This window comes from Prinia subflava, chromosome 7 (genome assembly GCF_021018805.1).
Source record: "Prinia subflava isolate CZ2003 ecotype Zambia chromosome 7, Cam_Psub_1.2, whole genome shotgun sequence".
NCBI lineage: Eukaryota > Metazoa > Chordata > Aves > Passeriformes > Cisticolidae > Prinia > Prinia subflava.
This window is the reverse complement of record NC_086253.1, coordinates 26,424,647-26,568,825: the sequence shown is the minus strand read 5'-3', so window position 1 is coordinate 26,568,825 and position 144,179 is coordinate 26,424,647. Positions and strand designations below refer to the sequence as shown.

General features: G+C 40.5%; 4 protein-coding genes across 10 annotated transcripts; 2 read left to right on the top strand and 2 right to left on the bottom strand.

Annotated features, from left to right (window-relative positions):
* Window positions 1-50,970: 50,970 nt before the first annotated feature.
* Window positions 50,971-77,431, bottom strand: SPATA18 (spermatogenesis associated 18). Of its 2 annotated transcripts, XM_063401921.1 has the most exons (12): window positions 77,270-77,431; window positions 75,119-75,224; window positions 74,928-75,007; window positions 64,414-64,530; window positions 62,437-62,571; window positions 60,892-61,790; window positions 59,994-60,155; window positions 59,467-59,642; window positions 57,812-57,935; window positions 57,400-57,465; window positions 56,542-56,587; window positions 50,971-56,066 (listed from the first exon to the last, which is right to left on the bottom strand). In XM_063401921.1, exons 5-12 carry the CDS (start codon window positions 62,513-62,515, stop codon window positions 56,059-56,061), a joined length of 1,560 nt encoding a protein of 519 aa, XP_063257991.1. In that variant the 5' UTR covers window positions 62,516-62,571; window positions 64,414-64,530; window positions 74,928-75,007; window positions 75,119-75,224; window positions 77,270-77,431; the 3' UTR covers window positions 50,971-56,058. The 2 variants fall into 2 exon arrangements, with proteins under 2 accessions (XP_063257991.1, XP_063257992.1); XM_063401922.1 differs by lacking the exons at window positions 74,928-75,007; window positions 75,119-75,224; window positions 77,270-77,431 and having other exon boundaries at window positions 64,414-71,116.
* A 152-nt stretch (window positions 77,432-77,583) lies between these two features.
* Window positions 77,584-84,175, top strand: SGCB (sarcoglycan beta). Its single transcript, XM_063401923.1, has 6 exons — window positions 77,584-77,722; window positions 79,134-79,343; window positions 80,124-80,309; window positions 80,411-80,602; window positions 81,118-81,249; window positions 82,065-84,175. The coding sequence occupies exons 1-6, from the start codon at window positions 77,699-77,701 to the stop codon at window positions 82,266-82,268; spliced, it is 948 nt and encodes a 315-aa protein (XP_063257993.1). The 5' UTR covers window positions 77,584-77,698; the 3' UTR covers window positions 82,269-84,175.
* A 429-nt stretch (window positions 84,176-84,604) lies between these two features.
* On the top strand, window positions 84,605-96,168 carry LRRC66 (leucine rich repeat containing 66). Its single transcript, XM_063401924.1, has 4 exons — window positions 84,605-85,791; window positions 88,149-88,318; window positions 88,838-89,168; window positions 90,540-96,168. The coding sequence occupies exons 1-4, from the start codon at window positions 85,296-85,298 to the stop codon at window positions 92,996-92,998; spliced, it is 3,456 nt and encodes a 1,151-aa protein (XP_063257994.1). The 5' UTR covers window positions 84,605-85,295; the 3' UTR covers window positions 92,999-96,168.
* An 8,837-nt stretch (window positions 96,169-105,005) lies between these two features.
* Window positions 105,006-143,719, bottom strand: DCUN1D4 (defective in cullin neddylation 1 domain containing 4). Of its 6 annotated transcripts, XM_063401918.1 has the most exons (13): window positions 143,573-143,703; window positions 135,447-135,559; window positions 133,860-133,930; window positions 132,877-132,916; window positions 126,993-127,022; window positions 125,598-125,712; window positions 116,226-116,317; window positions 113,848-113,918; window positions 112,258-112,349; window positions 111,279-111,387; window positions 106,466-106,570; window positions 105,915-106,017; window positions 105,006-105,804 (listed from the first exon to the last, which is right to left on the bottom strand). In XM_063401918.1, exons 6-13 carry the CDS (start codon window positions 125,666-125,668, stop codon window positions 105,749-105,751), a joined length of 699 nt encoding a protein of 232 aa, XP_063257988.1. In that variant the 5' UTR covers window positions 125,669-125,712; window positions 126,993-127,022; window positions 132,877-132,916; window positions 133,860-133,930; window positions 135,447-135,559; window positions 143,573-143,703; the 3' UTR covers window positions 105,006-105,748. The 6 variants fall into 6 exon arrangements, with proteins under 6 accessions (XP_063257988.1, XP_063257985.1, XP_063257987.1 ...); XM_063401915.1 differs by lacking the exon at window positions 135,447-135,559 and having other exon boundaries at window positions 143,573-143,719; XM_063401917.1 differs by lacking the exon at window positions 126,993-127,022 and having other exon boundaries at window positions 143,573-143,702.
* Between the last annotated feature and the right edge of the window lie 460 nt (window positions 143,720-144,179).

The window sequence follows — 144,179 nt, the reverse complement described above, 5'->3', positions numbered from 1 at the left end:
ATCTCTTACATATTGTAGTAGACAAAAGCCAGCGTTTTACTGTGGGAAATAACACGCAGCTTGGGTAACAGGGCTGCCATCCCACCTCAAATCACAATTAGACAGCCGGTGTTACAGTGGCAGGGTAGCTGTACCTGTCCCTGCTGTGGGCTCCTGCTGCTCTTGCAGCCAAACCCACAGGCTTCCCTGCCCGTGCCAGCTGGGACCCACACATGCAGGGTTGCTCTTGCAGGCCCCCATCGGCGACTGGGACACGATGTGCATTCAGCAGGCATTGGCTGGGGAGGAGACTGTCACCCACTGCAGAGCAGCAGGTACTGGTGACACCAAGACTTGTCTGACAGCTTTCATTTCCACAATCTAGTATTTCAAGCCAGCAGCATGAGGCCAGGAAGGAGCTCATGTGTCACTGGGGTCCCTGCACTTCCCCTCAGAAGACACTGTACACCAAGAGCAGAGGGTCCCGACACAACTCATAGAATAAATAGCTACACTTCTTCCTTTCCCCAGACCTCTACAGACTCTCAGGGCCACAATATACCTCATAATGTATTCCCATAAAGCCTGCAATAATTCACTTGTCATAATACACCCAGGATACAGGCCAACAAAAGCAGATTTGTGTTTCATCTTACATTCTGATCTCTTAAGTTATGATAAAAGAAAACAAATTGAAATGCAAGGCACTTTTTCTTGGATCCCGTTTGTGGTTTATTATTACAATGAGCTAAACAGGCCTAGCAGAAACATTTGATCTACATAGATCAATCTTTTATGTGAGCCAAAAGACCACTTCCACCACTTAAAAGGATGAACAAAGATCAGGACAGTTCCAAGGGGTGCCAGAAGGAAGGTGCAGACCTCAAAGGGAGGAGGAGCAATTGAAGAACCCAAGAACAGTGTCCTCTCTGTTTCCACAAAGGACACAGTTCAGTAAATTAATTTTCCTTTTCCAAGAAGTAATCAGATCTTAGGTTAAAGTCACACGAATTAGTATAAAAATCAGATCACACCATGGAAAAGGTTCTCTTCCATACCAAACAGAAATGCACTTGTGAAAACATATGGCAGGAACAAGTTGGCATATTGGTTGATGTTTACTTATCCTGGCAAAGAAGGGAAGAAGAAAATTATTTATAGTAATTTGCTCTTTATTATAATGTTTTGCTTTGCATCCCAGATAATTATCATGTATTTTACTTGTTAGCAATTTGCTGAATTCCAACAAGCAATCACCCTCCTTTGTACCAGCCTTTCCACTGGTGTTACTTTCCTGGATTCAGGTACATTCTTTACACATACCTTTCATTTTTCCTTTTTTTTTTTTTCTTCCTTTTTAAAGTAGGTCTCCTGTGCCTATTTTTTCATGCTGGTAGTAGCAAATGGAAATTATTGAACACACCAGCAAGTGCTGACAGGGTGTTCCAGCCTGTTAGCAAGGGGTGTTTTCTGACCCTGCTGGAGGAGTTGCATTTGCATTTCTGTTCACACAGGTAGCTCCATTCCTATGCTCAATGCATGGAACAGCCAAATGAACTAAGCCTGAATGCACTGGCAAGCAGTGGAGGCAGCTGCAAGGAGAAACATAGGCCAAGGCTGACAAAAAGCCATGCACAGCATCTACAAAAGTATGACAGGAAGGCAGCAAACCTTATCCACCTCTGTTGGATGGAAACCTCCTTCATTCTCCTGGCAGGCTAAAAGAGTTGACTAAGAGAGCTGCTTCCAGCCACGGTATCTGAGAGCACCCATGAAGTCACAATCCCAGAGAGGTAGACAAGAAAATGTGCAGGGCAGCAACTTCAGGGAATCTGGTAGACATGGTTACTTCTTTGATTTGTTCCTGTTCCCCAGGAACAACTTTGTCTCCTCTCTTTCATCTTCAGCCACAGTGTTTTTTTCTTTTTTCCTCGTCAAAGGAGTGAATGATTTGCTGTCTAGATAGGGATTCAGGTTACAACTGCGATAGTTACACCAAGTCCTCTTAGCATGTTCAGGATGCACGAGTGCATTAGATGTCTTCACTTCTCTTAGGTTTCCTTCATTCCTGCAGCTATAGGATTGTAAGGTCTGACGAAATAGTATTTTGAACATTGTCAGGAATTATTGGCTCCATTACATGCCAACATAATGCAAAGACATTGCAGGGGTAAAATTTGTGACTTTGTCACCACTGGTCTCCTTGAAACATGCAGGAAATCCTTATGTGTTCCTTTCTCATTCCACAATTTAATAATAGCTGACATAATTAAATCCTAAATCCTACACGGTTCAGTGAGTATTCTGCATAATGGAATTTATAACAAGTACAAATATTACAAGATCTAATTAAATTTTATACGTTGAACAAAGCTTGTGAATAAATTTTATGTATCTGCCAAAATAGATTTATGTGAGATACTCTTCTATACACAGAGACATAAAGGTGAAATTTAGAATTCTGACTTGAGTACAAAATAAGCTATAGAAAGAAAGTGGCAAACACTTGGTTTTATTCAGTTACTCTTCTTTTTGCAATCATAGCAGATTTTTTTTTCTCAATGATCCCTGGGGACTGTCTAGAATTCTAGCACAGGAACAGCTACTGGCAGTGTTATTTTCCTGGACTGATTTTGTATGCTTTTATAATCCTGCCATCCCTTTAATTAGCATCTTCAGAGGAAGCTGGGGCATGGATCTCACCATTATGCACAGTTTTCCATTTTTCATAATTAATTTGCAAGACTAATAGTACTAAGGAATCTGTATTCAATCACTGGCTATTGTGCATCTGCGACATCAGAAGATACAGAAGAGAGTAAGTTTAGTGCTAAACAAGACATGTGCATGGTCTCTGGGCAGCACATCCTGTTGTATGCCATTTATTATGAGTCTAGTTAAGAATTTATTTATTCCCTCAGAAGAAAATTTTAGGGGAGAATCCACTAGAAGCAACCTTCCATAAAAGAATTCAGGGGTAGTCTTGGAACTACCAAACCTTAGACTCTTACTATATATGATGGAGATCAACAACTGTGTCTGGCTTTAGGTTTAGGCATGCTTGTTATTCCCAAAACCTCTTCCTGAAAATTGTTACAGATTATTGTGATTATCTTCCATCTATGTGAGTCTGGCTTCTTTGAGTTAGTTTGGGAAAAGATGCACAATATGTTAAGTATACCTCTTGTCTTGAAAGAGATCACTTTTTTTTGCTGACATCTTTTATCAAGAAGTGCTTACTCAATGCATTCAAATTCTATTCAGGTGACTTAAGGATTCAAACTACACTTTTCTTCATCCATTCCACCCTCAGACAAAAATTTGTGACAAGAATCCAATTTGTAACTCAAGAGCTGGAGTTATGTTCCTCCTAGATATCCTCAACAGATCTTCTTAATGAGTAAAGGTATCACACAAAGGTTTCCTCTAAATTTCCTCTTTTTTCCTATGGATATTAATATAGGGGAACAGTTCATTTCTACTTTAGTCAGGTCACTTTTGCACAATTAAGAGCTAAGTAGGAGAAACAGCAGGTTTTATGTACAAATAAAATGTACGCACGTGCATGCATGTGTCTATATACAAGTCTGTGTGCACTCATGCTCCAGAAATGTGACACTCAACCTCTACAACACAGTTTTCAAACTGAGACCTCACATAACCATCTCCCAACTGGATCTAGATACTAATAATAGGTTCAGAAACTGTCCTTACAAATTAAAAACTCCCAAGAAGAAACATCTGTTTTAGTGCAAAAGAGCTCCAAATGCAGAACACTCCTATCCAGAACACTGCTGCTGGTTAGGATTTAATGGGTATAGTGGCACAAAAGAAGAAAATCTTTGTTTCCCACAGTATCATGGAATATTAAAAATATTCAGATGAAAATCAGAGCTCTTAGGAATAGAAGCAATTCCACTCTGTCACAGAAGATACAGCTAGACAGGTTTTGAAGCTTTCTCATTTAAACCATATAGAACCTCTCCCTGTGTACTCACCATATAATACATTTGTGGTTCTCAAAGGAAGGTTTTCGTGTTGCAGGTTTTTGGGCAAAACTCCAAATACAGAAGGTCTGATTGTGCAAATGGTGAGATGTATTTCTGAGCACTCTAATTAGATGCTTAGATGCTAAAATTTGATTGTATATTCCATGCCCACATGCCTCTAAATATATTGTTGTAAAGCTAGTGCAGGTTTCTCCTTAAAAAAATCTGCACAAGAGTGGGAAAAAGCCTTCTAGCAAATGTTACACCAGAGGAGCCACAATGACAGTTTTATTAAAATTATATTAAGAAAATAATAAAGTAGGCAAGACATAACAAAAAGAAAGTAATGAATCAAGCAGTCACTGTAAATCATCAGTGAGGGGTGTTTTTTTTTCATACAGCAACATCAGGCAGAAAAGACTGAGCCTGTCTGGAGATCACAAGAGTCAGAAGACTGCAGTTTTTGTAGTAAAATATTATCACATACAATTACTAATCACTCTATATATATTCTGCACTAAAAATTTGCTTACAACCTGAGAGCTTTCTGTAACAGCCCTAGGCTTAGCAATGTACCCATCTACACCTCAGCCAATTCCTTTTCTTCAACAAACAGTGGCATGCACAAGAGGTCTCACTTGGGTGTGGTGCCCAAGTTGATAATGTCTTTCCCTGCTATGCAGTACACGAGGTAATTACCTGGCTGCTGTTTCCAGTGATGCAAAGCTGTGCACTGCAAATACATGTGGAATAGGAAAATATGTTTCCCTGCCCTTTCTGTGCAAGAGACAGAGGGTAGCAGAGCACATGAGAAAAAATAAAAACAACAAACTCAAAATGAAGGGCAGAAGCTCAAATACAATTCTTCTGCCCTAAAATGCACTACAAATGTCAGTGTATGAGACAATAGCTGAGTGTAAATAGCACACAGTGCCTCATACACAGAGTTTTCAAGGAGGAATAAATGTCAGACTGTCCTAAGGTCAGCTGAGCCTTGACCTCAGCTCTGCACTGATGAAAAGAAAGCCCAAGGGGAAGCCTCCTTGGGAACTAACTCCAAGTATATTTCGACGCAGTTCCTATTTTGTGTGTGGCTACTTGAATTTCAGACCCAGTGAGAATCCTTAGGTTATATTTTTGAGGCGCTATTTGTTCTCCTATGCTAAACTACAGCCAGTCAGTTGCTGTTTTTAGGCCCCTGGGGAAGAGAAGGGTCCCTGAGGAGGTGTCTGAGATGCACATCTCTCCTGCTGGTTGGCAGCTGCAGCGGGGAAGGTGCAAGGCAGCATCCTCTGCCTTCACACTTCTCGTCAGCACTGGTTACTCTATTTTTTCATTTAGACAGAAGATCAACACTGAGTAAATTGGGTGTCTCAGACTCTTTCTTTTTGTCCTAATATCCTTCTAGTTTTCCTGGCAATGTTCCTTTAAATGTTACAGTCTGATCCTTAAATACTGAACATTGTGTACGTCTAGTAAACACCAAGAGCTTAGAAATACGGAACTGCTTCACAAATCTTCATGTTTGACAAACCATATTGTTTTTTTCATTTGGAACTTGCTTTTTCTCCCAGAGAGAAATGCACACATTAGAACATAAAATCAATAAACTGAGCGTGAACTTCTGTGCTGTTTCCAAAGTAGATTTTAGCCTTTAAAGCACTTATGTGCAAAAGAAATGGTCTGTCTATTCACCTTATAGATAACTCACAAATTTAATTTTGACCACTCGTTTATGTATTGAATTGCAGCCAGATGTACAAACCAAACTTTGCAGCTGCATCAGTAAAGCAGCAGAACAGTAGCCATAAAGGGCAAACTGTCCTCCTAAGGCTGAACTATGTCGTGGAGTTAAGGACACAGTATCTGCATATACTTCATCACAGTTCTGTAGGAGGCTTCAGGCATTATTCATCAAAATAAATACTTTCAATTTGCATCAATTTTATCCCAGGGAACTAAGGATTAAGTATATTCCTATACAGAGAAACATCACATTTGATCTTTACTCCACATGCACAAGCATCCCAACCACAACAGCTTTTACTTCTGCTGACCAACCCACTCACCTTCCACCACATTTTTGCTAGAGTTGCCTAAAACTCAGAGACCAGCTTTATACAAAGAATAGAAAACCACAGCACTCTAGATGAGAAGGTTTTGCTGATGAGAATATAAAAGCAGTTCTATTTTCCAGGGTGGTATAACTCTTGACAAAACGTTTATTTCCAGTTTTCTCTGGGGAAAATGAGAGGAGAGTCTGACCCAACAGTATATTTACTATTTCATGCAAACAAAAATAAATTCAAATGTCTAATTGTTTTCCTTGGGACCCTTCCAAAGTGTTATGCAAGTGCCTAAACACCCAACAAAACCACTCTACTCCAGCTGAACCATGTAGTTTTTCTGACATCTAGTGGCAAGTAACTGTGGAATTTTTTCTTCTTAATGGAAAGTTTAGAATTAATTTACTTCCTCTTGGGAATTTTTGGCAGGACAAAGCCTTAAAAAAAGCAAATTGTATAGGAAAACCCTAGTCATCCCCCATGTCCTCCCCTGAAGAACACATTTGCTACAATGTGTACTGAAGACCCAGGAGGCAAAACATCAAATCCAGAAGATATTGGAGCTCATTCTGCAGGCCTTATGAATGCTTTCATTCCAGATGCAAGCTCTAACGTGGCTTGTGGGTTTCTCCCCCCATCTTAAAGAGATGCTGCAGCTAGTCTCTGCAAGCACCTCACTTAAAAACCTGTGCTATTGGTCTGGAGAACTTCTCCTCAGCTGTTGTTGGATGCTTAGAGAAAGACATAAATCTTTCACAGAATTGGCTGCATGTGAGTTCTAAGTCTTTCAAATAATGTGCAATTGTTGCAAAGAAGCTGAGTGGATTTTCCTTTCTCCTGGAAGCACATCTTAAGGCAGTAACCAAACACCTTAAAATAGTATAGTAATTATTCCTTGGGTTCCTAAAGCTCAGTAATTGCCCAGACATTTTAAAAAATGAACTATTGAAATGCAGCCCACTGGAAGTTCTTGGATTAATTCACTAGATCAACAGAAGTTGCATGGGGAATGTGAAAATGATCACAAAGAAGTTCTTTATCTTTAAGATTTAGCATCCTGTATTCCACATATTTCTCATGGTTTGAACCAGTGACTTCACTGGGACTTTGTATACCTAAGTAAAGCTGCACCACAGAAACAGATACATAAAGCAAAATTACTGGTCCCAAGGATATGACATCCACACAATCCCCACCTCATCAGGGACCACCTCAGAGAAGGTCTAGCAGTCCAGCTGCACGGACAGGATAGCCATCGGTGGCTGCAGCACAAGAAGTGCTCCTCTCATGCACACTTTTCCACTCCTTCTTCCCAAAGGGCAGCAGTTTTCATACCCTGAGGCTAAAATGGTAATGTAGATGTATTTTACCCTAGCTTCTTCATGCATGAGCACTTTTCTTCCCTGAACATCACTCATCTGCTTGTAACACGCCAGGAGGGTGAGCCACCTGTGTTCCTCCTGTGCATTTCCTGTCCCTGGTCACACACAGCACTAGCAGCTGCCTGATCTTCTGCCTCTGTATTGATCTGCTCTGTGAAATGACTTAAATTCTACGGATTAAAAAAATCAGACTGAAGCCATAGCTCTTCAACAGAAACAACAGGAAAAATTATTTCTTCCATCAGAAAATAAAAACCACTGTGGGTAAACAAAGACTGAAAGACAAAAGTGACTGTGAGACTGAACATTCCCAGAAAGATGGCCCTCATTATGCACATGACTGCCAAGTAGTAAGACAAATGGTGACTTTGAATTCCCTGAACAAAACTATAACCCAGCTTTACATATACTTGAGTCTCACTGTGCCTCTGTCCCATACTCCTCAATGACCTTGGCAGGCACACACCTCTGCCTTTCTAGTTGCCATTCCTCTCCCCCTGCCCTTTTCTACCAGGTTCACTTTGAGCTTCCTTTACAAAACAAAACAGAGAAGCCATCTGCTTCTCTATTACTCAGCAGTAATCAGTCAAAACTAAGTGTTTTTAGGCAGAATTAAAATAGATTCTGGGTTTCTTAAACAGTACCCCTATGGTCAACAGAATTGTTAATGCCAAATATTTACAAGGTGTAGATGTAGAAATAAAGTCTTATCTTTTAAATAATCTCCCTAATTTCACCCATTTCTGATGCTGGCTGCTAGTTTTGCACATACTCAACACTGTTTATTTTTTTCTTTGTCTCAACACACCAATACATGACAAATGAATATTAGGGTTCTTTTTCCCCTAAAAAATATTCAATTTGCATCATAACTCTTTTATCATCTGGAATAACCTTCCACCCATATGCAACTGTGGAATGCCTGACAGACCAACTACAGTATTAGAAAGATTTTTCAGAGGAGGAAGGGTGATGTGAGGCTTGCAGCAGGACAAAGCACCAAGAATCACCTTCTTTCTAAAGAGGTGATGATTTAAAGGTACCATTTTGGCAGATGCAAAGCACAAGAGAGTTTTTACCAGCATCCCATCCTCCAACGTCAAAACGTACAGATGGTGCATAGGGAATTAAAAGCCTAAGAATTCAGACAGTGTTGTGCACATTAAATACAGAACATACAGTACTTCATAGCTGGAAGGAGAAGAAATATCCCTTCCAAAAGAGACCTGTCACCTTGGCAAAGATGTACTGCCTGTATTGCATGAACGTCTGCAATACCACTTAAATACAGAACATGTAATGAGTCCTGCAGTTATACTGAAGAGAACATCCCAGGGATTTTTTCATAGAAGGCCCAATTCTGCTTGTAACAGCATGAGGCAGCAGTGCCTCAATTGAAGTCCTTGGTGTTAAAGCGACATTTCCAAAATCGGAGCTGCAATACTTTTCTTCAAAATAAAAGTGTTCATTGCCAAACCTGCAGCTCCTCCAGTTCAACTTCCTTTCAATGAGAAACACAGTTATCACTTGGGCTTGAACATCTTCATGGACCCTTCTCCAGTCAGTATGGCTGTCCCTATTCTTAGCTACGAGAAATTAATTTATGCCCCAAGCTGTGACTGAAGTACCTTACCTACAAACAGGAAAATGGGAGCTACCTTCTCCTCATTTTCAAAACTGTATTGGCTATTGCTGTGCTCTTCTATGTCTGTACTAGTATTATATCCAACCAAGTCACTTGTAAATGGATTAACAAATGAACAGCACAGCCTGGAAGTGGTAACAGGAGAGAAACATTACACATTTTTATCCGTACAAGGAGAATATGGATGAGAAACGACACTGTTTTGTACTGAACTATGTATCCAAGGGTATAGGGCAATATTCCTTCAAGTGTTGGGTACCCTTAGCTCATTTGGCTCAGTGGGATCTAAATGTGTTCAGGTTTCATGCATGGCCCTTCCATAAACGATCAGCTCACTCTCTGCAAGAGAAAGGAATTTTAAAGCCCATCTTACTGCTAAAAGCACAGTGCCAAGAAATATGCCTTCCATTAACTTTGGGTCTGTGAAATGACACCTATTTGAAATGAACAGGAAATTTAAACACTTTTTCCAAGAACTCTTTTTTCCTTTAGTGTCCTTCTGAGAACAATTTAACTTCAGATGCTGGAAAATCCATGCTTTATTACAAACTGGGAATTTTCTTTGCATGATAAGTTGGTTTTGCACACACTAACTGAGATTTCATGATTCCCAGCATAGCAATTGGGTTAAGAAAGCACCTGCACTGCAAGATCTCCAGACCTGACCAGAGCAAGGTTTGCTTTATTTTTGGATATTGACAATTATTTGAAGCACAAACTGTGCAATAGTCAATTCCACTTAGTTCTGATCCTACTTTTAAGGAGCCAGATATTATTTAAAAGTTCATATTTACACCATCTCTGAATGGTGTAAATACCACCTGGGAGTTAGGAGTCAAAAACCTTATGTGAACAGGTATAAACTCAACCACTTATGACCTTTAAGAAATTCCTGTAAACACTGGCCAAAAAAACAACAAACTGACCTCAGTGCCAAGGTAAGCTAATTTAAATAGTATTATAAATTTATTTATAAATTTATAACTTTTGACAATATCTTGCAACATGACACCATATGCAGTGGGTCTGGCATAGTATACCTAATTTTAGTGTAAATAAGGTAAGCTCCCTTAACCTCACCTGGGTTGCTATGTGCTTACACTGGGGCTAGATTTCCCCTGTGGGTTCCTGTTTATTTCTAGGAAATGTGTGTACATGCCATGTCCATTCAAAATTAGTGGTTTGCTGGAGCATCATACATCTATCTACCTGAGCAGCTTGTTCCCCTTCTTCATTTCACTAGGGAAGCAGATTCACACACAAGGACATACAATTTGCATTTGCTCCTTTTTGCTCATCTGTAGCAAGAACAAAACCTGCTACCACCAAAGTTTAAGAAATAGTTATGCTGAAAAGATTTCTATGGCCCATTCCCAGGAAAATGGTGCCTGTTACAGTGACCATACACCCAGTGTGACTCACAATAAAGGACAAGGCACATTTTCCAGCAGAAAAGTGCTACTAAGATCCACATTGTTGCACAAAACTTTTAACCTCAAAGGCATCTTGGACAATAGCACAAAGATTGTTTTCTATTCTCAGTCTTGTTTTCAGTCAGTCATATCCCCTGGTAAATAATCACTGGTTTTACCTTCCAAAAAACCAGAGATGAATGTTAGAATGGGCCCTGGATAACATATTACCTAATGTTGTTCAAGACTAGGAGAATTACCTGTTGGAAATTATCTGGAAGGGTCTTAATGAATACCACAAGGTTTGTGCTAAACAGACGTTCTGAGCCAGTCTAGAGAGATTCTACCTTGGATCACGATTAATTGCTTGGATCTCATAAGGTGCACCAGATGTCGGGGTCAGCAAGTCCTCTTGCTGTTTCAGGAACGCTGCCAAAAATGTTGGCTGGCTCTGTTCCAGGGGACTGACTTCACGCAGCAGCAGGATAGCAGTCACTGGTCGTCCCATGAAGGTTTAATTTCAATCCTGATTTCTAAATGGTGAGACTTTTAGATAAACAGGAAACTCCAAAAATTTTTATGCCTAGAGGAACACACATCTACCCAAATTATTTCAAGCATGGCAAGTGATATTTAAGATCCATCATCTAAGGGATGGCATAAACACTGACCATGAAGAAAAGCAGATAGGAAAGCAAGGAAGATGTTTTATTTATTCACACTCAGATATGCATTAGTGATGCTGACTGTCTTTTGTTTGCCTGGAGAATTCATTTTGGTAATTCCAACATAAAATATGGCAGTCCTTTAAGTGTGAGCTCTCCTGCTGCCAGAGGTCAACTCTCATCAAGCTGGTAAGTCTCTGGGAGTCAGAAAAAGCTGCCCACCCTTTCCATCTCAGTAAATGCTGGGGGTGGCTCAAAGCAGAGAAAGGCAGGAGGTCAGGTGATTTGTTATGACATCAGAAATCCATGTTTCCTCTACCTTTCTCACACAAGAATAAGGATTTTTTTTTCACTTTTATCATTCAAAATTTAATGGTTTAGCTCCAAAACTGTTCCTCAGGTTTGTTAGTGAAGTTTCTGGAGACGGATACAGATGCTGTGGATTTTTCTTTCATTGTACCAAATTAAACCTGTTTGTAACAATGAGAACCAACTTGATGCCAGATTTTTGAAGGCAAAAAGGGGTTAAAGAGGATAAGAGAGACTGCATGATTAGGTTAGAGAAAAATGTAGTACCCACAAGCAGCAGCCAGGACAGGTGTAGAGAGCTAAAACAGTCAAACAATTGCAACAATTGCATTGTGACAGCTTCTTACAGCATATGAAAGCCTATGAGGGAGAAATTCTGGAACGGGAAGGTTGCAGATGGCTGCTGATATGCCTGCAAATCTTTTTCTGGCAGTGGTCTAAAGCCAAGGAGATGGGTAACAGGAGACCATGTCCATTGTTACCATGAGCACAGAAAGCTGAGCTGTAGCTAGACACCTCTGGTCAGCTGAGGCAAAGTGTTCCTCGTAGACCTTCTGATATTTTTTATCCATCTATTCTCAGAGAGCTTGTCTTTAGTGCTTCAGGTTGGTTTACCCCTGGAGAGTTTCAACCATCTGTAAGCATGTTTGTCATTGAGAATTTGCTGTAGGTAAAATAAAGGAGGAAAATGCTTGGAGAAAAGTAGAAATGCCCTTACTGGACAGCTTACTTTAACTGGAAAAGTCATCCACTGCTTTTAATGCTCATGAGTCATTTACTGGACTATATTATTTTTAGTTTGGGTGGTTGTTAAAGATAGGATTATAAATAAATGTATGCCTAAATGCTATTCCAACCACTTTTCCTTGACACTGTGAATTGATATTGCAGGCATCATTACATGGTTTGTACTCTAAGGGGTGGAGGGCTCTGTTAATAAAAGGATGCTTTATACATAGTCTTTGTGTTAGTCTTTTCAGACTCAGTTATGATTGACCCTAAGCTAGGCAAATCTCTGGAAAACATTCAGAAGTGTCTACTGGCTTTTCAGCTGAAACAGGAACCTTCTGTAAATTGGGTCTCTAAGAAGGAAGGAAGATAGCAGGGGAATTGAGTTCGTCATTCTACAGTTACCCAGGCATATCAAGCCTGTCTCAGTAAATTACAGTAGACATCAGCTGATAGTCTAGTATGAAGGGGGCATAGAAAAATTAAAGCCATTAATCTATCCATTTAGAAAGGAAAGGTAAGCAGCACTTAACAGTGTTAAAGATTGTACTGCAATTTATAATTCAGGATCTTTATCCATTTCATAATGGGGTTACTGAAGGTTTTCAGTGTGTTATTTTAGACTGGTACTCAGAAAAATAAGAGCACGCATGCTCTACTGAGAGCAAAAATAATAGGAATGATGTTTCATCATCAGGTTAGTACAAATATTTGTAAATTTATGTTTAACTTTAATTTCTAACATCTTGACTTTCCACTAATTCTTGTCATTAGTTTTTTAGTTCATATTTGTTTGGTAATAAGTAGTGTCATAGTGGCAAATAAAATAAAGATGAAAGAAGATTCTAGATGTCATCTAAGGTGTTGATATGTTTTTAAGGGAATTAACTGACATTTTGGATTGGAGAGAGCATGATCAATCAAATAGTTTACAGATTTAATCATACTGATTGATATTAGTCTTGATTAACATTTGTCAGGTGTCGTGGTTGCAGGGGGAGGTGAATTTTTCTAAGGGAAAGTAAGCAGACTAATAAGTGATCAGCTTTTCTGCTGGCACCTAGATTGGTCACTCAGAGGTTTAGACACGCCTCTGAGGACACAAAGAGTTAAAAGCAGGACTCTAAGGGGGTTCGGCCTCTTTTTGGATCTCGGTTTCAGCAGAGAGACGTCTCAGGCTTCTTTCTCCTGCCCAGCCACGAGGCTGAGTAGGGGAGGGGAAACACGTGGTCAGGCTCAGGTAAGCCAGAGCCCCGGGGGGGGGGTGGGGGGGGGGGGGGGAGAAGAGAGTAGACAAGACTGGAACTGAGCTGCCCCGTCCAGGATGGAGGGGTAGAAAACTGTGGAAGTGCTTTCTGTGTGTGCTCACCCCCCTCCCCCCCAAACTCCGGAAGAAGGTGCCCAGCCACGTGGGAGTTGCTGAGCCTGGGAGTGCCTGAGCTTGCACCTTGCTGAGAGATAGAAACTGTTAACCCTTGCTTGGCAGAAAGAAACTTTTCTTAGACATTGATTCTCATGACTGGTGGTTTCGGAGGAGAGAGAGGGAAGCGGCCTGGGACCGAGATGATAAAGCACGATTGGAAGGAACTCGATGGGCAAAGAATGAGAGGAGTAGCTTTCTGAGCTAGACTTTTCTTGCGTAATGTCAGCCATAGACTGAACTTAAGTCTCTTTTGAACATAAACTGCATTTTAAGTAGATACAGCTGCCCTTGCTTTTGCTACAGTGACTGGCACTTGAAGAGTAGAGCGAGCAGAGAAGAGAGGGGGAGGGTGAGGTGGCGCCCTCTGCCCTCAGGGGAGACTTGCTCCTGGAACCCCAGCCCCTGGGTAAAAAGAGAGAGAGCTCGGCATGCAAGTATCTTTAAAAGAGCCCTGTATGCAGCTTTCAGCCTATGGACAGCAGTGAGAGCGCTAGACATAGGAAAAAGAGAGTGTCACTCTGGCAGACTTCTCTAGGCGGTGCCAGGGGTGACATAGAAACACATAAGGGGTGGACCCGTGTTTTCTGAAGAACAGTCTGTAGTGTGAGACTCCTCTCTCCCTTGCTGAATTAAAGATTAGTTTGTTTTTGAGTGGTGGTTGTTTGATCTAAAACCCAAAGGTTTAGTCTGTGAAGAGTAATGTGTGTGGGGGGAGGTAGAAACTGAGAGAAGAAATGTTCTAAGAAGTTTTTATTTCTGTCTCTGTGTGTGTTTAAGAGGTTTTTTGTCTCTGTTCTTATGTAATGTAATAAAGTTTTAGTGGGTTTTTTTGTCTTCAAGATTTAAGCCTGCTCTGCTCTGTTCCTAATCACATCCCACAGTAGTTGTTAGAGAAAAAACATATATTCATAGGTGCATTAACATCTAGCCAGTGCCAACCCATGACATCAGGAAAGATCATTGCATAGTTTAGACTAATGAGCTATTTTACAGTCATGTTTTCATTCCTATAAATAAGATTACAAATGCAATTAATGCAAATATTTTTTGAGTGCTCTCAAATCTGCGTCTTTGCAATGACTGATTATGACCGAAGCATTAAATCCACAGCAATGCTTTCCTGTACCATCTTTGATACTTCATTGACCACAAGCCCATGAATGATAGACCATAATTCTAGTCTAATGCATGCTCCTGCATGAAGACAAAACCAACAGCATCTACACTCTTTCCCAACTTGGTGCAAATACCCTGTTTGTAAATTGATGATTTCAAGTAACACTAGTGCGTGTTATAAATATTCTTGCTAAACCATTCAGGAGGCTGAGATCTCTCTTTCTGCAGGGCAAGATCAGCACTTGCATCTACAGCTTATCTAGGGATCTCCTGCTAGAATTCTCAGTAACTTCAAACAGCATCCAGAGGCACCATTCTTTCTTCCTGTGACAATCATCTTCAAGACAGCCTGCTGTCAAGACTGACACCAGTAGCATTGGTAGAGCTGTAAGTATTTGAACAGTTATTATTTATACTGATTACACTGAATCTCTGGATAAAAGAGCAATACAAAAAATGCATATTTAATGAAACTATATAGATTATACATCTCAGGTTTAGAACTGCAGCATTAAGATTCTAAACTTGAGAAACATTTTACACAGGACACATTCAGATTACCATGGAGTCTGAGTCTTTAGAACCTGAGTTTTTATAGGGCAGAAAAAGGGGGTTTTCTAGATCTGCAAAGCTTAAAGACAATCAGTTTTATTCAAGTTTACTCTTAAAATATTCTTAGGTTGACAATTCTTTCAAAATAAGCCCAGGTGTGGTCAAAGGGGACTGGAAATTTTAATGGAATCTTAGCTCAGATATCTGTTACAAAATGATTGACAACATAGGGAGGAATACAGTGCAGTAAAACAATCTCTCAGTGGCAACTAAGACTGAAGTCATAGATTTAAAATCTGATGGAACACTGTCATCTGGTGGCAGCTTGAAATGAGTACAGACTCTGAGCTTTTTTTTGTTGCACAGCCTTCAGTTGAAGAGGTTCATTTTAATAATCAATGCATTTGCTTCAAACTTAGAACTAAGCCCAAGGTCTGGATTGCTCACATCAATAAAAAGGAAGATGGCCACCACATATCCTACTAGTTAATCCAGAAATGTTACCACAATTTACAACTTCTCTTGGAAACAATGCCTTAATACTTTGGTTCAGCAGATTGTCACAGGCCCCTGCAACAATCCAGAAAAAACCCTACTGAGCATAGATAAGAAGTTATTATAAATTCAACAAAACTAAAAAATCCCATCTTACTTAGCAAACTGCTGAGCAGACATTTCTCTTATCAATTCAACCAGTAATTGTGACTAATAGAATTCATATAAATTATTTAATCATGAAAAACCAGCTCAGACATTCGGATTTTCTAACAATAGGGAGGCACTATTGTTGGAAGTATTTCTGGGTTTTAATTTCAGATAATTCTTTAAATTTCAGAGAATTCTTTGTCAGAAAAAAATCAGTAAGTCTCAGCTAAGATCTCAGCAGGAAAGTTTGTGACCAAATATATACCTGAATACCTTTTGCTGAGAGAAACCATAGGGCTGTACAATGATCCACACCACGGTCTGAAATAACTATGTGTGAGCCTGAAAAAAATCAGTTTTAGGTCCATAATGGGGATAGAAATGTATATGGATTGTCACATGTATGGTCTCATCAGCAACAACTTGCTACTAGGAGCAAGTTCAGACTCAGAAAAGACTCAGCTTCTCTTAAATCCTTCTCTCAGGATGTCTCTGTCGCTGGTGCACGCCAGTCCAGGACCAACCAGGAGGCCATTTTGCAAACAAATCATTTGTTAGCCCCCTGGGCCCCTCTAAAGCAACCCCAGCAAGCTGAGGGACTGACTGATACCTTTTATTACATTTACTAAAGGAACTCAGCACCTGATAACAACTAATAAGACAGGGCAAGAGTCAGCACCCGCCACTGAAATATCCAGGGTGATGTGAGTGCTTTGAATGCATCACAAGAGCAAAGCACGCTGGCAGCTTTGACAAAATATAAATGCAGGTAAATTAACTGCAAATAGAAAAGAAAAAAAAATACTGAAGAGCTCCTTTGCATAATCAGAATAGCATGGAAACAGGAAGAAGCAGAATAAACAGGGCCAGACTCAGTTGTGCTGAGCAGGGAGATGGAAGACCATGAAGATGGATAACTTCAAGGCAACTAATTCTGTAATGTAAAATCACTTGAAAACATAAAGGATTAGTACATTATTACTGATATACTATTACCTGCAGATTTATGGTAACAGGCTTCAGTTCTAAACATTTGTAGTTCTCTCTTGCCACAAAAGAAAGGATAGGGAAAACAATTGTGATAGACTAGAAGAAGCATCAAACTGTTAGATATTTACTGTGGTAGGAAGAAAGCCTGTGTTCTTTGTTACTTTCTATTCAGGCAAACTTTTTCTGCCTGGAGTTAGCGGTTTGTTGGACAGACAGAAAGTAAATGAGATAAATAAGATTTATGCTTGTTTTTTAGGTTTTTGGCCTTGACCAGGATTGTTTGCTGACAACTAAATCCCCTTTGGTAGAATAAGGTGGTTATCATTAATGGTGTAGTCATGGCAAGGAGATGGGAGGAGGGAGAGTTATGTAGTTTCTCATTTGATGTAGCTGTCTGGCAGGATGACCTCATTTTTCACTGCCAAGAATAGCTTTAAGAACTCATATTTAACTTTCTCTGCTAATGATGAAGCTGGTAAAGTTTCAAATTTAGGTTAATTATACAGGCTGTCGTGTATGTCTTACACATGACATTTGATAAGGACTTCAAGACTGAAAGCAGTGGGTTAATATTTACTATTCTCGTTTTGTTTAAGCACAGGACTAATTCCTTATCTTTGCAGTGAAGCTCTTGAAGCTGCCTGTAAATTAAATTCATCAATCTAAAAGAAGTAGTAGCAACTGAATAACTACATCAAACTCATATATAGCAGGCAAAATTAAATGCTAGGTGAATTGCTGTTGAACATAACAGTAGTACCCACCAATTCAAGCTTATGGGGAAGGATTCAGGACATCTAAATAACAATTATGACAGGATAGATTTTAGTTACTTTTGTCAACATCCTAAATGATAGTCTGGTCTCTCCAAAAGTCCCTGCATGATTGTGGAGGTGACTAAATCTGTTAGCTGTCTTACTGGGAGACATTTGCCTCTAGCCTGAAATTACTTGCAAACCAGTCCAAGGCAGACAGACCCATGAGCAACACTTCACTGTGTCCTAGTGATCAGGGCAGCTAGGATGGGAGACAGATTTAATTCACTTTGGGGTTAGCTGAAGGGAGAAACCTGTGCTGTGACCGGTGGAACAACACACTAGAGACTACAACAGCCTCACCACCACATGGATGGCTCCCGTCAGGACAGACATGTGCCATATTGCACAGCTCCCTACACTGTGAACTGAGAGCTAGATCTCTTCCTCAGAAGAGCCAGGGCATTCTCAGGAGTCCCAAATCCAAGTGTTGCCAGGGGAGCAGAAGGCAGGCATCTCTGCAGGTCCCCACAGGGATATGTGACATGTCTGTGTGATGGCTTCCCCACAGCTATGAGGAGGGGGCTGTCTGCTGTCTGTCCCCTCTGCAGTTCTAACAGCTAAAGCTAATGAAGTAGTGCACATGTCAAGGACTGAAGCCAGGCAGATCAGATTCCCTCCATTTCCTCCTTTACATTTCTAAGCAATTTATTAAAGAAACAGTATCCTTTTTATTGTTATTTCAGCCCCACTGGCACTGGGTTGTCCACAGGCAGTGAAGAGGAAGAGCAGAGAGAGGAGTGAAAGAAAGTCCATAGGTAGAACAAACTGGTCCTTTCCTTCAGTGTTCCCCTATCACTCACCTCTGTTTATTGCCTGACACTTTTGTACATGTCTGACCAGCTAAAGAGCCACAACTACATGAGAACATTTGAATGAAGGCCTTGAGAAAGTAGATAGGGAGGAAGGAGCAGGATCTGAATGTCTCATATTGCCTTACTTTTAACCCTTGAATCTTGAGCAGGATGCCAGAAGAGAACTGCAGGTAAGTGAAGTTAGAAAGTCAGAATAGTGGAAAAGAAATAAATCAAAGATGCAGAAAGCAGAGCAGAAAAATCAGATTCCTGTCCCCAGACAGATAAGAGGGAAAAAAGTATTCTACAGCTATATGTCTTTCCCATGGTGACGAGGACATTACCAAGTCACAACAGCATCAACTGCCATGGACCACGGTAACCACAGAAGCTGTCTGAAAGCATGGCACTGGAAACACTCAGGAGTGTTCCAACAGTGACCCCAGCCCACTGACAGCATCAGGAGCTGTCAACAAGGACATGTTGTCAGATCCCGTTACTTGTCCAAAATGTCTAGGTCACTACACACGCAATTACTATTTCTGAAGACAAACCAGTTAACGGTAGAGCAGCATCTGATAGAAAATATGCAGGAGACTGAATAATAATTAGGAGAACCCACCCTGCCTAGAACAAGAGCAATGGGCTGTTAAAACTCAAGAATTTGTTCATAGACATATCCTAAACAGAGGTAAGGCATCAGGCAACTTAAGAAAAGCATTTAAAATAGGTAGCTAAACGGGCTGGAGCTTGGGAACATGTGTGTGTGCATGCACTCTGTTTTCTTTTTGAACAGACTCTTCAAATGAAAGAAAAACAAGTTACAAACTTAGGATATACAGAAGAAAACCACATGAAAACCTCATATGTGAAACACAGGGGATTGTTCTGCAAGCAATTTTTTCTTGCTTATGGCAAGGAACTGTAGTGAATGAGATTTTGTATGTCCATAGTATTGATATTGGTACAATCAAGAGAAAAAATAGTTTATAAAACTTGGAAAAGCATCTGATGACAGCCTAGGAGACAGTGTGAATGGCAAGGAAGTGTCAGAGCCCTGGCAGATGTGCTAGACTACCAAGACTCTTTTTGTTTAAATTACAAGCAAGAAGAAGAAAAATGTAGAGACTAAAAGCCAAGTCAGCATGGACAGAGCAGAAGTTCATACTTTAGGTTAATGACATTGAACTGAGGTCAAAACAAACCTCACAAGACACGTGAAAAAAATAGTCACACTCTCAAAAGCTGCTGAAGGTTTTATATCCTATGTTACTTCCTAAGTTAATGAAGGCAGGTTAATTCAGAAGCTAAGTGAATTGCCCCCAGGACACCAGGTGCTTTTCTATGTCTTGTTTCCCAACATTTTGCTACATGACCCTTTGGGCAGAGAGATTTTATGCAGTCTCCAAGTACCTTCATCAGACTGGTAATACACCTAGAGTCAGAATCATCAACACTTTATGATGGTTTTGGTTTTGTTTTTTAAACTGGGGTTACTACGTGTATGATGTACTTATGGAGACCACAACATCTAATTAAATATTCTTAACTACTATTAATTAAATATTAATACTATATTAAATATTAATACTAGTTAAATATTAAATACTATTTACTAGTACAATACTAGTTGGACTCATCCATGAAGGCGTCAGTATCTGTTGGGACTGTAAACACTGCAACCTAAACAAGCCATGTCAATTCTTGCCCCTCTCCCCTTTTTCAAGAAACCTTGCCATGAGGTAGCTGAGTAAGAGCATTATGTCAGATATGAAAGCTAAGGTAAGCTGTATTTATAAATCTGACGCTACACTGAGGTTATCTTCCTTCTTGACTGTATTATAACTCAGAACAAACAACATGATTACTGTAATTGCAGATACTTTACCAGCAGCTTCTGCCTTTCAGAAAACTGAAGCTTTTTCTTCTCTAAGTCAAGGTGTTTGTTGGAGTCTAGAACATCCCTCTAGCCACCCTGGAGGGTTTGGAGACCAGACAGGGGGGTCTGGGATCTGTACAAGGGGGTCAGCCAGCCTCACACAGAGCCCAGGAGGACATTGCCTCTGATCCCTGGCCATGGGAGTGAATGTCCACATTGTATGAAGAATCACAAGCTGAGAAAATTCAAAATAAGTAGTATTTAGTTTATCATAGAATGTAAATGTAGAATCTAGGATTCTCAGTATATGGGGTTGAAGAGGCAAGATGGAGGAATTGGGGAGTGGCCCCTGTGCTCCTTGTTCTTGCTCTCGTCCCCCATTTTCTGCTGAGCTGGATCTCAAGGATTGGTTTAGAGTAGAAATGACATGTTAACATAGGTAGTAAGTATTGGTATGATTCTGTAAATCAAAAGTACGTTTTAGCCGGTGGTTGGATCAGGGGAATGGTACAAAAGGCCCGGAACGCTCTGATCTGCCCAGTCCGCCGCGTGTCCTGCTCTGCTGGGGATGCCTTGCAGAGCAGAGAAAGAACTAAGATAAGGTACCCTGCCAGGGAGGCCTGGCAGAGCTGAGAAAGAACTGAGATAATGAAGAATAAACAACCTTGGAAACATGCACTGGCGGACTCAGCTTGTCTTCTCTGGCTCTGGCGTGAGACCCTTTGGGCAAGAGAAGCTCAAAAGCCTTATTACCTTGGGGAACAGACCTCGAGGAGAATCTCAGGGAACAGCAACCCTGAGAGGTGTTATTTGATTTTTCTTGCACGTTTAAACCATTTAAGACATATGAATTTATTTGATCAAATAGAGCTTTTCACATCAAAGGGAAAAAAACACAATCCCTTCTGTCAAGACTATGCTCCAGTTGCTCCCACTCACTGTAGTTACTTGTCTCCGATTGAAGGGGATTTTATAGAGAGATAGACTGTAAGAATATTCTCATGGCTCTTTAACTGTAGGAGCACTGATTTCCTCTTAGAGACTGGCTAACCAGGCTTCAGACTTGTCACCTCAGACAGCACTGCCATCATTCCAAGAAATATACTACACCTAAAGGACTTAAATCCATCATGCAAAGATATGGCAAAATATCCAGATGCCATTTACTTGGAGGTCATAAACATAAAGCACAAGCTGACCATACGACCATGGGGTAACTCAGGTTGGAAGGACCCACAGGAGGTCTCTAGCCCAGCCACAGTTATAAGTACCTCTCAGCATCTTGTCTTAGAGAACTACCAGCTGTCTGTAGCATCTCAGCTGTGGGGATGGTTCGTCCATAACCCTAAGCCAAGAGCGAGCCCTGGTCATCCATCCCTCACATGCTGAGATACCATGCAAAACTCCTTGTTTTTTTTGTATAGCCACAAATATGTCACTCCAGAGAAAAATCTTACATAAAAATCCTTCTCTATACTTTGTATTAAGAAGGGGTACTAAGGTCACCCTTCTAGGGGGAAGAAGCCTATGGCCTGGTTCAAACATGACCCCTCAGTGCTGTTATTGCAAGGCTGTATAATTCACAACTGAATAGCTTCTCCCCACCCTACCCTTAAGGGTGACAGGTATACCATAGAAGACCCTAGATAGCTGAAATAATTTTGGAGTGTCTCATAAAGTGCTGGGGCCTGTCATGAAAGTACACCTGAACCAGTGGAGTTTCCAGCAGGACCTCAGCTTCTGCATCTCAATGGCAGTGGGGACTGTGTTGGAAAACACTCGGCTCACTCCAGGGAACTCTTCCTCCTACAGAACAGAAGTGCATGATCCTTGACTGATGGTGCCATTTCACAGACAAGAGTGTTAGTGATTCCTCATGCAGGGCAACCACATGTTAGACCTAACAGGCTACATCTGAAACCCAGATGTGTTTGCAGGTTGGCTAGATATCATCAATATAAGCAGGCGTTCAAATAACCTTAATCAATGATTAAATATCATTAAACAAGTAATTCACTAGGCACCGGATAGAAGAAGCAGGCAGAAAGGAGTATCCCAATTCTCAGCAGGTCCTTTGTCATTTTTGATCTCTAGATACTGATCCAGCAGCATGAGATTCTGGCTCACTGTATTTAGATAGGGTTGGATTGGTTACACAGGGTCACGACTAGGGCTGGAAGCTTCCAGAAATAATTTTCAAGTACAAAGGATATGTGCATTTAATCAGTTCTTCCACATCTGTTCCATAACATTGCATAATTTTTCTGTGTGGCTCCACAGTTTCGTTTCTCCCCTGTGTAACAATTGATCAACCAAGACACTGTCAGTTTAATAACTTTGTTTTCTTCTTACCATACCCCATTTTTAGTGTTTTGTTTTGACTCCTGTGACTAAGCAAATTAATATTATGATTCTGCTTTGCCCTGGGAAAGTAACCGAGACCTGTAATTCCAGCTTTTGATGAGATTTGTACAAGATGTTTCCAGGAGTCTCCTAGAGAACTGTATCAGAATTAACTTTTCTATTAAGTTGGTCATGTTTCAGTTTATCATTCCAAAGACTCAAAATGAAAGTGCCCCTCATTTGTTTGCAAAGGCTGTGTCCTTTGATGAGAACCAGCACCTCTTCACAGATACCAGAGCCATGCTCTAGCCAGAAGCCACAGGGCAGGCAGGGATGGAATGGGACTAAGCAGAAACCTTCCTTTTCCAAAGGAGGGAAAGCCAGGCAGACAGCTTGAAGAGAACCAGTCCCCAGGGAAGCAGAGTTCACTCACAGATGCTTGCTGCTTAAGAAATATTACCTTGTCTTTTGCAAAGCCAAGAATAATCCCAGAATCTAACAAACGGAGATGTAACAAAAGCCACACTGTCAGAAGATCAACTATTTCATAGAATATAATCACTTCAGTATTATCAAACAGTAACAAGTAGCTGAGAAGGCTGTTTCAGATTAAATTTGCATGTCATGCTTATTAACTTCATTAGTCACAAAATCTCCCTTGGATCAGCATGCAGCTTGACAGCCCATCTGAATGTCATCGGCTGAAGAGTCAGAGCCAGCCTTTCAAGACCCTGTCAGATAAAGACCACCCTTTCTTTCTGCCAGTGCCTGCTAACATTAAAGAGACAATACACAAGATAAATTTTGGCTTGCCAGTAAAGCCCCACGAGACATTTCCCGTCTTCTCAAAGTATGACCCTTAGGAAGCAGAAGCAGCACAGTAGTTACAGAAAGCATTAAACAGGTCCAGTATACAGTCCAGCTGGATATCTCCTAAACAATCTTTCATGCTAGGTATGCCTCAAACCCTCCTCTCCTCATTCTTCCATCTTTATCACATCCTCTCTCCCCCATATCCCCTAAATGAACAACTCTAAGCATAATGCCTCTGCAGGTTTTTAATCTAAAGTGCAACATACTGCTTGGGGTATAACATCAAAAGTGTTCTTGTACACTTTTAGGTTACTTATCTGAGGGCTGCTAAAGAACGTGTGAATAAAAGAATCCAATGGCATTTCAGTAAAGTTAAATGATGGAAATTTAAAAAGAAACAAACAAGCCTGGTTCATATATTGCATAGTTCAGCTTCAGAATCTTGCTTGTGGCCAAGCAAGCAAGATTCAAAAAGCTGGATATTTATACAAAGAGCCAGAACTTCCTTTAGTTACTTATTTAGTTAGAGCCATTAAACATTTTACACTTTTACAATCTTCATTTCAAGATTCAAGCTAAATCTGAAAATCAAAAAGGGATTAACTAACGCACATCAGCTCTTCAAACAGCTTTCAGTAAATCATTTGTATTGGCTTGATCCAGGGATGAAATATTGAATATTATGGACTTTTGATATCATTAGTTCAGACTTCAGGAATTGCCATGATTTTCTGTACATCAAAACATATGCACCATGTGGAAGGTAGAGATATTCATTTTTATTACAATTTTACATATATGAAAATAATCTACCAAAGTGAAAGAACTTTCAGCTTCATGCAAATAAGGAGCATGACAGAGCATGGAATGTTTTGTTATCAAACCTCTAACCATTTCTAAAAAGCAATTCAAAATCATGGTGCTGTGATGCACTTCTATATAGAAAATGGCTGACACAACCAATGGTCTATGCCCAGTGTGATTTATGCTCAGTGTGTGCTGAAGTCAGACTGCTGCAGCTGTCCCTAAACAGGACTACATTTCAATGTGCTTTGTTACCCACAGAATAAACTATACATCTTATTTCTTAAGCTCTCTTGTAACTTTTATTCCCTGTTACCTTCTAATATCAAATTAAAATACAGCTTCATTATTAACTGTTCTATCTTGTCCTTTCAAAGGGGACAATATTCAGAAAATGCTCTGTGAATGTGTTTCAAGTATCACTCCTTTTAAGGTTCTCCAAAGTTACCTGCAAGACATCTTATGAATCTTTCCTACCTACACATTCGAAGAGCAGCAGCAAAACTTTGTGGCCGCCCGAGAGTAGTGTTCAAGCTTTTTCAGCTCAACAAAACATGGTTGGCTTGGTCAACCCTGCCCTAAGCAACTCATCCAAATATTTGATTCTTGTCTCTCTGATGAGATGAATCTGGATCTTAGTTCAGCAGGTCACTCTACACCAGTACTGCATTAAAACTGGCACAATGCAATGGGCACATTTGCTATTCAGGATCAAATGGTGTCCAGGTGTGGTTAGAGGTGACTGTGGAACAGTTCCTAGCCAAAATAAATCTGCAGAGGTTTATTTCTCCAAAGAGTTATGCAGACTTTATTCACTACAGTTCAAAGTTCAAAACCACGGGTTTGTGAGAAATTATGAACCCTACTTAAAGAAGAATGATGAGTGCTACTAGATAAACCATAACTTTTTGCCTAGCAGCACCTAGAAATATTCCTGCTGCCAGTCCTCTGCAACACTGAGAATGAGAACTTACAGGACCAATACATCCTAAAGAACATGATGATCACAACATACTAATGTTATTGACAATAGTAAGGATAAACACACAGCTCTTAAAAAGGAGCAAGGAGAGTGGTAAATGTACCAGTGCTTTGCAAACAGCTTCAAAAAGGGATGACAGCTGGAAAGCTCCACGTACGTTTGTGGTTTGTCCAGCAATCATAAATCATTTTTTTTCTTCACCTTTTATGACTTCTAAAGAGCCACAGCTGGCTTCTGAAGTCTTCAAATTGATCCACTCCCCAAGAATCAAAGCCATTCAAAGTTAAGGTGTATGGACTCAAAGCTTTGATTTCATCTGGCTCAGATCAGGTGTCTTAGTACCAGTTTAATTTGTATGTGAGTTCCTAAGGGAAATAAGGCTCTTTGTATTTCTTTTCTTCACTGAAAACTGCATGCCAGATGCAATGGAAATTCAAATGATCTGTGCCAAAAAATAGGAAAGGAAAATTGAATTATTATTATTATTATTATTATTATTATTATTATTATTATTATTATTACAGGAGTTTCAATAGTATCCTGGAAATTTCTTCTTTTTGGTGATTTTAAAAAACTAGGTATGCACACTCAGTTTCATAATAATAACTAGTTACTTTTCACTGATGTAAAATTTTCTTCAAGGGCTAAAGTTTGGCAAGGGCCCAAGCCAGACTGCTACACACCATACATAAGCTTCCAGGGCACCACCACAAGGATCAAAGGATCTATGTCGGATTTTGTCAGCTGGCTCCATATTTCCATTTTGACTTGTAACTCACACTGTGTCAGTTCCACAGACAGAGGAACTGCCAGATCCCCTGAGCCAGTCACACTATCCACCATTCACAGTCTAAGGGCTCAGAAATCCTGAGCAAACAAGGCACTGTGAGTCCCCCTTGCCTTGTCTGAGAACACCAAGAGCAGGGAAGTCTCCCCTTCTCATGTTGGAGGTGTGGGCAGTGGGACTGAGTGCACCCCCAGCAAGTTTGCTGATGACACCAGACTCTGTGGTGTGGTCATCGTGCTGGAGGGAAATGAGTGCCATGCAGAGGAACCTTGAAAGGCTTAAGAGGTGAGCTGGAGCAAACCTCATGAACATGACCAAGTACAAAATCCTACGACTGGGTCAAACAAAAATACAGACTGTATGTAGAATGGAATGAGATCACTCCAGAGGAGAAAGACTTGTGGATGTTTGTGGACAAGAAGCTTGACATGACCCAGCAATGTGCACTTGAGGCCCACAAAGCCTGGGTTGCATCCAAAGCAGCATGGCCAGCAGGTCAAGAGAGGTTCTCCCTCTCTGCTAGGGTGAAATCCCATCTGGAATAGTGCACCCATCTTTGGGGCCTCCAACATAAGAAGGACATAAACCTGCTGGAGTATGTCCAGAGCAGGATCACAAAGTTATCAGAGGACTGGAGTGCTGCTCCTATGAAGACAGGATGAGAGAGCTGGGGCTGTTCAGCCTGAAAAGGAAACTACAAAAGACCCTATGCACCTTCCAGTGCCTAAAGGGGACCAATAAGGAAGCCAAAGAGGGACACTTTATAAGTTGTGCTGATAGGACAACAGGGGATGGCTTTAAACCAAAAGCAAATATGCCTTGGTGGGATATTAGGAAGAATTTCTTTACTGTGAGGGCAGTGAGGCATGGGCACAGGTCTCCCAGAGAAGCTGTGGATGCCCCATTGCTGGAAATGCTTATGGCCAGGTTGAGCAGGGGTCTGACTAACCTGGTCTAGTGGAAAGTGCCCCTGTCCTTAGAAGCGGGGTTGGAACTAGGACCTTTAAGGTCCCTTCCAACTTTCCTATTCAACAGTTGTGGTGACCGTTCACTATTTTTTTCCTCTAAAGTGCTATTTCACTTGTAGCATAAGAGAGAAAGCCAGTATCAGTTCTTTCTTATCACGGATCTGAGCAGGGCAGGATGACCACACCTCTTTGCCTTTTGATTCTACCACATCTATAAGCACTGGAGAGATGAACAGGTCAGAGCTCCACAGCATGTCATCCCTAACACTTCTTAATACTCTACTCACCCTTAGTAATTAATCTCTTTAGCTTTTCTTCAAGCACTTCCTACAGCACAGGACAATAATAGCTGAACTGCCATAACTCCTCAGATACTTAAATCCATGACCAAAACTGGGAGTGTCCTTCTGTCCCACAACAGGAAGCCACCAAGTCCTCACCATTTAGGTCATTCAGCTGCTCTCCACCTCAGGCTCATCACTCCTTTTCTCTCTTAAAAATTGGTTTAAGCACCATACTTACTGATAATAAAGCAACTCTCTTCTCACGTTTATCCATGCTCACTTGCATACCTCATCCCACAGTTTCTCAATCCAGAACACTCTTTTCCTCTAGGAGGTGGAAGCCCTAGACAAACACACATAACAGCCTTATCCTGCATAGTGTCCTTTCCCTTGTACCCTTCCTAGCAGCTGCCTTCTATAGCCCCATTATTACATCAACTAAATCATTCTGGTGCATGACTTTAGTGGGTTAAGGGAGTACCCAAGATGCCCAGCTGCTTGCTGAATCAAAATCCCCATCCTTACAATGCTACTAACAGCTAGAAAAAAGTCAAGTGAGGGAGGCTAGTTGACAACAGACATTTGGATGTGGGATGTCTCCTTCATTCATCAGTTCTCTCAACCTGAAACCCAGGTATAGGGACTTTGTTCCAGAACTACCACAGCTGTCTCTCATCATTATATTTCTTTTTCACAATTTCAGAAAATAAAAAGCTTTCAAAAATTATCAGTGCAAGGGTGACAATGCCTGTGTAGGAACAGTAGTTCACTACCTCAGCAGTGACAGGTGAATGATAGACAACTGTGATGCTCGTGCTGAAGTTAAAGGATTGCCATAGTAACTGTGGCACACCAAGTAAAACCATCCATGTCTGGAACACCAAATAGGAAAAATCCCAGTTCTGTGGTGCCATTACCTTTAAAAGACAAAACAAGAGTTTGTTTTGTACCTTATTGTCCTGGGGTGACAGGACATTTTCATGCTTTGTATCCCAAATCGTGGGGTTTTTTTTTCCTGTTCCCATGTTCCCAGTTTGTTTTGTCTATAGCTGAGCCCCTCCCCCGGCTGCTTGCTTTTGGCTTGCTTGCTGCTAGCTTTAGGCTGCTTTGCTGGCTTTGCTCTCTTGCTTTCTGCTTGCTTTTTGCCATTTTTCTGCTTTTGTGTTTCCCCTTCTTTCCTTCCTCCCTTCCCTGAAGACATCGGACCTGCTTCGGGCCCTGATTTGGGAACATCAAGGGAAAACCCCCCGGAGTCTGCACCTGAAAGAAGCTTTGGCACCCTCCCCAGCAGAGACTGCTCACCCTCTCTTGGACTGGTGAAAACATTTCTTGTCATCTTGGACTGTTTTTCTTGTGTTGGGGAGTGTTTTTTCGTTGTTTCTCAATAAACAAGTTTTTTCCACTTTTTCCTCTGAGGAAATTCCTCCCGAACCCGGTGGTGGGGGAGGGAGTTGTGGGAATTTTCCCCTAAATTTGTCCTAAACTAGGACACTTATGTGCAGTCTTGTAGCATAAGGAATGAGATTTTTGGTTTGTTGGAAATTAAAAACATCCTTTAAGTTTTCCCCCCTAACTGGAATGAAGACCCTTAATTTGTTAATTTCTTGCAGGAGCGGTGAGCTCAAAAACCCATTTTTGCTCTGGAAATTTCTGCCTTTCTTTGGAGAGCTGAGGTCACCTCTGCAGAGCCATGCTCTCTTGCAGGCTCCTTCTACGAGTCACATTAATTGCTCAAAAAATCAACATCCTCCTACACATTTATTTGAGTTCTAGCACTGTAGTTAAGAAAACCTGTTAAGGAGTTATGAGCTGTAACTGTATGAATTCTCTCTGCAGCATGTAAGGTTATAAATAGAATAGGAAATGTATAAAAGATTCATGTCTTACCCAAGTCCTTTAGCTGGCTAAATTCCATGTCCACAGAACATGTTTCTTCTTTAGTCTTTGACTCTCTCAGTGTGTAGCTTTGGCTCTTGTGCTCTTTGTTCACATTGGCTGACAAGCTCCAAATTGGCCACAGCCAACTTGATCACATTTTGCCAAAAAAGTTTCCTGTCCATGGCAGCCAGGATGCTGATCACTTCATCAGTTCATCTTGGTAAGCCAGAGGTGTCACAACTGCACTTCTCATCTAGCCAACTGTTCCTTCACAAATAAATGGTTTTACTGTGCCTGGAAGTATTTTATCTGGTCTTTCTGGGGAACCTCCAAAACCCAAAGCTCCTTCAGTCCTGTGAAGGCCTATTTTTCAGTACTAGTCTTAACTGCTTTTGCAAAGTTTCAAGTAATTCACATGCTATTTCCATCCTTTAGATCTTCATTGGTTGCTGCAAGCACTCCCATTTTTTGTCCCACCTCATCTGAACAGGAATATTCCAGAAACATCCTAGTTCAGTTTCCTTGTCAAATGTTTCCTCTCCCTCCATCAGTTTATTCAGTTGCCCCTTTCTCCTTGTTCCCTTGATCTTTGTCCCAATGGGCAGGTATTCTGGGCTGCTGGTTTAGTTTAGTTGGTCAGAGCATGGTGCCAATATCAAACAGGTTATGGGTTTGATCCCCAAATGGGCCATTCACTTAAGAACTGGACCACTCCCTGTGGGTCCCCTTCCAACTCAGAATATTCTGTGATTCTGTGAAAACCATCTTCAGACATAGCAATCTCCTGTCAATCATAGCAAGCTTGCAGTACTTCCCACCTCTTGGCCAAAAAGTTGAGATGCTGCTTGGCACCAGGGACTGTCCATTCCTTTGCTACCACCCACAGGATGCCTGTGTTCATGCACCCTTTCAGGGAGACAATGACACCTCTTGGAGTGAGACTTCCCATCAACAGGGCTGTGCCAGGAAGGACATGCACACATCTGAACCTTCTGCCTAACACATTTGCAGGTGCAACCAAGTGAGGGAAGAACAAAGGGGCTCTGTGGCCAAAGGGTTAGGGGCCAGCTCTCAGCTGTTCTGAATCTCAAACCTCTCAGTTCATTCCCCAGTCTCTCAGAGGCTGCCTGCTTCCCACACAAACAACCCATCTGCCCTTGGAGATGTGAATATACTGCCCACGCAGAGGCTGAACACAGGTGAGTTGAACACCTGCAGTCGATGGGCAATAAGGGCATAACACACCTAAACACACCTAGAGAACTCACCCAGAGAACAGATACACGTTTTAAACCACAAAAACATCTAATGCTGGCTGCTGCAAACGCCTTTTTACATTGCTAAATGAAAGCAGCCATAGGGACCTTGCATAGAGGCTGCTGGCAAGGCACGAGTCCAGGCAGTCATTCCACACTTCCCAACACTATGGGGACCACCTGCCTCAGAGACCAGGAAGCAAATAAGTCTTGCACCAGGGCTACTGGCAAACTGTCCTGTATACTGGAGCCAGGGTTCAAGGCATGGAGTCCTTGCTGGAGTCACACTTATTCACCAAAGCCAGATTAGACCAAAGCAAGTTTACACACTGAGGTGATGTCTATACAGCTGGGCACATATACTCACAGCAAACTCACTTATCTCTGCTGGCCAAAAGAAATAAGGTACAGCCTGTCCCAGGGGCAGACCCTTTTATATAGACCTCTCCCATACTGGTGGGGCCTCAGGAACCCCTCTGAGTTCTGTCAGCCTTCAAGGACCTCCATATGAGATGAATCTGAGACAGACAGCCCTGAGAAGGACAGCCTATGTGGTGATCTGGCCTTTAAAGGCAGTGAGGACCAAAAGGTGATGGCACAGTGTCCCAGGCCTGAGGTGCTCTGCAGAATTCACAGCATAACAAAATTAGCACCAGTCCCCTGGGGCTCACCACACAATTTGTGAAGTCTCTGTCATCACAACATTTGTAGCTGCGACAGCCCACCCCACAAAGGCAAAAGCAAAGAAAAAAAAATCACTGCCAGGACCCCTCCTAGCCTCCACATCCAGCAGCTACCTCATTACCCAGATCCACCATTGCCAAGGGATTTCCTTGGGAGATAACTCTCCAGGGAGGGAGACAACATCATAGATGTTTCCTCATCCATCTGCTAAAGGTAAATCCATCTGTTGGAACAGCTTAGGAGCCAGTGAACTCAGGCAGCAAGATGCCCAGCTTGCCCAGATGGCTGCTTGGCAAAGCCATGGGAATCATCAGCTCAGTAGCTGGCAATCCCACTGCACCCACAAGCTGCTGAGCGTGACTCCATGACAGGCACACTGCTCTGCTGACACCCCTGAGGGTGCCCATTCCCATTTCCTTCTGGGCTGCAGCCATCTTGACTCCCTTCTGCAGCAGGAGGGCCATCCTGCGTATTGAGATATTCCATCTGCTCCTCTGCCCGCTCCCCAGGAGGGAACGGCCAGCTCATTGCTCTCCTCCATGGGGAAGCATTGAGGAGTGCCAGCTTTGCTGCCCGACAGAGACCATCCTTTCTGACCTGGTGGCATCTAGGTGGGCTTACAGGTAGACACAGGCAGTTTCTGTGTGCAGCCTGGGGCCTATGAACACACTACATGTGCTGTGTGTTCAAGCAAAAGGGTTCATTCTGGGAAAGGATGTTAGTACAAGCTTGAGAACAAAAGCTGGTGCTAGCACTGTGACCTCATTTGCCTCTATCCTGCTTGCATGGCCAAAGGGCAGGACTCCAGTGGTCCCTCTAAAAGTTTGCACCTCTTTCCTTCAGGTTTAGGAGATCCCAGTATTGACTCAGATAAACCACTCATTGTGCCAGGTTTCCCTCTGACAACATCATTCTCCAGAAGCACATCGCCCACAGAATTCTTGCCATGTGTCATGCTGACATGCTGACAAGGGGGCATGAGAGGGCTGACAAGCTGGCCACAGCATCATCTCCACACACAGCACTGGCAGCCTGAGACATGCTCAGGAAGGTGACCTAAACAGCAAACACCAGACATGGCCTCTAAGATTCCTGCCCTGGTGCTCTCACCAACACTGGGACACCAGTGAAACTGCACGTTATGGAAATACAGGCACAACTAAGGGCTGAGCTAAAATAATACTTGATTTCAGTCCAAATTCATATAAATGAAGTCTCCACAAGCATTTTTAAATCATAAAATATACTTTTTTCCACAAGCTAAAAGCAGGTTTAAAATTTTTTTTAGAAAGTGAAAGTGTTGAAATAGTTTTTGTTGTATTCATTTTGACCAGCCCATTTTGGGCTGCCATAAGTTACTCCAAAGGAACCTGTTTTAGGAAAGGGAACATACGTGCCTAGAAAATAAAAAGGCATAGATAAAAACTTCATGATCTCATTTGGACTATCTTATGTGAGTTACTGCCCTGGAAAGCAGAAAGCCTTTGCTACTGAATATAGGTGGAAAACACCTATATTTGCCAAAAAATCCTGTTGAAAGATGAAATAAAATTCCTTAAGCTAAAATAACTCAGATGTTAGAGAATTTGTATCCATTACTTATTCTGGCAAAAATCATATAGCTGACTAAAGCTTTTAAACAAACACTGAAGAAAACAGAGTATATATTTATAATACTCCCTTTCATGAAAATAAAGGGGATTTGTTCCTATCTGGATGCCCAAATAAAGCATTTGCCATTGTTTAGCAAACACTTTTTCAGCTGCTTTTGAACAGCCAGGCATACCCAAGGCATTTAACCCAGAATCACACAATCACAGCACAAGCTGAGTTGGAAGGCACCCTCAAGGTTCATCAAGTCCAACTGCTGGCCCTGCACAGCACATCCTCCAGAGTCAGACCATGTGTCTGAGAGCACTGTCCAAATCCTCCCTGAATCTGTCAGGCTTGGTGCTGTGACCACTCACCTGGGGATCCTGTCGAGCTATACTTATCCAAGTTTGCCTCTGAAATATCTCCCCCCTCTGTAAGTCTCATCATGAGAACTGCAATTTGCTCTACATGTCCTCCACATTTTCTCAGGGAACTAGCAGAGGTTGGTTTGGTTGTAAGCTCCCAGAATCTATTCCCTGCAATGAGTCACTGGAGTTTGCCCCAGCACACACAGAGAAAAGCATTGTAGGCTCTAGTCCTTGGGAACAGGATACTAAGTCCATTGCCAGAGCAGCCAAATCAGAGAGCAGCACAAACCAGAGCAGACAGGTCCTTGACAGACATCATAGTCAAGTGGGGCCTGTTTAGATGGTTAAGACCACTCATGAGATGGGACCAATATCCTATTTTTTCCAAAGTAATTTAACCAAACCAAATATAAACAGGAGTATCTTCTTCTCTCAATCTCAGACATACTACAAGAGAAAAAATTTGTCATACTTCAGTTGTTTTATTTCAGTCACATATGACTTGATTTATCTCACAGCCTGAATCATTTCCAATGACTATAACGGGTCTTATGATAAAGAAAGACAAAAAATGGAGAATTCCTGAGGGATGCCCACAAGCTGATGTGTGTGGTCACAGAGGAGGCTCTCCTGAAGTGAGCTGGGCATTTCTGGCCATGCTCATCTTCTGCACAGAATACTTCCATAATGATGTCCTGTCTCCCTTCAGCCAGAGTCTCACACTTCATTTTCAGGTGTTCACCCTTCCAACCCAAGACCAAACCCTCTCTGGAGAGACCACACAGACAGAAAGAGCAGAATTTCCTCCACTTACTATGCCAGACATAGCTGGTAGACCCAAACTTGTCTACTAACCTCCAGCTGGGGACATGATTAAAGCCAGATGCCTTGCCAAGCACGTTGTTTACCTTGAACTGCACTAACTTGCTTCCTGTGCACTTTCCTCTGTCCTCTTTCTGGACAGTATCAGAAACCTCCCGGGGGCTTTCTCAGGAGGGATTTGCTGGTAAGGCACAGCTCACACAGATCCCTCAGCTACACAAGGCTGAAAACCTTATTGTTTCCTCCAGCTCTTCACGATGGGGAACAGAGTACAGCCTGGGAGCTGACAAAGTATTTCTGGGTTTCAGCTTTCCAGCAATTCACTTTCATTCAGGGGTTGTGGTAGTGAAGAACACTGTATTTAGCTTTCTCTTCTTGATATTTATATTGGGTTTTGTGCTATCCAAAGATTCAATGATCTGATTCTTGAAAGGCAGTGAACTCCCATGGCACTTGTGTTGCCTATACCACAGAAAATGTAGCTAATGAAATCTGTTGTGAATTTTACTTTCTAACATTTTTCAGTATAAAACTGTAAGTAATAACTACTTCTGGAGTCCTCTGGCATCCATGTGGCCATCCATGAACTTCTTCTTGCACCTGGAACATGTGAAAATCTGATTTCAAAAGAAGTTACTGCTCATGCATGGAGTAGGTTGCTGGTAACAGACTGGCCAATGGATTGCTTCCAGTTCACACTTCAGCTAAAAATAAAAAACATCTGGAAGAAAATTTTCCTCCACTTGCCATACATTGCTAAGTAGATGTGCTGAAGAATTATGCCTTTTTCTACAAGACTCACCTGTGACTGGGTGGAGCACATTTTAAGCCTTGAGAATGACACCAAAGCTTTAAATATCTTATTACTCTTTAATTTGTTGTTGGATCTCTGAAGGCCACCTAACTACATCACTCCCTTCTATTCTGCGACACCTCTCCCCAAGTGAGACAGGCTCACTGCCTTTGGGTGTTAAGTAGAGAGAGAATCAATGTAGAATTAGAAGGAGAGACATGAAACTTCTGAGTGTGAAGTTTACTTATCTTTATAAAAAATGCCTTACATAAACCAGATCTATGCTCAGAACTGCGTCTCAATTCGTAGTAAGCCCTTAGGAAAGCATATGTGCAGCTAATGGAAAACAAATGTCTATTTTGGCAGAGCCTGCAGCTAATGTCAGTTTTTTACCCCTTTGCTAAAGAAATAAAAAAATTGCCACAATGATACAGACTGACTGAAATATTTTGGTTTTCTCTTACCATTTGAGTGCTTCTCTGATACACAACATATGTGACAGACCTTATCTCTGTGGTTCATGAAGAGGAAAAAAATGCTGAAGAAATCATGTTCATTTTCATTAAAACACATAATGTCCTCAGGAAGGAAGTTCAGAGTTGAAAACATAGATATGCTTCATGGCTTGATAGCTCTCAGTAAGGACTGTTTTAATTACAGTGTAACATCTAGACTTTGTTTTGCTGGAGTCTGGCCAAAAACAGAACAAGACAATCTTTAAACTGTTTTCTAAAGAAAACAAAAGCCGAGAGAGAGCAGAATTATTAGCTGTGGCTAATACCTCAAAGCAAATTAACATAAAGTATAGTTATTGTTCGTTTCTGGGGCAAGAGCAGTACTGTCAACACAAGCATAGAAACCACCAGAAAACAATTCATCATCAGGATTATGGTCGCTAACTCATAGAAACTATACCAAACCACAAACCTGAATGCAAGTAAGAGTCTGAGTTTAACTCAGTAACAACATGAATTGAGGGTCACCAAACAGCCTGTGGGATGTTGGCTCATACCATGGTTGAGAAATCAGTAACATGGGAATACCAGGGCTGGTAAGAAATTCTGCAAATTTTACCTTTCTTGGGCCTGAAGGATCTGATCTCCCAAAGCTTTGTCTCTTCTGGGACAGCAGATCCCAAAGTCTGCAAGGGTGTATGGGAGAAGAATCACTCCTCTGCCATGCTCCCTTAGGCAGCTGCTGGAAGCATGATTACAGGGAGACCAGACTGGTCTTGGTTTCATCGAGCCATTGCTTCCACTCTTCCCCAAGCATGCAGCTAAGGAGGCTCACATCCTGAACCCAGGTGCAGCACCTTGCCCTTGGGCTTCCTAAATCTCTTAAGATTTCCACACACCCACTTCTTGAGCCTGTCAAAAACAACACAGGCAGAGTCACAGAGTGACACTGGGAGAAAGCCACCAGAGTGTTTTCTGGGATAGGTGTTAGAAAATGTGCCTTGTGATTGTTTGAAAATAAACAGTCATCTGTTTTTTGACTAATTTCACGTTAAAGTAAATAAGCTTCTTTTGCCCTTTAAAAAAAGGGGGGATTTCACCAGGGAAAGCAGTAAAGCAAGCAGACATTTTTCTCACATTTGAGAAGAAATTCAAACCACTGGCATGACCTAACTTTTGAGGAACAGACTTTTCAAGAAACAAAAGAGGCCAGAAGCTTTTAAATTGATCTAGAAGTTGCTAGCATGAGTCTTGCTGGAGTGATTGATTCCTCAGGCAGCCATTTCTCTACCTACAAGGCATAATCTTTTACAAAATAACATCTCACAGCCAGCAATGGCCAAATGAATCTTTTTGTAATCTCTCTGTCCACCCAGACATTGTCTCTGTTCTGATCTTTCATCCTTGTGCTTCAGCCCAAATGCCTTTGTGCATCAGAGTTTCCTGACTCCACTGACTGAGGCTTTTGTTTAGCCTTTACTGCAAGGTCCAACACTCTGGTCTTCAGGCTCACTGGGTACCACGTCCCTGCATTGCCTCTGAGTCCCTGGTGGTCTCCCTGCTTCTCTCTTCACAAATTTAACCTCAGATTGCTGGTCTGCTGGGCTTCTCTGTATACATATGCCAGCAAAAACCTGCCAATAAAATGATGGATGTAAGAGGCATTAGATCCACAAAAAACCTAATGTTAAGACTTCAGTCAAAAGTCACCACCTGGGTAGCTAATTGGACCCACCAGAGAACTTTGCTATAACAGGAATTTCACAACCTTTTTGTAGCCTATACAGGTTCAGGAAGTGGAGTTCAGATTGCTTCAGTTCAAACAATTGCTGTTTAGGAGAAGCTGTTTTGCTAAGAAGCCTACTTCTCCCAGTCAGTTATCAAGCCACGTAAATAGTTGGGAAGATGAACAAAAAGGGGTCTGTATCTTGAAGATGCCAACTCTGAAAAACATAAAACAATTAAGAATATTCCAGGCTAGAAGCTTCTTGCATTTATTTGGATTCAGTTTGGTTCAGTATAGTGTGGGGTGGATCTTAATGCCTTCAACACAGCTTGAAGTTATGTTTTGTTTAGGAACTGTCCTTATCTCAGAAATTATCAATCATAGAGCATCAGTCCAAAACAGACTGATGCAGAGGGAAGAGGCTCTAGAAACAACCACCTCATCATGTGGTAATTGCAAACAACAAAGTCATCTTACAAGCCATTAAAGATGGTTCAGAGACTTTGGCCACCATTTAGCAAAAGAAAAAGACATCAGAGACCATCTAGATCTGGCCACAGAGGAGTTACCACAGTCACTGTGAAGGAATATCGTATTCCGCACACACATAGATGTTACCCTTGGGTGCAAGAGTGGACCCACTTGTTTTTCTGTGCTGGATTTTAAAAACAAGCAATGACAAATTAACCCAGAAGATGGGGGAATGCCTACAGCACTGAGTCTGAGTCAACAGAAAAGGCTGTGGTTGCAACAGCTTGTAGAACACAGATGATCTTGGAATAGCTGGCAGACCTCTCTAACCATCTTGGCTAGATGCAAATCCCAACATGTTGCATGCTAAAAAAAACCCCAAACCAACAGAAAAGCATAATCAGCAAGGGTGGAATTTCCATCAACAAAAGCAAAATAAGACTGTGCAAAACCAGCCAAATTTTCAGCTTTACAGATGTGCAAAGTTTTGTAGGGTTCTGCCATGACAGAAAGTAGATTTGAAGCTTCTACAGGATCCTGGAAAAAAATCCACATACCTAGTGGAAACAGGAGAATATTTCTCTGATCACCTAAATGCAATGAAAATTTTATGGAATTTTAAGAATCCCATGTGACCCCTTTTGTCTTGGTTTTCTTGTATCTCGAAATTCCTCAGACTGGACAGAGATGCTACTGCACATGGTTTGGGGACAGCATTATGAGACAAGTACACAAAAAATACCCCATGAAATAATGCTGATCTGGTACAATTCAACTTAAGACCTCACAGATAAACAATTACATCACCCATGAGAAGTATCTGAATATAAATTATCCTTGGCACAGCTCTGGTATTTTCTAGCAATCACAGCTACTTCAGAAACAAAGCTTCGAACACACAAATTGGGAAATAGAGACCCTGTCAGCAGCCAAAATTCTCATTAATAGATGCTGTGCTATCCCAGAGTCTTCCATGCATTCTCTCTTGGACCATGCATATGTTTTTCATTAAATACGACCATAGAGATTCAGAAAATTTCACTATTTCTTTCTCCTCTAATCATTTTACCTCAGAAACCTACTAATGTGTCCATAATCCAATGGGAAGTCATTGGAATTCAAATTGGAGTTTTAACTTCCTGTAATAGTGTTTCTCAGGGATTTAGCTGTCCAACCAACATCCCTGTACAGCTGGCTTGCAATGGATTTGCAAAGTGGTAAAACCAGGACCTCTTCTGGCTCAGCAAGGACCAAGATTGGATCACCCAAATGATTTTATTTCCTGGAACCTGATAAAGTATGTTAGGAAACAACAGTCTTCTTAGGAGCTCATGCTCTCCAGTCACCATCTTCCTGGGCTTCTATGAATCTTCCTAAAGTACCTGGCAAGTGAGTGCTTCCAGATGTTCTGCAGACTGTGAGGCTGTGAGCAGTGTAACCCCAGTATGAAGCAGGTACCAGTGGGAGCACAAGGCAAAACTGCACCTTGCCATGAATGACAGGACTGCTAAGACACCCCCTGAGCAGCAATTCTGGCTACACCAGACCACCTGTGCTGCTGACATTAGCCAAGATTTTCTGTGTCAACCCAGATTTCTTGCAAATACTGCCCTTGGGCTGGTACCTCTCCTTCTATACCCAAGTGCAGGCAGGTAGAGGAGGGTCAGAACTTTTGCTCAGAGAAGAATTATACTGGGAAGGAATAGGTGGTTAAATTTTTTGACTAAGCAAGCAACTCTACTCTTTTCAAAGATAAGACATGGGATCTTTTTTTACAGGGAAAAAAACCTGCATGCCTCTTCATTCTTTTCATCTGTAAGGTTTTATGACAAAATCACTTTTTTCATGTTGCTAAAACCAGAAGGTCTTTGTTCTTTTACTCCTCTATCAAAGATAGGATAGAACATATAGAAGTATCTTTCATCTTGTCTTCTGTCTCCCACCTCTTTCCCTGCCTCTGTGTCTGTGGCCATGTGGAATCCTGCTAATCCAGCCTTTTGCATGGAGGTGAAGAGATCATTCATAACTGTGCACTTAGAGCAGCTCTCTCTGAAATTTTCCAGCAAGCCCTTCACTATAGTCCTCTGAAAGAGATGTATGAAACAATCTCTCCATGTTAGTATTACATTATTTATGCTTCATTCCAGCCATCTCCTTATTTCCTGTGGACAGCACGTTGATTTATTCATGCTGTCAGCCAGCCTCTTCTGACTGTGTTTTCAGTAAAAAACTAAAAGGGAGATTTAGCCACTGTGGCAGTGTGTTAATTTAATCAGTTATGCTTTGTATAATTTTGTACTGGTTGGGTTCTCTGTACCCCACCCCTCGATTGTTCCTTTGTTTAACTCACATGACTCCTGCACCTGTTATGCAGCACACGGTTAGCTGCCTGTCATTTTTCCTGCCTTTGTAAATCCCTCCTATTTTCTCCTGATTGGTCCAAGTTATGTTCCCGTACCCCCATATCCCCTGGCAACCTGCCCCGGTTGGCTGGCAGTGGCTGGCCACCCCCTTTGCCCCCCCTCCGAATCCTTCGGACAAAAACCCCCCACACCCCTCTCCCCCCGAACAGTCCCGGGCTGAGGAGGTGTTTGCAATAAACCCTCTGTTCGTCTGGAATTTGTTTCCTCCTTTCTTTCCACTGCCTGTCGAATCTCCATCGCTCACACAAGCCTCTGCTAGGCAAAGAACCCACAGGGTCAGTACTGCCTGCGTTGCTCGCAGACTGACCCCCCTACGATGCCTGTCGCTGTGTCTGGGCTAGCTGTGACAGAGCCCGTTGGCTCTCTGTGAGCACATCGACAAGCCACCTATTCCCTAGACGTGCAGTTGCTCCAGCTCTATGGCATCTGTGTAAGCATCAGCAATAAACTTCTAATTTAGAGATTAAATATGGAGAGTTTTCCTTTTACCTCACATTCAGGCCCCTTGTATTGAAATCTTTTAAAGGCATCTCTGTCATTTTTTGTTATGAAAGCATTTTTCATGCTATTTATCGAAGAAGTACATCCCCAGAAAACCATCCACCACTGGGAGACATCGAGTCATAAGACAACCCCAAGTGTCAAGGCTGTGATGTTCTCACCAGGGAATATGCAAAGGAAGAGCAGAGCTGTGAGCTGTGCAGGTATTAGACAGGAATGCCAAGGTTTGGTTGAGCTGTGGAGGTGTCACTGCTGTCACATACATGAGGATGTTATAAGAGGAGTTGTCCTAGGGTATTTCAATATTATCAAGTTAAGCACATTATTTAACTAATGGTACTTACTTGTGTGTAGGAAGAAAAACAAATAGAAAAAGAATATCAGCAACTTGCTACTTATCAACATAGTGATTAATTCCATGAAATCAGTGATCTGTTTGAGTATCTTAATCAAAGCAATACTCATATTTAGCAAAATACTACAGAAATGGCCTAGAGGAAGGGCACCAGTGGAGCATAGCTGCCTTGAGAAGTGAATCATCTGGAAAGCTCCTTTTCACATGAGACAGGTTCAGTTCATTACACTAATGACATTTTTTGTTCTACTCAGCCTGCACAAAACATGCCACTGTACTTGGGTCCACAACTAGCTCAGGGATAAGAAGGGCTGTCAGAACAAAAGGGATCAGCATTTGTACAGGGCAGCCACGAGGGCTGGATGAGGAGAGAGCAGCCTGGTTCACACTGACACCAGCATTTTCTTAATTGTAGCTTACTGCAGTGGTGGATTTTGACCTGCAGGACTCTGAAAGGGAAGGGCCCTCTGTTATCTTCCACATTACTCACTTTTGACTAGGTTTACAACTGCTGGCAAAAGAGGCTTTGACTAGGGGCTGCTCTGGTTTTCCTGATGCTCCAGTGCTTGTCTTCTCAAACATGGAAATACTTTAAGTATATTCTAATATAAGAACTGGAGCAGTTTCTCATTAAAACCCACTCAAATTGCCATCTTTAATGATGAGTTTAATCCTTGAATTATTAATAGCCACCAATGAAAGAGAGGAGATTGATGTTGTTTCCCTGAGTTAGTAATGTTGCTGGAAGAAGAAAGCGCTACAATAACAGACAACAGAAAGACAAAGGGCTGTAGACTTAGCTTGTGTGGCTGGTTCTTCAGTTCAGCAACAGCTGATTTCAATCACTTCTAAACAAACTTCTGAAGTATTTTGTTCAACCAGCTAATGCTTCTATAAATATCTTCTGTTTAACTATGCACAAATTAACTCCTAGCTTGAAAAGCTAACCAGGATTTGTTGAGGGTTTCCTTCACTCTGTCTATGACAAATACTTATCAATAAGAGACATACTGTTGCTTTGGAGTTCACGCAGCTGAATCCTGCCATGTGTTCTGTGTAGCTACAGAATACATAACCACTGTGTCCTGTTTATCTTGTAACTCTGGAAAACTCCTGCAGCCTTGCAATTAAACCTCCTGCCTTGTTAGAGGTTACTTTCTGAGTCTTGGTCAAAACCCAAGAGTGCTCCAAACATCATCTTAATGAGGGGATTCTTTTGGCCTTACTTCACTTTAGAGTGGAATCTCAGATCCCAGGCAACCCATGGTCTCCTTGGGCCAGAGCGTGTCTCTGGCCAGCAGACTGTCCCGCTGAAGGAGCTGCTGACCATCTGTATCCTATCAAGATCCATTGGAAATTGCACAAGACAGTGTCCTTCTGAGTTAACCTCAGTTTTGTGGAGCTGTTCAGAGAGCTTCTGGGCTAAAGCACAGGCTTCTGGGACCACTGGACATTATTTGTCCCTTAGATGTTTTCTGCCTGTCTGTGTGTCCATCCCACGTGTCACCCCAGCACCAGGTGAGCTGCGGATAGGAGTTTCCCCTAAAAGCACAAAACAGGCAAGCCAAAGAAGACAGGGAGCCAGGACTCAGCTACCTGATGCAGGGCAGGGCTCAGTGGTAAAGAGCACTGGTCGAGGATACCTCACTTTTCACAGCCTCAAACCTGCTGCCTCTACCATCCTCGAAGGAAGAGTCCCACTGGGAAAGGGAAGATGGTATAACACCGGCAATATCCTCCTGGAACCCCTTACATTTCACCTTGGCCCCCTCTCTCCCCCTCCTGGGCCAACAGGCATAAGAACATAGGCTGGGTTTTCTGACTCAAACACGCATTTCTTGACATGTTTTGTTGTAAGCAGGGCCTTTAAAATTGTTTTCATAAAATGATCTGGCTATGAGAGTCATATGTTATATTTGCATGAAGGCCACGTCTTCCTTTGGTAAACAAAAATCTTCTTAAATATCCTGAAGGGAACTACTCAAAGGAAGCTGGTGCATTCCAAATACCAGCCAAGGCAGAGAGAGCCTGAACAAGCCCAGCTACAAACAAATGACTTCTTTCAAATTTTCCACTAGGAACTGTGGGTGTGCCATAGAACATGTGTCCTGACAAAGGAATTTGTCATTTGAAAAAAAAACCCAAAGCACTACTGGGGCTTAGGTATGAGACAAAATGAAAGCATTTATGTTTCTGTCTTTCATAAATTCAAAATACATGGTGTTTTGAAAGTGCTTTATCAAAATTTAAAGGAATTGTTGAAATCTCGATTTATGCTACTCTTAAACCCAGCTTTGGAACATCTGCTTGTCAATGACTGTATCATTATGAGCAGATGCCATCTTCAAAGACTCAGACAACATATGGGGAGGAGACTTTTTTTTCTCCCTCTCCTGTGTATATGTATGTACATCCATATACAACAATCCAGAGAAATTGCACTTGAAGAAAAATATGGAGCTATGCCACAGCACCCTGGCATAAAAAACATATATATGTCTACAGCCATCCATTACACATGAGTACTATGGCATAGATCCATAATTTTATCACCATGCAATTCCCCTTGATTATACTGACAGCCTTAATAAGTTCCAAGGAATTTGGCTTCCATTATATCCTGCAGCTGAAAAAGCTTGGCAAGAAATAACTTAGCAGTAAACTCCAATTTTCCCCTACCTTTAAAAAAACTTAAAAAAAAAGAAAAGAAAGAAGGAAAAGGAAAATTTTGGCATAATATCCAGGTGTAAAAATAATGGCCTAGCAGTAGTGAAACCATTTTGCTCTTACCTGCTGGCAGAGAGTTAGCAAGCATACAGTCAGTATGTACCACTGTTTTCCTCCTTTTAAAGACATGTAAGACAATCCTCCTAGTAAGATAATAAAGAAAAAATATACCTGAACCTCTTTCTTCTCAAACAGGAAATTCTCATGTACTTGAAAGCTCCTGTGCACATCTATTACTAGAGTTTTGCTAATATTATCATTATCACAGAGTTATCTGGGGAATGCAGCGATTGCCAAGCAGCAAGGAACACATCTGGAGTATGTCTACACAAAGGGTCCAAAAACCACATACCTTGATGCTTTGTGTCCAGAAGAAAACCTTCTCTGTTACTGTCCATTTACCAACCTTTTATGAAAGGCACAGTCAGAGGGTTCACACATGAGATCCTCACCAGGCTGTGATCTGTGGATGACATCTAGCAGCCCAGTGGTATTTACATCACCAAAAGTAATCAAGGCCCACAAGAAGACTACCAGCACCACATGCAAGAAAACTGGGTTTGGAGTTTGATATTGTCACTCAGATTTGGTACAAGGGTTATGTAGAAGACTATTTACACAAGCAGGAAAAAACCTACCTGTGGCTGAGTTTCTCAGGTATCGTGGGCATGATATGCTCACAGATACCATTTGAGCTATTCCAAACTAGGCCTCAGGCCTGGGTCTAGTAGGCCGCAAAACGTTCAGCATACGTAGTAGCAGATAAACTTATCTGCTACTAAGAATGTGTTAAAGTATAGACGCTCGCAGCATAAAAGTAATAGCACTAAATCTCTGTAGCTACCTTAACCCTAAATTGCTTACATACTTTTGTATGTTCACCGCCTATCACAGTGCACCTGCTAACTGTAAACTATTCGTTCTGTATTTAACCGGCCATCTCGCAGAATAAAGCAGAGTTCGTACTAGAAACCATACTAGTTAGTCTCACGTTACTCTAGTCCCCAGTCTTACCAGAGCTCAGCTACACCTACCCAGACAGGATCTCAAAATCACCTACAAATGAGACAAAGAAATGACTGCTGTTGCTGGCAGGGGGAAAACTGACTCACACTTCATTCATGTGGCTGCACTCTCTGCTGCACGATCTGGGTTTCCCATGAGAAATAACTGAGTAAGGGAATAGCTAAATACAGCTCAGGAGGTTCTGGTTTTACCAATTTGATCTTGTGAATTACTGTGCTTCTGTCCTCCACTAATGAACCTGCTCTTTCCAAATGACATAGGTCGGCTTTTTTCAATGTAACTTGATTTGATATTATGATTGTGGTTTCCACTATGCTGCCACAAGACAAGGCATTCAATTTTAGAAAAAAATAAGCCACTTCCTCAATTGTACACAGAACTTGAATACTCACCATTAATAAAAGTGCACAGGCAAAATTTATTTTTCATTGAAAGGCAATCAAAAGATTGATTCAATTATTTTATGTATGAAATTACCTAGAATGCACCATTTTGTTTCCCCTTTACAGAACAAAAGGGCACAAGTCAGTGGGGTCCTCAGTGAAGCCAGGTGCCCACACGTGGAACATTCTCCTTTGCATCCATTTTTATGGATAGCCTACCAAGTGTTACTTTTTCAACATTCCTGGAGAACAGCTTTTCTCTTCATACAGGTTTTTCGACTACAGGCTTTTTCCACTCCATGAGTCTGCATGACACAAAATCTGGTGTTCAGATGCAGAAATGTCTTCTGCTCTCTGAACTTCCCTGGCCTCTAGAGCAACAGGAAGACACCATAAGCCAGGCTGCAAATCAGTCCCTGGTGACACTCTTCAAACGTTGACCAAATTTATGCACAATCCAGGAATACAGTTTTAATAATCATTTCCTAGAAAAGTGTCTGCATTTTATTCCAATCCAGTGCAACAGGAATTATTAAACTTCTTAAAGGCCTTTGTATTAATAGAGCAACATTATTGCTTCTGAGTTATTTTTTCTGTCCACAGTGAAAAGTAGTCTTGCTAAAAAGCCACCCAGAGGGTTCCAAATGCTTCACCTTCTACATAAAGAAGTTAAAAAGACTCTATCGAATTCTGATGTTTTTCAACCATTAGTATCACTTTGTAACAGAGTATCACTATGTTTATAACAACAGCATAAAGAAACAAACTACTGTTTCCAAGAGTCACCACGACACCTATAAAACTGGACAGGCTGAAAGATCAAAACAAAAGCCTAAAAAGGTGCGGTATAAATCTCCTATCCAAAAATAGTTTAAAGGTGGCTTCATAAAATGTCAACACATCCACATTTTTAGGAAATGATGAAAAGGCAAGTATCGAAAAAAAATTGATTTATACTGACTGCATGGCTTTTGTCATGCCAAAACTGGATAGTACTCATAAAAACAAGACTAAAAAGGTCCTCCATACTTTTAAAGCTAATAATGTTTTATCTATAGTCATCCACCCTTCCAAAAGCAAGTTACACTTCAAGGCATTGTGCTGAGAGACATTAAACCTGGAAAACCTATCAAACAGCTACAACATATTCTAAAAAAAATCAGCAATAATGCTCTGCAGAGAGGAGTGAAAAATAATGTCATCAAACCAAATACATGGCCCATGCAGTTAATATATTTGTTTGTGTGCTGGATTTGTACAAAGTAAAGAGCACAAACAAAAAAGAATAAAGCAAAAAACAACAACAAAACCCACAAAAAAATCTCAAACAGACCCTGAATCAAAATTGCAGGTCTGAATGCTCTGAGTGTCTACGAACAAAGCAAAGAGTGTAATCAATGCAGATGAAGTAAAATGTCACTGTTTACTCAGTGAAAGTCAATAGAAGAAACAACAAACCAAAAATTAATTTGGTATCACTTTGACATCCACCCAAATCACTCTATGGCTATCAAATATGACCAAGCAGAATTTGGTGTAACTCTATGTCTTGGTCTTGTTACAACTTTCTGTGGGAGATCCTTTCCTGCATTGTGTGCCAGATGAACCTCAAATAACACTGAATCCCAACAGCTCAAATTGATGTGTTCTGCACAATGGTAATGGACACAAGTATGTTTATTTGACTAGAAATAAAAAAAAACTATTAGTCTGCTGGAGCTCAGGCTTGTTTTGAAAGAATCATTTGCTTCCAAATGACTGGGTGACAACAAAGAGGGGATCTCAAAAACCCGATGTCAATAGTCCCTTTGGACAGGAGCTGTGCTCGAAGGAATCTCAGCCCAAGGGCTGAAATCTCTCCTCTAGGCATATTGCAAAGGTAATTTGGGACTTTTAGATAAAAGAAATTGTCATCACCCTAAAATCACTACGGCAATACAGCAACAGCTAAACTGTGGCTTCAGCATAGAATAGTTGATCTATATTGAAAAGCAAAAGGTTTAAGGAAACCAGGTGGACCATATTATACACACTGTGGCCAGTGCTGGCTGTCTGCTACCAGATAAAATTTTCAGTCACGCAATAGCTCAACAGAGAAACTGGAAACTGAAATCTAAATTAGACAGGAAAGCTCACAATCTAAAGCTCCCTGATGCCTCTCCAGCCTCAGACAAACTTAAGGTCTCTGTTAGAAGGGGAAGGTTAAACAGACTGACACCTCCTGAATGAGCACAGGATTTTACCATTCCTCCATCCTGGCCCAGTCCTTCCTCTTCTTCCTTGCTTTGGGCAGAATGCCTTCTGCTTGCAGCACCTCATCATCTGGTCCAGCTCAAAGGTACATCCCTGCTTTATCAGTTCAGCACCTCTTTTCACAATTTCACTTGAAAATGCACATGCCAGATAAGGACAAATTTCTTCCAGATGTCAGGAACTGAACATGAACTTATCCTTATACAGAAAGAGGTGATATTATGTGATCAGAATGCTTTAGGGTAATTAGAAACAGCAAAAAGTCTTCTTTTAGAGGTTAGTGTTGAGCTGTCTGTCAAAACATTTTAAGTATTTAATATCTCCACAGAATTCCCCACTCTAACTATGCCATCCAGAATTCATCTAAACAAAGACTTGGGAACATTTCAGAAACATGGTCTATGTATTGAAGAAAAAAAACCTAAAAAGATGATAAAGACAAATCTCCATTAAATCCAGCTTGGTCCTAGAATTTGTCCTATCCACCTCCAAGGGAGTGCGTTCCATGCCCACAGCTTCCCTAAGGGAACTGGGTGCAACCCCACCATGAGATATCAACTCTGCATTCCCGCCTGTGAGGACAGAAGTGAAGAGATACCCTTTGAGTTGTAGCTACAAACTCCAAGTTACACAAGTGGGGCATTTTCCAGATGCAAGGCATGTTTTCTCAGCTCCTTAACACTGCAACTTTCCTTGTGCAATGGGAACAAAACAAATACATCCCTTGTTCCAAAATCCAAGTGTGGTACACACACAATTGAATACTTGCTGCCATAGTAATGGTTTATGACTTATTACATTTAGCCTGGTTCTTTGTAGCTGCATTAATACATATTATTTTGCTTCACATGAGACTAAGTCTGGTTTTGATTAGGCTGGTAGAGAGCTGTCAGAAAGTCTGACTCGAGCAAATAAGCCCCTGTAGGTTCTCTTGGAAAAGCCCATAAAATGTCTGCTGTTCATTTAAATTAGGCTCAGAAAGAAACACAAACCTGAAGGCTGCCTGTGTTTATTCATTTGTTAAAGATTTTTTTTCTTGTGTGGCAGAGGAGGCTGGGAGAGGAGTTATTCTGGGAATAAGCCTAGTCAGAGAGCAGCCATGGGCCCAGACTCTCAACCCTCATTCCTGCACACAAAGCAAAGGAAAACCAGGCTTATGCAGGCACCCTGAGCTGCAGTATAAATCCCTCCCTTGAATTTAGGTCCAGCACTGAAGAAGCAGCACTACTACTCTGCAGGCATTTCTGAAACCACCAGGTTGTGGCAGAGGCTAGAGCGAGTACTGAGAATACTTTCCTATACGCGGCCTTCTTAATCACAGTTTTTCCACACATCTCTGAGCCTCGGTTGAGGAAATCTGCCTGGGCCACAACCCAGATGGCAAGGCAAGGCATGGCACCTGAGTTCCTCCATGTCTAGCTCAGGTCTTCCCATGGGACTGCCATTCCCAGAATGTGGTACTTGTCTACACTTACATGCCCCTACACAAAGTGACACTTTGCCCTGCTTAGAATGGATATCTCAACTGGCCCCTTTATCTTGTACTGAACTTATATTTTCTTAAGTGCTCACTGGTTTCTATTTCCATGCTTTAGCTGCCAGGTCTGAGGCCAGCTGCAATGATGACATTGCTCTGTCATCTTCAACTCTCACTGTGTGCTGTCTGAAACTCTCCTTACAGTTTGGGTTTACTTTGGAGGCTTCATTTGAGCACCTGTCTCTGCTGTTTCTGAGCCAAGCAGACTGGATGCTCCTTGCCCCTCTCCCTTTCATGCATGCACATGTGAATCCTCAGCTCTCCCACAGCCCTGACTCACACATTCTCAGTATGAAGATAATAGGCTCAAAACTTCATTTCTTTGCTCTGTCTCATCTGGTTCCCACAGGCTCCAGCATGTCCCTTCCCCAAGTGCAGATCCATGGCTGTCCTCCAGAGCCTTCCTCCAGGTGCCTGCCTGCACATTTTCCCACCTAGCACCATCCCTCAGGTTTTGGGGGTCATATCTCCTACTGCTGGGCTGCCATAAACCTAGCTTGCCTCCCAAAGCCTCTGGCTGAATGTTTGTTTTTTTTTCTGGGGGATTCACCTGACCACTGCATGCACATGCACACGCTGGTTTTGTCTGCTGCTCCTGCTCAGCACTTTCTCAATGTGCTTTTGGCCTCCCAAGCTGGGACAGAGGACAGGAACAACCTCTGAGGTCCCTGAGGGTGCAGAGCCTCCTCCAGGACCTCCACCAGCTGCTAGTCCTGACCTCTTCAGGGGTTAAATGAGCCCTGTCCCTGTACAAGTGTCCTGGCCTTGAGGCTGCCACTCTAGGGGGCAGAGAAGACAGATTTTGATAACTGCTGATTATGTAACAATTTGAGAAATAAGTAGATTTAAACACAAGTTGGAGGTCCTGCATACCTGTCTTTGACCACTCTGGATCAGTATTTTAGTCCCCAGCAGGGAAATCTGTCCCTTGGACCCCAGCAAAAGAGAATTTGTCTTTCCTTTCTCTTTTTTCTGTCTGGCCATCCACTCAAATGCTTACAGAGATGTTGTAGCTGCTGCATCTAAGCTACCAGAACAAGCTCCCTTGCTGCCCACTGCAGGATCCTGGGACAGTTTGGGAGTCTCTCAGTACTGAAATTTTCTTCTAATTGTTCTTATTGCTGTTAGCTGGAAGGCGGGAAGGCACTGGTTGGCTCAGCAGGGCAAGTGACAGGTGCTGCCCTCCATTCAGTCCAAACCTCTCCTTCCTACACATCAGGGTCAGGCTGCATTTGGCTGAACACACACATGCGAATTGTAGAAAGCAGTTAATAGGCACAAAACATTATCTGTATCTTATCTAGTGTCGGCATTTGATTAATTGTTCCCAAAGACTGAGGCTTTTCAGACTTTCATTTTAATTAGGAGGAAGAGTTGCCAAAAGCAATTTCTCTCAGGCAACTTTCACCATTTGTTGTATTCATTTATCTGATATTATTCCAAGGCTGGGAAAAAAAAAAAAGTCAAACCCAAAACAACAGCAACAAAAACTGCCCTATAAGAACAGCCCATCTATTCAAATTTTGAGACATCTCCTAGACAGCAGCTAGGGGGCAAGAGCTGACCTTGTGAAAAATCTCCTGTCCTTGGCCCAGCCGAATCTCCCAAGCAGCTTTGTTCCCTGTGTGCATTCCACGCTTTAGGGAGATAAGAAGGAAGCTACTTTTAAGCCTATTCAAAAATAAGGGAAAAGTGTACAATAACCTTCAAGAATATTTAAAGGCCCACATATTTCAGGGCTAACTTAGGAAAGCTCTTCATGCAGGAGGCAATCTGTCTTTTGATCATAGTCCATCTAATCCTTACTCCCTGCCTTGATTACACATCAACACTTTAAACCACCCATCCAGAAGCCTGGGTTGTTTTAACTCAGATGATGGAGGTGTTCTAAGCACACAATACTCAGGCAGAGAGAGTGATTGACGCTGTGCCACAGGAGGGTGGAGGGGTCCTGAGCCATCTCCTGGGGCATGGGGAGCACGTTGCACCAAGCACTGACAATGGTAGGGCTGCATCTGCTTTGCAGACACATCACCTGTGAAATCCAGCCCTGCTGCACAAAAGGTAAGAAACTGTTCCTGACCCAAGGGAAAGCTTTTAGTCTGAAAGCCACACAGTAGGCAAACAGTGAAGGAAGAACCATGAGAACAATAACTACATCCTGTGGGTGCACAGAGATTTAGATACATTAATAGGGTATTTTAGTGACAGAGGCAATTCTGTACATGTTGACTGCTTGTCTATTACTATTTGCATGATTCAGACAAGAAGGGATGGCACCAAATAGCCTGGGGAAAGTGCCATTCAACCAAGGGAACAGACTTCAAAGCTCTGGATGACCCAGGACTTACAGTAAACAGCACAAATCCAGAACCATGGCAGAAAATATTTTTAGAAGGGCATTTTATCTGTGACAAATATATTGTAGAGATGTCTATGAAGGCCCTTGGCAAAGAGGTAGTCAAATACAACTAAGAAAAAAAAGCATATCTCAAGAAATGAGAGCCACGTCATCAATAAATCAAAAGGCAAGTTTAGATGACTTACAAAATATTTCACTGTTATTTTAAGCTCTTGCTGCAAACAGTCAGGTACATAACTTCTATTCTTTTCATAAGAAATTTCTAGTATTTCTTTCTGTTAATACTGGCAGAGACCTGTCCACTGAATGGTCTCCTATACTTCAGCAAGTTTATAGTGATACTCTTCATATTTATTTCTTCTCTTGACAAACTGCACATAAATAGAGTTAAGTATTTTCCTTTGCATCATCAAGCTCCAGGTAGCTACTTTGAAGCTTTGTAAGGCTGGTTACTAACATCTGTTCAGGCAGCTTAATGCAAAGCATCACCCTGCAGTAAGTTTTAGCAATAGAGGGGCACACCATGACACACCATGGCACTCACAGACACCATTGTCATGGTCTGTGTGCAAATGAATGTCCAAAGTTCAGCATTTCTAAAACAACCATGCCATTCATATGAAAAGCATTTAGACATCAAGAGGCCACCAAAAATGTGTGGATGAATTAAGTTCTAGGGGAAAAAGACTCATCAGTTTGAAACAACTGAGGATAATGAAGCTTATTAAGTGATCAGAGATATTAAGCCACTTCCCACAGACACACTACAATGGCACCATGAAGCTGATAAGTGTATGATATAAAGATGTTGTCAGGCCTTATCCTGAATACTGGGCACCATTTCTAGCTATTTGTACTCAAGAAAGATGGACTGAAACACAAATATACCCAGAGCCACCCAAAAGGATAATCAAGGCTATGAAAAACCTCTCTTCAGAGGATATTTGGTGGTTTTAGTTTGGAGAAACAAAAACTAGGAGAAAAGATGATTGCTCTCAACAGTAGGGCAAATACCAAAGGTGGGAAACAAGGACTTCTGAAGGTAATCACACTGGCAGAAGAACAAAGAGGTACAACCTGGAAATCAATAAATTTGGGCTGGATTCAAAAGAAAACTTCCAAGCATTAAAGAAATTACATTCTGGAACAACACTGCAGTTAAAGATAGGGCATGGTGCTAAACAAACTTCCTTTTACAACAGCAATTAATAAGTTGAAGAATATAATTATCCAAATCAGTTGTTGTGACTGCAGTGTTCTCTCCAGCTGTATCCTGAGAGTTCAGCAGGTGCAATTGACTCTGTCTTTGGTCAGAAAACAGAGCTGCACCTAAAAGCAGGGAGTATGTTCCTGATTAAAAGACTTTGCAGACTTCATTAGAAAAACAACTATTTCAGTCATAGACAAAGGGAATAGTGAAGCAACTTGCCAGTCAGCCATCACAACCGACAAATCACACAGAAGATAACAATTTTGCAAGCTGCCATCTTCTTGAATTAGGTAAGAACTAGAAGTAATTTTAAAATGACAAATGTTAAGAGTAGTTAATTTTCAATCTGAATTTCAGTTTGGGATTTGTTTTTGTATATGTTTTTCGACAAGATTGGTCAGAACACAACCAGATGAATACTATTCACTTTAGAAAGACTTATTAATTTTGAAAAATTGACCCCTCAATAGGAAAAAAACCCTAAAGTTTCTCCAATAATGTATTGATAGTGATGTTCATCTTACAACACATATGTCAGGATTTTCATACTCTTATCAGGCAGCAAACTTCAATAGTTCAATTAGCAAGCTAATTCTCCATTTGACACCTGTTGATACTGCTCTGGTCTGTGACTATTATGTGACTATTATTACTGGCAAACCTCACAACGGCAATAGCTTTAACTGCGTTGAAAGAAAAACTTGATTTTTCTGTTCTTAAGGCAATACTGCCATCTCGTGGGAAATACTCATCTTTGTGTCCTTTGCCCTATGCTGGGCAAAGGAGCCTTTCTTAAGACAATTCCTCAAGAAAATGAGATGTAAATTTTTTTCCCTAAGTTGGCTTCCCCAGGTTAACACACAATCTTCCATCTAAAATCCCCACTAGACCTTTCTAGTCACTATGGTAAGGTTCCATAAGGTTTTTGCTCTGCTCCAAGGTGTTCTACAAACCACAGCCCCTGTTTGGGTACACACCAAGGGAGCACAGGTCCTGCATCCTGCCAGGAGGGTCCCATGGGTAGGAGGGAGAGCACCCAGCCCATCTGCAAGCCATGCTATGCTGCATCGTCCAGCAAGAGCAGCCTCACCAAGTCCATGCTGTGAGTCCTCAGCTATGCTGCACGTGTTACACACACAGACACACGCAACTGCCGGTCTCAACCTGCTTCTCCTGTCAACATTTTCAGATCATTTTATCTGATTTTGTGCCTCTTCTCCTTTTAATGGCTTCTTCCCACAGTTTCTGCAGTCAAAACAAAAACATTTCACAAGCCAGAGAGCACCAGACACTTTTTTACATTTAAAATGCACTCTGTCCTGCAGAGTGAAAACAATGAGGATGCATCTGTTTTTTCCACAAGCAGTGGGTCTTCTTTATTTCCTTTTTTAATAATGAGGGTTATGTTTCCCCTTTTCCAGTCAATGTGAACTTCATGGGACTGCCATGACTTCTCAAATATGATGCATCATGACTTAGTCACTTCCTTGGCCAGTTCCTGTAGATGTTACTCATTAGATGTCATGAATTTGTGTACATTCAGGCTCCTTAGATGTTCTCAAACTCTTTCTCTTCCTACAGCAGACAGTTCTTCATTCTTCCAGCCCTTGATTTTACCTTCTTCAACTTTGGCAATATGCCTGAAGCCCTCAGTGGTGAAGACAAGGCGAAAAAGTCATTGTATACCTCAATCTTCTCCATGTCATGAGTAACTAGGTCTGCTGTATCCTTCCTAACAGGACCCACATTTTTGCCTAGTCTTTCTTTTATTGCTGATGCATCTGAAGGGGCTTTTTTATTACCTATGATGCCCTTGGCTGGATTTACTTCTGCTGGTGCTTCTGCTTTCCTAAACAGATCCTTGGGTTTTGGGACAATTTCTCTGCATTTATCCCAGGCTACCTTTCCCTGTTTCCACCCTCTGTAAGACACCTGTTTAAGTTTGTTCAGGAGCTCCTTGTTCATCCATATAGGTCTCCTGGTGTTTTTCCTGATTTCATCTTGGTAAAGCTACATTGCTTCTGACCCTGGAGAGACAACCCTTGAATATCCTTGAATATGCAGCTCCTCCTGGGCCCCTCCAGGGCTCTATCCCACAGCACTCTGTCAAGGAGATTCTTGAAGAGACCAAAGTCTGCTTTCCTGAAGTGTGGAGTAGCAAGCTTGCTTCACACTCTTCTCATTGACTCAAGGATCTCAAACTACACCATTTCATGGTCAGTGCAGCTCAGGCTGCCCATGAGCTTCACATTCCCCATCAGCTGCTCCTCGTTGGTGAGAACAAAGTCCAGCATACACCTCCCCTCCTTGGCTCCTCTGTCACTTAAGAGAAGAAAGTTATCATCAATGCATTTCTGGAACCTCCTGAACTGCCTGTGCCCTGCTGTGTTGTCCCTTCAACAGGTATAAGGGTGGTTGAAGTGCCTCATGAGGACCAGGGCCGGCAAACATGAGGCTGCTCCTACCTGTCTGTAGCTGGTCTCACTGACTCCATCTTTCTAGCCAGGTGGCCTGTAGCAGTTCCCCACTAATAATGACACCTGTTCCTGCCCTCCCTTTAATCCTTACCCACAAGCTCTGTCAGCTCCTCAGCCATGCACTCCAGCTGGTCAACAGAGAGGGTGACACAGTCTCCTCTGCCTTTCCCTCATGAAGTGCCTTTGCCCTTCCATTCCAGCACTGCAGACACAGGAGCCATCCCACCGCTTCTCAGGATGCCAATAAGCTCATAGCCCTGCAGGTCTGCACGTCTCTAGTTTCTCCTGTTTACTTCCCATCCTACCCGCTTTTTTTGGCATTTAAGCTGGGCTCCTGGTGAAGCTGAGTTTCTGCCTGGAGTGGCTGGAGTTCCTTAGTGCTGCTCCTTCAGGTGTTCTCCACTGACATGCACACCCTCTCCAGGCTCTGGCCATTTCTTTCTGGCTTGAGTGGGATGGCATGTCACACATCTTATCACTGTTAAATCTCTTCAGGTGTCTCCAATTTTTGCACTTAAAGTGCAATAAATGCCCACACCTAAAGATAACTGGACAGGATTTTTTTCACTGTATCCACAACAATTACTGATCTATCAATATAGTATGAAAGCCTATTAAATCTGACACTGAAGAGGCCTCAATCAAATCTTTTAAGTCTACAAATACTCAGTGCCACACTTTCAAAACACTTCTAGTGTCAAACCACAAGTTTTTGTTGCAATAATTTCTAAGTAAGAATGTATTTAAACAGGGACTATTACTGCCTTGCTAAAGGACACACGTGCATTCACACATAAATGTCAATAAAGCCCAGTATTGCTGGAGTATTAGCAGTTTATGACTGTTCTGTGCAACTTCTGCACTGTAGTTAGAAAATTCAGTGGATCACAAGGATATATTTAAAAGGCTGCTGTGTGAGACTGGCACATCCTATGATGATAGCTATTTTCTAAAATTGTAAATAAGCACCAATTGATTACATTGTTTTCAAGTAACAGCTAACCTCAACATTCTGCAACATTCACCATTTAGGTTATATTACACATCCTATCAAGATAAACTGCATCATTTGGAATCTGTGGAAAGCAAACATTCTAGATGCAGTAATTCTATCTCCACCTGCAAGATTACATCATGGTTTCCTGAGAGCTTTGCAAATTTTGCCAAATGATCCTATACTGCATGCACTTTCTTTTTCTTTAAATCAAAATAGTTCCATTTCTAAAATTATAAATAAGTCTTCTATAATGCTAAAAAACACACTGAACACAAACTCCATTTGACAATTGCCATTCACATTATTGAGAGATTTGAGGTATTTCTGAAGAGAAGAGGCACCAGCAAAGTTGTTGAATCCAGATGCACTGCACCGCAGGAACATGGTCAATTAGCACCCTATGGAAGAAAAAGGCACATTTCAGTGCAACTGTATTTTCTAAATCTCTGAATTGGGTTGGCTTTAAGATAGGCACATATTCATACTGCCTGAAATCCCTCACTTCACTGTCACCACTTAGCCATCTCCTTGGAATTTGAAAGGCAGGAAGCCAGCAGGTGTGCAGCAGCAAACTGTCTCTTGTGTAGGGAAGGAAGCAAGTTTTACTTACTACAGCACTGGCCACAGTGAAGGCAACCACCAGAGAGAAACCATGACAGTGGTCCAAGTAGAGTGAAAAAACAAGTTCTTCTCCAAGTCAGAAATCTCAGCCTTTTTCCACACATAAAAAAAGGGCTACCCAATTTAAAAATAACACTTGGGCAAGTACTTTAGAATCAAAGATGTTCAACATGTCGTTTTGTTCCTTTGCTCAATTGTTCAAGGGCTTAATGTGAAAACTCTGAGTCACTAGGAACCAATATGCCAACTTACCTGTAGATTTAAACCGCACTGTTGAAAGACTGCGGCTTCGAGTCATCTGCAAGACAAACAGAAAAGGAAAATCAGGTGTGCCAAAGAACTGTACCCAAGAAAGCCACCTGGAGACCCAGCAACATTCAAAAAATTTGCACGTCTGTCAGTGCAGCTCTACTGTTACAAAGTCAAGTTCAACAACTTTCTAGAGTTTTTTTCACAGCCTGCACATCCACAAAAAAGTGAGCTCTACCCAAAATCTCTCACATATCCAAATATTCAGATTTTAAGCTGAGGGCACGTATGTCCATTTAATAAGATGGGCTAACAATTAGAAAAATATGCACATTTTTAACAGAAATAATTAAAAATGTTGTGTAACCATACCATATGCAGAACTCTGCCGAAGTTTCACATAGCTTATTTGTACCACCTTCCCTTCGTGCCCACGCTACATTTATTTTCCGCTCCTTTGATGCATTTAGTAAATTAGGAATAAATTTAGGTTACTAATTCCAGGAGGCAGGACCTTTATGTTGTATATGTACTCCAAAATTACTGAAACACTTCCAGATGATGCAATTATTTATTCAGAAGGGCACTAAAACAAGGGGAGTAGGGGGAAAGCATTCCAAGATACACAGTTGATACTTGTGAGAATTTAACTATGATCTACTTCTCATACAGTATCTCTACTTATCATTATACCAGGTAATAATTATCTGTCAGTTCAGCTTCACCTTATTCTAGGCCATGAAGAAAAGGCATTTATTCCCAGTGTTAAAATGTACATATCAGCATTTTTAATAGGTTGCCTACATTCCTAGCTAAAGTACTTGATGCTGTTAACACTACAAACATTCAGCTGAGGCTTACTTGACCAGGCAGGAGACGATGGCCACAGCTGCAGCTTCTGCTTCTAAGTTTGCTTCTGCGATAACACTACAAGAGAAGAGTTTGAAAAACCTCTTCTGAGACAGAAGGTTTAATAAAGACAGACTCTGCAAGCAGACTTGCCATGCTGGACACAAGGTTTGAAGACAGAGAGGAAACACAGTAAGCTTCTCCTTAGAACAGGCTTCAACAACAACCACGTCTGCATAATTAATACATCAAGGAAAATGGAACTATTCATCCTTTGTACAAGATGAGACACTAAAACGTCATTGATATTTGATATACCACTCACCCATAGAGAGAACAGTTAAAAACTTAACTTTTAAATTTTAAAAACAGTGTTGAAATCCACTGACTTCCCCTTAACATATTCCTTTAACAAAATACATACCTGAACCATTTTTCTAGTGACTACTTCTCCCTTCACAAGTACAGTACCATTTTCCATCAGAGCAGGCCAGACGTGATAGGCCACAAAGGGAGCTGTGAAATCTGAGTCACAACTACGATAGTACCTGTTGAAACAAACAGTTCCAAGTAATGTCTGCATACAAGTGCCAAAAGACAAATATGTTTCAAATCATCAGTACTGATAAAAAGTAGCTACAGCTCTAATATCTTTCCACATCACAAAAATACGTATTCTTTATGTGATCCTGTAAAAGAAATGGACTTGGAAAATTAATTCAAAGGTATATATACTACCTTTCTAAGTCTGGAATATTGGCTAAACAATACATCTGGCTTTATGGATTCAAACTCAGAACAAATACCAAATAACAGAAATTTTTAAAAAGCCATGCATCTATACTTTAGTAATGTATTAGAATAGCAAGTAACATAAAACAATGTCGTAACCCGAGGCACGAAGCAAGGTATAGGGTACAAATGATGTTTGGCTGGCCCTTTATAGAATGCTATCACACATAATAAACAGAGATATTTTAATTCCTACAAGTTTTGCTCCATCTCTGTGTACCACATATATACACTATACATATAAACATATACATATGCCACATTTATCTAGATAGACAGACAGATGGGAGTATGTGTCTCTCACAGCAGCCCACAAAAACATATTACATGTGGTTTTTCTAAGGCCATACACACCAAATAGGTGGAGAAAGCATCCCAAGACTATACCACAGTGTTGGTGCTTCTTAGCTTAGCCAATAGCTTTGAGTGTCAAAAGCTAAGTGTCCCATAATTGGGTAGGATCATTGAGCAGTCCTGTATGACTTTGCACTCTCTTATCGAGAGTCTACTTTCATCTTCTATATTTCTCTCCTTGACCTCTCAAGCTTTTCACCACCTAGGTTCCATTCTATTCTAAATTATATTACTGGAAACCTCCTTAGTGATGTAAGGTTTTTTGCTTTTGAGAGTCATTTTTATGACCTATCAATCCCATTGATTTTCTAGACAACATGGAAGGACTCTATAGTTCTCTGCCTGCTGAAAAAGCAGTGTGACCCAACAGAGAAAAACTATGTAATGGTGTGAATATTTTTTTAACAAAATTCCCATTTTTAAGAGGCAGTTTTGGTTTTGCTCAGCTCTAAACCAGAAGAGATGGGAGCATATTAATACTTGTATGTTGTACAGCAGCCACGGCCTGAAGGTTGCAGCAAACATGTTGATGATCCTGGCAGCACAAACTGCCAGATCTCAGTAAACATGAGTTCTACAGAACAGGCCAGTAAGAAGAAACAAAGATGCAAACATTTTAAAAAAGGCAGATAGAGACCAAACAGGGAAAACTCATGATCATTATCTTCTTAAATGATAAATTAAATATGCTCTTGAGACTGAAGTTTATTCAGAAAATGGCTCTGTGTTCACTAAAAAAATTGTTAACACTTGTGGACATGCTGGGATTTATACACTATTTTAAACCTTAAACACATACCAAATTCACTACAGGCCAGGGGTTTTTGCCCAAAATTAATGTTTAGCAATCTTATGCTTTTATATTAATTAGGAAACAAGTAGACTACATAACCTTTAATGGTAAGAATCTGCCTGAATATAGAGATTTCTTACATGCTCCTATTGAAAACTTCTCCATCAATACCGTAGGCAACATCAAGAGGAGGACAGAGCGTCTGCATTGAAAAAGCCAAACAGCACACCTCTCGAATGAAACAGTTGATCACATTGAAATCAACATTTTCTGGACATGGAAGCTTTGGGTTCACATTCATGGTGCAAACAACTTCCTGAAAATAAACATACATGAATAATTTGTACTCAATAACAATTTTATTCACAGGCAAGTATAGAAATCACCCCTAAATATGCCTCTCAGCTTTTGACATTTAAAAATCAGTATAAAAAGCCCATAGTAATCTTGGCCTAGACTATTCCAGAAAACAATAGCTTCAGAAAGAAGGTGCTGCTATAAACAAATAAAACAAGCTTTTACTAAGTCACACATACACTAGTCCTAGCAATGTTGTTCTGGAAAGTAAACTGCTACCAGACAAAGTCTATACAGTAACTTTTTTCTCCTTCAGTTTACATATTCTGAATTTACTAGCTCCTGAAAGAGATTACCACCCTTGACTTACTTGGACACTGCAACAAACGTCATACAGATCCTTGTGGCAAGCTATATAGTTCAGGGCAGCAATTTCAAGTGATGCAGGTCCCCCGCAGTGACCTATAGCCAAAGTCTCTTTTACGCCTATTTTGATCTTCCAGAAGGCCTTCTTTGCTGCACGGAAAGATTCCTGAAAACATAAAGAACATCTGGTTAAATACAGGAGACCAAGATTAATTTTTATCAGCTATCTGAAAAAATTAATTTAACTCACTATCATCATAATAAGGAGGAATATAACACACTGCTGTAATGGAGAAAGTTAACTCATTGGGAAGGAATTCTCTGATCGGGTGTAATTTATTTGCAGAAGGTAAGATTCAAAAGCTTCCCACCTAACCTTCTATATTTGCACAGGATTCCATCACACAGCCATGATCAATGCAATAACATTCAAACATATCATGAGTAGCAGCATTTTATGTGCCACAGTCTAACATGTAAGACAAGACCATTTGCTGGGAAAAGAGGTTGAGTTGGAGAGTGTAAACTGAATGACTGTTGAAAGAAAAAAATCTTCAGTAAGTTAAATGTGCTTGGGATCACACACATTAAGAGATGCTGCCTCTCTAACACAGGTATGTGTTACATCATTTTTACAGAAAAGAAGATTCAATACAGAAAAGAAGATTCAATACAGAAAAAATTAAAACCATTTTCTTCAAACTGAGTTCATGGTAAATGTAGGGTATCTAGGTGGTTTCAAGGGACCAAATTAAACTAAATCACAATTTAAAAAGTAAGAAAGCTTTTCCTCTCTGCACTTGACAGAAATGCTAATTTACCTACAATTTAATCCAATGCAGACATAGTGTTTTACAACACACCTTCAGCCTGTACAAAAAGAAATACTACTTCTTTCTCACCAGAGCTGCAAAGTATATTGTCCTCTGCACCATCTCTATGTCACAGATTAATTTCTTCAAAAGGATCTCTGCATCCAGGCGCTCTTTAGCATAAATGAAGTTAAAGCGAGCGATGAGGCAGGCACGACGAGAAGCGTTGGCCCGCCTGCACTGGCCAGGTGACCAGGTCTTCACGGAAATTCTGCAGGGGCTGCAGGGCTTGCAGGGGCTGCAAGGCCTGCAGGGGTCACAGGGGTCGCAGGGAATGCAGGGGCTGCAGGGGTCGCAGGGGTCACAGGGGATGCAGGGCTTGCACGGGTCGCAGGGGTCACAGGGGATGCAGGGCTTGCAGGGGCTGCAGGGGTCGCAGGGAATGCAGGGGCTGCAGGGGTCGCAGGGGTCACAGGGGATGCAGGGCTTGCACGGGTCGCAGGGGTCACAGGGGATGCAGGGCTTGCAGGGGCTGCAGGGGTCGCAGGGCTTGCACGGGTCGCAGGGGTCACAGGGGATGCAGGGCTTGCAGGGGCTGCAGGGGTCGCAGGGGTCAATGGATGCAGGGCTTGCAGGGGCTGCAGGGGTCGCAGGGGATGCAGGGGTCGCAGGGGATGCAGGGGTCGCAGGGGTCACAGGGCTTGCAAGGCTTGCAGGGTTTGCAGGGCTTGCAGGGCTTGCACGGGTCACAGGGGATGCAGGGGCTGCAGGGGTCGCAGGGGATGCAGGGCTTGCAAGGGCTGCAGGGGTCGCAGGGAATACAGGGCTTGCAAGGGCTGCAGGGGTCGCAGGGGTCACAGGGGATGCAGGGCTTGCAAGGCTTGCAGGGCTTGCACGGGTCACAGGGGTCACACGGGATGCAGGGGCTGCAGGGGTCGCAGGGGTCGCAGGGCTTGCAAGGACGGCAAGGAGAGCAGCTCCAGCCAAGCCTACAACACACGTGCAAAGAAGCTTCATGTCACTTGACCATCCTCAGGTGTTTTTCCCTAGGCAGATTATTTTGTCAATTTAATTTTTACAAGAGTAGGGTGAGATTTTGAGCCAACGTAATTAAAGAAGCTGCAGCTGATCAGTCTAATATGAAGACATTTTCATCAATATCTTTTATGGGCTAAAGTATAAATGGTAAAAATAAAGTAATTCCTAAAGCATGTGTAGCCAAGCAATTTGTTCCTAGGAAACATGCTTTTAACTAGTAATATTTTGGAGATTTCCTCTTCTTTCAGTACCACTGAAGAGTACTGCTAAAGTCAAACAAGTAAAAACTGAACACTGTACAATTACAGGGCAGAACTCATCAACAAAAATTTCTCTTTTTATTCCATACAGTTGCTCTCTATGTATTTTGTAAAGCTGCATTATTTGCTGTTTTGTCTAAAACTTAACATAGTTGCTTAAAAATAAAATATTTGGGCACTAGAAGAAATCATCTAAAGAATTTATGTTCCCTCATAACAAAGTAAAAAAGCTTAGCTTTTGTTTGTTTATACTTCAGTTTCAAATGAGAAGGAATCTCATGCTGCCTAACATGACTGATCTCTATGATTCAGGGACTTCTCTGAGTAAGGCCTCTACCTGCACTGGAGAGCAGACCTTTGGCAATCCAGGATAGAAATCTCCTCCTGCAACAGTTGGAGTTGCTGCTCATAGTCATTCAGTTTCTTTAACTTCTTTATGGTTTTGCAGTCGTCAGCAGGAGAACACTTCAGACTTAATCACACAGAACAGTCAGTCACAAGGTGTCCTTCTATCAGTGTAAACTATCTATCAAGTAATCCTCATCATCAAACAACAGGAGCAGATAAAAGAGGAAAATTATAGATCAAGCTCTTTATGCTTGCTGAATAATTTCAGCATGCTTTTCTTATCCTGAAATACAGGAAAAATAAACAGTTTAAAAACAAACGAAACAAAGCAGACCCTTGATCTGACTTTAAATTATATAAGTGTATTGTGGCAAGAGAGTGGATCTAGGACTCCATGCTATAGGAAAAAACACTGGTTAACATCTGGTGTCCTTACACTAGCTCAGATGATCAGGTCTAAAAGAAACTAATTTCTTTCTCATATTTAAGACGTTAACTAACGTTAGCTTGACGTTAGCAAGACGTTAGCTTGGTTTTCCTTCCTACAGATTAAGAAGCTAGGTATTTTCTTCTGTCAGGTTCTTGGGCTCTTTTCTTTATTATAATGTATTAGTCAGTCAAAGGATATCACAGATGTTATTCAAGTAATACCAAAGTTAACAATTTCTCTCCTGCTGTCCCCAAAAGAAGGAGTGTTTCTTAAAGATTGGCAGACAACCAGTAAAGCAAGTTTATCTTCTGTCCTTTACTCTTACTAAATATTAAAAACTATTCCAACATCTCTGTTTTCCCTCCAAACACCAGTATTACTGTTGCTTTCCTCTTACCAAAAGTGGAAGGAAAAAATAAAAAAGATGTTTTCTATCTATTTTGAAGGTATTCACTCTGTCCTTCCTTTTCTTTACTGGAGGACTCTGGTGAGATTTTTGAGGATCTGAACCAATGAAATCTCTAACACTTATCAATTGACAAGATTCCTGTTCCACCTTTCTAAGGAGCAGGCTGACTGAGGTGACCACAGGTAATAAGGCCAGCAACATCTGCTAAGAGGAAAGACTGACCAGTTCCATCCTTAGTCAGCTCCCTCAGAAAAGACTTCTAGCAGGAACAGTAGTAAAAGAGGGCTAAAGAATTCTACTATAAAGGACAACAGGGAAAGAAAATCAGATTTGGGAAGAGGAGTTCTAGAAATAGGCATGGGGAAAATCCAAACTGATACTCTTGGAATCACTTATTAAGGGCATGAACTTATATCACTTATGTACTGACCCGAGACTTGTGAAGAGTCATTGTTCTCATGCTAATAGGATGCATGATAACGTGTCTGCCACTTGGAGCTACCTCTAAAATGGCCCTGGAACTGGTAATAACTGCACAAATGTGTATCTGAAGCAATTTAGTAATTTTTATATTATATTGCTCCACAAAATATGTTTTATGCAACTAGGCAAAAACTGTTCAGGCCTAGTCACTTCTCTGGAAATCTGACTTTCTTCCTCCATCTTTTATGACAGTGACTTTTATCTTCCCAGATATTGACATATCAATTACATTGCATAATTAATTGTGACATGTTGTAGGTCTTTCAGTGTTACACTATGGCTACTCAACTGATTTTTTATTTAGGGTTTGCTCAGCATGCAACATTTCATAGACTATAACTCTACATGGGATTGTCATGGACTATACAAAACCTTTTTATGTAGAATACTGGCATGTTTTTCAACATCTCTGCCAGAAGCAAAACCTACCAAGTCAATTTATGAATGTGGGTGTGACCGTATCATTTGTACCCCACTTTGGATACATACACACGATATAGAGCTTAGATGCATTTTGAAACTCTGGTTTTAGGCCAGAAATTAAACATTTTACAAATCTCCATCAAGATTTAAAAGTCAAGAGAAAAACATGGCTTGCTGAAAAACAAAAAGCAAACAGCAAGAACTGCAGGTAATTTCCCTACTCGTTCCATCAGGCAGAGCTCCGCACGAGTTTCAGCTAGTTTTTCCTCCAGGTCTCGCAGTCGGCATTTCGGTTTGCAGGCCAAATCTCTCAGCTGTAGCTCTCCCCCAGCTCGATCCTACCAGGAAATCAGAAACCAGAAAAAAAAAAGTCACACTGCTTGAATGTTCTACCTTATAGATTCCCTCAGCAAAGTACGACAGCATTATGGGCAGATGCATTTCTAAATATTTCAGCAATGACCATTTCTAAAGAAACTGAGAACAAAAACAATTGCATTCTCTGTGAGACATAAGCAATACCTTTCAAGCACAACAAACAAAGACTCAATTATATAAAGAAAAATATTCACTTATTTTACACTTCATGGTAGAAATTATGGAAGGTCTGCATACGCAGATTTCCTGCCTGAATCATCAGAACAAAGCATTTTGCAGATGTGTCACACAGTTGGTTTTTTCCACTTAGTCAACTTCTGATTGACCACATAACCAACTCAAGTAAACTTTTTGGGAATTCATGTACACAAAACAACAGGAAAAGTTATTAGAACACAGGAGGCAAATATTACCATTCCAGAAAGCACACTACTATACATGCAGCTGCCTTTAACAACCCATAGAATGGCCTGCTAGTTCTGGAATTAAATAAGTAACTGTGCAATAGGGTTTTCTTTTTGAATTTTGAATGTCACATGCAATGACAAATCTGTAACTGGCATGCCTGGTGTACTGTCATTTAATAACATTGTTACTTTATATTTAGGGGGGAATTGGCAGAACCCTGCTACTGCATTATACTAGACTCTGACTCTTAAGGCATATCACTTTTTATTTGTCCTATTTAAATTGTGAGAGATTTTGACAGAGCAGGTGTAAAAATGAGAAACAAAAGAGAGACATCACTGTCAAATTTCAGGATCTTGAAGATCTTCCGTGTGATAAACGCCAATCATTCGTTTTTTTTAAATTTATGAATATTTAATAAAGAATAAAAATTGGTTACAAAAATATTAATACAATAATAAAAGTTTTTAAAAAAAGTTTTCAGAGACAGGACAAATAATGAGACAACAAGAGCAAAGAAGGTAGCCCGGGCTTTTGTCCCCCCTCCCTCCCAGACAAAGGCTAGGAAGGAGAAGGGCCCCGAACAAAGAGAAGTCTTCTTTTTTTAAGCCTTCAGTTTATGACTATTCATATCTTACGTAAAACGAGTAATTTTCAGCTGTTTCTTGTCACAAAAGTTTTCTGTTAATTAAAAGAACGCATGAGAGCATACGTCCTTGAGAAAGTTAGGTTCTGTGGATAAGAGGCCATAAATTCTTCTTCACTAGAAGGTTTAGAGGCCTCTGTAAGGTTTAGGGGCCTCTGTGAATGTTATCTCTGTGCTGAGGAATTTCTCTTCTTGAGCAAAAAAATATAACACACATACACAGCTTCTATTGTACTATAACTTACTGTTAATTACAAAACTACATTCACTATATTATTCTAATGTTAATATAGTATAACTTTTCTATCTATCAGATTACATATAGTAAATATCTGCGTAGAGCCACATATACAATATGCCTTTTTCACAATCCCTCCTCTTTCTTGTTATAATACATTGGCTCGAGCGGATATTTACCGCTCTCTTGCATCCCTTCTATGTTTATTTTCTTCATAAATCAGTCTAGCTTTTTGGAGGGGGTCTTCTACTTTATTTTGTTTCCTTAATACCATAATCTTTTGCACCGTTTTTTTGTTGTATCCATCTTTTGATCTAAGGTTACTAATTGCATACCTTGAACTACACTAGTGATTAATCTAATAAAACAAGGGATCAAGCAAGGAAAGAATATTAAACTAGCTGTAGCACATAAGAGGAAAAAGCCTTGTTTCTTTCACCATTCTACTCCTAACACATTATCTCACCAGCTGGTACTTAGCATGGATTCCCACTTCTGAACTGGTACATGGGTGATTTTTCTGATATCATTGATTATATCTAGGATAGTATCTCCATTATAAACAACAATCTGATGTATTGAATTTTTCACAAACGCCTCCTTTTTCAGCTAATAGGTAATCTAGTGCTAATCTGTTTTGGTACACTGCGGCTCTGATTTGAGTTTGTTGCCTGGATATTAATTCCATGGCCAGACCAGTTTTGTTTGTTATTATTTCTACGACTGCCTGAAGCCTTATGATACGATTTAACATATAAATGGGAGTTCGATATCCCCAGCTCCCGTCTTGTGCCCAGGTGGCTGGCCCGTACGTTTCTAGTATCCGTTCAGGGGGCCACTCATCATCTCCCCATTTTTGGAATCCTCCAATTAGGTCTCTCTTGTTTCTTTTTAGATCCTCATAAACTGGTATCCCCAAGTGGTCCCCTTCAGGTCCAGGCAAAAGAAAAAATCCTGGTTGTATGACACCCAGAGTACAGCTCCCTTTCCACTGGGGGGGAAGTTTTGGGTATGCCTTTTTTCCACATATCCAGAACAGACCGTCTGGTGCTTTCCAATAATCCAGTTTTTGTTCATCCATATTCTCCCAAAATTTTGAAATCTCTGGGATGCCAACATAGGGATTTTTTCCTGTATCATTACACTGAAAAAGCCTGATTTCATAATTATATTTACAATTTCCTTTTTTTTCTTCTTTCTGGGTCCAGTACATGGTAGGTTCTTCTGGGACCCACCATACAGAGGTTCCATTACTAACCTTGTATCTTTTACAGGGAGTTTTTCTTACTTCATGGAGGAGCTTTTTCCTTCACGCCAAAGACATTCTTCCCCTATAACTACTGAACTCAAAATCCATCCCCCTGGTCGATTTTCTCTCCTTATGCTTATTTGGTTCCACTTAAGGAGCTCGATGGGGCCTAAGCTGCTGCCTTTCCATGGCCATTCTTCTGACATCAAGGCCCCTCCACAGACCCAACAATTGGTTATGTTAAGTTCTTTACTTATTCTTTCTCCCAATTCTACAAACAGATTTTTACCCATCTGTGAAATATCTATTTCTTTCTCTAGTTGTTGTTCCAACTTCTTATACAAACCATCCAGTGAGATTGGTACAGGTTTAGGTGGTGGTGTTGGCCTAGCCTGTTTGCTTATCAATTGCTCTTTTACCAAATCCTTTGCTTTACTCCTAGTAATGTGGGTGAAACACATCCATTTATCCCCTTTTGCGCATTCACTTCCCCTTAAATTTTCAGCAATCCAATACTTTTTCCCATTGTGTATACAATTTCCCAATTTGGAAGGGTTATAACAGTGACTGTTGACATGAGTATGAGAAATAAAGAAGGAGCCTCGGTGTCTTTCCATATAGCATGGCCTGGTTAATATTTCAAAAATGAAGAAACAGAAAAGGAGTGACAGAAAAAGGAGAGGTCCAGTATGGCTTATACTCCCACCTCCCATGCCTATGGGGTTGCAGCCCACAGCAGGTGTATGTGATCTTCTCGGTGGCGATTATAGAGGCCAATCTGGTCTTGCCCTCTCGTCTATTGTCACTTTTCCTTGGCTAATTTCCAGGCATATAGTTTCTGACACTCTTTAATGGTGGTCTCCCACTTTTTCTCAGCTATCTCCCATTCAAGAGGCACTAATAACTCCCAACCACACAACTAAGTTATTATTTCAGTAGCTCCAAGTTCTGCTTGGATAGGGGGCTCAGGTGACACTCTACACTTCATGCAACGAGAGTGTCTTTTGTGTGAACTACAGTACCAATTTTTCCCACAGCTCAAACACATTTAAACCAACCAGCATGTCCAGTATTTGGGTGAATCAAACAGGGTATTTGGCTTGGCAATATATGAGGTTGTAATTCACCCTCCTCTTTATATAAATCACAGGCTAAGGCCAAAAATTACAGGGGTTTTCTGTCCGAAACATTTCTGATCTTCCTGTCTGCGGTGGCAGTATCCTCCCCATGGAGGGTACTGGAGGTGTCTTAAAGTTTTCTCAGGTGGTATTTGAAACTACTGATGCAAAACTCAGTCTAAGTTTCCAGTCAGGTGTGATCCTGCGTATGTTTCCTGGATCATGTGGATCTCCCCAGTTCATCACCTCTCATTCCCGTTTTAGGGTTAATTTCGTATCACCCGGTTCCGATGATATTGTCCACTCCTTAGGCTTTTCCACAGGTCCTTTGATTCTGCTGGCGTGGATCCACCCTTGTTCCCTGGTCCGGATCGCAGCCTCAGTGCCAGCAATACCTGAAAAGGACCTTCTCATTTTGGAGTTAGAGATATTAATCACAACAATTTTGATATGGTGCAATTTATAATTCCTTTGAATTGCATTTTGGCACAACATAATCTATCTGTGTGTGCACCATATAGCCAACAGAAATAGCAGCATATTAAATTGATCATAGGTTTTAACAAAATCTTGGAATACAAGCTTTACAATGCTAAAATACTGTTATAAATATCACACCTAAGTTTTATAGGATAACTAAAAAAATGGTCCTGTCTTAGTCTGAAAGACAGGTATCTGCCACAGAAAAGCTGGAGCCACCCTTGTAATGAAGAATTCAAATTCTCTCCCTCTGAATTATTGTAATTTTGAAAATTAGGGGCCTCTCAGGCGAAGATCTGGGACTATAATAATAGTTCCTTTCTGGTGTGTATACACAGGTTAACAAACAACACCAACCCCAGCATTATTGACAAACAGAAGCAGAACTTAGGAACACTTCCCCAAGGACACCCTGGGGCTTCTGGGATTTCCCTCTTGGGGACAAAGATATTCATTCTCTTCTTAGACCCCAATGCTCAGAGGGGCCTAAGGTCAGGGGGGTCCTGGTACAGCTGCCTCACAGCTTCTGTTAGGGTTTTCTTACAAAGCCAGAGCTGCTGGGCCTGGGGTCCCCAAAGCTTGAATTAATTGTTGTAACACTTTTGATGTAAAGTGTGTTCCTCTGTCTGAATCTATTTTATTAACCATCTCACATCTTGGAATAATTTGTTTCAAAAGGGTTTTACTTACCACATTAGCAGTAGCCTTGGCAGTGGGAACTGCCTCCACTCAATGAGTTAAATGGTCTGTTATTACTAATATATATTTCCATCGTTGAACTTGAGGAAGTTCTGTAAAATCTACTTGGATACTTTGAAATGGTCTAAAGGCTAATTCCTTACCTTCCAGTGTAGTTCTCCTCATTATCTTTTTATTTTATCCTTTGACAAGTTATACATCTTTCAGTTATCTTCTCTGTTATCCTACAAATCCCAATGTATTCATAGTTTCTTAGGAAATAATCACACAAAGCTTGGGTACCTCAGTGAGTTTTCTGATGCATGTCTTCTAATATTTTTCTAGTAAGTACTTTATTAAGTAATTGCCTTCTATCAAGAAGTTTCTGTTTCTTTGATTCATCTGGTTTACCTCTTATCTCCTTCAATTCTTTTTCCTCTATTTCACTAAATTCTGGAATTTTCAATTTTCCTTATTTGGAGTTAATATTAACATGAACCTTTTAGCTTCATTCTCTGCTGCACCTTAGCTTCCTGGTCTGCCAAATTATTTCATCTTTTGGAGCCACTCTTATTTCTAATTTCACTTGTAATTCTCATCTTAACAAATTACTCCTTGTTCCTGGGACTAACTAAACATCTCCTATCTAAATTCTGGTATCTTTCTATATCACCACATCCCTGATGACAGGCAAAAGTCTCTTCTTGCTCCTGCACTCCATCACATCTTTACTTACACCATGCCTCTCTGAAATATCTACCAAACAAATTCTTCTTGCTTTTGTACCTTCCACAAATTCCAACTCTTCCTCCTGTCTGCATCTTCTAAAATATAACATAGACTAAGCAAATAATCCAGTGAACACTAATACTTCTCTTTCTTCACTCCTCCTCCTTCAACTTTCACACACATTCATTCATCAACTGTAGAAGAGACACTTAGAAAGCACTAAACACTGACTTCACATGGCCAAGCTCTCTCTCACTAAGTGAAAAACGCTTGAAAAAAAATGTTAGCACATCAAGCAGCAGTCATTTAAAAAAGCACAGCTTCAGACACTGTCTCCTTTCTTCTCAAAAAAAAAAAACTTACAAGTCCTTCCTAAAACATCCCAGAACACATGCACGCTGTCTGAATTTTACAGGCTACCGATTTAAAAGAAATTGAAGGCTAGCGCATGAGAAACACTGAAAAAATCTTTAAAACTTCTATGACCCGAGTCTCTCGGTCATAAGGAAAAGGGCAGCTGCGGGCGCTGATAAGCGAGCTGGAGGAGGGGCAGGCAGGGAGCTGCGCGTCCCACGCACGGCTCGGCGCCGCCGCCTCCACCGGGCAGCCTTCTGCCATGGCACGGCTGTGCGGCCGCCCGTCTCCCTTTCTTCCTGAGAAGATCTGCATTGACTGCGGTTTCCAAGGGAACGGCTTCCCCAACAGGAAGTGGGGAGCTCTGGAGGACTGATCACTGATTTTTTGGTCCTCCAAGGACGGGGCATGGGTGGGGTCTGCCACCGGAATTCCCGAAGGGGAAGCAATTTCCGGTCTCCTCCATGCGGCCGCGCTTTCCGCATGGCCCACGCTGGCGGGTCCAGCCGCCTCCGGCAGTCAACGCCCAGCACCACCGGAGCTGGAATCGCTACTGAGGCAGCTAGGGACCGGACCAACCCGCCACACGCCGACAGCGGAGGAACCACCGCCGGGAAGGGGGGAAGGGGGGGGGGGAGCCCGCTGCCCCGCCGCCGCCGCCGCCGCCGCCGCCGCGAACGGGAGGGGGGGTGACGGGGAACCCGCCGCCGCCGCTGGGGGGGGGAGGAGAAGGAACCAGCCGCCCTGCCGCCGCCGTGTCGCAAGCGGAGGGGGGCTCGCCACCGCTGGGGGGGGAGGGGAGAGGGAAAAGCCCCCCCCCTCGCGCCGCAAGCGGAGGGGGATTCACCGCCGCTGCTGGGGGGAGGAGGGAGGGGAACCGGCCGCTCTGCCGCCACCGCCGCCGTGGGGGGGGGGACCCTCCAGGGTCGGCTAAGCCACCACGCGGCCACCCCCCCCGCGTGGCTCATGGCGACCGTACTCGCCGCTTCCAACAAAAGCAAGGCAGTGGCGGCAACGCTCAGCGCTGCCAAAACAAACTAGCAAACAAACAAAATACTGGGAATGAGGCTGAAAAAGCCTTTGCGGGAAAATAGCGAGAGGGACCGGGGTGGGGGCCGGGGCCGTCGCTGCAGAGAAGCTGCAGCCGGTCCCGAAGCGGCGGGCGGAGGGACCGGGGGGGGTGCCGGTCCCGACTGAGCCGCCGCTGCGAACAGCGAGGGGGGGGGAGGGGAGAAACCGGCTGGGCTGCCGCTGCGAACAGCGGACTCGTGCCTGGGATGGAAACTGGGGCAGAAACAAGCGACAAGCCAGAACCTGGGGCAAGCACAGGGACTGAGACAGGCACCAACACCGGAGCCGGCAGTGCAACTCCCAGGGGACGATCCTAGGGTGGTATCTCTGTCGATGATTTCTCCCCACTGGACTTCTATCCCTTTTCTTTCAAAATTTTCTCTATTCTACCCATCCCTGTCTCTGTTCACCTTCCCTTTTACCCCCACAAAAACTACTTTTCTTCTTTCTCCCACACTATTTCTTAATACAATTTATCTTCTCTGAGGAACTATAATAAAACTTAAAATTAAATAAAAATCTACACTTTCTATACTTTCATTCGTCCACATTCACTCCACTCTATTTTTCACTTAATCTCACACACAACAAAACAATCACAACTACAAGGTACCTTTTACTTTCCACACACTTTTACACTCTTTAACCTGGCCAGACAATGCCCTTCACAAAACCCTCAATCTGACAGTGTTGGGGGGTTCTCCCTTCCCAACCTCAGGTGCTCTTGGGTTTATTTCATAGATTCTGCAGAATTTAACATAACCCTGGATGTCTCGGAATTGCTTCCTCCAATCCAGCTGGTTATCAACCCGGGCAGACAATGCCCTTCACCAAACCCTCAATCTGACAGTGTTGGGGGGGTTCTCCCTTCCCAACCTCAGGTGCTCTTGGGTTTATTTCCTAGATTCTGCAGAATTTAACATAACCCTGGATGTCTCGGAATTGCTTCCTCCAATCCAGCTGGTTATCAACCCGGGCAGACAATGCCCTTCACCAAACCCTCAATCTGACAGTGTTGGGGGGGTTCTCCCTTCCCAACCTCAGGTGCTCTTGGGTTTATTTCCTAGATTCTGCAGAATTTAACATAACCCTGGATGTCTCGGAATTGCTTCCTCCAATCCAGCTGGTTATCAACCCGGGCAGACAATGCCCTTCACCAAACCCTCAATCTGACAGTGTTGGGGGGTTCTCCCTTCCCAACCTCAGGTGCTCTTGGGTTTATTTCCTAGATTCTGCAGAATTTAACATAACCCTGGATGTCTCGGAATTGCTTCCTCCAATCCAGCTGGTTATCAACCCGGGCAGACAATGCCCTTCACCAAACCCTCAATCTGACAGTGTTGGGGGGTTCTCCCTTCCCAACCTCAGGTGCTCTTGGGTTTATTTCATAGATTCTGCAGAATTTAACATAACCCTGGATGTCTCGGAATTGCTTCCTCCAATCCAGCTGGTTATCAACCCTGGGTGCTCTTGGAATAATTCCTCAATCCAGCTGATTATTATTATTATTATAATTATAATAATAAACAACAAACCTGGGTGTTCTTGGAATACTTTCCTCAATCCCAGCAAAAGTTTTTTAGGGTCCCCTTTTTCACACACTTCACCTTTTTCCCTGGGGGGGTTTCTCTCACTCCTTTTTACCATTCACTTTCGTCCCCGTACTGGCCGTCTCCCTCGCGGGACAACGGAACCGCAGCGTAGGGGACTCCGCACTCGCTTGGAAGGTCCGGGTGTTACCCCAGCCCGCCTCTCAGGCACACACACTTTCAGCCCCCGTTCCGCGCCAAACGCTGCCCCCCCCCCAATCCCAGCAATTCTTACCACTCCGTTGTCCTTGGGTCTTTATTCTTCGTGCACACTTTGATGTTAGGAGCTGGTTACCGCGGTTTTTAGGGAATTCTTTCCCTTCTCTTTGCCTTATTGTCTCCCTTTGTCCTTGGATCTTACCCCTTTCCGGGGTACTCTGCGAGGAACAGAGCCGAGGCCGCCTAATGCAGGCGGGACGCGTCTTCCTGGTCTCTAATCCTCCCACAGCACCCACAGTGGGGTATTTTAAACCATCCTCTGCTACCAAATTGTGATAAACGCCAATCATTCGTTTTTTTTAAATTTATGAATATTTAATAAAGAATAAAAATTGGTTACAAAAATATTAATACAATAATAAAAGTTTTTAAAAAAAGTTTTCAGAGACAGGACAAATAATGAGACAACAAGAGCAAAGAAGGTAGCCCGGGCTTTTGTCCCCCCTCCCTCCCAGACAAAGGCTAGGAAGGAGAAGGGCCCCGAACAAAGAGAAGTCTTCTTTTTTTAAGCCTTCAGTTTATGACTATTCATATCTTACGTAAAACGAGTAATTTTCAGCTGTTTCTTGTCACAAAAGTTTTCTGTTAATTAAAAGAACGCATGAGAGCATACGTCCTTGAGAAAGTTAGGTTCTGTGGATAAGAGGCCATAAATTCTTCTTCACTAGAAGGTTTAGAGGCCTCTGTAAGGTTTAGGGGCCTCTGTGAATGTTATCTCTGTGCTGAGGAATTTCTCTTCTTGAGCAAAAAAATATAACACACATACACAGCTTCTATTGTACTATAACTTACTGTTAATTACAAAACTACATTCACTATATTATTCTAATGTTAATATAGTATAACTTTTCTATCTATCAGATTACATATAGTAAATATCTGCGTAGAGCCACATATACAATATGCCTTTTTCACATTCCGCTAGCCTGAATTAGTCAACTTTCTTATTTTCTTTCGAAGCAGAAAGCCACAACAGATCTGTCTTTTCTGCCAAACTGCTAGTATTACAACCCCTTCAGTAAATACCAAATACATACCAACTGCAAATATCATGGCAGGAGCACTGTGGTATCACAACACGCATGAACACTTCTTTTTTTTTAACACTTCAGAAAATAATATAGTGTTAAGATATTCTTAGAGTTTTTCTTAAAAAAAAAAATAAGAGGAGCTCACAGATTAATGCATAAAGTTCATGCACACCTCCAGCTTACACATGTATTTTCACAGTGTTATTTTTTCTAAAAGAGATATGGCACAAATATCTCATAAATATACATTTACATTTGCAGAGACATCACAAAAATAGCATTTTTATGATGTCTCTCCAAATGTAAATGTAAATAGCAAATCTTTACCTAGAAAAGGAAAGCAGTATAATAACACAGACTTCTTATACAAAGCAAATTCCTCCACCATAGCATGGTTGTTTCTATAGGTGTCCCCACAAGCAACTAAGGACATATTTCATTAAGTAAAATCTGAGAGAGGGGCTAATATTAACAGAAAGTCATTAAAGCTCTTCTGATGGTATCAATTCACATAGTTCTATTCCCTTAAAATAAGTTTCTTACACACCTGATTGCGGCTTCGACCTCTTGAAGCAGAACAGCATATTTTTGGCAGCAGACAGCTTTTTACTGCTCCTGCACACTCATCTAAAAAAACACATACATTAGGAAATGGTGAGAACACTTACAGAAAGAGCCAGAGTTGGAAAAAGTGCCATACGTGAAACATGTTAGTAATTAGACAAGGCACGGATTTACCTTCTTGAGATGTTTCATTGAGAATTGTGAAGAGCTGCTTTTGAATCGCAGTGTTCAGTTCTAATAATTCACAGCATCGGCTCAGATTTTCACCACTGGAATTCAACTGTAAATAAATGTGCATTAATTACTACATCTGTGTAGGCTTTCTTACTTAAAGTTACAAGCATGGCATTTTCCCCTCTATAATTACATCTTTCCAACCTTTTCTTACTGGATGCATTAGAATACTCGTTTTTTTAAGGTTCACATTTTTAATAGGTAAATGAACAAGACATCAGGACTTGTATGACCCAGTTAATACTTGAGAAAGCATACTTCTTTTCCATCATAAAGAGGCTGCAACCACAAGTGTCTCTAAAAGAAGAATCATAGAAAGTGTGAATCTGGGTTAAAAATTTTCAACAGTTATTAAAATAATAATCTAGCAGATTGTTGGATTAAAAAAAAAACACCCAAAATCTGGTTTTCCATATTAGCTGAAATAATACAGATAAGGCTCTTATCTTGCTTTGTCAGCAGTCACATGAAGCCTCCACGCGATTTCACCTGACTTTTAAGCATTTCAAACTGAAACATATACCACTGAAGAAGAAAAACCCAGAATTATGCCTAGAAAACAACAAAACGACATCCCTTTCAGCAAATGCAATTTTTAAAATTTTGCAATTTTTACTGCACCTGCCAGAATACACACTTTTTCCTTCCTTAATCTTTATCTGTAACCTGTGTATCACCTTCCACATAGATCACGGTCTAGGTGTTCAGGTTTTAATGACTCCATACGGTTTTTACAAGCTTCCAAAACAGCTGAAATTCCCACCCGTGCCCCCACCAGTTTGTGTTTTGATTGCTGCAACATGCTTTCCTCTGGCCTTGGGGAGCACAGTCAACCTGCTCACTTCCACCAGAATAGAGCTACAAAGTGCATTTTTCCAGCTCATTACAGCAACAAAACACAGTGTTTCCATCTGCCAGCTCCTCTTTTTCTGCAACAGCAGCCTGAAACTGTTCATCTTCATTTCTCAAGACCTGAAAGACTATTCCCCACCAACTTATGATGGAGAGGTCAGCCCCCACTGCTGCTCAGACCTCTTAAGGTCTACCTCCACCACACATTTGCAACATTTTGAAATGCATGCCACTGTTCCTCCTCTATGGTAGCTTTACCAGCTACTCCCAAACTCCCTAAAATTGTCCTTTGTCATGAATCCTGCAGAGAGTTACACTGGCTATGTAACTGTAATTCCTATCCAACCATGAAGTAAAAGAAAATAGCTGATATCCCCTGAAAATGCTGCATCTCTTTCCTCACCAACCACAGCGCACAGTAGGTGGTTACAGGCTCCTGATAAACTATCTGCATCCTGAAGGTACAGAAACCTGGGGATGCAGGAGCGAAAACTCTGTTAAGATTTTCCACTGAGCAAAGTCACAGCTGTCAAGTATCGTGTTCCTCCGCCTCATCTTTCCCTAATTTTACACCTTCTCTACTGCTTCCACTGTTTCACCTCCTCAGTTTCCCGTTACCCCCTCCATGGATTCACCACATCCCACCGGCAGCCCTCTCCTCACACGCGAAACTCTTCCCTCGGCCCCGCTCTGAAGCCCCTCGGCGGCCGTGCCGCCTTGCAGCAGCCTCTCAGCTCTGACAGGCTTCCCCAGCCATCCGAGCTGGGATGCTGGATAACCCGCTCTCAGTGTCAGCAGCCTTTCCCTCTCGATCGAGCTGGGATGCTGGATAACCCGCTCAGTGTCAGCAGCCTTTCCCTCTCGATCGAGCTGGGATGTTGGATAACCCGCTCTCAGTGTCAGCAGCCTTTCCCTCCCGTTCTCCTGGCCGTTCCCGGACCACAACCGATTCTTCTGAGCACAGCCCCACCCCCGATCCTTTCACCGGCCGGTCTTTTACTCCAACGCTCTCTTCTGTTCTAAATACAGCCAGCATCGCTCAAACCTGACTTTTAACCTCCGATCCTTGTTTTCAGGGAACCTTGTCATGGACAAAAAGCCGAATAACCGAAGCCGCGGGTGTTTAAAAGTTGTTACAACTGCGCTAACCGCATGCGCGTGCGGAGCGGTGCCCCATAGCGGCCGCTGGAACGCCCGGCGCTGCCCGCTGCCCCGGCCCCGGGGAGCGGCACGACCCACCTCGTAGTCCTGATGCCAGCTCTCCAGCTTCTCCTGCAGCTCCCGGGCGCTGCCCGCGCCCACCAGACTCTTTCAGTCTCTAGCCATAGCGAGATGTCAGCTTGCTCCCGGGGGTGCTGCGTTGACTCTCTGTCGGTCCGGGAGCGCTCCTCGGGCGGCGCAGGTGTAACAGAGATGGTACGGCCAGCCCAGTGCCCCTGCCCTGGGCCCTTTCAGCCGCGGTGGTGACGCGAGGGCCGGCGCGGCGGCGGCGGTGCCACGGTGTGGCGGCGGGGCAGCGCGGCACCTGCGGGCAGCGGGCGCGGCCCGCGACCGCCGGGTGACGCTGCCGGGTAACGCCCGCGGGTGCGGGCCGAGCGCAGCCGCCTCGCGCAGCGGCACCGGGGGGCGCTCGCGGCCCCCGCGCGGCGGCGGCGGCGGCAGGGCAAGATGGCGGCGGCCGCTCCCGAGCAGGTCCGTCCGCAACGGGACACGGGCACGGGGAGGCGGCGGCGCCGTCCCCGCCGGGGCCGGGGGGGCCGGGCCCGCGGGGAGCTGGCGGCCCGGCCGGGGGTGTTGCTCGCGGAGGGGCGCGCGGGCGGGGGCGCCATTTTCGCCGCGGTGGGCGAGGCTGGTGTGGTGCCGGAGCGCTCCGGCTGGGGAGGGAAGAAGCAGCGCTCGGGCGGCGCTGCCCGCCCCGTGCCCCGCGGTGTCCGGCAGGACGGGCTCGGCCGTGCCCGGAGAGAGGCGGCCGGAGCCTGCTGTCCGGGCGGGGCGGCCCGGAGCGGCGCCGTCCTGGCCGCAGGCGTGGGTGTGTGACAGACGTGCCGTGTGCCGTGGCCGTGAGGCGCCGGGCATGGCAGCGCCGCGGGGCCGCCGCGCGTGTGGAGGCGCCGGGCACTGCCGAGGGTCGGCAGGCGCGGCGGGCCCGCGGCTTGCGGGTGTTCTGCTGGGTCACAGCGGGTCCGGAGCATCTCCGAGGGACCGAACCCTCCGTAAACTTGTGCAGGTCAAGCACCTTTCTCAACACCATTTCTTATTAGCCCTTCAGCAGCAGAAGGCACGGTGTTGTTACGTGTTCCATCAGCGTAGACGCGTGCAAGTGCAGTTATTTAAGGTGTAGCTTTAGGATTCATTTCAAGTGAACAAGCTTAATTCTGTCCAAAAGATCAAGCTGCTTCTTTGAAAATGTGAATCCCTAAATAACAAAGCGTTCCATTCAAGGGAAGTGGAACAAAATTGCGGACAGCTACAAAAATACATTAAAGGTTTCTTTTCACTACGAATATGTACAAGAGTTTCTCTATTAATTGTTACATTGACAGGATATCCTTTACAATCTCGTAACTTCAGATTATTACATGAAAACTACTCTGGCCAAGTTCCCCATGCCAGGTTTGAAGCCTCACAGTATCAATGCTGCATGCAAGCTACAGCAGTTGAATGCAAACCCTGTGCTGTCAAACATTTAAAAACTGTATCCACCACACTCTTTTCGAATAGTCACTGAGAGTCTATCACACATAAGCATGGAGGGAACTAAAATCCTATGTATTGGCAGATGACCTGCAGGATTATGTCCTGGATAATCTCTGAGGGGTAAAAACTTGATGAATTTCTTGGTAGCTGGTTTTAGGTTTTTAACTGTAACTATGTAATTAATATTTCCTATCTGCCATGATAAAAGTGAGATATAAAGTCATGTATTATCTGAAAATATCTGGATTTTAAATTTAGTCATTATGTTAGCAGAGGTTGCTGTGGTTCTAAGTATCTATTCTGACAGCAGGGTGGCAGACTGAAATCTAATACTGAGCATAATATCCAATATATTCCACTAGTCAGTTTACATTTTTTGCATACGTGTGTGTGCCTTGTGTTACAGCAAAGTTCTAACGGGCCGGTGAAGAAGTCGATGCGAAAGAAGGCTGTGGAGCGCAGGAACGTCAATAAGGAGCACAACAGTAACTTCAAAGCAGGATACATTCCCATTGATGAAGACCGTCTCCACAAGACAGGGTTACGTGGCAGGAAAGGCAACTTGGCCATATGTGTGATTGTTGTTCTTTTTATTTTGGCCGTCATCAATCTGATTGTGAGTATAAGAGCTCTAGTGTAAGCAACATTAGGTCATATTTTATTCTGACAGTCCACTAAAAAAATAAAACTTTTCCAGTATGGCTGGGGACTTAAAATGTTCTGAAGGAGATTCTCATTTTTCTCCTTTCTTTTTAGTTCTTTTGTAGTCTGAGCAAGATTAGACGGAAGAATGGTGTAAGTTCAGGCATGGTTATTTTGGTTATCATGGTCACCCCATGAGAAGTGTTATTAGTACATACACATTCAGGCTGTATGGCATATAAAACATTTTTATGTTACATTTTACCTTACAGAGCTGTATGTGAACATTCGGAATTAACCAGCCACTGCAATTTAAAGCTTCATTGTTCTAATAACCACATTTTTATTGCTTGGTCAATGAGGAGTAATAAATTGTTTTTCATAATTGCACATCCATCTCTGAGGATGCATTCTTGCAGTTCAACGTTAAGTATATACCAAGCTGAACTGTTCAGGAAATTTGTTTAGTCAGTGATTACCCTTAAAGAGAAAAAAGATGTAACTATGGATGTGATTTAATATTTTATATATATAGAAATCATTTTACTTACTGTTTCAAGTAAGTCTAAAAATAATTTAAAATGCTTTTCATAATTACTTGTGTTATGATGTTTTCAATAGGAACAGACTAAAGTAAGTTCACTTAAACACTGACATTAATAATTGTTCAAATAGAACATCTAATTAATACAATAACTGTGGTTGGAAGATCCAAACAATCAATATAATCGTTGAAAATGTGTTTCTCTTTCAGATTACCCTGGTTATCTGGGCAGTGATAAGAATTGGTCCCAATGGTTGTGACAGTATGGAATTTCACGAGAGTGGTTTGCTGCGGTTCAAGCAAGTGTCTGACATGGGTGTTATACATCCCTTGTATAAAAGCACTGTAGGAGGGAGACGGAATGAAGACTTGGTGATCACTGGGAATAATCAGCCTGTAAGTTATACCATGAATTGAAAGTTTGTGAGCAACACTAGAGCATTACACTCACATTGCTAATTTGAAACATCATTAAGTTCATGACTCTGTTTCTGAAGATTGTATTTCAGCAAGGAACAACCAAGCTCAGTGTGGAAAAAGACAAAACTTCTATTACCAGCGATATTGGCATGGAATTTGTTGACCCACGAACACAAAATACTTTGTTCAGCACCGACTATGAAACTCATGAGTTTCATCTGCCAAATGGAGTTAAAATCTTGAATGTACAAAAAGCCTCTACAGAGAGGGTATGTCTCTTTTTATTTTTTGGGAGTAATAAGAATACAGCCCATTGTTTGTTTGTGTAACAGTAGAGTAGGGTTAGTGGTTTTATAGAGGGTTGAGTGTGCCTTTGGAAGCACTGAGCAATCCTGTTGCAGAAAAACCACCCACAATTATAAATATATAGGAGGAATAGATCAAGTGAAAATGGAGGGGTAAATTTACATAATCTGTCTTAACAGGAAGCCTGTATTTGGTACGAGTGTTAGCTGTGTATCAGCTGTGTATCCCATAAAATTGTCATATGAATTGTTTTTTTTATAAAAAATTAATTTTACATACCTTCCAAAATTCAGTAATCCTGTTTTGAAATTGAAAGTGGGAAGTAACCAATATGCAGAAGCTAATGGCAGAAGGGCAAAAAGAACATTCAAGTTTTTTATTTAATTGCACAGCACTACTTTTAAGGTAATTACTCAGACAAACACAAGTGGCACATTTTCACTAATCTGTAATACAGTTTTTTTGGTTATGTTCTTAGATTACCAGCAATGCAACCAGTGATCTAAACATAAAGGTTGATGGTCGTGCCATTGTCCGGGGAAATGAAGGTGTTTTCATCACGGGCAAGACAATTGAGTTTCGAATGGGTGGAAACATGGAACTTAAAGCAGTAAGTATTTCAAATCAAAGCAATTTTTAATAGCTTAGTTTCAAATTTAGGCTGATAGTAAACTGATGTAGCTTTATGTTGTTTCAAATTTTGTATAAATTACTCATGCACAGAAGTCAGTAGGATTTAAATAGATGGTTTATTACATTGCTGTTAAGCAGTAGTTGAGTAGCTCCAAGTAACACTGATTTACTACTGTTAAAACACCAAAAACCTACTATGCAGTTAAAGCTAAGGTATTGGCCTCTGTACTGACATAAATACCAAAGGGAGTTAATCTCCTCTGGAAGCTTAACCATGGTTGGCAGCCTTTGCCAGAAGAGCAGAGCATATAGTTTGGAGCATTACCTTCTGTGCTGCTGCTGTAAGATTCACTAGCATTCCTTTAAGATTTTTGGAGATTAAGATGGCAGTATATATGGAACGATGAAAAGAAGGATAAAAATAAAGGTATATGCTCTTTCAAGTGTGAATGAATTTCATGTATGAATTCAAACACTGTTTCCTGTTTCATGTCCATATTTTATATTTTCTGCATTTGCCAATAAGAATGTAAAGTGGAAAGTCACCCTACTGCTGTCTTTCTCAATATCAATCCACCACTGGAATAGCAAAGTACATTGCTGACTATAGTCAAGAAATCCATAGGCATTGCTATAATTGTCATTAAAAATTAAACATTTGCATACATACCTTTTTTATTACTGTTAATTGTACAGCCACCCTAGAGACGTTATTTATCCATTAAACCAGCTTGTCCTTCTCAAAAACAATCTGCCTTATTTACATTAGAAGTTGTTTCCTCTCCTTAATAGGAGAACAGCATCATCCTGAACGGAACTGTGATGGTGAGCCCGTCGCGACTGCCCAGTTCCTCCCACGGGGAGCAGTTCACTAACAGCAACTGGCTGCGCTTCAAGCTGTGCATGTGTGCGGATGGCACACTGTTCAAGGTGCAGGTGACGGGGCACAACATGGGCTGCCAGACCTCGGTGCACCCATGCGGAGCCACGCACTGAAGCAAACTGCCGCCACCACGGATCTCCTTTGCGTTTACATATGTTTGTATGAAGTAATTGCATGCCTTCAAGGGTTGCTTTTTTTACAGCAGTTTGTACTAACATTTCTTACATAGTGTTTTTAAGGAAAGGCTGTTACGGTCATCATCCTGTTAGCTGCAATACTGACACTGAATCTGTAAGCTTTCAGTGTACATGCACACTGAAATACTTTCTTGAACTGGGATCAGTAGAATATATGTAAAGAACATGATCTTGGCAACAACTCTACTGCCTACAGTTGTCTCTAGAGGAGGTTTTTCTCCTATGTCCCAAGACCCTGAAGACTGCTGAGAACACAACTGCAGTCCAAAGTACTTCGACAGGAATGTCAACTTTTTGTTGGAAATAAATCTCCTTAGGATGGCTGAAGTGGCAGACTTTTCTTTCTTCTTGATACATTGATTTACCCCAAACTTAGGTGGTTTACCAGATGTGTACTGAGGGGTAATGGCAGATTCATTTAAAAATATCGCATTATTTCTGCCATGTATTCTCATGTTGTTAAAAAAATTGCAAACTAATACTGAGTATGGAAATGTAACTTGAATTTTGAAGTAGTCTTGTGGTTATTGAAGTGTTGCTTGAACTTCCATTCTGTCTGTGCAGTTAATGCATCCTGCAGTTAATTTATGTGAAGTACTTATAAAACGTATTTATATTAGAAGTACATTTTTAAAGATGTACTTGCAACTTGCTTACTACCCAAAAATAGTGTTTTCCTGAGTGTTCTGATGTGAACAGTCCATTACTCAATAGGTAATAATCTAAGCCTAACTGTTGCAGCAGTGTCAGTATTTCCCCATAAATGTCAGTACTGATGCTTTACTGAGAACATCAGAATTAAATTCTGAAGGTAAACTGCAGGCCTGGAAACCTAGATGTGATGTAGGATATCAGGGTAAACACATGTATCAGAATTTGTCAGCAGTGAAACCATGTGAACTGGGGCTGTTACAGCCTTCCAAAGGCTTTTGCAGCAGTGATGTGTTTTGTGCTAAAAATAGACCAGCTATTTATAAGGTTCCTTCTTTCCCCACCCCATGTATTTCTTCAGTTTAAAATAGCTTTGTTTTGCAGTAGCATCAAGTAACCTTAATATTGGAGGTCTCAAAAAGCTGTTTGTAACAACTTTTTGACAAGTTTTTTGATAAGCACACACTTCTTTACCTAAAAGTTGTGCGAGTTTTACACATTAACTTCAGAATTGATTATTTGTTACACAAAGGTGAACGATCTACCTTTGTTTTACAATGCTTAAAGTACATAGAATTCCATAAAATACAGATCAGTTCCTGCTGTAAGAAGAAATTCAACTCTAAGGCCCCAATTTCGGAACTTAGTGGAAGGCAGTAAATGCTCCTGCAGAATGTGTATGGGTGGAAGTGATTTCTGGAGGGATATTCATAAGTCAGGCATTACAGCACATGGCAGAGGTCAGAGGAGTCATATTTCTCTCACTGCTCAAAGGCAAAGCCAGATTTTGATGCTCAGTAGGTTGGGGTTTTGGGGCGGGACAGCATTGGAGCTGTTCTGACAAAATCAGAGTAAACAGAATATAATGTAGCAAAACCCCCTGAGTTCTCACATTAAAGATTATAGGGAAGTACTAACATTTTGCATACTGCCTTTATGGACCTCATAGTTTTATCAGATTTAATAGTTGCTGAACACTTTAACACACATTTTGCTGCTTTACACCCATCTTTGCTGCTAAGCAGTACCTCAATATCTGTTACAGTTAAAAGGAGGAAATAAACTAACGTTTTTAGAATTTTCACTCTCATGCTAATGGAAGCTTGTCACTTTATTTTTATGTATACAAATGCAAAAAACATAATAAAAATATAAAGAGCAGTATCCTCAAAGCTGAAGTACATCTTGAAAATACCTTGGTCAAGTAGATTACACATGTATTAAAGCTCTTCTCTGATTTATACTGACATGCCTATATGCTAATATTAGATTCCTGTAATTATCAAGAGTTATTTTTAAAATATTGTGTGCAATGTACAGCTGAAAGATTTGTCACAAAGATACTCTTAAATCATGATCTGCAGAATTGTTTCTGAAGTGTGGATTTTTTTGTCAAAATGTAGCAAAACCAATCATAAAAATAAAAAATGAGATAAATTATCAAATTTGCTAGCCACTATGTATTGTTAATATAGTTTATATTTATATTACATTTATATTAGTTTGAGAAACCTTGGCACCACATATGCCTTCTGTTGAGCATTTACTTGTTTGTCTTCTAACTGCCTAAGGTACATTTTTCTATATGTATTTAAAACATCGAGTGAACACTGTTCATTTCAGTCCCACAGATGCACTTAGGAGTCTTTGTGTATAAAGTGCATTCCACATGCCTGTGTAAAATGCCATACTGGGTATGCTGAAACAATCTGCATGTGAAGAGTTCTCACCACTTTTACATGTGGTGGTTGTTCCAATGCGTGAAAGGCAGTAGAATTTCAAATGTTTGTTTTGAAATAAAACAATAAATTTTAAGATGCACCTGCAGTTCCGAAGTGTTATTTGTAAGAATATAGTTTTTCATTAAAAATACATTGTTGTGTTATTGATACGGAAACTGGAAGTATAAAAACTATCCCACACCCCTTTGTCATAGATTGTATGTGGTGGACTTTGCTCAGTGCAATCGTGTGCAATACCTGAAGCTGAGTTCAAAAGTCTCCACTGTTGTTAGATCTCAAGCTCACAAGAAGCTGTGTTTCTCGACAAAAGGCTGGAAAAGAAAAAAAGGTTCTAATTGTTTTTTGCGATAGATGGAGGGAGGGGGAGGTTACCAGTTTATGCATGTTCTTTTTGAAAATAAGTAAGATTCCAAAACTGAATGTTTAAGGCAGAATGTTGGCAATGCTGTGATTATTTGGTGCTGATTTTTTTTTAATGTTGGGCTATTTTTGCTTTCTATTCTTGTTGTGCTTAATTTAACCTTAATTCTACATTTTACACATAGATACTATGGATAACCTTCACTTGCATGTCATAGCTGTGGTCCTTTACTTAATTCTTCCTGGATCAGTGGGAACCAAGCCGCAGCGGATTCTTCCTGCTACACATCACCGTTCAGAGTGCCAGTGGGATGGGCAGCTCTTACTGAATTGCTCTTTTACCAGAATATCTACTATTCCAGAAGATATATCACAAACAGCACTGACAGCTGATTTGAGTTACAATAATATTAAAACTTTTATGTGCTCTGATGGAAGAAATGAAGAGTGGATGCTAAAACACCTGAACCTCAGTAACAACCTGATTTCTGAACTCACTTTAACTACCTGTACAAATTTACCCATTTTAGAAACTCTAAACCTCAATGGTAATGCCATCCACACCCTCACACTGGACACGCCTACACCTGCACATGGGTCTAAAAAGTACAGCACTGTTGATCGTCTCCTGCCTGCTTTGAAAGTGTTGTCAGTTGAAAGAAATAATCTTAATGCAGTTCCAAGAGGTAAGCACTTCAAAAATCTTTAAGGACTTGACTCCCAAGGGGGAGGTTGGTTTTGGATATAATTCATACGTCTTATTGAACCCAGAACGTGACTTGCTCATTTTATTATACTTAAGGTGATGGAAAGTTCCACCGGCAAATACAGAGGCAGAGGAAATTGGTTATTTACTTTGTTAGGTTTTTTTTAATACAGTTTTAGCAACTGTACTGCATTAATAGTAGTGAAATATAACCAGATTTATCCTTTAAGAGCCCAAGCAGTATTCTTGCTTGTTATACAAAAAGGGGGAGTAAGGATCTTTGCCTCCATATCCCAGTTGTGAACCTTAAGGTCAAAATAATTGCAGATCATGAATGTCATATTACCCTTCAGAAGGAAATCAACACTATTAAATAAACGTTCCTGCAGTTTCAGTATTTCAGAGACAGGAAAATATATTTTGTTCATTCCGAACAATTTTTGCTCAGTGCCTTTTAATACTCAATCACAGCGACACCTTGATGTAACAGGAGAGGGCTTGAAGGTGTCGAGAGACTTTGAGAAAGGCTTTGCTGGTCACTGAACTATGCTGGGCAGCTTAGCCTTTATCCAGGGATGATTCACAGCAGCCAAACGGTTTAAATGAAGCAGAAAGAAGCTACCAGATGAGCAATGCTGTCCTATACAATATGTTGAATTTATTGATACCTCATAACACCATCAGATTCATTAGAGACTGAAAATACAGGAGGACAAGTGATGACAAACAAAAATACCACTTATCCCACGAAGTCACACAAAGATAATATATTTGCCCCTACACAGGGTCATAAAAGTTCTGGTTTTCTCCTTTTATGCAATTAAATAATTGTCTGGCACAAAGGAAACCCATTTCACTTAATGATTTTGTAGTGTTTGTATAGACAAGGTATCTATGTAGACAGTATAGAAAAGCTTACATTATAAAATACATCAATGAAGATTTGATTTGTTTTGATAAATATGACTGCCCACTATAGGATGCCTCAGAGGATCACACAGATGAATCCTACTCTGTAAGAGACTCAGTTTTTTAAGTTCAAATTGCTGTGCATGGTACCACCATACTTCAGGTTATACTTCAATCCTATATTCATTTAAATACATGTTCAGAACCTTATTCTTGTCCAAAATACTTCACTAAAAGTCTGAGGTTTAAGTTCTGGAAAGAAAACACAAACTGCAGTTCTATAGCAGAGGTTTCCCACAGAGAAACCCTTCTCCCAGCTCCCCATCCCCCTGGCCCAGGAGTAAGGCTGCTGCCATACCAGTGTGTATTTTTGGCACAAGCTTAAATTCAGGGACGTAGCCACAGTACAATTCCTCATGCACTGATGAATTTATGAACTGCCTGAACTTCTGTATGCCTTTCCTATCACCTACCTCGAGTTTTATACCAGGAATGAATCATTCCCTCTGCTTTTCACAATAAACCCTAAGATCAATTACTCAGCAAACAGAACTGCTGGCTGAGAAAAGCTGTTTCTGGTAAACAAGGTGACACCAAGGGCAAAATTGTCAAGAACTAGTAGCTTCTCAACAATGCTGTATGATCAAAAATCACTTTAGAGTGGCATTGTGGTGTTGAACACTCAGCATCAGTGGGGATGCTGAGTGTTCAAGTGCCTGCCTTTCCACTGGACCTTGCAGGCTGGAGCTTCAGGGCTGCCTTCACAGCACCTCAGAAAAATGAGGTGTCACCAGCAATCAGAAGTGTTCTTATGTAAGGTAGATATTATTGTAACTAGGATACACTGAAGATTATACTGCCATGCTTCATAATTCAAAGGCAGATAGGCATAAGCAACAACATGGTTTTGTTTTCATTTCTTTTACATTCTATGAACATAGTTCAAATAATTCCACATATTAAAAACTCCCATGAAACTGCCCATGCAAATGGATAGGAGATACTATATCACCTTTTGCATCTCTGTCTTTTACTTACAATTAAAGTATTTGGATCTTGTCCACTCAATATATTCCACCCTTTTCACACTCCTTTCCTGCCTCTAGTTCTCCACAGAAGCTTGCTCAAAGTACAGAGATCACAGTCAGAATAATTTTGAGAGCACAAAGAAATGCTAGTGCTTTTATGGAAGTGACAATTTTTGAGACATCCATTGACTGTGAATGTTTTAATGTGCCAGCTGTTGATGCTATGCAGCTTTCAGAATGGGACAACTGACCAGGAAAGGCATAACACAAAGGCTGCAGCCACTCATTGCAATAGTGAGGAATGGAAGGAATTCTGTTGCAAAGAATTTATTATAAAGACACTTGATGCAATTCAGAAAATAAGAATATGAAACATAAAACAGGGGCTTTTTCTTCCTAGGACTAGGCCTCCTGCAGTCTTTACAAACTGTCCATATGTCATCCAATGCCATACAACAGATTGACCCAAAGGATTTTCAAAACTGTTCACAGCTGAAGAACATTGACCTGCGAAACAACAAGATAACTAAAATTCATCCAGATGCCTTCAGAGATCTCAACAAATTACAGGTTGTAAAGCAATACAACTGTTTCAATATTTTATGTTAATCATTAAAGATATTATTGACCAACTATTCAGCATGATTATATGGTTCTGATTATAATACTAGTGTGCAATTTAAAAAATGGTGAAAATATTTTTATATATTTGCTTTTTATATGTAAGAAAACACACACGCTGAAATGTATAAGATATAACCATAAATTCACAATTTCTCTATGTTACAAACCAATCCATAACTGCCTTAAACACATACATACCTCTTTCTACCCCCATCCTTTCCACGGCAAGAGCCTTGCAGCTCCCTATTCACACAGAGGTAAGTCTACAGCAGAGAATTCTAAACACCACAATTTAAACTTTTCATCTATGTTAAAAAGCTTAGGTCAACATTCTTGAAATCCCAAGCACATGTATTGTTCACAGAACTACAGAAGTGCTTGTACACTAAAACACTGTTGTAAGAAGGTGCAATAAGAACTCCATTGTAAGCCTTATCAAATTAATTCTGTATTATTTCCAAATAGGTTGTGGATCTCCGTGAAAATGCTCTGACAATCCCTCTACCACAGATACTAGTCAGTTTGAACTTTTTTCAACTTGAAGTGTATTTGTCAAAGAACACCTGGATATTTAACTGCAGGCTAAATGCTTTTAAATATTTATTTCATTTTGTCTTTGACTCCACAAGGAAAAAATGGAGCCTTTCATACAATAAGTCTGCCAACAACTCCCAGAAACCTCTGCTGTTTCTTTCAAGTTTCCATTTAAACTGCAGGGACAAAGTTTTGCTCAAAAGGGCCACAGTCACAACAGGGAACACATCAGTGCTGACCTGTAACTTGGACAACATAAGGGGTATGTACATGAGGCATTCCATCCAAATGCTGCTAAAATCCAAATGAATGCAGAATGATGAAATAAATCTGGTTTTAAAAGTGTATTTCTAAAGACACTATGTAAAAATAACTGAATAACAATTTAACATGCAAAAATATTTCGTTAGAAAGTAGTATTCTGCTCAGAATATTTGAAAGTTAAATTTCCTGAGTCTTCATCTCCTTACTTATATTAAAGGAGGAAGTGATGCCAAATTATATACAAATAAGTTTCAGTAAGTAATGCACTGCAAATGTATTAGTTCATTTTGGACTGAAACAAAGGACCAAATAGTGGGGTGGCACTTCTGAGGCATGTAGAAAACCTAGAAGGATGCAATAGTTTTCAGTATTCAGTTACAGCAAAATGAAATGAAGGTTTATTTGAAGGGAAAAAGATCTCTATTTCTTCTAAAAAAGTACAGCTACTTTAGCACACACTTCACTTACATTTAAAACTAATACAGAACATTGAGGGTATAAGCAACAAAACCTATAGAGCCAAGACTTACCACACAGATGGAAAACTAAGACCAAATTTAGACCAGAAGGTGTATTTGTCATAAGGCAAAATGGCTTAACTCCAAAGGACTAATAGCACTTGGAGGTGGTTAGGCTTTCTCCTGGGAAGACTTCTTCCCCAAATGAAAATATGCAGGACCTATTAGAAATGCCACCTGCTTTGTCTATTTACAAGAAAAGTCACAAAAATAGGGATTAAAATCAACACACTGGATTGCAGCAAAACTCAGCTGGGAATGAAAGCTGATCCAAAGACAAAGCCAAAAATACGACCTTGAAACAAATTGCTAAAAGCCAACAAGCAGCCATGGCCCACACTAGCTTAGGTTTGGAACAATTGCTCAGTCTGTACAAATACCCTTGATTTACAGACTTTTTTGCTGCAGTCAGATCAGCAACTACAGGAAAATCACAGTGGTTGAAACAATGAGAGTTAAGAGGTGATGTTTTATCCCACAGCTGCATACAGTGACCGTGGCCAGGCTGCAGAGCAGCTGGCTGTAGATGTCTCTTCCACAAGGAAGATCAGCAGATGTTTCTAGTACAACCCTAAACTTGCTTAGATGATTTCAGTGACCTCCTCCCTCACACTACCATTTTTCTTCTAAAGTCTGCAATTAAGACTCCACATGTACTGTGTTTTTAGCTGGCAGGAAGTGGGGACGGGCCTGTAATATGGTTTAACAGACTTTGCACCATGTATAATTACTTAGGATGGATAAAAGGATAATGGAGTTTATAATAAACTGTTAAAAATATCACTGGACCCTGCAAACCAAGTATACTATGCTTTTAACAAAGACTGAGTTTGTATTTCCTTTCATTTCAGGCAATGGAATCTCTTGGTGGACACCAAAGAGCAGAATTTCAAAAAACCACAGTCTTCCTCATATGACACTGGATAAAATGAGTAATTTAGTAATACACAATGCTGAGAAAACTGATGGAGGATTATATTTGTGTCTTTTTAATACAACAAAAGAGAAGTATCTCATTTACAATATAGAGGTGAAAGAAGGAGTTTCAGCATTTTTGGTTAGAAAGGCCAGAGACGCTAACACTGGTTTGAGACAGAAAGAAACAGAGCCAGACTTTGCACTGGCTGTCTCCCTCTCTGTGCTCATTACATTTGTTTGTGCTTTTTGTCTGGGTGCTTTTGCTAGACCCTACCTGGAAAGCCTGTGGAGACTCATGCGCAGGAACAAAAATTCAGGTTCGGAACACACATACTCTAATCAAGCTTTTTCAGATGAAACCTTGGGCAGAGAGCCTTCTGCAAGCAAGCCAACAAATACAAAGCATAATGTATTATTTTGTGATAAGAATTCCTTAAGAAGCACACAGATTTTTCCTACAGAAACTTCTACTGTGCATCAAAATGTCACTGGCAGTGGTGTACATTCACCAAATCCCAAAGCAGAGTACCAGAAACAAAACAATACTGAGACCAAAATGAAGAAATTACCAGTGTTTTCAAAAGTCCAAACTAGTATTGACAATAATGAAAGTATAAATGTTTATGATACTGGACTATTTTTTGTAAGGACAGATTACCAGAACAGCAATGAAATAACACCAAACAGCAAAGAAAGAAACAACTCTGGTCTGCTGCAGTCTGAGATCACAAAAGCTACACCAGGTTCTCCAGAAAGAAAAGGTATTGTTTCATATAATGAACCCAGGCACACTACAAAATTTATGCAGAGAAGGCAAAGCTGTGAACAACCTGCTCTAAATGGCAACAAAAATATACCTAGGGATGTGGTAGATTTTATTTCACCTAGTAGCTCCAGAACAGATGCAGATATTGTGAATTTAAGCATCTATGAAATAATAGAAAACTCTCCCCTTACAGAGCATGACTGTAAAAGGACACATTCAGATGAAAAGGACACTTCAGCTGATATATTTGGTGACAGCTCTTCAGCTGAAGGGACTCCATTCACAATGAGTGACTGTAGTTCTTTAGCAGACTTTGAACTGGAAGAACCTGATGTTAGTGACACCCTGCCAGTCTATCAGTCATCGCTAGATGAAACAAATACCGACAGCGGAACTGAGAAGTTTGCAACACCGCCAGAGTCTCCAAACATTAGTGCTGAACTTCAGCAGATTGGGAAAAATGAAGATGAGAACAGTGCCTATTTTGTAACCACTAATAATTATGGATCAGACACCATCGTGCATGAAACAGCATCCCCTTATTCTGATAAAAGCAGTGACCTAAGTGTGTCAGATCCAGATACAGTTAGTTCAAGTCAAGAAATTCCAGATACATTTGATTATTTTACTAATGCAGAGTCAACAGAACAAAACTCTGATTCTCCCCACAGTCAAAGTACAGATTTTGGTAACACAGTACTTAAGTTAAAACATTTTCCCACTTATGACACAGAGAAAACTTCTGAAGAGGATGAACTGCAGCTGTCTCTGCTTCCCAGAGAACCACAGCATTCCCTCAGCTTCAGTGACACAGAACAGAAAGAAAATGCACCAGCAGGAAGTACAGACGAGGACATAGCCAGGAACTCCCCTGAAAAGAATTATGGTGAAGCAGACATTACATTAAGAAGAAACATGAGTATATCTGAGGACAGTGGCTTTATTTTTGCTCCCATTCATGCTGGTTTGAATGAAGGTGTAAAAAAACCATCACTGCTGCATTCCAGCAAAGAATCATCTCTTCAGTGGCTGCCTGAACACACAGCTGAAAAACATTTCATGTTTCCTACACAGCAAGATGGCTTGTTACAACAGGGGAAGGAGGCTTGTGCAGATAAAATGGAAGGAGGTTCCGATGAGAACAATTCTGATGGATTCACAGAATTACAGGATACCAGCAATTGCAGTCTGCCTGAAGAAACACAGTCTTGTAATCCTACAGCAGTTCTGCTGCATCTTCATAGTTCTGGGAAAACACAGTCAGAATTCACAACTGATGATCACTTCCAAGTGGATCAGAGTGACGAGGATGCATATTCCTTCTCAATTCCACAAGGTTTCTTCGATGAAAGCACACCATACAGTTCATGTTTCTTCCCACAAAAGCCTACAGGAAATACAATCTCTGAGAGCACTGATTCCAGCAAGATGAAGGATCACCCTACTTTGACAGAACTGGAGAACCATTCTGCAACAACTGTAGAACACCTCCAAAATTCCAGTGAAAATCTCAGCCAAAAAAGTCAGACAAATTTAGGACAGGACCAGTTTTTTGTTAAGAAGAAAAGAGCATTTGATGGATTTGCTAATATTTTGCAAAGCAGAAGAACAAACTTCAATAGCTGAAACACAAAACGGTAATACTAAGCTCCCACAGTGTTTGTGTCAATACTACAGGTGCAAACATTATTTTGTTTTTAAAGTGAAATTACTTCTGTTTAGAAGGGTACTTGTAAAAAACCCAATAATAGACTTTATAAAAAGCTACTCCAGAATATTCATAAAGCTCCTGCTGAATTATATTTACTTTCTCATTATTGGTAATTGATATTAATATTTCCCTTGGAATTTGCTTCAGATACTCACTGGTTTGTCTTTTTGTCTAAAATAAATGCAACATGGAAATTTACATTATTACTATTACTGTGTTTTCTTATGGGACTCAACCTATACAATGAAATGGTACATACTGCTATCTTCTGCTTTTTGAGCCAGATTTGTGGATTAACTCTGAATTCCCAGTGTGACAAAGATAAATGAAGTCCAAGCAGTATTCAATTACATTTCAAAAATTAATTTTAACTTGGCAAAAGAGAGAAAACCACCTTTCTCAAAGAAACAGAATAGAATTCAATTCTTGCAGAAACATCACCTATAGAAATGTTGTTATAATGGGACATCACCCCAAGTTTGCAGATGTGGTGACACAGGCAAAGTAATTTAAAAAAAGACAAAGGATCCTACTTGAGAATTTTACTTAAGAGGGGAAAATCAAGAGCAGTTCAAAACTGCTATTTTAGAACATCAGTAGCCAAAAATAGCAAATGTAATGTAAAATTACCCCTGAATATAGCCCAAGGCCCTTTCAACAGACTCAGTACCACTGATGCAGCCCATGAAGGAAAATGTCATCATGAAAGGGAGCAGACCTAGTTCCAGGAAAATGCAGGAAGCTGGCTACAGCTCTGGGAAACTCTTTCACAAAGACACAATTAACTCCTAAAAACTCCAAGCAGAAGGAACACATTTTAATTCCTTCACAAGAGAAGCAAGTCCAATGGCACACTACATCACTGAAACTACCTTTAAAAAAAAACCTTAGAACAAAGAGCCACTGCCAGCTTTCAGTAAAGCTCATTATCCACACAAGCTCTTTGTGGTCAAAACAACTTAAAAAATGCAATTCCTGAAAAAAGCACTGACTTGGTCATTTTGGTATGTATGGGTCTTCAAACACCATTAACACTTCTCCAAGGCCTGTCACCTTTTGGCTGTTGCAGCTGCTAACATGTTAAGAAATCTAACTATACAAGAAAGGCAATTTTGTGAATCATGGGGAAAAATCCACTCTAGTGCTCTATTGATATCTCATACACTGGAAGGTTTTGCCATTTGCTTGTGCAACTGTCCAACAGGATTTCAAAATACATATTGGAAGATTATTTTCTCATCTTTTTTTCTGACCATGAGAATGCTTCAGAGGTGAGGCAGACAGTACACCACTTGTGAGAAGCTGCAGGATTTCTCGGATTCCCTTTATGCCATAAAGCTGTGGAAAAGTTTCTGTTCTTCTCCAAAGTAACTTCACTCCTTTATTGTAGGATTTTAACATGTGGCAATGTATTCATTTGTATGTGTGCCTTATCTTGCCACTGTTCTTTGCTACTGTTGGGGGTTAGATTTGGTTGGTTTTTTTTTTTTAACTTACAGATTTTTTTTCCCCATAAGTTTCCAAGAGGCCTTGATGACTACTTAGTCAGAACAAAAGGGAGTACTTGAGGGACATGGCAGCACAAAGCTACACCTATTGTTTTTGAGTCCCTGGGAGTGTCCCTCAGAGGGGAGAGATGATGAGCTTTGGGAAAGGCAAAAAGACAGAGCTGGGGGAGGGGAGCTCACTCTTGCTCTCAGCACCAAGGAGGACGGTCAAGCTGCCCCCTGCTACAGGAAGAGTTTGCGGCCCTCACTCTGCCTCTGTCTCGTCCTGGGAAATCTACCCTCATCTGCTCCTGTACCCGGGAATCCTGAGCTCGCTTTCTCCAGCCCTCCCCCCACCGCTGCTGCTTCTTCGGAGTTTTGAGGCTCTCCTGCTACTCTGTAGCCCTGCCCTGCCCAGCCCTGCCGGGACACCCCTGCTGCTCCAGCTGCCAGCGCAGAGCTCCTCATCTCATCCACCAGCCCGGGACTTTCCTCCCTTCCAGCTCGGCCTCTCGGAGTCCTGCAGGGGCACCGAGATCAAACTGCTCTGGGCTTTCTGTGAAAGCCCTCAAGGTTCTTGGTTCTGTTTATTATTAATGCTGTAGTTGTTGTTTGTTTGTTGTTTTGTCATATATACTAGTAAAGAACTGTTATTCATATCCCCATACCTCTGTCTGAAAGCTCCTTTAATTTTTTAAATTGGAATAATTTGGAGGGAGGGGATTCGAATTCTCCACCTCTAGGGAGGTTCTGCCCCCTTCCTAGCAGATACCTGTCTTTCAAACCAAGACAGGTTATTGGTGCCCACTGTGGGGCTTGAGGGCATTGAGAGGAAAAGGAATAACAGTTCTTAAGTGACCTTGTGCACTGGGTATAGAAACCTCCCTAAATAGCATCATGTGGTCTAGCTTACCTTGGTTTGGGTGGCATGTGGTTGTGGCTGTGTTTCTCCCATTTGCAGGCCCTTATTTAAACATGGGCCCTATAACTAAGGCTACTGTGGCTGTTATCCAGTTTGCACTGTGGGTTAATAAGGTGAGGAATTCATGGATTTTTAACTTCCTCTGGAAGGCAGGCACATGGATACATGGCTATCACACTCTAAGTGTTTGTTTGTGGGGTTACTTTAACAATGGTACCTACTGTGAGGAAATGACACCAGGGGAAATTTTTTATCAACCCTTCACTCAGATGTTTGGGTCTATTCCACCAGTTTTTGAAGGGTTTAAATCTTCTCTAAATGCTAATGATATCATACAGTGGCTGGTGCTGCTGGTATGCCTGTTCTATTTAGCATTCAGAGACAAGGGGAGATTGGCCTGGATAACCACCCTGTGAAAAAGGCATATTGTGTGTGTGGCTCTACGCAGATATTTACTATATGTAATATGCTAGGCAGAAAAGTTATGCAATATTAACATTTTAAATAATATAGTAAATGTAGTTTTTAACATTGAATCTAAGTAAGAATTGTGTGTAAGGTATTGTCCTTAGCTCAAGAGCAAAGAGAAGATAACCCGGAGGTTTCTACACAGAGAGAACAATTACAACAAGCCTGACTAAAACCCCTCTTGGATGTTTCAGAGGGAAAGATGCATATCTCCTCGAATCCACAGAAACCACCCTGGTCAAGCCAGACCATGCATATCTCCTTGAATCCACAAAGCTACCTGGTTAAACCAGACTCCAGGACGCCGGGGGTTTTGCAAAAGGCTCTTGGCAAACGGGCTTTTCTTAGATAAAGTATGCATAATCATTAAAGTTTGTCCTCAAAAATAGAGAGGCTTCTCCCTAATGGGGCCCTTCTCCTTCGCAGCCTTAGTCTGGGAGGGAGAGGGGATGGTAGTCCCGGGCTACCTTTTTTGCTCTTATTGTCTCATTATTTGTCCTGTCTCTGAAAAGCTTTTTAAACTTTTATTATTGTATTAATAATTTTGTAACCAATTTTTATTCTTTATTAAATTTTCATAAATTTCAAAAAGCGAGTGATTGGCATTTATCACAACCCTGATACCTACCCCAGAGAATAAGGATACTGCCCTAGAGACTGAGGGTGCTGCCATGGAGCCTGACACTGCCCTAGAGACTGGGGATGCTGCCATGGAGCCTGACACTGCCCCACAGACTAAGGATGCTGCCCCACCACCTGACCCTGCCATGAAGCCCACCTCAGAAATGAACCACCCAGATTGGGTGGGAGTTCTGGTGAAGGAGATGGGCAAGATGCTGAAGGAGCACCTTTCCCCAGCTGGTGGCAAACCCTCCCCCTGCCCTGAAGAGGGAGAGTCTAAAGGTGCAGCAGTAGAACCCACAAAAGTCACAACTGTCCAGGTTCCAGCTGAACCACAGGGGCAGTCACAGCCAGCAGCAGTTGCCCCTGTGGAAAGGAAGAAATATAAGGTGAAATCAGAGCACCCAAGTGATAAGGATAAAAAAGGAGGGCCCTCACAGTCCACAGGGGAGCCAGAGGTTGAGATCATCACTGAGTCCCTGTCATATGAAAATCTCCGTACTCTGCAAAAAGATGTTGCACGACGGGGACGTGAGCCTTATACAACCTGGTTACTTCGGGTCTGGGACCTTATGGGTAGAGGTGTGCAACTGGATGGTGGTGAGGCAAGGAATATGGGACCCTTGACCCAAGACTCAGGTGTGAATCAGGTATTTGTAAAAGAGCAAGGACCCCTTCACCTCTGGGACCGGCTTTTAATGAGTGTAAGGGAGAGGTTTGTCCACAGAGACAGAATGCAGGAGCACCACCTCAGCATGCGCTGGAAGACTGTTGAGGAAGGGATCCAACAGCTGAGAGAAGTGGCAATACTGGAGGTAGTTTTTGGGAGGGATGGACAGCATAACAATGACCCCGACAACGTCAGGTGCACAGGGCAAATGTTGTGGAATCTAGCAACTAAAGGGCCATCTGAATACAAAACATTCATGTCAATGATTAATGCTGATACCAGTCGAGTGACTGTAGATTCTGCAGCCAGCAAGCTTAGAAATTTTGACAGTATGATCAGTGGCCCAATGCAGACTCAGGTCTCTGCCGTGGTTAAAGAACTCCAAGAGGAGATAAGGGAGGTGAGGGAGGAGGTGAGGAGGAACAGTTCCCATGTGGCACCGGTGTGAGTCACAGGCCCCAGAGTCAGAACCCAACGTCCCTCAGCTAGAGAGAGAGGGTACATCCCACGAGCTGACCTGTGGTCCTTCCTGCGTGACCATGAAGAAGACATGGGAAGGTGGGATGGGAAACCCACTTCTGTTCTAGCAGCACTGGGTGGGGGGACTTTCAAGAACTGGGAGATTAATTTAGCAAAGGCCACATGGTTAGTGAACACTCGAGGTTCCACCAACCGAGCAGGCCCTGCCCAACCTGAGCCTCTGAGAACAACAGATGGAGATAAGGTTCCAGTAGTACACATGAGAGGTATGCTGGGGAAAACCGTTTGGATTAATTCTGCCTCCAGCAAAGACAATCCCACCCGTGGGGTTGTCTTCGCTCAGGGACCAGGATGCACCTGGTGGGTGATGCAAAGGGATGGAGAGGCCTGATGCATACCTCAAGGAGACCTTGTTTTAGGATGAACTACCCACATCATGTGTCTGTACCCATATCTGTATGTATAGATGTATATTATTTAGGTAGTGCATGTGTGTATATATTTTTAAAGGTTTAAATTCAATGTAATAGGTTGGTATGGGAAAAAAATTCGGGGTGGATAATGTTGGGGATTAGATTTGGTGGGGTTTTTTTTTCACTTACAGAATTTTTTTCCCATAAGTTTCCAAGAGGCCTTGATGACTACTTAAAACAAAAAGGAGTACTTGAGGGACATGGCAGCACAAGGCTACACCTATTGCTTTTGAGTCCCTGGGAGTGTCCCTCAGAGAGGAGAGATGATGAGCTTTGGGAAAGGCAAAAAGACAGATCTGGGGGAGGGGAAATCACTCTTGCTTGCTCGCAGCCTTAGAGAGGACGGTCAAGCTGCCCCCAGTTGCAGGAAGAGTTCGCGGCCCTCACTCTGCCTCTACCTCGTCCTGGGAAACCTACCCTCATCTGCTCGTGTACCTGGGAATCCTGAGCTCGCTTTCTCCAGCCTCCCCCCACAGCCGCTGCTTCTTCGGAGCTTTGAGGCTCTCCTGCTACTCTGTAGCCCTGCCCTGCCGGGACACCCCTGCTGCTCCAGCTGCCAGCGCAGAGCTCCTCATCTCTTCCACCGGCCCGGGACTTTCCACCCTTCCAGCTCAGCCTCTCAGAGTCCTGCAGGGGCACCGAGATCAAACTGCTCTGAGCTTTTGTGAAAGAAAGCCCTCAAGGTTCCTGGTTCTGTTTATTATTAATGCTGTAGTTGTTGTTTGTTTGTTGTTTTGTCACATATACTAGTAAAGAACTGTTATTCCTATCCCCATACCGCTGTCTGAAAGCCCCTTTAATTTTTTAAATTAGAATAATTTGGAGGGAGGGGATTCAAATTCTCCGTCTCTAGGGAGGTCCTGCTCCCTTCCCAGCAGATATCTGTCTTTCAAGACAGTTACTCATCCTCTATTCTTACCTATCACGTCTTCATTCAAATCCACTCAGCTGCTTCTCGTTCATATTAGTTAATTTCATTAGCAATTGCTCTTTAATACAAAACTTTTGCATTTTCTGTGACTCTTGCATAGTATTCATCATACTCAGCTCCTCCCTACCCACCCCATGTTAGCATGCCGTTCTGAATGCAATTAGTTACACAGTCCCACACACACTGACCCCAAGATTGTATCCTCACTTTTCTTTACATATCATCCACTGTATCTTGTTCACACTAAAAACAGATTTAGCTTATTTGGCCACCAAGAATTTTCTAGGACACTTATACTAGTAGGAATCCCACTGCTGCTATCCCAGCTGACTGTGGATAATCAGACAAAGTCACAAAATAAGCTCAATAAAAAAGGTGCCCGAGTGTACCTGGTATGAATTTGTAAATGAACCATGAGGAATCAGCCAAGTGGATGTTGGCAATAGTCTGGACACACCCTTCTCACAGGGCAATGGCCTGCCAAGCTCCACAATCCCTCATACAAAACCACTATTACTTATGGAAAAAATACAGAAGAGGAAAAAATACAGAAGAGCAGATCAAGAACTTCAAATACAGTAATCAGAATGAAACAAAACTCTCATTTTCAAAAACATACTTGTAACAGTTTGATAATTATCAAGTTATTTGCTGTAGGTACAAAGCATTTCAATCCCTCCTGAATATGCTGAAAATTTGGCTGGAAAATAACCCTAAAATATAAGGAGAAGGTAACATTTAACCTACACGTAACCAACAAAATAAACTTTTTTTGGATAGTAGCAGTAGTTTTTTCATGGTAGAGAATATTGTGACTCACCCCCTTTGATAAATACAGATAAACAATGGCCTACATTTGGAGAATTGGCAAAGCCAATTCCAACCTTCACCAGAAACATAAATGCAATGAAAAATTTATTCAGGATGGGTTCTGCATTACAGTATTCTAATTGCAACGTAAATGCATTCATTTCAAGTAATTTTAAGTCAAGGTTGGAAGCAATATCTGGAGGTCACCTAGTCCAGTGATCCTGATCAAGCAGGGCCACCTACAGCCAGTTTCTCAGCACCATGTTCAGATGACTTTTGAGTATCTCTGAGGATAGACTCTGTAACAATGCATGGCAACCCTCACAGAAAGAGAGCAGGTCCTGATGTCCTGATGGAGCCCCTCCCATGTTTCAGTTTATGCCCACTGCCTCTGGTCCTGTCACTGGGCACTAGCTGAATAGTCTTTATCTTCTTTACACCCTCCCTTCAGGTATTTAAATACTTTATTAAGACTTCCCACAGCACCTTCTCTTCTCCAGGCTGAACAGCTGCAAGCCTCTCCTCATAGAAGAGAAGTTCCCATCCCTTCATTATCTTCATGGCCCTTTACTGGACCCTCTCCAGAGTGTCACAGTGTCTCTGGTACTGGGAAGCCCAGAACTGGACATGATACTCAGGTGCTGTGTAGGAGGGAATAATCATCACTCAGCCTGCTGGCAATACTTTGTGTGAACCACACCAGGAACCACTCACCTTCTTCACAGCCAGGACTTGTTGCTGGCTTGTCTCCACTTGGACCCCCAGTCCCTTTGCTGCCAAGCTGCTTTCCAGCTGCAGGCCCTCAGTGGATACTGGTGCAGTGGGATGTTCCTCCCCAGCTGCAGGACTCTGCACTTCTCCTGGATGAAACTCATGTAGCCCCTGTCAGGCCATTTCTCAAACATGCTGAGGTCCCTCTGGAAAGCAGTATGATCCTCTGGCTTAGCATCCTTTACTTCCAGCTCTGTCGTATCAGCAAACTTGCTGAGGAGACACTGTGCCCCAGCCCTCAGGTCAGTAATGAAGCTGTTGAACAGGACTGGACCCAGCTCTGAGCCTGGGGGTACAGCACTAGTTACTGGTCTCCAATTAGACTTCGCTCTGCAGACCATCACTCTCTGGGCCCTACAATTTCCAGTTTTCAGTCCACCAATCTGCTCACCCAATCCACACATCAACAGCTTTTCTATGGGGACCTTGTGGGTCAAAAGGCTGCACCGAGATGAGTGGGTAACAATTATGCTTCTGTAAAATTTTGTCTAGAGACATTCCTGCTCAAATTAACTTATTGTTGAAAGCTTTTGTATTACAGTACCATTTTACACTGACACATTGCATTTGAACCATAACCTTTCTGAAACGTGTACCTGTTCCCAACAGTGTTAAATACTGATTTGCTCTACTATTAGAAACAAGGGGCCAAGATCCTACACAAAAATTCTCTGCTAATACTTGATAAAGACTGCCTGCTGATGTATGTTCAGATATGAGAATTTCTGAAGTATGAATCACAGAAAAATCTCAAGTCAGTTTCTGAAACCAACACAAATACTGTTTATTTGTGGGATGCCATTTTACAACAACACCATGAAAAAACCTAAAAAAATCAACTGAATTAACTCATATTAGGTGGCATAATAGTATTTTCATCATATTGTGAGTCACAGAAGTTTAGCACACCTTATTCATGTAATATCTCAATAACTAAGACAAAAAGCATTCACAGTTACAGGTTAACTGCTGTTCCTGCAACAGCAGTGTCAATAGGTGCTATTCTGACACACGTACACATGCACACACACAGTGGGGGAGTGGGCAAGGGTTTAAAAAATAAAAGCAAACAAACAAAAAGCTGAATTTTGGTCTCATTTACAGAAAACAAACTATTCAGCTTGTGGATGGATTCTATATACTTTTAGAACAATATGAAAAGACAAAATATAAGGCCTAGAAAGAGGTATGTTAGCAGCTATAAATAAAACCAGGGCACAATCTAACCTTTACAGCTGCCTATATAAATTCCAAGAGTATCAAACAGTTTGTTGGACTTGTGACTAAGGGTCAACTGACATCTGGAAAAAGCTTAACACAACTCAAGTCCATTTCTGGTCCTTCAAAACAGTAACTTGGGAGCATTAATGAAGCAGCAATAAGCTGTAACTAATTTTGATTGTGTGAGCATATTTCTGATGAAATAAAACACACATGTTTCTGGTAAAATGGGAGAAGCCTCTATAGAATTAGAAAAGGCTATACAAAGATAACCCAAGTATTTATTGTAGCTTAAAGACAACCTTAAAGAGGTTTTAACTGACAACTCAAGTACATAAATTATTTCAGTAATATCTATGTTCTTCAGCTTGCTTTCCTTGGAAAAGATAAAAAGTGAAGAAACAACAGTAATAGAGAATTATATTAATACTTTAAATACTTAGTATCACTTTGCTTTAGAAGGAAATTTAATTCATGGACTGTTTTGACAACTAATATTAATAGAATCATTTAGGTTGAAAAGATCCTTAAAATTACTGAGTCCAAAGAGCTCCAAATGTTTGTCATCTATCAAAGAACATCAACTGCTATAGTCTCTGGACACTGTTTTCCTTTCACTAACTGTCTTTCCAATTTACATCTGCCAAATACCAAAAATGAACTGTAGGTTGATCATCAAGTTTCTGCTAAAAGTTGAACAGTACACCAGAAACTAGCACAAGACCCATGACACTTTTTCAGGAATGACCTCTCAGTGTCTTGTCCCAGAAAACAGCATGTTTTGTACATTACCTTTCATAAGGGTTGAGGGGGAGCCCACAATCAACCAAAAAAAATCTACATCAGCTATTTGATGGCATAATAAACAAAAAAAGCAAATGCTACACCTGTACTAAATACAAGATTAACTGGCTAGGTTAGCTAAGTTTTCACAACTAGTAAAAGTCTCTCCAATGTACGGGAGCAGGCAATGTTAGGATCTTCTGCTTATCAGCATATATAGCAAAACCAGCAGGATGGATAGCACAGGGAAGCTCATCAAACCACACAGGTCCAATTTAGTCCATTTGTTCACTATAAATGTCACTAAAGCTGTCTCTAATAGCTGTAATTGAATCTGTGGTTTACTTTATGAAGATGCATGTTTATAAACCTGCTGATGGCTACAGATTCATATTGTTTCAAATGGAAGAAAACATTTGCAGCATCTCATTCATTTCCAAACACATTCCTCCTTTCCATCACCCCAATTACTTTTACCCAAATTTAAAAAAACCCAAGTTTGTCTGCTTACACAGCACTAGTACTTTCTGAGGTTTCTTTCCATTTCTTTGCTTTTAATTGAATTTTTTATTCTGCTAAACATCTGTAAAACTGCCAACACTTGGCTGAATCGATTTCTGTCAACCCTGTTATATGAAAGTTATACCTGTAACAGTAAGAGATTAAAAGTGTCTTTGGCTCTTGCTTCCATTATTGGAAGCTCAGTTATTTGTGACATACAAAACCTTTATATAAACTTGTATTTGTTGTAAGATTCACACCAATTTGTGCTGAACAGTTTCCTAGAGTCAACAGCTACCTTAATATTTTAAGAACAATTACACCTATTTCACTTAAAATCTTGGCAATCACAATTTGGCCTAATGTTAAAAGTTATATTGCTTCTAAGTTCATTCTGTGAAGAACTAAACCAGCACTCCACTGGTATTTCATTACAGTAATACTATTGTAATATACACATTTACATCAGAAGTCTTAATAAAAGGTGTGTTTCCTTAAGAGGCTTATTGTAAACATTAAATACCACACTCCACTCAATTAATTTCTTGTGCAAACTGGCATCAAACATGGAATTAAGGTTATGTGCATTAGTACATGAGAAAGCACTGTGTATGTTTTAACCACTACTAACTTTAAAAAGCACTATTTAGTGTTACAGAAATCCAAATGTAGCTATTTCACAGCAAAGGTAGTATTTTCTTCTTAGCATCATGAAAATTTAGGCTTTGTATATGCATGTATATTGTATATTTATGTATATACAAATATACACGAACAGACATACAGTTTTTGTCTTTGGCAGCTGAGCTTGAAAAACAAAAACCAAGAACAACAACAAACAGATCTGAACACAACTGACCACCTGTAGCACCACAATTACAACTTCCTGGCCCAGGGCAGCAAACTAATGTGCTTTTGCTAAACTAGGCTTAATCCTGAAAGGAGTCAAGTCAATGGCAGTTGTTCCTGACTTGATGGCAAGGACAGAACCTTCAACACAGAAGAAAATTTCACTTTCAACATAAGTATGAAACCAAATGTTTCCTCCTGTTCCTCTGGATCACATTCTAGGGAAATTACAAAACTGCCAGTATCTTGTAGAATATTTCTATAGAAAATCTGTTGTTCCAAAACACCCACTGGCCCTTTGTTGTTAAATCCTCCATGAATCAGTAACATTTTAATAAAACCTTAGGGATCAAAGTTGAATAGCACCGGATACTTTAGGACCTATTTATAAATAACAACACTAACATTACTTAATAAAGAAGGGTAAGGCAAAGACAACATGACAAAAATTACAGAACTTAAACATTATGCCATTCACTCATTTTCCCCAAAATAATCACTAGAACCATCCCCCACAAATAAAGAGGTGAGTGTAACAGGCAGTGGTCCCTACTAAAAAGTACTGTCATTTAGTGCTGGTGTCTTGCATGCCCATTGCCTGCAATGGACATTCTGCCAGGAAACTTTAATCCCCAACAGGAAAGAAAACATTATATTTTGACTATTTGACATTGTATTTTTTCCAGTATCATATTTGTAAGTACTTAGAAACACAAAGCTGGAGGCCCTTGCAAAGACTAGTGTTCCAAACAAAAAAATCCCCAAAACCTTTATTATGTCTGTGTTAGGGGTTAGCATACCTCATTCCCCAAACCACTAATTTCAGCTAGAACTTTCAATGTCACTGGGTGACTAGATCACAGCATAGACCAAACACTCTTGGTACACCAAAAATTAAAAGGAGTATGCCAAAGGCAATTTACAAAAGTCTAAAACCCATTTTTAAAAGGTACTTTAATTTGTTCATTTGTACCTGTAATGACTACTGCAGTTTTAACATTAGAAAGTCAGTACTTTTTTCTTAGAATGGAAATCATCTGTGGCATGTACAACTATTACAGTGTTTAAATATTTATATATATATTTTTTTTTTTTTTTTTTAAGACACCAATGTTTCATTCCTATTAGGTCAGGTTTGGCGAATTCTGGTGAAGGAAATCACAGCATGTCTTCTCAGAAATTGGCATCTCAAATAGTAACATTGAAACTGTAAATGGTTCTTCACATAACTATGTCCAGAAAGTCTGAAATGCTACATTTGAGACCAAAAGAAAAACAAAATAACTAAAGTTTCAACAGACATGTAAATGATGATTAGAAATTATTAGAAATATGCCACAAAATTATTTTTACAATACATTTCTGCAGAAATAATTCCTAGGTGAAGCCTTTTTTTATACACATATACAAAATTTAGACAGCAATATACACATAATCACAGTGAAGACTCTGGCAAGTTCACCAATTCGTAGTGTAAATACAAAATGCAAAGCAGCCTTCAAAGAGAACAATGCTAAACAGCAAGCATAGCTAGCTTGTTAAATAGCAAACATCAAAAGTTCCCTGTCAAAGGGATGCAGTGCAAGAAAAGCAGCATGCACTTTGATACAAATAGCAGTTTATGGCTAATGGTTGACATAACTGTGGTAACAGTGACTCTTGAGTGGCTGTGCAACTCCTATGTCATCTGTTTTCCTTTATACCATTCCACAAACTCATCCAACAACACTGGCCCTGTAGAGAGATCAAATAACTGTATTTTACAAAATTGTGTAAAAGGACACTGAAGGATTAAGCTCAAAGAAATAAATTATTTTAGAACATCAACATATGGTAGTACTTACAGGCTCCATCTTCATCATAGTTACTGAGGTCAAGATTAATTGTTCTGCTGAATTCAAGAACGTTACACCATTGGTCCTTATTGATAACTTTGTATTTTGATTGCTGCTTGAGGCAAGAGACAGAAATTACTGAAATGTATTTTCAACTGTCTCAAATTCAGATTTTCTTACAGAAGATTTAAACTTTGTAATGCATTATTTTTTTTAATCTGTATGTGCCATCTAAAACTAAAAAGGATTAAACCAGCAAGTATTTAAACTAGTGTTGAATCATGCTTCTGATTAAGACATCTTTTACAGGGTAGACATACAGCAATAAAATAAAGTCCATAAGCAAATAACTAACATTCTGCAGTTTGTTTTGCATTACACAAATCTTAACAGCACAGGAATTTGAGGAAAAGGAAGGAAAGCTAACCAGTTGCACGTGCTGCTTTAGTGGCTACTATTTCCTAAATCAGAACACAGCATTTTTACTGTTCATTCTACCTCGAGTTAAAAGTATCAGAGAAGACATTAAAAAACCCCATCACTCTATTCCAGTTCCATACCTCTAGAAACTGATGGAATACTGGAAAAAGGGACCATGCTTTTCCTAAAAGAAGGCCCAACATACACTTGGCAGTATTGATATCTAGGCTGCGCTGGTCCTTTTCCTGCATGAAAAGGTCAAAAAGAAAAACAGAGCATCAATTCCAGATTTTTTGTTTCCCCCTCAGCTCACTCATGGACAAAATAAATTAACAAAGAAATAACATACAGCAGTATCTAATGGTGTTTTTTAATAAAACACAACTTGCCAGTAAAATTTCCTTCCTTATAGGTGATGTTGCTTTCTACAGATGTTCCCAATAAAACATTACTGTTATGGCAGATGAGGCATAAGGTCATTTCTGCCTTCCGACCTCCTGGGCACACAGTGGCCATCAGAGCCCCAGCCACGTTTGCACATATCCTCTGCACAGGCACCCCTCTCAGCACAGCACTGCTGTACCCACTCCCTGCCTTAGCACTGCAACTGCCTGCACTGCCAACAGACACCCAGGGCCACTTCACACCTCCTTCACTATGCCAGTGAGCCAAGGAGGATCTGTGTTCTGTTGCTCTAACTGATTACATGAAATTCAGATTAAATTATCAAATGAGCAGACAGAACATAACACACTAGCACATTGAGACTCCTCTCTAGACTGCCCAGTTTAACTTCAGTGTAATAACAGTATATTTAAGCTTAAGGGCTGAATTTTTGTTGTTTCTGCTAAGTAAAAGCAACAGCATCTGTACCAGCAGGTTTGTTAATCAGTGACAAATATTTAGTAACATAACCTCTGCACATGTCATATGTGTATGATTCCATTTTGTTAAGCAGTTTATTCATCTACATTTGTTACCACAAAATTAAACCAATTTTGCTGAAAGATGAGACATAAACCCCCACAATTTTATGCCTTGGTTAGAGCACTGAGGTACAAATTCACAAGTTAATGAAATCACAAAAAATACATTTCAATATTAGCTAATATAGACCTTGTTCTCTATATGTATTCATGACAGTGGACTGCTCAGTCTAAATTAAGAAAAGACAGAGTATCACAGAATCATGGAATTGGTAAGTGGAAGGGACCACAGTGGGTCATCAGGTCCAACCCCCCCTTGCTCAAGCAGGGTCACCCTAGAGCGTAGAGGAATTTTTAGAAGAGCAAGGCCACAATCTGATGATAGGAGGTTTGAACAATCCTTGCTATCAGGGAGCAGTATGAGAGTTTGTACTGTTCCTGTAGTGCCCTGAATTAACAAGAAAGTAGCAATCATAATAATTCAGTTTTCCTCTCACAGATGCTTCCTTGCAGATGCTGAAGATATGTAGCAACTTGTTATGCCTTCTCATGGATGCTGAAGACAGAATGCTATTCATAAGACATAACAAAGAAAGACTATATACCAAAAAACGTGGACCAATGAACAATTATTTAGAGTATAAGCATATGAACTTTTAGCCAATCAACGACCATTTAGTTGTACTTGCTTTTATTCTGCAACCCATAAATATAGTAAAGAAGAAATAAACCGGGAGATCAAACCTCATCATACTGATGTCCATTTGATACTCGGCTCCTCTCTTGCAACACTAGAGCACCTGACACAGGATTGCACCCCAGTGGTTCTTCAATATCTCCTGTGAGGGAGACTCCACAACTTCTCTGAGCACTCTGCCCCAGTGTGGGTGGTCACCTGCGCAGTGAAGAAGTTCTTCCCCGTATTCAGGTGGAACTTCCTGTGCATCACTTTCTGCTCACTGCCTCTTGTCCTATTGTGGCACCACTGAGAAGATCCTGGATCCATTCTCTGACCCTCCCTGCTCCTATCTTTTAACCAACCTCATTGCCCTCCACTGGACCTGCTCCAGGAGCTCCATGTCTCTCTTGTCCTGAGGAGCCCAGAGCTGGACACAGCACTGCTGATGTGGCCTCACCAGGGCTGAGTCAAGGGGCAGGATCGCCTCCCTCAACCTCCTGGCAATGTCCTTCCTAAGGCACCCCAGGACACCATTGGCTTTCCTGGCCACAAGAGCACACTGCTGACTCATGGAGAGTATGTTGTCCACCAGGATATATCCCATATAGGGATATTCTGGATGCAGGGAGGGTTTAACAGATCATTGCACAACAGCTAGCAGCCCACAAAAGGGAATTTTGCCCTATGCCTCACCTGTACAAATGCAGTTCTGTGTTTTACAGAATACATATCTTTATTAAAAACCAAGCTCAAATCATAACTGAATTGTCTGCTATAATATAGGAAGGATGTGACAGAGCAAGATCCCAGTTCTCAGTCAACAATTGAATGCTCTAGTCACAAGGTTATGTTGATCTCATTCTAAACATTCCTCAATTCTAAAATTGTGTAGACAGAATTTAATGCAGATTTGTTTTGAAAGTAAAGTGGGGAGACCAGCAATTCTGAAAACATGAGAAGCTGTTTTGCATTCTGGGCACTAAATCCAAGAGGGATTTAGAGAAAACAAGTAAATTCTATGATGAAGAAAGCTTTTCAATTAGTAGCACAGATGAAAAAGAAAACTGCAAAGGCATTTTTGAACTAATATGATATAAATCTTTCACTTATTTCCAACCTCAGAAAGTTCTAAAAACTGATTCTCCTTCCAAAGCCCATCTACACTTCTGTCACAAATACACAAATAAAATAGTAGAGTATGCAGAAATAATGCCGCTGTCAGAACACATTTTATTTTACCTATTGTTTATACTCTGAATTCTTCCCACACACTCAAGTAATAATGAATTCAGGCCCTATTGCCTTTGCTTTGGCCACACTGGTTTTTCATGCCTTATATTGTTACATTTCTACATTCTCTCTCTCTGACTGATCAGAACAAATTGTTCAGATAATCCCTTCCTACCCACCTCCAACCGCCTAATGGCACATCTGCCATGGCAGATGATGCAACTGCATTCTGAGCATACATTCTAGACACTTACATTCCTTGGATACAGTTGAAAGAATTTATTAACAAACTCTGTTTTCTCTGAGTATTTGTTTTGCACTGATGATTTTAGTCTTCCTATTTTCCTTCCTTCCTATTTTTCTCCCTAATATTTCACATTACAGATCTATTTAAGCCATGTAATATATACATCTGTATGTTCTCAAACTTGGCAATAACAAGAGCAAACATGGACTGAGGAATGTATTTTTGCTTAATTTCAACATATGGTGTTTTAAATTATTTCCTTAAATCTATGCTGACTTAAATAATGCATGCCACATGAAACATTGATGACATTTTTATTCACAAACTAACTTTAAATGCCAAATCAACAGACTCTTTCAAAAAATTTTCTCTTAAAACTTCAGAAGTTTAGACAAGTCGTTTTTTGTCATGGAGCACTTCCCTAAAAGAACTATCCTTAGGACAGAAATTATACAATCTTCTGAATGTGAAACCATTGGCTTTTTCTATCAATCACTTCAATTATTCTGAAAAAAAATTATGCCCAGTTTAATCTAGCATCTATAAATAGTGTCTTTGTTTTTTTCTATTCTTACTGGAAACCATTCTCTTATTACAGACTTTCCCCAAGTCTGTAGTATGGCAAGTTCAATAATCATATTAGCCAAATATTCCCCAGCTTATATGTCAATGACTGGAAGTTCTATAATCTGCAGAGGATTTTTGTCACAAATGAAGTCACAGCACCTGTGTCTCAACGTTTAAATTCTTTTTTGTGACCACTGTTTGTTACACCAGTTTGGTACCTCTTGAAAAGAACACACACACTATCCACCTTTTATGTGTCTGTTCTTACTTTTGACAGACCATCAGCTGGCACAGGTTTGCTCTCTATCCCAAATATTTCATCAGTATCTTGAACTTTTTAGGCAATGCCTTTGCATTTTACATTGAGTAAAACTGGAAGAATAAAGGTTCATACGGCAAAGGAGGAACTAAGAGGTTGATACAGCTTTTCTTTTCCTCTCATACTAACTAATCCCATGCAATTTTTTATATTCCTAGCTGCACGATTCCTTGTTTAAAAATAAACTACCAAAAATCTGAATGCTGAGATGAAGCAAGCACTGAGGTACCAAAAATCTGAGTTGCTAATGAAAGACTATCAGAACTGCTATCAGTTCAATTTCCTCTTATTTTTCTCATTTTCTCAGGTTACTTTTTTGGTGCAAGTTTTCTTAGTATTTTTAGTTCTTTTGTACTGAAATATGAAGTTCAGTTTTACCTTTCTATGTTAAATCTTCAGCACATTCCAACACATTAGCAAAATATATGTCCAAATTCTATTTCAAAATGTTATTTCAGAAAATAAAGTTCTCTTATTACTCCCTCCAAGTATGAATAGTCTTATGTATATAAGTTCCATTTACCAAAGCATGTTTTATAGTGGGAGGACTGATATTAGGGTATTCTTTAATAAATACTGAAAACATCATTGAAACCATTCCAACAATCCTCTGAATCAGTATTTATATCACATCTACCTTTTATCATGTTACCCATTTTCACCAGCTATTTAAATGTGTGAAGTGCCCTCCTGTTTTAAATAAGTTTATGCTCACAAAATTCAGAGTGAGAAACAGAATGGGGCCTAAATGATTTCCTTGAAGTTATAAAGTAGCTTGAGGCAGAGATGTAACAAAACATGCCACTAAACCACTATGCATTTTTCCAGTTTTGACATCTTGCATATACAGTTTTAGAACACAAATGGTTCCATTTGTTAGAAGCAATCTTGAGTGGTACCTTCAGAAAAACAAACTTAGAAGTACACAGTCTTTGAAATATTATTTATGACAGTAAAATTTGTAATTTCAATGCACAGTACTTACCCGTGCAAAGTCAAAGGCATATCTATAAATAAGTTTAAAATTGGTAGGCTCATTTAATAAAGATCTCAAGTAATCCAGGGAATTTCTCAATTTTTCTGTAGTATCACACCTACAAAACAAGCACCAAGTAAGTTTAGAGTCTGCATTCTTATCAAGACGTCTTATGTTCTAGGAAAGAATCTCTAACATGTATCCCCATTAACTTGTTCAAAACACATCACTCTGTACAGAGGCATGTTTTTGATTTTGAGTATGCCTGCATAAAATGCGTTATTAAACCCATAATGTGAAACAAATTGAGATCAAGCAGCAAAGTCTTACACTGGGACTGACTGGCTTTGTAAAAATGCACTCTCCAGCAGACAAAACTAAGAGCTTGTCCATGCATGGCAAACAAACAGCAAATCAAAGCAGTGAAAAATACTTCTGAAGTCTTCCTGAAACTAGAGAACTTCGTACACCGTTTCAGTAATTCTCTTCTGGAAGGTAAGTTAAAACAGTTCTTTCTTTCTCCAGCTCTCTACAGAACATGTCTATTCAACTTTATTTATGTTAATTTTGCCATAAAATTAAACTCTTAACTGGAGAAAGCAACTCTTAGAAAGAACAATGCCAATTTACAGAAAAAGTTCATATTATTCAGTGTTTTAAATCACTCTAAAATACCAATATCTAAAAGATATGTGCAATCCAGCAACAAAGACAGGTGTCCTTGTGGACAGCAAGTGTGTCAAACCTCATGACATTTGTGTTTTATTGAGACTGCAGACTTTTTAATCCAACTGTATTTAAATGTGCAACGTCAGGTTTCAAGTTGTCTCTGACCATACCATAATGAATCAGGCCAAGAACGTATGACTCCTACTCCATGGCAGAGCTCTTTGCTTTAGGTGTTATGAGTCAAAACAGTAAAGTGGGATTTTTTTCTGAAAAGCTGTATTTACTATAATAAACTTAAGAGAATTCTCAAGGCACTTACTGTAGTGATGTCATTCCTTTTAACCATTCTTGTAATGTAAAGTAGCCCATGTTTTGTGCATCCAGCTTCCATGCCAGCACAAGCATAACTACCTGTTTTAAAGAGAAAAAAAATGGAGACTGAGAATTTAACAAAAAGATCCATGTGTTTTACAAATAACCACTGTTTAGTAGGCTACAAATGCTATTACTTGTGAGTGGAAAGTTCAGAACTGAACTGAAAATTGTCTACACTATTTTAGAAGTTAAAAAACCCCTGTAAGTGAGAAACCTGTACACAACCCAAACAAAGAGAAGGTAACAGTGCAAATATAGAAAGAACATCTACCCAAGTTATCACTCATCTCATGAGCAGCACAATGGGGAGAAGACTAGTTGGTGCAAAAGCTACAGAAAGGGTTTCCCAAAGTAACTACAAAATTTCAGTATCAGTTTGACAAGTTATACCTTACATTTGTTAAACTCTCATCTCAATGAACATCAGTTGATGTTCATGAAATTCACAAAATTCAATTATTTGAAAGCTCATAATGATCCCACAATTCAAGCAGATGATAAGTAAATCTAGATGAACTAACATCAATTAACTAACACATCAGAACATAGGCTGACACATAAATGATTCAGTTTTGCCCAAAAGGAAACAGTCTCTTTCACCTCTCACACAGAAGACCAAAGCAAAAAATGAATTCAGATCAAGTAATATTGTAAGATAATAATACTCTTATTCATCAACTTAAGAAACCACTTTTGACAAATACATGAAAGAAAAACTTGCGGGATAACTGACCCTACCAACCTAGAGAAAAAAAAACAATCAAGTCATTTAAATTTGCAACTCAGCCATTAACTAGTCATGGTTAGTGAAGCTCTGTACAACTTATAATGCGAAATCAGAATGCCTGCTTATATATCCAAATGTCTGCATAAATCACAACATTTATTATTCTCCTAAACTCTGAAATTAGCAAATTATATCTCATTTTCTAGCACATCTTTCAAAGCCACAATTCTCATTTACTTATATGATGCTCTATGAATTCTGCAAAACACAGGACTTCCAAATGCATTTAAAGAACAAAAATTAGGCACTAGGAAAAAGTCTGTAAAATGCACAATTGTTTTCTACATATATATATATATATATATAAATATACACACCTCACATATAGAATATGTATCTATAAATATATTTGGATTCCTTATTTGTTTTTTTAAATGGTATAATGGTTGTGCCACTTCTGCCCATAATATTTGAAATCTCTTTGTCCTAGAAAACCCAAAGGAAACACTACTTGTTTGTTAGTTGATATATTAAATCTTGAATTTTCTGGGGAGACTGAAGGTTGGAGGTAAAGTGAAACAGAAAGGGTAGCAGTGAAGAAAAATTGAGGTTTTACAGGTTGACAGTCTGGGGTCTAAAGTAAAGGCAAGGTATTCCCAAATGTGTTTCAAGACCTCCATGGTTTATATTTCTTGAATTTTTTTTTAAACTCTCAAGAATTTTTTAATTCTTGGTGGAAAAGACTGTAAGACTAGCTCATGTACACCATCGCAGATGAGGCATTTTTAAAACGGATTCTGAACTTACATTTTCTGGTTCAACTCCAATGTCTTCACAAAATTTCTCCATACCTTCTGGCCCTACAATGTCATCTGTGCCTGCAAATAAAATGTATTTTACTTATCTCTAAAAATTAAAATAGCCTGTCCTTTACAGCACAAAAGAAGTGCAATCACACAGAGCAACCTAACTTTCAGTTTGTTTGTTTTGACATGAAATAAATATTTTCACACTTACTATCAGTAATACAGAATACACTTACATCTTTATCTCACCTTTGAAAACAGAGAAACTGTAAAACAACTTTCATCCCTGCCAATCTTTCTTGTTTACTGAGATAATCTTGGAAGAGTAAATTAGTAGGAGTTTTAATAATGCACTTAGGACTAACAGAACACACACATAACATTACTAACTTAAATGAGTGGACGATAGCTAGTGAAACTCATTCCCTGAAATCTCTACTGTTATCACAAGATCAAATCACATAAAAAAAAATGATGCACAGCTCTACAGGATGTAAGACATTATATCATTCCCAGAATCTCATTCCTCATTGTCTCCTATGCTATCTTTATGTAATGTTATCTTGCTTATTCATATTGCTACACCATGGCCACACATCATCTGACTCATAGTAACTACAACGGGAAGGAAATAATGAATTACAGTTATTTCTTTGCCTACTTAAAAAGAAAAAAATATTCAAAATATAAATGCTATTAAAATGCACTACTAATAAAACACGGCCTTAAATCAAGCTATCTGTAATTTCTATAGCATGTCTGAAAAAGTTATACAAGCATTAAGAATTGTACTGTGCTATTCTATTTTTAAATACACTTTAAGTATTTGAACTATTTTGTTAGAATTATTTGACTCACGTCTAAAACGGCTCATTTGAAAAAAAATACAGGCTTAAATGCCTACTCTCCTCCAATATAAAAATCACATGTGCAAGAAAAACAGGATTTATAAAGGGAAGATCAATATGTATTTTATTATTAGGTGATCTATTCTAAAAATAACAAAGTTTAATAATGTCTTTTCCCATCTTCTCATAACAGCATCTCAATTCTCAGTGTACACAACAGCCTTTTAAAAGACTCATTCTGTAATGCAAAAACACACCAAGGGAAGGAAAGAAACCCAAATGCAGTGTCAGCTGTCTGCATACATAAAGACTTATGAAGCAAGAACACAAGAGACTATTCCTTGAAAATTCCATTTTTAGAATGTTACTCAATACTGTAAACGGAATTGTACTCTCCACTTTTCTGTATTTTATCTTGGTGTGTGCACCCAGTGGAAACCCCAAAGTTTTTTCACAAACAGCCTTCCTTTCATCCTTTCTTTCCATGGAAGTCTTGACAAAAATGAGTCATGCCTGTTGCTAGAGTGAAAAAATAAATCAAGCTGGTCAGAAAGGCAGATAATCTAACAGGTTAGATTTGGCTTGAATGTGTCTGAATCTCCTCTCACAGACTGCCACAGACAAGTGAGATCTCAAAGTATTTAATTTCATTTTTATAATTTTATTAGGAGAAAAAATGTTTTATTACATCAAATTAAGTCACTCTTCATTATGTTTAAAAAGTAGACAAAACAGAACAGGCTGTTAGACATGTTATCCAAGACAGCATCAGAAAACTGCAAGATGACATTGAACATCTATTTCATTTCTTTTTGGTCTTTACAGTCATGAGATCATTTTCCCCCATGTGTCAAATTCCTCCTTTCAGAAAACACGTGCAGGAAAACAAATACAGCAATCAACTTCACTAATAAAGGATCATCTCCTGTGACCACAGATTATAATTAACACTCCTAGAAGTACTGCCTGAAGAAAGTTCTCATACACAAGGGCAAAAATAAATAATACAGGCTACCTTCCCTTACCTCGTGATGGAAAACTATCTGATAAAACTAGTATGGGATATTTGAATTCATTCCCTTCTTTGCTTGCAACGCTAAGCACCAGATTCAGCAGGAACAAAACTGGTGTTACTACACCTCCCTGCCCCTTTGGGTTTTTTAATTGAAGACAGATCACTTCTGAGGCTAATTCTGTACTCTGTAGCACTACCATGGCAGACGATACAGATGATACAGACACAAGAACATTTTCAACAGAAGTACAACTTCAACTGCAGATTTGAATATTAAAGTACACGTTTCAAAACATTTCACATTATACACCTTCTGCATTCTTTTTACAGGATATAGACAAAGACAAAACTGAACCTTGAACTCTTCCATCTTGAATCACACAGAATAAAGAAAAGTTTCTCTAAGACTTTTACACAAAATCCTTTATATTCAGTCTTTTGAAAGTTCAGTTAATGCAATTTTCATATTCCAGTATAAATTAAATTATTGGTAGGAAATTTGCATTTCACACTTACCCGCATATTCATAGAACCATTCTAAGCATCTCTTACTTGAAAAGACTTCTTCCTCTGCTTTTATTCTAGTTGAATCGTATTTTCTATACATACTTTGAAAAAACAAAGACAAACATTTAATTAATTCATCAATATTTTTTAAAAGCAATCTTTTCGTCAACAGCTATCTATTCATAGCAGAAACATTATTCCTTTCAGTTTACTCAACATTTTGTACTCATATCCAGTCATTTGGAACACTGCTTGAGAATCACTGAAGCTAAATACTTTCTTTGCTCACTCTGTCATACTTCTACTGATTCGTAATCATTACCCATGTAAATGACCTTCCCCTAAAACAAATACAGGTTAGTCCAAATTCAACCCCAAACTGCTCTGTGCAAGTTCACAGTAAGGCCTTGCCTTACCCCACCAGTTACCACAGTCAACTGATGGGCTGCAATCCAGCTGTGGGTCTAAGGCCAGAGTCATTCCATGTCACAGTCAACACAGGTCCTACCTCTAGGTGCACTTTGTTCACTTTGGATTATTAAACTAAAGAAAACTGCAAATACTCCTTTTGCTGCCTTGAAAAGATTCTACAAACGGCATAAAAGCCAAAAGAGACAAACCTACACTTATATTATTCTAAAGCCAGTAAGTTGGTAACACAAAAGAGGCCCAGAAAAAAGGTTGGAAGTCCTCACTGACAGTAACTCAAGGAATGTCATTCATCATGGAGTAAAGAACCATCTGAAAAGGCAGCCCCCTTCCACAGGGTACCAGCAGGGTAATGCTCTTCTCATTCAACAAGAAGTGTAAGGAATTTTAACTACTCTATGGAAACAAATTCAGTGTCTGAAACACCTAAAGCACAGAAAACATGACAGAATTTGAAGGGTTACTCCCCCAGTTAGACCTTCTGAAACAGGGACAATATCATTTGTGCCTGCTAGAGGAAAGAGACTCAGCAGTCCAAGTAGTTATCCACTGCTGCATATGCATTCTCTGATCCTTTTCCACCACTCTTCAGTAGCTTGGGCTCATAATAGCTGAAAAGAGCAACAAATAAATGGTTTAGTCTAGAGAAGGTAGCCAAGAACAGCTCTGTAAGTGTTCCAAGCATGCAGAGCTTCCTCTCACAATGTCAAATCCTGCTGGGGGAAGACAATGAAGCGGCTAACTGGTTCAAGGAGAATTTTGAAACCATTTGAATAATGAAATTACTTTGGAGTTGATTTCATCACTGTTTTGTCCTTCTAGAAAGACAGCTAAAAGACACCTAGATTTATGAGCTTAAAGTACACCGATCCCACTATTCTCCACCTAGCTCAGCTATCAGCTGTGAAGAACTGTAGCTAGAAGTTAACAGCACACGGGTCATTCTGACAGGAATTCAAAGAAATATTTCATGTTTACTGTCATAGTTCCTTTAAAGCAGCTAGCCTTTAGAAAAGTATACTAATCAGAACAAAATGATAAATTGCTAATTGGAAGGCAAGTACAAATAAGGCTCTTAGGAAATTTCTTATGAAAAATTGACACTGTACTGAAACACACTGATCTGCAACAAACCGGAACACTGCATAGAAATGTCAGCCATATGTGTTGCAAATACATACTGACATACCCACAATTTTAGGTTTTTTGGGTTTTTTTTCATTTTGAAAACACTCTTTTCCTATTTGAATTACCTATTTTGCATAAGCTTTACTGAATTTGCAAAGGAAAAGACTGACAGCATCACTCACTAAGTAAAGAACGAATCCGGAAGGTGTAAGTCTGAGTTGAAATAAGCTTTATTTTTAATAGGTCTTGTAACATTTTCATACTTGCAGAATGAACTGTGATTATAAAAGACTATCCACTAAGTTTTATGCTATTCTGAATTCAGAGCAATCAAGACAAAGAAAGGAGGCATTCTGCCACTTTGGCAGAAGTCTTAATTATTCAGTATCCCCTTTTTTGTCACAAACAAACGTGACAAACACCAAGTAGAATACCAAGTTGGAAACTGTAGCAGGAACCAGTCAGCATCTTTATTCTATTCTCTTTATTCAAGAAGTCTGTAAGAGTACTGCTGGAACCAAGGACATGGCAAAGCTAATGAGGTTCACAAAGAAAGATATTTATCACAAGACTCAATGTTTTTTCTTACAAAGGGATGATAACCAATTGCCTTGCCCTGCTTGTTCATGTAAATCATCAACACGTTAAGCTGCCAGTATGAGAACAGTGCATTTAAGAAGGAACTCTCAAGAAACGGACTTACTGACAGAGCTGTAAGTCATTCAGGTATTTGAGAAAAAAAGGTTTCCTGCATCTACAAATGACAGAGCTAAATACTGCAGTCTGAAACAAGACATCAGCGCCAGCAGTATGTGTAATAGGAACAGTAAGCAAGAAAGAAAAACAGCCCTTTTTATACATTCTCTGCATCTGCACATAGCAGAAGAATTTCAGAAAACTGATATGAGATTTAAAGTCACTTGTGTTTAAGGCTAAGGTCACAGTTTAGGAACTGCAGAAAATAACAGTACTAATTATTAAGTCCATGTGCCCAACATACAGCCAAATAGCTCCAATGAAAATGCTCACACCTCAAACTTATGATTGTTCAAAAAGTTCAATGCCTGACCACTGGAGTTTAATTTTTGAGAAACCAGAACCAACTACAGATATTCCAGCTTGTGCCAGTTTACAAATTCAGAAAATAAAGTCAAAAGGGATATAATCTTGAACTATCCCACTCTCTGCTATAAGCTAATTAGTCAGACAGGCATTAACAGTGCAGGTGACACAGTATCACATTTATAATAAAATAGACTATACATGGTGAATGCACCAGAATTAGTCATCTCATGTATAAAGACAAACCCTTTTCTCTCCCTGCTTACTCCAAACATTAAATGAGTTTCTCAGCCTAGCCTAGCCAAGCCAGCTATTTCTACTAGCAAGAGACTCCTAATCTCTAAAGTGCCTAGTAAAGCAAGATGAGTGGGGAGATGCAAACAAGTAAGTAGACAAGTACCTGAGATTACTCAGCCTAGCACAACTTGGTTCAATCTGGTGGCACAAAGTAAAGGCATTTTCAAGGACTACATCTACTGAACTATGATTAATACAGATTTGATTATCTCAAGAACCACATCGGCAGAAGAGAAAAACACAAACTTCCAGGCACATCTGGAATTTTATATCCATTTTATATCTTGCAGTATTCCTCATCTCTGTGGAATTTCTCAGTATATACTGCAAGATGATGTGCCTTGTCTTTGTTCTAATGACAGCATCTCTTGCTATGCAGAAAAATACACTGCCAGAGTGCACAAGGTAGGTATCTGGATATTTTGGGAGCACTAAACATCTACTGAACACATCTGAGTTTAAAACAGCAAGATCCCAATGGCTCACAGCTTCCTCAAGATGACCAGGACCAGTACTTTCAAACAGATGCTCAACCATTATGCCAACCAAGTCCTGCTTCGTAATTTGCTTCTATATTGATGGTGTGTAAGAAGAAACTGCAGTGTCAGCCACACCTCAGATGTGAAAAAATATAAAGGGGGGGCAGGGAAGGCACAGGGGGAAAGTAAGAAACTCAGAAAGATGCCTTCCATAAAGGAAGAGCAAATACACCTGGTATTTTTGGTACCAGAATTTGCACACTGTCAAAGAATACTGGCACTGAAACAGGATTGCTAAAAGGCATTTTCTCCACCATCAGTTAGAAAGGTGCATGCACAATTTTATCTTGGAGTATCTGCTATACCTGTCACTACCAGACAATACCAAACTCAGAACCTTCGTTTTTACAATTATCCTTCCATTTCTGAATCATAATATGATATCCATCAGGAACAGCAAGGAAAAAAAAAGTATTACCTACAGGCATAGGTATGTATTTCCCTCTCAGATGAAACACACATGAAGGTACTATTACTCAGAAAAACCTTCACTTGAAAAATGGTATCTTTTTTAGTTTAGCATGACACTGTCAGGACAGTGACAGCAATACACGAGTTATTTGTAACAAATATCCCAATAAGGTGCATTTAGGGGGTTTTTTAATTATCTCTTTCTAACAGTCATTTTGTCAGCTAGAGACAGGAAAGAATGTGGGACAGGGCAGGGCAAAAGCATCATGAGATAACCTGTTTGAATTTTGTAAAAGTGATTTCAGTTACTTAACCACATCAAAATGTAACAATTTTCTCAGAGATGCTTACACCTCCATCATGACCTAATAGCTGACTCATAACATCCGTGTTTAAACTTATATTTAAAATATTCATGTGAGCTAGGGAATTGTAATATACCAGCAAAAAAGGTAAGACAATGTAAATGTAACTGGAAGTGCTATAGGCAAGCATCAACAAAAAAAAAAAATTAAAATGAAGTGTCTGGCATGTCATGCTTCTTTGAATACACGGTCATCCACATATTTTCCAAATTATTTTCTTCTCTTCCTAACTGATTTGGTGGGAAAGCAGAAGCATGAAAATTCCATCCAGCTATTACAGGGTGACTAGGCAAGTCATTGTAAGAGCTGATGGCTGCTGCCAGCAAAAAGAACAAGGTAAGGGCAATTCTCTTCAACTCACTGCAGTCTTCAAAGCTGGGCCACCTACTGCACTGAGCATGTTTCACCTGTACTGGAGTTGGTTAAAGCTCCACCAGCAGCCCCTCCCACTCCAGCAACTCTGGGCTGTGTAGTTCCAGAATACTCAAACCAAGATCAGTGAAAACATGGAGCCTACATCACACAAATGTTCTCTTCATGATGGAAGCTGGTAATAATCCATTGAGGAGAGAAAAAAAAGGCAAGGGGAAAAAAGCTACATTTTATTATGGTAAGTCAAAAGTTAAGCTCTCAAAGATTTACAACCTGGTTATTTCAGATGGTCAGTGCTTACTGAATGAAGACATGAAGAAATTCACCAACAGAAGCTTTGTTTCTAAGTAACCAGAACTTAGTAAAAATCTTTACTGAATTTTGTTTGAGTTTTGAACTGAGTAACTAATTGCTTCCAGATTATTTATATTTCAAAACATGCCGATTTTTGATTGAAGAAGATACCCCATACTACTTCCATTAATACTAATTAATTTAAAATTTTGGCTGAGAATTTTCATCAATGCAGCACAATGGAAGTATTTTAATAATGCCTTATCTATTCACTCACAATTATGATTCTAGCAATAGTTTCATAAAAACTGTAGTAGAAACAGAAGGATGGGAAATGACATGTTTTGTAATTTGCAGGACATGACAAAAAATGTTTAAAGCAACTCTCAGGACCAACTTACTTGACTGTTAAGTTTTATGAATGAATATACCTTATGTCTCCCTGTTTAAACACTTACAATCATTTCTAAACTGTTAAAATGTTTGGAACTTCATCAGGTTTACTTAACGAGCATGTGTAACAACACACATGCTGACAGTCACATGTCCAGTTTCAGTGAAGTGCACCGAAAAGCTACAAAAAAGGAAAAATTATACTTGTGTGTACCTGAAAATCCCTACTTCAAGGCAAAAGATCTACATATCTATGACAGCTGGGATCACAGATGGTCTGCATGAGGCACAACCAAACCAGTTAGTAAGCAACAACAGAACAAAAACCAAACCAACTCAAAACCAAAGGTTTTGAAAACTTTGAAAGTTAGTACACCCCATGCTAATGACCCTGTGTTTTCAAAAATTACATTTTTCCACTACGGAGTATGGAGTTTACTATTCAATAAAGAAAATCTATTTTTCATGCTAGTAGGCCCTTTTGTGCTACCTTCATACATAAGGGTAAATTGATTGAAAACATTTATCTAATTGTTTGAAAACATAAATTTCAGGGAAGCAGATAAGTATTCCTAGTTTTCATCCTCCTAGGGTGACAACACCCATTACAGCAAGACTTTTGCCCTCCGTGTCATTCCAGAATAAGGAGTAGAATTAGTTTTTAAATGAGACTGTCAAAATGTAAGATATTATACAGCTCATTTTTCCCTATTTGGTCAGATATTGTGTAACAGATAAGCAGCATAAGACAATTACCCAGTGAGAACTATCATTTTACCTAGCAAGTATCTTTACATGAATCTTGCTTTAAGCATCTGAAAATGCTTAACACCATGATGGAACAACAATGTACAGAAAATGTAATTTTAATTCTGTTTTGTGAATACTCTATACTGTGACCATTTTAACTACAATAAAGTCAAGACTGATACTGAGATAAAAATACAAAGTCTTCAACTCATTTTGTTCAGGTTAGCACATGCTCAACTGTTTACTTCCAACAGCTATGCTTTAGGGCAAGATAAATCTTACTGTTATCTATAAAACACCGAGTTCTTTTTATTAGACATCATCTGGTACAGAAATTCCTTCCCACTGAAACACTGCATTCATGCACGGTTCATGGTGATGCTATGAAGACTAATTAAGAGAATTCAAGTTCTTATTATGTAAGGGTGGAACACTAATGAACATGGAGTCTTCCATAATCAGTCTATGCACTAGATCAGCATTTCCAGATAATTTCAGCACAACTAGATTTGTTCCTATAAATATTTTTCCTCAGTTGTCTATGCATTTCTGAGATGAGGCTGTATTCCTAACTGCCTGGAATTAAGGGTGTAAGACATTGTTTATGACTTTAAAGTCTTAAGAAACTATCTTTTCTTTCAGCATAGAGACCTGCTGAAAGAAACTTTATGGAAGAAGGCATATCTAAAAACATTACTATCAGATTTGAAGAGATTATAGGAATGAATCAAAAATAGTAAAGACTGAAAATATCACCCAACAAAACACTCCATTACAGATTAAAAATAAATACATTTTTTAATGGACAAACCAAGAGAAATCATCAACATTCAGTCTCAGCTGCAGTAACACCATTAATGGTGACATCCCTTGAAAATCTTTGGATTACTACCCAATATTTTCACACTGAGAACAAACAGGAGACTTGCAATTACTGAATTTGTTAATGTTGACCCTATAAGTATGCCACTGTCACTGAGAAACATACAAAATTTATGCCATTCAAATATTATGGCATTCAACAATTATGCCACTCAAATATTAAGTATTTGAGGCGACAAATCACTTCTGTTAGGAAATACAGTCTCCTCTGGAGAGGACTGAGTAGGTTTTCAGACACTGCCTGCCTTTCTTCATTTTGGACAGAATCCACACAGACTGGTGTCCTGTGAAGGCTTATCCTGAGTTACTAGAAGGCAGCTTCTACAAAGTCTGTCTCTAAACCAGAATCTGAGAACTGGGCCCAGGAGCCCCTATGAACTGGCATTCCACTGTCCATACTGTTTTACTGTATATAGCATTCTCTGCACACAGTGTAAGCAGACCTGGCTTTACAAACTAGGTATGCTACAGGACACTGCTGCAGAGTTTCCTGATTTCAAACTGATTTCTGCTCAACTGAGATGTCTGATCCAAAACCCAAACTTGACAGGTATGAACTCCACCTGACAAAATAAGCATGGAAGTAGGAGACTGCTTTTTGACTAACCTGTTCGCAGAAGATTACAGGGGTAAAAATCCTCCCTTGAAAGAAAATACAGCTTCAAGACCAGGCTGAATGTCCAGCACATAATTTCATATTGCCAGTCATGCTGAAATAAAAAACTGTTTTCTTGAAGACCAAACGAACAAACAAAAAAAACTCTGGGAAGCAGAGAAAGCCCAAAAACCTTTTCAGGAAGTCATTCAGATAAACACTGGAGCCACATCAGAGGATACTACCCCATGCATGGTTCATGACTAGCAGATCTGGTTTCTCTTTCAATTCTAAAAGCAGGCTGAGGTCTTCCTTTCAATAAAGAATTACATGGCAGTCAAAAGAAGACTAGATCCATTAATTATAAACTGCGAGGCAGATATTAAAAAAAATCCTTCAAATTACATTTTTGACAAGCTCTTAAAAACGACTATCTAGTATTCATAGAGCAAAAATTCAGGTTTTTATGATTTTCTTATGTAATTACACATATCAGTATTTCTTACTTACAGGCAAGTTTACTTTTTAGGGGGTTGCTTTTTTCTATCATCAGTGTCTTGGCTAAGGTAGGTAGAGCTCAGTTTTATGAACCTCTCTATATTCTAGAAACAATCTGTTCTCGTATTGCTTCCACACTGTATGCCTATCTTTGAATAAGCTGTAATGTCCTCTATCAACTATTTAGCTTTTATATTTCATTATTTCTGAAAAGCAACAAAAAATATTAAGAACACGAACTGCTTTTTTGTTCTAGTTAGTGTTACAAAGCAATGAAAGAGATTTTAACTCTCCTTCTTCTGCATCAACAGATCATTTAATAAATTCCAGTGCAGTTACAGTTGTGCAACCCTATTAAACACAATGAAGTTATAGGGGCATGACCAGAGGCTTAATTTGGCTACCAGTATTTTTCTTACTCATGCTAGAGTATAAAAAGCAGAATATCCAGCCTGATTTCAGGCTGACAGTTAGGAGAAAAATGCCTCTTTTGACCTCCCTGAAGGTACTTGCTATGGAAGCATGTGTTTTCTGAGACACCAGTAACACATGAATATAATAGAGCTCAAATTCTACTGATTGATGCAGTGCCAAGCAAACTTTCTAGTTGTATAAGCCACTTTTCCACATCAGAACAATCCTACATCTATCATGCAGGAGTGTACACTTCTATACTGCCTCAAGTTCTGAATTTAGCCCACATAGTGATTCTTGCACACAGGGAGCACATTCAGTGGTTTCTGAATGACTCAACACACTGCACATCCTAGAAATCCAACACTTGCAGAGATCTCAGCTATCCAATACCTATGCCAAAAGAACACACTGTTCATGCACACTCTATAACTTATTTGGCTCCTGCTGTCCAGTGAGAAGTGCCTCAATAACTGCTGAACCACGGACTATCACCTTACCTGGGCAATTTCCCCTTAGATGTTCAGTATCAAGTCACAACATAACATGGAGACTAGCAGGGTTTCAAGAACTGAGTGGACTATAACTACATTCACTTTTTTGACAGGCTAGAGAATGAAAATACCCATTCCAGATCTTATGCATGTATATCGGAAATTACTACTGTATCTCTTCAAAGTTGTTTTTGAACCAACAAGTATGTATTTAGACAGCTGGCAACTAGAGTAAGGAGAAGTTCCCTACAAGCTTCTTGTACATCTGGGGAAAGGTGAGATGCAAACTGGACCTACATATATTTATCAATATCCCACAGTTCAATCACCAGCTATGGTTCCACATTGAGAAACCAAGCAAATTTCAATATCATTTCCATTAGTATTTAAACACATGATATATCAGCTATTCAACTTTAGATATTCCATCAGTCTTAGCTCATGGTAAGATGACATACCCATCATGTCTACTTTTCTTAGCAGATAAATCATCTCCTGCTGCAGGTCTCCTCTTTTTCCTTGGAGGCATCACTTTACTAAAGCAGTCTGATGAACTGCAAGACCGAAGACTTCCTACAGAGGGAATTAAAAACACCAGCACAAAGAAATGAAACTGTTGCAGACCAGTTAAACTGTGTCCACTAATAGGCATATTACAAAGGGAAGGGAAGAAAGTTAGGGGATTTAAAAATTATAAAAGAAATGGTCTCCTTTCAATAGCAAAATCCATCTCACTTTTACATGGTATTCTATGACCAGATTTCCATTAAGGTAAAAAGTACTACACCAAAATGTACAGTAGCACTAGCATTACTTCAGTCTAACAGTAGTCAAGAACTGACACTATCCTGAAGAAGTATTTAAGTCCTCTAAAAGTCATCCTTATTTTTAGTCATTTTTTCAAATCTCAACTTCTAAGAGTTGATCATTGCTTTCTGAAATACAGATGTGAGTGAACACCTACCTCTAGAAAACAGAACCCTTTTCTTTTCAAGCCCCAAGGTTTTTGTGATACAGAGAGCAAGAGGTAGGAAAGGTTTTCTTTGTTCTTTAGTGAGAGGGTTTTTTTCTGGTGTTTTGGGAGGGGTTTTTTTGTTAGTGTTTTGCAGGGACAGGAAGAGACATTCAGCAACCACCAGGGAAAAAAATAAGTGGCTGGCTGTATTGTTTGGACTGAATGGTTCTCAAAAAATGAGGAAACAGCCAATTCAAGATACTGATGGCAATAAGGTAGTAGTCTTTCCATCCCCTTCTCTCAGCTACATACTCCTATGTCTCTGGTAACTTTTCAGAGTGCCAATCCAGCTCACCAAACCCGTAGATAATTAAAAAGAAAAAAAGAATAACCTTTTTGTACATTAGCACAAGAAAGAGCACAGGACCAGCCCTTTTGATCACAGCAAGTTATTAAATTGCTTTTGCTGTCTCATGAAAATAGTAGGCTAACACTCCGGGCAAAATTTTATCCTAATTTCATATGCTGAAGACCACACAGACACCTGAGAAAGGTGTGTGTAAGAGCAGCTCGAAGAGCTATCACAGCTCTAAGTGGTACACAGAGAATTTGAAAAGAAAAGGAAGAGAGAAGTGAGGTATAAAAATTCAGACAAAGCAATGTCAAAGAAATTTGCAAGAAAACATTAAGAACTCCAGAGTTCCTTCTCTAAGCTACCTTCTCTTTGCTACAACAGCATCCAAGTTTAGCTATGCTCAATTAAGATGCCCACAATTTTTATTTTACATCACAGCGCAGAAGCAAGCAATAAAATTTTGACTGCTTTTTGACACCAAGGGAACAGACTGAAATCAGAGGCCCAATTCCCAACAAACACTGACAGCAATCTTTTGCTTACCTATTCTTCGAATCTTTGAAAGGCTCTCTCCTGTTATAGGAGAAACACATGTAAGGAACCTCACAGCCTCACAGGCTTTGCTACACATACGGTATTTCAAACATGCACGGAAACTCTTACGCATAAAGTACGTATTGCTCTAGTGTTAGGTAAGATGCTCAACACAATTTTTACATCGAGATGAACTAATCTGGTTTCAACTAATAAAGCTTTTGCACTAAGCATTCCTTCTTTGGTCTTCTCTTTACATTCTTTTATCTATCTATTAAGAAGAAAATTAATCTCTCTAGTTCAAGAAATACTCTCCAATTCAAAAAATTCTTCCTATATACTCTTTTTTTTAACCCTAAATTTCCCTCCCCATTATCATCCCAGGAAAGTACAGCCATACACTATCTTTTTGAAAGAGAATGAAGAGCATTGTAAATTCAAATTACAATTTAACTAGTCATCAAAAAACTTGCAAGTATTATACTCCATAAACTATTACTACAAAAAAAAAAATCATAATGGCTGTGTCAAAAGAACATACTTCTAGAAGCACTGTCCAGAATGACTTGCAAAAGGAAATTAATGACAATAGTATTTATTTTCTTCTCAATCAGATATATTTGAAACATGTGAGCCAGAGACCATAAAAAACTCACAGTACACCCAATGCATTTTACAAATTAAACTAAGGAACCTGGCCTGCTGAATGTCATTTGTTCCATCTGATTATGCCTGCACATTAATGGTACTGAAAAACTGTATTCTCATAAGTTATTGAACCCGTGATACTTGATCCTTTAGATCAAATTTCTAAAAACTCTGTCAGTAAGTATTTTTGAAAGCCTACACAGACTAAAACACTTAAGATGACAACAGAACTTAACAGATGGCTAGGAAGAGCCAACAGACTTAAGACACACACTGAACTTCATAAATGAAAATGTGACAGTGAACAAGTCTTTTTGGAAAATATGCATTTACTTGAATATAACCTGTAGCTATCTCATTTCTTTGTGAGCAAATGGATTGTTTTTAATTGCCTTTCTTTTAAAAAAGTAAAAATCCATTTTTGATGGCCACAGGCATTGGATGCTGGTAAAATGCAAGAAAAAACATACATCCCCCTCACCCCACACATATTTGTGCACTTTACTCGTCAGTTGATTGTGAAAAGAAATATGCAAGGCCTCTATGAAAAAAGAAGCATAGCAAAAGATAAAAATGAAATAAATAGAAGTAAAATAAAACAGTTATAGAACAGAGAAATCATTTTGTCAGACCTGCAACCCCATACAAACCAAAGAATTTAACTCAAGAATTCCTACTTGGACTCTTCACCTCCTTAAACAACAGGATATTTTTAAGAAGATTGGTGAACTTGTTTTAAAGGCTTAAACTGATCACAGAATTCACTACAACCCAATTTCTCCAGTGACTCCTATGAAAAACTTGTATCCTTTTTGGTTTGAATGTATCTAGTTGCAGCTCTCAAACTGACAGAAAAGGGAAGAAAAGAGACAGCAGAGAAATTGGTAAGTGGCTATTAAATGCACACATACACTGCCCTCATACACTGACAGCACACAGACACCAGGTGGACAAACATATTGTAAATGCTTTCAGAGACTTTACATTTTAACAACTGAGGTTTGGAGCAAGTCTTCACTAGGCTTCAGCTGTTGAATAATCTCTAAACTACTAAAAAGCACAGTGTAAGGATTTTACTTTCAAAGCATTTCTTTTGCTACTATAACCGGTGTACGAAATTTGAAGGGCAGTTATAATTTCTCTGTAATAGCAGAAGAATATTTCTTTCATTTTCATATAAAGCTAAAAATCATCAGTTCGGGTTATTTTAGTTTGAACCCTTGCAATTTCTTAATTTACAATACAGCTCACTAAGTAGCAATATTAACCCTTCCTGCATAGAGCTTTCTAATCTTAAGTGTCATTTCTAGGTCTAGCAGTGCACAATTTCACTTCCCAAAGGTCTGGCCATCTGCAAACAAACATGCAGCTACCTCTGACTACATGCAAATTTGACAGAATTTTACTTACCAAGTGCAGCTTCACTGATGTGATTATCTTTAAAGTTTCTCACTCCTAGGACTCAACTCAAGACTGGCAGAACCCTCCTAATTCTCACTGGTTTTCTGACACTTGCTAGCATTTGCAAGGTACAGCCTCCAAACGGCTGCTGAACAGACCACCACCAGCCAAAAGCATGCCGAGTTTAAATGCTGTTTGCCAAATATCCTACCCAATACTTCCAAATTTGCAGGAGACAAAGCTTCCAAAGGGAAGTATCAATTCAGGTGCTAAAATTCAGCCTAGAAATTAAAACAATATACAAAATAAAATCCACAAGGGAGGGACAGTCCTAGAATAGTAACAAAACCAGAATTAAAAAAAAAGAAAAAACAAAGTCAAAAAAGAACTCTACAACCGGTGTCCCTACAGAAATTATTTACAGGCATGGAATTTTCACCTTCTCTAGATAAAGCCTGTGAGGAATCCTGCCTGCTCTTCTGATGCTTCAGTAGAAGGATGCTTCAAAGGAAAAATAATTAGAAATTGTGAATGCTGAAGCAATTGGGAAGATATAGCTGCTTACTTAATAATGCAACAAAACGACCACAAGAACAGTTAACAATCATCAATTTTCAGGCACAAGATGAGAAAACTAAGATACTCATCAAAACATTAAACATCTTGCAATCCTGCTGAAAAAGGAAAAATCATCTTCTCTGTCTTGAATTCCTCACTACAGAATTGCTCTGGACTCAAGAGTGGTTTCTTCTCTAGTATAAGAAAAGAAAAAATACAGCAGAGGCAAAAGCAATTTCTCCCCCTCCAAACTTAAACAACAGCAATGAAGCCTTCTTTTTGTTGAAGATATTACCTCACTGTTTTAAAGAAGCCAGGTGACATCAGGAAACACACTTTTAAAGACTTTTTAGTCTGGATAAGTAAGTCACAATTCAATTACCAAATCACTACTTTAAGCTATTAACAAGCTGCTAGATTTGTAGTTATGACATAAAAACAACTATTATTTCAAATGTGAGTTTTCCAAGTTTATGCATGTACATACTAAAAGAAAAAGAAATTCTTTACAGAATCTGAATGCCTGCTGTTCTTACACCTACAAACAGGTAAAAAGGCAAAGTCTATCATTTGAAATCTCTCTGATTTTTCAGACAGATATGCATACTGAATGATAGCACATGAGACTATAATCATTGTAGGGGACCGGAATTTTGAAACAACATCCATCTTAGCTCTCAAATCACTGAAGGAATTTTGAAACTTGTCACTTCCCTGTAGTTCTTTGATGTTTTAAGACCTGGTTTCAGATAGGAAATCTGGCTAATACTTAGAAAAGATACGATTTGCTTCAAGTAATTTACATGTCAAATACATTTTTGTTAGCTTAGAAACAGCTGCTTTGAAGTAAATGTAATATGCATTTAAAAGTTACTATTATTATTATTAAATATTAACCTAAAACTTTTTTAAATAGCTTTTAGAAATCTCAACCAAATTTAAAAATGTATTAATGTATTAAGTCATCCCCCCAAAAAAGTTCACAATGTAATGACAATAACCATGATACTTATGTAAGAAAATGAACAGCAATCTTTAAGAATAAGGCCTGGGCCAGAAGATTTGGTGTTAAAATAATCTTAGAACTATAAAAAACTTCATATGGGTTTGGCAACACTCAAACCTTTTGCAACAGTTCTTAATCTGACTTTCAAATGAGTTCTACACACAGAATTTTAAATTCACAGCACCTATGCAGTTCTATAAATTGTGTAACCAAATTAATAGGTCTTGACAATTTCTTACTGGAAAGAGAAGTTCCAAAAGTTTAGGCACATCAAAATCAAATAATTTGCAAAAGTAACTCTTATAGATTCACATGAGTCTCTCCAAGTAAATGTTTCAGAAGTTCCAAGTCCCATACAAAACAGAAACAGGAGACCTCACTGTACCACATTCATGACAGCAAAAACAGCTCCAAAAACAGCTCCTTGCACATGTATTTTTCCTCAAGAGTCAAATCAAACAAATATCTCAATTGAAAATGCCTGGAATTTATGCAAATATTTGGGCTTCATCTCTTCCTACAAGGAGACAAAAAATATGGCAGAAGCATAATAGTGGAAAATAATATCTGAAGATGAGGAGGGAACTTGGCATTATTGACCTCTATTTTGGTTCTAATTTCATGTTTGTTTCTGGTTTGAAAGGTTCTTTTACAACTATTGCAAAAAGTTACACTCTTTAGTGGGATTTTGTGCCCCAACTCATTCAACAGGCACATTTAAACTTTTGAAACAGCTTAATTCAAACAACACAATGAAGGCAATAGGACAGCATCAGTGTCAATATAAAACTGTTCATCAAAGCCAGTAACATGCTCAAGCACTTTCTAATAGAGGTAATGAGAGTGCCAAGACTAATGTCTTATACTTTATGACAGAAGTGCTAGGCAAGAGGTAAGATAAATTTCAAATACCTCAAGTACATCAACACTTACTGATTAGTGACAGAAGGGGACTATCTCAATGCTTCACAACAGATCTTGGTGATGAAGAGTAAACAAAGAATATAGAACACACTTTCATACATGAAATCAGTATGCAGCTGTTCAGTTTAGAGCACCTGAGTCACATAGGAGAAAATTCCAAGTCTCCATCACAAGATGGGAGAGGACATCAGTTCTAAAATATTGACATTAAAAATCTCTGTCTTGAACTATCTGTCATAACCTCTTTTTCAGAGGCCTTTCATTTACTTGATGAGCTTATTTCAAGTATTAAATTACTAACCACACTGAAGGAAAGTATTTCAGAGAAGCTTTTTGTGGCTGGGGTAACAGTTTAAGCATGAAACAAAGTCACCTGCTGCTGTACAGAGGAAGATGCATAACCCCTAAGTGAGCTCTGTCCAATTCCAAGCAATGCAGTCCTGTGCATCTCTTCTCATTGCTCTAGGCTAAGAGTGTGCTAGATTTCTAAGTGAGTGCCAGAAATCTCCAGGAGGAGCTGACAGCTTTCCTAAATGCTCAAGATAACATAAGCAAATACAGCCATCCCCTCAGGATAGTGAAAAAGCTTTGAGTCAGATGGTAGGACAGACATGGTCAGTTTTAAAGAATAGTTCTGCTGAGTGACTGATCAGGGCTTGAAGCCAGTAAGTTATTTCCCTCCCTCCTCAGGTATCACGCCTGAAACACAGAAAGGAAAGAAGAAAAATGAATCAAGGAAACTGCAAGCTCACAAGTAAAAAGCATAAAAGGAGCTAACAACTCTTGCAAAACATCAAGTCACAAAGCTCAAATGCTGACAAGTGAGAATGGCAGGAAGCTGGTACCAGGCACCTCAAAAAATTATGACATTTCATTGAACAAAACACAGATATGAGCATATAAATCAATAGTACTCAGGCACTGACCAAAAATCTGCACAAGAAACAGAAATAACCTGCATCAGAACCCACCAAGAAAAAAGCTGGTTGTTTGGAGCACAGCATTTAAACTCAGTCACAGGCATCACAACAGACAGAAGAGGTCTTGCTTCTGCTCTGTTCTCACTAATGCTCTTTCAAGAGTCAAAACACTGTAAGAACATGGATATTCTGTGGCCCAACAGCTTGAGTCCCAGGAGTGAGAGAAATTTTTCATTAAATCTTCAAAACTAAGAGATATTAAATTACAGATACTGCTGAAACCTCTTCATTGAAAAAAACTAAGAAACCCTGGCACTTGCTTCCTAAAACTCCTTTAGCCCTTTAAAATATAATTTTCAGTTATGTTAGAGAGACTTATTTACTAAAGTGTGTTTAAATTGTTTCAATCTATTTTTACTCCCTCCCTATTAAATACCTGTCTGGTGATCGTCTTGACCAACGTCCTCTGTCAGATTCTGCAAGAAACAGGAATGATGCAGTTAAACAAGATGGTGATCTTCATTCTTCTGTACTATTTTAAACTTTTACTTGATATTAATATTCAACCTAACTACTTAAGGATCTTCTACCTAAGATTGTAGTCTTTGTGTTTTCACTCATTTACCTAAAACGTTATCCTTGCAAATTTATCTAAAAAGTTCAAGTAAATTGAATTTGATAAATATTTTTGAGGTTTTTTCAATCAAAAACATATCAAATTATTTCAAGAGTGGAAATAACCACCTATAAGGTAGGGAATTAGCATTATTGTATTGAACAATTCCACCAATAAATGCAGCATTAAAAAGACTGAATTTACCATTTAGCACAGAAATAGCTTTGTTTGAAGATAAACACATATACATGTTCCAAAGGAAACCAATCAAAAACCAACTGAAATCTTGGAAACAAGTTACCCCCTTCTGCAGGCAAGGTCTTTTCCACTAAATTTGCAGTGTACACACAGAAGCTGTCTCACCATTTCCAGCTTTGGTTGCAATAAAAAATATAAATACATAATACAAAAGCAGGGAGAGTCTTAAAAAAACCCCTTGTTTCACTTTTTGCATGGGTGTAAGAGGACAGCTTGCTTATTCAATATGTTTTCCAGAAGAACTGTAGGAAACTGGGTAACTGTGATATTTATCATCACTAAATGTATCCAAGAAAGCCTCTTGTATGGAGGCTATATCTAAATCCAATGTTCAAACAAAGCTCAAACTCCACTCTGACCTCTGGAGTATAATGTTTCACCTTTTACTAATACTGCTTATCTCTTCACCAATTCAAACCCAACAGCCTCTCATACAACAAGGCAGTTATAATTTCTAGAAGTGTAATCACTTAATGATTTCAGTCATGAAATACTCTGGACCAAAGCCCTAGCTATTCTGCTAAGAGAAAATGGCAAGTCATTACCAGCCTATTGAGGGTGTGGTAAATCTTGTGAATATTTGCCAGTGTTGATAGATGAGAATTCAGTTGAAAATCTAGAAGGGGAAAAAAAAAAGGTTTAAAACTTCTGGTTTCCAGATGCAGCAGTCATGATCGTCCTATGTTCTGGCTATTTAACCAAATCATCACAGAACTATAAAATAAAAGTTATCGCAACACTCTTTCAACACTGACATTCTCAACACGTGAGTAGAATACCTGAAATCTGCAAAAAGAGATCCTGCATATGCATTTTTCTTAAGGCATGGATGACCCTCAGCAGAACAGAAGTGTAGCTAACTATAGCTGAATTAAAAAAAAAAATACAACTTTTTATTCCTTTCCATTGGGAATCCTTATAACTTTCATGTTACCCAGTCCTTCTGTTTCATCTACTCAAAACCAAGTTAAGTATCATGTAACATTCTAAAATAATTAATATAAATCTTAGTTTTTGAAAGATCTGATTTATTAATATACACGTACTTGACTTTATACTAATTCCCTTGCAAAAATAAGTGACTAGAATACACTTGCACAGTTGAAACATGGCTTTTTAGTAACAAACCAAAGGTCACAATGCAGCAGCTGTTAAGACAAGAGCAAAAAAAACCTGATAATAAAATATTCTGACACTTCTTGGAAGAAGCCATCACACAGATGTTAATTTTGCTTCCACACTCCAAATATAAAACACTTGAGTTTGCTTCAGTTGCTAGAGCAACAAACTAATTTTTCTCTATTCTTTTGATTCCCTATTTTTGCTAGGAATGTGGCGAGAACAAAACTGGAAAGTAATTTACAAAAGAACAGCTGAGATCCAGCCAGACAGCAGACAAACCAAGAATCTCAGAAGCTGAACACAAACCAGCTAAGAGGACTCAAAGACAGCCAACTACTATAGAGTATCTCTATTTAAACTAAAAATAAGCTACCCCACTAGAACTCATGTGCCAAAACACTCTAGAGAAATGTACTGTATGATAAGCACAGTATTCCAAGTAAACTTCATTTATACGTGAAAAGCTTCTGTATGTGCCTAGTGTCACTACCCAGCTAATGCAAGACAGCATTTTTAATATGAGGCATTTAATTTGGCTTTGCCCAGCAACTGATGCAAGATGCAAGTAAGGTCCAAAACATAATTCCCTTATTTCCATCCAGAGCATTTCAAAGGAATGCTCTCAAGATACATTAAGATGACCTAGATAAACAAGAATCATCATTAAACATTCGACTGCCGAGTCAGTGAACCACACCACTACAAAGTTAACAAGTGGAACTGCCTGCTCTAAGTGTACTTGTTACACATATCACTGTGGAATTGTCTTGTCACACTGAATTAAAAAAAAAAAAAAAATCAAAAGATACTTTTAGGAATCATACATTTCATTCATTATGTTAGCCAGAGTATCATTTAATTATTTGCTACCTATTTCTTAACATGTTGTCCCCAATCCACCATAGCAATATAATTGCTCCAAGTCAGAAGTACCAGACAGAATTTCCAACTTTAGCTAACCTTATATATATACATATACACAAAGTCAAAGACAATGCAGATCTTCTTACCAAACTACAATAGGAAGATCTTGAACCTTGAACAGGGTGCTAGAGTTTTTCCTGCATTAAGTGCTCAATAAAGTTCCATTTTTGCTAGTCAAACAATACTAAGCAGAATCATTCTGCAAGAAAAAAATAATCCTGAGTTTCTTAGTCAACCCTCAATTCAATATAAAGCAGTAAGAAATAAAAGGAAAGGGGGATAAACAGGGATGAGGACAGGGACAACAGGGAACATAAAAGCCATTCTGAGGAGGGCAAGATTAAAAGATAGATTTGATTTGTTAACTGGCAGATCAGACTAAACTTTCCAGAATATGAATTTTACAGTTTCCTTTGCTGCTTAGCCTAAAATCTACAAAGAACATGAGTCATTAGAGAAACCAGTTATATCTGGAGGTAAGAAGCTGAGAACACTAAGCAAATACTTATTTATTCTAATCTAATATTAACTTTAGATAGCACACCTAAAATGGTTGAAAATATATTCTAAAATTAAAATTATATATAGGTATCACCTTTGAAACAAAACGTTCCTAGGCACTTCAAAACATAGTTCATGCCAGCAGGTTTTACATGTCCACTGGAAATCTCTATACAGTTTTCAGCTGCTGCTTCAGAAATAGGTTACATAATTATGATGGACTTAGCAGGATTATACAAATATATTTTCTAGTTCTTATACAAGAAATATCACACCATACACCATATGAATATGGAGGACTGGAGTCCAAAGCTTTTTTTCTATCACAGCTTTCCCAGTGTAGGGATATTATCTAAAAGTGAAAACAGGTTTCTTTTACAGTTATAAAAGCAAATGCAAGCAGCACCCACTAAATTAGGGAGGTTAAATTACAGCTCAGGTTATTCTCTAAATTGGTTAGTGGGTCAGTGTTTGCTTAATCTATATTTCCAGAATAATATACAAAGTATCCTATGCCACTGTGAAAAAGCCTATTTTGAAAAAAAAATGGGGTTTAAGAAACAAAATCCAAAAAATAACACCTCCCATGCTCAAATAACACGATCTGGGAAATTAGCAAAAATAGCACTGATCAACAGTGGTCAAGATGGCAAGCAACTGGACAGCTGGCGGCAACTGTATTCTTCAGGAACATACTCTTCCCTCTAAAACTTTCCACACATGCTGATGCTGCCTCCAAAGTTGTGCCTGCTGATCCCCTTGGTCAGCCCGCTACACTAGGAATCTCATCCACAAATTAAACAAACAAACCCTGCCAGCCCAGTGCTGTGAATCAGATCACCAAGGAGCTGCAGCACCAGCTGGGTTAGAGGAAGAACCAGGTTTCTGGTTTGATGGTTTTCTGAAGTGGGAGCCCAACAGACTCTTGCGGCAGCAGCGATGTGTTAGGTTAATCCACCTGTCCATCCCGGTGCCACTGTGAGAGGAGCAGTGCAACACATGAAGATACACACTCAACAGCTGCTTGTATGAGCTTTGCACAAATAATGCCATCATGTGTGAAGCTATTTTTCACCTGAAGACAAGAGTTTCAAAGCACATGAATTGGACTGAATTTCCCCTCCCCCGCTACAGAAATCGCTCTGGGGTCCTCAGCACAGGAAAGACGATCCAGATCTGTTGGAGCAAGGTCACAAAGACAACTGGAGGAATGGAACACCTCTCCTGAAGAAAGGCTGAGAGCTAGGGTTGTTCAATGGGGAGAACAGAAGACTCCAGGGAGATCTTATAGCAGTTTCAGTGCACTTGGAGTACTTCAAGGGGACTTTCAAGAAACCTGGAGAGGGACTTTCCAGAAGAGTACGTAGTGACAGGACAAGGAGAGACGGCTTCAAACTGAGAGTAGGTTTAGATGAGATATTAGTACGAAATTCTTTACTGTGAGGGTGGTGAGACCTTGGCACAGGCTGACCAAAGCTGTGGATGCTGCAGGCCTGAAGTGTGAGGCTGGAGGTGGCTCTGAGCAACGTGCTCTTGGTGGAAGGTATCCATGCCCACGGCAGAGGCACTGGAACTAGGTCATCTTTCAGGTCCCTTCCAATTCAAGCCATTCTAAGATTCTGACATCTCACACATACGACACCAGTTTATTGACCTTCAATCAGAAGAAGGGAACTTGCTTGCTCTGTAAATAGTGAAAGACGATTTGTGGAAAGCTTGCTATGACTTTAGGGGTGTATGTCAAACAAGCATACGTATTTTGCTGATTAAATTATTTTTCATGCAAAAGGTAGCTATCTTCAGTGAGGTCTGAACCAATAAAAATTCCAAATAGTATTAAATACTTTGCAGTAATTCAGAATATAATGGCTAAAAAGAAAAAATCTGAGTAAAATAATTGCAAATCCAGAACCCAGAAAGGAAAGAAATGATAGAGTCAACCTAATTTCATGGAATTTAAATCTTGTCTGCAGTTTGCCATTAACACAATGTTAAGTGTTAAAGGCTGAGTTAGTCAACTAATTACAATTATATACAATTTAAAATTAAAAAGAAAACATTTTTAAAATATTTTTAGACTATTAAAGTGTAAGGTTTAAACTATGGACCTGAGAGTTACAGAGAGGTAAAAGAACAAGAGCTAGCTTGGCTCGCTTCCATACCAAAACAGAAAAAAAAAATTCTACATCCTCTCATTAATGCACACATCAAATACAATAAAGAAAAAAAAAAAAAGAAAAAAAAAATCAATGTATCTTATATATAAGCAAACTATACAGGTAAACTTATCTCAAATACTTTCCTATCCAAAATGAAAACATTTTAAAGGTCAAATCCCAATTTTTTATCAGAAGGAGCAATGTGTTGCCCAACTATTTAAATGAACATCTGAATGCCAAAAAAAAAAAAAAAAAAAAAAAAAAGAAGAAGAAAGAAGTACCTGACTGAACAAAACCTTTAACTTAGCTCCTGCTGTGGAAATGTAAAGCTTGGACAAAACACAGCTACAGGGTGCAGTACAATCTATTAAAAACCTAGTAAAAATTAACAACAGTAGTAAACAAGACATCAGTTGACTCCAAGTTTCCTTTAAAAGTTTCTAATATTTTTAAGAAAATAGAAAATCTATATAAAATCTCACTTTAACAGTAAGTCTAAAAATAGTTATCCATAATGAATATGCTATATATACAATATTAAAATTTAAATATGGAAATAGCAGTAGTAATAACATAGTAGCAATTCTTATTACTGCTAAGATACACCTGTAAACTTCTCAGGAAAAAAATAACAGAAAACACACATCAGGCAAACTCATGCCTAAAAATTAAAATAGCATGTTTGGGCTTTATTTAACTGCTTTCCTTGCTTTCAAGTAATAGAGCTAGAAAAACAACTTGCAGTAGTACTGGCAGTAATAGTTCAAAGTTCTGTTGCCTTAGTTAGCTTTAAATAAACTTTACTTATTCAAAAAAGAATCATTTAATCTTCTATGAAATATACCATTTTACGTTCTGTAGTCTAGTTAATTATTCTAACAGTGATACAATTTATATTGATGAATGATGAATTGATTAATGAACTTAGTTCAGATTTGAAGCCTACATTTGGTGAAAGCCCTCAACAATAACGTTCAGGAAACAAAATGTTTGTATTCATTGCTAAATACAGAAAGCAGAAGAAAAATGTACATCAGTCTTATTTACACAAAAACTTAACAATACACCTGAAAACTGAGAATCCCAAACTGCAGCACAGAGAAGATAGGAGCTTACTCTGCATTCCTGTCAAAGACAGGATTAAGAATCTATTTCCAATGTGTCTGTATCCCTGCAGGCAGTGACACCCAGGGCCAACCTGAGGAAGAATCCTTTCTCCCAGCCCACCATGTGACAACAATCCTTGGGTTAAGGGAGGCAGAGAACAGGCTTGAAAAGCAGGGTGTCCCTTGATTTGGTGTGGTCAAATAAAGGGCATGATTCAGAAAGTAAGCAAAACAGAAGTGAATTCCAGCTTGGAAAGTAAGGACATGCAATTAGATGGGATGATCCAACCTATCCTGAGGAGCATTATGACCTAGCCATTAAAGCTAAAGACACGATAGTGCAGAACGTTTCTCCTGCCCGCCTGCACCCAGCTCAGAGCTGCTGCTGACACCAGCGGTATCCAAACCCCACAGCTGCAGATTTGTGTACATTTTCCAAACACAACAGCGTAAAATGTTCTGAAGGAAAACACAGACTGCCTTAAGCTAGCACATAAAAATCCCTATAGAAAACCCAAACTCGAGCAACAAAATAAGGTAGGAGTTACTACACTCTAAAGCAATTTAAAAGTATACATTCACATTCAACTTTTAACATTTGGTGTTACCACTCAGAATGACTACTGCAACAAAGTATTTTATGATCACTGCATGCTACATGGATAGGAAAAAGCGTAATTCCTTTTTGCCCCCATAGGAACAAATCTTTATTCTACCTATGTGGTTTTGGAGGACCCTACTTTGAAGGCTTGTTTACAAAGAGAGCTACTGCAGTTTGAAGTTAATTGTGAATTTTAGAGCAATTGAAACAGTGCAAAATTTGTGTAACTGCTACTTTAGTTTGAGTACATTTCCATTTACCTTAAATTGATTGAAAAAAATAAGAGCTAGGCTAATTCTCCTATAATAACATATAGAATAAAATATTCTGCACAGCTGGCTCGTGGCAGGATTTGGGTTTGCTTGGGAGGGGGTGATTTTGGTTGGGTGTTTTGTGCTATATAGCAAAGATCTAACACTAAGTGAGTTTCTGGTGGCTTTTCTGGTGCAAAACATCTGCTTCTGTTGATGAAAAGTGTTCATCCAGTCTAACACTTATTCCACCATCAGATTAATTCAAACAAGTGTCAGTGAGCCGGTTTTGCATCATTGGCTGCCATCACCTGAGAGTTGTTTGCAAGCTCTACACTTAACCTCTTGCTAGGTGTCATTTGGCATCCTACAAAGGGCATAAAGCTAATACAAACTTTGTATCTTGTGCTCTAGGTAATTCAGCAGAAACGCAACCCTGCCAAGCACGCACTGCCAGGGTATCCAGCACCGTGCACTTGTCGTATGCATCACGATGGAGCTGCAACAGCCTAGGAACAGCTATGCCACTGAAAAGCATTACTGTCCCAGCTGCTTGCTTCTTCCCTCCTGCCAAAATTTACTGACCCCACAGCTCTGCCAGCAGCACAGGCTACGGGCACATTCCCTGACCCACCTCACGCAAGAAATCAACCTACCAGTTTAGACAGTTTAATTAAGTGGCAAGAGCTAACCCAGGTACATTTGACTGAGTGGCTTAGAGAGTGCTCCTACAAACACTTTACCAACAGCACAAGGGATGCAGTAACCCTCAGCTAATGAGCAGTAATGAGCAGCTGCAGCAGACCCAGTCCCACAGTCTGTGCAGCCACACATCTGTATCAAACGTGTCACACCAGTCAGTCTCCCAGGACAAGCTAAACCCTTGCAGCTCTAACTATATACATCTATTCATTTATTTATTTATATGTGTTTAAAAATCCGTATACACACAATTTTATATGTATATACACATGCCCTCCACTGAATGAACTGGTAATTGTTTCTATCTCTTTATGAGCTAAAAGTAAAAATGCTGTTTAACGTCAGACCATGATTCTGAATACAACAATTTAATTGGAGAGTACAACAAAAATGCTGGCACATTTAAACTAAAGGTTCTGCTTCAAGCCCCTGTCAGTAGTCTTACTTATTGTAGAAGAAATAATCACACTGTTAAATACTCTAATACTTAAATTGGATACAGGAGTTGAACATTTTCACAGGATGTACTGTACCTCCTAGTGCTATGCTTTTTGGCAAGCACAAGACAGACAAATTAAGCAAGTTATCTTCTTCTGCTTGAAGACACAAACAAAACTAGGAACTAATACTTTGAAAAAGCCCAAAGTCTTTGCCTTCAATACCTGCAAAGAAGTGTGGGAGGAGGGGAATTAAAGAAAACATAGGATTCACTAAGAGTTAGCACAGAAAGTACTCAGACAAAAATAAATCTAAATGAAGTGCTGCAATTACACAAATAAGAGCTCACCCTGACACAACAGAATTAAGAGAAGCTAAAAAAAAAAAAAAAAAAAAAAAAAAAAAAAAAAAAAACACACTTTACCTGCCCAATTCAACCTATTGCATGGGCTTGTACAGAAAAGGCTTTTCCAATTTTAGCTACAGGAGCTACAAGAAACTTTTAAGCAAACACCTTCAATAGAAAAAAGGCAAGTTGGTTTCCTCATATAACGTGAAAGGTGCAAATTCAGAAAGTAAAGCTGAGCAAAAATGTATTAATAGAGTATATATCTGTTTATAAGAACAGATAAAAATCTAGGAAGATCAAAAAGGTAGCTTAAAATAAACTTTCAGTCAAGAAACTATAAGCCAGCTTCTGTATGTGCAAAGCTATACTATGAACACTTCCTGCTACAAGCATTTAGATCAATGAAAAAACCCAACCACTATTAAACTACGGACGATTAAATTAGCTAATTTAGGAAAATATATCTATCTAAAATAACACATATACAAGCAAAAAAAAAAAAAAGATATGTAAGATTTGATCACTCCACAGTACATTTTTAATGAAAAGCCAGTAACAGCTGAAAGCTGAGGAACAGTACTCTTCCTATTTTCTGCAAACAAGTTAAAATTAAAAGCAATTAAAAGTCACTATGTAGTCTAAACATCCTACATAAGGGAGCCCTGGAATATTTTAACTGTAACTCACATGTGTATATAATAAGGACCTGCATTTTTTTAGACAGGGCACATGACAAAAGACACTGAACAGAAGGCATTTTCTAGAATAATTACCCTTCCATTTCCAACATGAGGCAATTATTTCTGCTTCAGTGGCAGCCTTCACCACCAACACATAATGATCCCTAAATATAAAGGTAAAATAAACCAGAACCACTAAAAAAATGATATAACCTTATGAGTTAGAGCCTTTACCAGGCTGCCCCTGTACGACATCTCATTTCAGAGAGATACAGAAGGATTCAAGAAAATCCAGGCATTATGCAGCATTTCTTTCCACCACTGCGTTCAGGACTTTGTCCAGAAGTCGGACCATCCTCCATTAACGCATGATCAAAGCTCCAATTTTCATTATCTTTCCCACAAGCAAGTTCTACAGTAAAGCCTCTCAGAGCTGCAGCTCCTTTCGCAGCGAGAACACGTTCCTGGGAGGTTTCACAGGGACGTCGCTGCGGCCGGACAGCTTTGTGCTCGGGACGACAGCCTGGTCTCTCCAGCGGACGCTGGCGCCTATCCCCGAACCCCGGCCACCCCACGGCCCCGCAGATGTGTGACCCTCTGCAACACGCAATCCGCCTACAGCAGGCAGTCCGTGCTGCTCGGAACGCACAGCCAGAAACTCTATTGCGGAGACAAAGCCCTCGCTACGCTCCTCCAAATCAGGAGGCGCGATCCCCCCGTGCTCCCCAGGGCGGGCGGGGACAGCGGGTCCGGCCGGGGGTCCGCCGAGCGGGGGCAGCGCGCTGCGCTGCCGCAGGGCCACCTGGGAGTTGTAGTCCGCCACGCCGCCTCCCGCCGCCTCGTTGCGTGGGGTCGCCATCACAAGGACTCCACCTCCCACCATGCGCCGCGGCTCCAGTCCCCCGCACAAGCAGCTTGGTTCTCCCGCACCGGCCCGGCGGAACCCGCTGAATTCACCCCCGCCCGTCTTCCCCTACACACGCAGCTCTGCAGCCCGCGCTCCCCTCGGCAGTCCCGGCTCTCTTACAGCCGGCCACGAGGGCCGGCCGCGGCCTCACCCGCTCGCCAGATGGGTCGGGCAAACTGCGTCACACCCTCCGAGCGCCCCCGGCCCTCTCCGGTGCGGCTGCCCACGCCCGCTCCCGCCCCCGCCCCCCGGAGGAGCGCGCCGAGGGCGGTGGGGCTCCCGCTGTCCCCGCGGGGGCCGCACCACCAGGCAGGCACACACCGCCCCGCTCTGCGGCGGTCCCGCACCCGCGGGCCTGAACCCTTCCGCGGTATCGGGAGTCCCGGTGGCGCGTTCGGCGAAGCCTCACGGGTCAGGGGCAAGAGAAGCCGCCCCTAGCCGGGCGGTTCTTTCTGCCGGGCAGAGGGGCGGGCGGCGGGCCCGGACCCGGGCCCGGCCCCGGCCCCGGCGCTACTCACTGACAGCGGCGGCATCCGAGTGCATTTTCGTGCAGCGCTGCACACGCTACCGGCCCGGCCCGGCCCGGCCCGGCCCGGCTCCTGCCCTGCTCCCAATCCAGAGCCTGGGCACGGACACCCCCGCCCCACCCACTGCCCGCGCCCATTGGTCCGAGCTGCCAGGGGACGCGGAGAGCCTCGCCATCTTACTGGGTGAGGCTCCTGCCACTCTGCCCCCGCCTGCCCCTCAGCATCTCCCCGGCCTCCCATTGGGCAGAAGGCGGAGCCGACCACGCCTCCCTCCGCTCTAATTGGATCCTGGCACTGCCAGTTTTTCACGGCCTTTAAAGCGCGTGCAGAGAGCACTGCTTTGTGTCACCCGCAGCGCTGATTGGCTATGGGGACCAAGGGCCGCGCCCACGCACGGATGTGATTGGCTGAGCTGGAAAGGGGCGTGGCCTCGTTCTGCCCCGCCCTTCAGGGCCGGCGGGCCGGCGGGCCGGGACTGCGGCACTTTCTCGTTCCGTGAGCCCCACGCGGTGTGACCAAATCTCCGGCTAGTCTAGAATTATTCTTCCTTCCTTATTTCTTCCATCTGCCTCTTCCAAAGGAGAACAAATGACAAGCT

What these genes read in the sequence shown, in the direction of transcription:
- SPATA18 (XM_063401921.1), bottom strand. Translation starts at nt 62,515, where the DNA reads ATGACTATGAGCAGCAACTCCAACTGTTGCAGGAGGAGATTTCTATCC. An exon ending in CAATATACTTTGCAGCTCTG is followed by an intron (nt 60,156 to 60,891) that starts GTGAGAAAGAAG and finishes TTATGTTTTCAG; the next exon opens with GAATCTTTCCGTGCAGCAAA. An exon ending in ATCGTCTCCTGCCTGGTCAA is followed by an intron (nt 56,588 to 57,399) that starts GTAAGCCTCAGC and finishes TTTGTCTTGCAG; the next exon opens with ATGACTCGAAGCCGCAGTCT.
- SGCB (XM_063401923.1), top strand. Translation starts at nt 77,699, where the DNA reads ATGGCGGCGGCCGCTCCCGAGCAG. An exon ending in TCACTGGGAATAATCAGCCT is followed by an intron (nt 80,310 to 80,410) that starts GTAAGTTATACC and finishes CTGTTTCTGAAG; the next exon opens with ATTGTATTTCAGCAAGGAAC. An exon ending in AAAAAGCCTCTACAGAGAGG is followed by an intron (nt 80,603 to 81,117) that starts GTATGTCTCTTT and finishes TTATGTTCTTAG; the next exon opens with ATTACCAGCAATGCAACCAG.
- LRRC66 (XM_063401924.1), top strand. Translation starts at nt 85,296, where the DNA reads ATGGATAACCTTCACTTGCATGTCATAGCTGTGGTCCTTTACTTAATT. An exon ending in GAGATCTCAACAAATTACAG is followed by an intron (nt 88,319 to 88,837) that starts GTTGTAAAGCAA and finishes ATTTCCAAATAG; the next exon opens with GTTGTGGATCTCCGTGAAAA. An exon ending in TAACTTGGACAACATAAGGG is followed by an intron (nt 89,169 to 90,539) that starts GTATGTACATGA and finishes CTTTCATTTCAG; the next exon opens with GCAATGGAATCTCTTGGTGG.
- DCUN1D4 (XM_063401915.1), bottom strand. Translation starts at nt 143,597, where the DNA reads ATGCACTCGGATGCCGCCGCTGTCA. An exon ending in ATGCCTTTGACTTTGCACGG is followed by an intron (nt 106,571 to 111,278) that starts GTAAGTACTGTG and finishes CTTTTCATGCAG; the next exon opens with GAAAAGGACCAGCGCAGCCT. An exon ending in CTATGATGAAGATGGAGCCT is followed by an intron (nt 105,805 to 105,914) that starts GTAAGTACTACC and finishes ATCTCTCTACAG; the next exon opens with GGCCAGTGTTGTTGGATGAG.